Source organism: Oryza sativa, chromosome 1, assembly GCF_034140825.1.
Source record: "Oryza sativa Japonica Group chromosome 1, ASM3414082v1".
Lineage (NCBI taxonomy): Eukaryota > Viridiplantae > Streptophyta > Magnoliopsida > Poales > Poaceae > Oryza > Oryza sativa.
Genome location: NC_089035.1, coordinates 28,547,840 through 28,684,645, shown reverse-complemented (window position 1 = coordinate 28,684,645; position 136,806 = coordinate 28,547,840). Strand labels below are relative to the sequence as shown.

The following is a 136,806-nucleotide window of genomic DNA, read 5'->3' as shown; positions in this document are numbered from 1 at the left end:
TTTGTGTTTTATTTTATTTAACTGTTTCTTTCTTGTTTAACATATTTCTAGAACTTAATATTACTTTTATTCCCAGGTCTAAAATATCTCCTTTTACCCTTTTGCTATTTTGAGTAGAATCCATAACCTCTAAACCATTATGCACTAACTCTAATACATCTGTGAAGGTGAGGGAGGGGAACAGCCTTCTCGTATGGAACCACTTGCTAATGGTTCAATGAATCCAAAAAGAAGTGCAATCAAGCAAGTTGCCAGTGGAAGATTTGGAGTTTCAAGCTATTATCTGACTAACGCTGATGAACTGCAGATAAAAATGGCTCAGGTACTTGTCAACATTGTGCACTACAAAATCATTAAAATGATTGCAGCAGTCTATTGAAAGCACCTACCATGTTGCAGAAATTTACCTTTTGTTATAACTTCTTTATGTATGTAGGGTGCTAAGCCTGGTGAAGGTGGTGAGCTTCCAGGCCACAAGGTTATTGGTGACATTGCGGTTACAAGACACTCTACTGCTGGTGTAGGACTGATTAGCCCACCTCCTCACCATGACATATATTCTATTGAGGATCTTGCACAACTTATCCACGACCTTAAGGTAACTTAATGTGATACTGCATTGCTATTTCTTGAAACCAAGCGATTTGTTGTTATTTTTGTATAGTTGTTAGTACTAGATTTATTTCTGAGATATCATACCAACTCATGATCGCTCATTTGCCATGCAACATTTTACAATTGAACTTGAACACATGCATGCAATTTGCAAATGTTGCTTCCTGATATATGGTGACATTCTTGTTGCTTGTACTCTTCAGAATTCAAATCCTAGAGCTCGCATAAGCGTCAAGCTAGTTTCTGAGGCTGGTGTAGGAGTTGTTGCTAGTGGTGTTGTAAAAGGACATGCAGACCATGTCCTTATATCTGGCCATGATGGAGGGACGGGAGCTTCTAGGTGGACAGGTATTAAAAATGCTGGCCTTCCATGGGAACTTGGATTGGCTGAGACACATCAAACTCTAGTGGCAAATGGGCTTCGTGGCCGAGCTATTCTGCAAACTGACGGGCAGTTAAAAACTGGCAAAGATGTAGCTGTTGCTTGCTTACTTGGCGCAGAAGAATTTGGTTTCAGTACTGCTCCGTTGATCACACTTGGTTGCATCATGATGCGGAAATGTCATACCAACACTTGCCCTGTTGGTATAGCTACTCAAGATCCAGTGCTACGAGAAAAGTTTGCTGGAGAACCAGAGCATGTTATCAACTTCTTCTTCATGCTTGCTGAGGAGCTAAGAGAAATCATGTCTCAGCTTGGCTTCCGTACCATTACTGAAATGGTTGGGCGCTCTGACATGCTTGAGGTTGATCCAGAAGTAGTGAAGAGCAACGAGAAACTTGAGAACATTGATCTCTCATTGATTTTGAAACCAGCTGCAGAGATTCGCCCTGGGGCTGCTCAGTACTGTGTTGAAAAGCAAGATCATGGTCTTGACATGGCATTAGATAACAAACTCATAGCTTTATCAAAAGCTGCACTTGAGAAGGAAGTTCGTGTTTTCATTGAGACTCCAATCCAGAATACTAACCGAGCAGTAGGCACTATGCTTAGTCATGAAGTCACAAAGCGTTATCACATGAAGGGATTACCTGCAGGTACGATTCATGTGAAGCTCACTGGAAGTGCTGGTCAAAGTCTTGGCGCTTTTCTCTGTCCTGGAATCACCCTTGAGCTTGAAGGAGACAGCAATGATTATGTTGGCAAAGGATTGTCTGGCGGAAAAATTGTTGTCTACCCACCAAGAGATAGTACATTTATTCCAGAAGACAATATTGTAATTGGTAATGTGGCTCTATATGGTGCTACTATAGGAGAGGCATATTTCAATGGAATGGCTGCAGAAAGGTTTTGCGTGCGCAATTCAGGTGCTCAAGCTGTGGTTGAAGGAATTGGTGATCATGGGTGTGAGTACATGACAGGGGGTACTGTGGTTATCCTTGGTAAAACAGGAAGAAACTTTGCTGCTGGGATGAGTGGAGGCATTGCTTATGTTTATGATATTGATGGGAAATTCAGCGTCCGCTGTAACCATGAGTTAGTTGATCTCTATCATGTGGAGGAAGAGGAAGACATTACCACATTGAAAATGATGATAGAACAACATCGACTTAACACTGGGAGTGTTGTTGCTAGAGATATACTCTCTAATTTTGATACTCTTCTTCCAAAATTTGTCAAGGTATTCCCAAGAGATTATAAGAGGGTTTTGGACAATATGAAGGCTGAAAAGGCTGCTGCTAAGCTTGCAAAGGAACCAAAGATTTCAAATGGTGTTTCTGTAACCACTAAGGTAGGGGATATTCTGAATTACTAAGTCTATTTTATTTTTGAACTCATTAAAATTTCACGATGGACAAATAGCTTCAAGTGAGAAAAATGAAAAAAAGAGAGAAACTTTTGAATTTACATTGATTATATATGAACGTGTATTCCATATCTATAATATTACCTTAGAAATAGCAATTGTATATACTACCATTGCTCTGTAATATTGTTGGCTTAATTAGATACTTAAATTTACAGAAAGTGCAACCGGAGCAATCAACAAACCGACCAACACGTGTTTCCAATGCCAAAAAGTACCGAGGTTTCATTTCATATGAGCGAGAGAGTATTTCTTACCGGGATCCAAATGAGCGTGTAAAAGATTGGAAGGAAGTTGCAATTGAATCAGTGCCAGGGCCACTACTGAACACACAGTCTGCTCGTTGTATGGATTGTGGAACTCCTTTCTGTCATCAGGTAATATTCAGCTTTGTCCCCCTTTCATTGGTATTATTTTTGTTGGATTGTTGTTAGGTTAAGGTTATTGTTTTCAATTTATCTTACTGTTGAATTCAAGGACAATGATGAGTAATTTTACATCTTAGACAGTAAAAAGTTGCCACTATTTAGGCATTGATAATACTTTTATGATAACTTAATCGTAGATATTGTTTGTCTTAACTTGTCCAGAAAACTGCTGGCTTGTTGCCTTTTTTTTTTCCCAAAATTTGTTACTAATATACCTCCTAATCATGGCTTGTGGTAATATCTCTATGTAGTGAGTACACATTAATGTATTGTTTATCCATTGAATGAATATTGTGATTCTTTTCATGGTGCTTATTATAAACTTCAATATTGTTGCAGGAAAGCTCAGGTGCTGGCTGTCCTCTTGGAAATAAGATTCCAGAGTTCAATGAACTGGTTCACCAGAACAGATGGCGTGAAGCACTAGATCGTCTGCTTGAGACGAACAACTTCCCTGAATTTACTGGAAGAGTATGCCCTGCTCCCTGTGAGGGATCATGTGTTCTTGGCATTATTGAAAATCCAGTATCTATCAAAAGCATAGAATGTGCGATCATAGACAAAGGTTTTGAAGAGGGATGGATGGTACCGCGGCCTCCACTTCAAAGAACAGGGTATTCTTTTGCGATGTCATTTTTTTTTGTCTAATTTCCATCACGCTTTTAGTTGTTATTTCATTACAAGGTAACATCTGAGAAGCTATTAAAATATGAACTCCTTGTTTTGCAGAAAGAAGGTTGCCATCATTGGAAGTGGTCCGGCTGGTTTGGCTGCTGCAGATCAACTAAACAAAATGGGCCATTTTGTTACTGTGTTTGAACGTGCTGATCGTATTGGTGGTCTGATGATGTATGGAGTGCCAAACATGAAGACAGACAAGATTGAAATTGTGCAACGCCGTGTCAATTTAATGGCAGAAGAGGGCATTACATTTGTAGTGAACGCTAATGTAGGCAGTGATCCTTTGTATTCAATTGAGCGCCTCCGTTCTGAGAATGATGCAGTCATTTTGGCTTGTGGAGCTACTAAACCAAGGTAACAGATCTAAAATGTCGAATCGATCATTTCTATCTTACCATGCTTTACTGGTGATGGTAGATTGTTAAGTTCATGAGAGCTATCAGCAAAAGTAAACCATATGCTTGTATTATGAGTTGACATTTAAATGATATTTTGTTCAACAGGGATCTAGGTATTCCTGGACGCGAGTTATCAGGAGTTCATTTTGCCATGGAGTTCCTCCATGCAAATACGAAAAGTTTACTTGACAGCAACTTGGAGGATGGTAGATACATATCTGCCAAGGGGAAAAAGGTTGTGGTTATTGGTGGTGGTGACACAGGCACAGATTGCATTGGTACATCTATTCGGCATGGTTGCACCAGCATTGTAAACCTTGAACTTCTTACCAAACCACCAAGCAAGAGAGCAGCTGATAACCCATGGCCACAGGTAAATATATGTCCCTAAATGTGATAGATTAGCTGGCTTGGCTAACCTTGCAGGAAGCTTTCATACAAAACAAGGCACATCTGTAAAATAGTTTCTTATCATGGCCTTGGATCTGTTTTGCTCCTATCATTTCCTATTGGGAATATGTTCTTATGTTTTGTTTCTACTTGTAGTGGCCTAGAATCTTCCGTGTTGACTATGGGCACCAGGAAGCATCTAGTAAGTTTGGAAATGACCCAAGAACTTACGAAGTCCTGACCAAGCGTTTTATTGGTGATGAAAATGGAAACGTGAAGGCCCTTGAGGTGGTCCGGGTCAAGTGGGAGAAAGTCGATGGGAGATTCCAGTTCAAAGAAATTGAAGGCTCAAACGAGACCATTGAGGCTGATCTTGTCCTCCTAGCTATGGGGTTCCTAGGCCCTGAAGCGGTTAGTTTTCCCCCATCACCAAAAGCGGTTAGTTATACTGTTGGGTAAGGTTGGTGAGAATGTTCATTAAATAATAACAAGCTGTTTCCCTTTCTGCAGACTATTGCTGAGAAACTAGGTTTGGAGAAAGACAACCGGTCTAACTTCAAAGCTCAATTTGGAAACTTTGCAACCAGTGTGGATGGCATTTTTGCTGCCGGGGACTGCAGACGTGGACAATCACTTGTTGTTTGGGCCATCACCGAGGGGCGGCAAGCTGCTGCAGCTGTCGACAAGTACTTGTCAAGGAATGAACAAGATGCCGCAGAGGACATAACCCCCTCGGGTGCAGGTTTTGTGCAGCCTGTTGCAGCATAAATGAAACAGGCAAACTTTTCAAGACCAGTGCAATCTAAATTAGGATCAACGTTTTTAGTCTTTGATCACAGCAAGTTGTCTTTGAAAGATAAGGCCGGGCTCAATAGGGAAAAGAGAAGAGCCTTCTTATATTTTGGTAGATAAACAATTGGAAATTTTGGTGTGTTCTGCTTGTTACTTTTCCAGTAAAATGATTTGCATGGTGAAATGCCGTTTTGTAATCTGAATAATAATGTACAGTTGTTTTGGTTTAATTAATAGATGTAAATTTGTCTATTAATCTTGCCATTTAGTTTCTTGTTTCTGTGCAACTGCTATTGTTGTTCGAATTGTCGAGCTGGTATACCTGGTGAACATGCCATGAAAGTGTGAAATTTGTTGCACTCGATTGGATTTGTTGTAAGTACTGAGTTGTGTTTGGCATATTTGAACACTTGCAACGAGAACAAAAATATTGCACAATGCATTTACAAACACTAGTTGCAGCAACACAACGGAAACGGGACAGTACAACTTGGCCATCAGGAGTAAATGTCACCACAATAATAGAGGGGACCAATTCAACACACAATTTAGCATCCATTATAATTTACAAGTGTTTAATTTACTTTATATTTTATATATAAGTAAATGCCTTTCGTGGCCAACACAATGCATCGAGACTTCGGCGTGGATGAAATAGTAAAAGTGACACGGATCTTGAATATACCTTGGTGACGATATAGATCCAAATCAACCTTAGCTCCAAGAGTGTGTGTGTGTGTGTATGTGGTGAAATCCGTCTCGTAGGTGAATTGAACGGGTTTTGGAAGGATTTCACACTAAATCTGATTAGAGTAAGGGCGGAGCTAGAAATTTTATGAAGCTGGACAAGTTAATAAAAATTATATAAAACCACTACCCACTTATCAAATGTTTATATGCCGATTTTACTACTAAATTGAACACATGAAAGTTTTTCCTAATAAAATCATAGTTTAACATGCATGTAAATTTTCAATAGTTGAAAAATCTGATAGTTTATAATATAAACGAACAATTCATATGGCTAGCACTTAAGTCAACCATATCAGCCACTATGAAGCATGCTTGCTCCAAAGGCTTATAAGTTATAATTAGTAAGAGCTTAGCCTGCTAACTACTCCCTTCATCCCATTATCCCTTCATCCCGTTATATAAACGATTTTGGAGGGATGTGCCGTATCCAATGCTACGAATCTGAACAAAAATATGTCAAGATTCATAATATTAGAATATTTCACATTTCTCTAAAATCGCTTATATTATAGGACAGAGTGAGTATGTTAGAAATCAAACAAATGGGTGGACTTTTACACAATAAAATCAGTAGACTTCAATGGATCGTGCAGGCAGAGCCCGGCAAATGCACGTGCTGGCAGGCGATGAATTCACCGCTATTTAGAGTGATCATATTTTGTGATCCATGTCTTCTCTGTTTAGGCAATTATAATTGCATTAAGAGTAATAACAACCAAACAAGATAGTCAAACTAAATTAACTCAAAGTATAGAAAATGTACCAGTCAACGCGAAACTATTCTAAACTCTCGAGGGAAAATTTCCTCGTTGTTTGCATGTCATCTAAATGGTATGAAAAAATTTGAAAAAAAATTAACAAGATATATTAATATGTGATGAATCACTCCACTAACATGCAAAGTCAAATTTAACTTCAACAAGTTGCAAAGAAAAAAAACATATTTGGCTATCAATATACGCTAACTAGCCATTGTTTAATTTGTTTATTTTAACTTGAAGAAGTTGAATTTTTAACTTGCATATTTATAGAATAAATCTATCACATATTAATCTATTTAGTTAATTTTTTTATTTTTTCATAACTATTTAAATATCATACAAATGACGACACCACACAAACGGCGGCCCAAGCCCTGGCCAACGCCATAGTACAATTATCCGCAACGTATGGCTAGCTCAACCCTACTGTAACACGAACAGGCGTGCCGTCAGATCCCAGCAAAGTTGCAGAAGTTACCAAATAACCAAACCCCAAGAGATACGCCGTTGACGGTCTAAGCCCGGCTGCCGCCTGCGGTCATTCCATGCCAAAGTTTCGATCGGGCAACGGCGACGTTCATCAGTACAGTACTTAACACGACAAAAAAACCCCCGAAAAACCCAATGAAACCGTGCCAGAGCATCGTGTCAGTCACACCAGCGAGACAGACCACCGCGCCACGTCCGTCGCCTCTAGCTCCGTCGACCGGCGCGATAACCCTGGTCAATACGCTCGGGGCTTCTCCGGCTCCACCGCTCGCGCGCGTCCTTTTACCCTTTTGAACAGGTCACCCCCCACATCGCCGCGCACGCTATAAAGCGCGCGCATGGCAAGCCACCGCCAGAGTGGCACACCACCACCACCGCTGCTGACTTCATCGCATCAGAACCACTGCAATAACCACTGGGTGCGCGCGCGCGTGCAGCGGCCAGCGGCTGGATTAGCTCTACGAGGCACAGGCGCGCGCCATGGGCAACGCCGCCGCGCGGGGCATGCGCCACGACGACTACGCGACGGCGGCGGCGGCGACGGGCGGGAGGAGGAGGAAGAGATGCTCCAAGAACACGGAGGCCGGGAGCGTGCCAGCATCCGTGCCCGGGCGTCGTGGGGCGGAGCACTCGGCCGCCGCCGCCGCCACGGGAGTGACGGTGAAGGTGGTGCTGAGGAGGAAGGACGCGGAGAGGCTGATCGCGAGGCTGAACGAGCAGAGCGCGATGGGGCGGAAGGCCAGGATGGCGGAGATCAAGAGCGAGATCATGGCGGGAGACGGCGGCCGTGGCGCAGCCGCCGCCTCGGCGAGCCCCGGGCGGTGCCGGGACGCATGGACGCATAGGCTGGCCCCGATTCAGGAGAATTAGCTAAGCAACCAGTATGTCTACTAAGTAGAAGTAGTTTATAGTTAGTAGTACGTACACGATTTTGTTTGGTCACCCTGCAGCCATGTGCTACGTAGGAGTATATTAGCGGAAAGAGGTGGCAACGGACGTAGTTGCGTACACTTGTTGTTACTGTACTGGTTTCAATCGATGTCCTAGTATACTTGAATCAGTTAATTGCCAGCTCGGTATGCACTGCTGCTTGAAAATCCAGTGACACTGAAAATTTAAAATCAGATCATCGACGCATCCTAGTTTTCCTCCTGCCATAAAAGAAAAACAAGAGCCGAGTACTGCACCTACAAACCTGAAAAGAAAATTAGAACTGCAAAAATGATGCACGCCCACACACTGCACCCTACATAAACGATTCAAGGCAGATCAAAACAGAAGACAACTAACTGCTCGAAACGACGGTGATTTAATTTCATCATAAAGAGTCATTCGACCAGTTGCAAAATCCCCTGTATGCCGTTACGCTTGCCCCGGCCGCGTAGCTGAAAGCAACGGGACGATGGCCCAGTGCCACCATTTTTTAACGCGCTCAGCTTCGCGGTTCGCGCTGGACTGCGGGAGGCTGGCACCAAGGCACGCCAGCGCGAGCTGACGTGCTAGGTTAAAGGCTGTGATTAGCTCAGCGCAAAGTTTGTATTTTAGTTGAAATTAAAGATGATGTGACTGAAAAATTGTGTGTGTATGACAGGTTGATGTGATGGAAAAGGACTGAAGTTTGGATCCAAACTTTGGATCTAAACACAGCCACAGTCCACTCCTCCTCCCCCTGGCCGAGTCTTTTCCTTGCCTCTCTCACCTTTGCTAGCTCTTGTGGTCCGATGAACTGATGAGGTGAGTCCAGGGGCATCCCGGCCAAATCGGGTCTCTGTACGAAATATTAAAATGGCTCTAGTAGCCTAGTAAATTTTTTATAGTAAAATTAAAAATGGGCATGGCGATTAGCCGATCATCAGCGATAAAATAGAAGCGAAGGCCGGAGGGAACTAGGGAGAGGAGACGAAGCGGCTGCGGCATCGGGACTTCGGCGATACGCGACGACGCAGACGCCTGGACGGGAGTACGATGGAAGATGAATCGATTCACCTTCTGCAACGTTTTGTACCTTGTGTTTGCTACTATTTGGACTATAAATTAACTAAACTAAAGCCTCTAATATTATTATATATAGGATATACTTAATATTTTAGGGGTCTTAAAATTTGGGGGCCCTGTTCGGTCGCATGTGCTGCACGGGCCCCCGGGACGCCCCTAGGTGAGTCCACTCATCGGAGACAAGATGCAGGCGACTTTCAGGGGAAAAACTCGTACGTGCCTCTTCCAGATAACCCTTTTTTCTACGTACCGTCTCGATCCGACGGTGAGACAGGTTTAATTAGCTCCTTTTGCGTTTTGTTTGTGTTAACTTGACCTGACAAGTCACCTAGAGTCAAAAAACCGAGCAGTGCGCAGCTGGTGACCGATGAAGGGCCCGGTCGAACCAAGTCACACACGGCTACTTAAACGATAAAATCATTAACACTTACACTTGATTAATTAAGTTTTAATCATTTTAAATAAAAAATGGGTTTATATGATATCTTAAAGTAACATCCATAAAGAAAAATTTCACATTATATGCTGCATTTTCTTTTAGAATTAGAAACTCCCTCTAAACAATCTATTTTTTTTCAGATTCTGAAAAACTGTAGCGGTAAAATCCAAGAAATGATAAAGCCAGAAGCTAGAAAATAAGCTTTTATAGATTCTCGGAAACTAACTACCAACCAGCTGCTTCTCAGAATTTTAAGCACTCTAAAATATATTGAACCAAAATATCGTGTCGACCACCAGGCAAGCACACCAGACACCACACCGAGCCCGCCACGTCCACCCCCCGTGGCCCGTGCGGCCGTGCCCCGCTCGCGCGCGTCTTTTGCCCTTTTTGAATAGGTCATCCCTCCCCCACCCGCGCCCGAGCCCGCTATAAAGCAAAGCTAACAAGCGCGCGCGCGCGCACTCCAAGCAGTCCACGAGCACCACCACCGGTTTCACTGCTCGATCGCAACAGCATCGCCACAAGTCCGCAATAAACCACCACACACCACGTACCGGGGTGGCCACTAGTCTCAGGCGGCTCTCAAGCTCTCAAGCTACTCGCTGCCTACCAGTATGGGGAACGCCGCGCCGCGCGTGCGGCGCCGCGACGAGCCCGCGGCGAAGAGTTGGTCCAAGGGCGCGGAGGCTGCCGGCGAGCTGCTGCCGGTGGCCAAGGCCGCGGGCGGCGAGGAGAAGGCGGCGGCCGAGCGCGCGGTCGTGACGGTGAAGGTGGTGATGACGAGGAAGGAGGCGGAGAGGCTCGCCGCGCGGCTGAGGGAGCAGAGGGCGAGGAGGCGGAACGCCAGGATGGCGGAGCTGAAGAACGCGCTCCGGGCGGGGGACGGCGCCATCCGCGGCGCCGCCGCGGCGAGGCCTGGTCCGCGCGGCCGGGCGCAGAGCCTGGCGCCGATCCAGGAGAGGTAGCTATGCATACTGCCATGTCTGAGCTTGCACCTTCTGCAAGCTTTGATCATGGAGGAGGAGAAGATTAGTTAATACTTTGTACCGTGACGTCGTAATTGTGGTTTTGTAGCGATATACGTACGATTTTGCCTGGTCACCCGGCCATTGATCTGCTGTACATATACGTAGTGGAGAAGTGGTGGCGACGTATATGTATATAGTTCGTGACCTCGTGTTACGATCGAGTAATGTATATCCTACTTTCTTTTTTGTTAATAAACACAAAAGTTTGCATCACTACTATACTGTCGATCGAAGCAATCTGATTGAATATATCCCAGTCAGAATGAGCGTCACGTCATCACGGGCCCCCCACTTCTCCCTTTTCTTGCATAAACAAACACGAGGCAAGTATCGCGCCCTCGAACCGGACTAGAAACAGGAAACATAACTGTCACACGCAGGTACACCCCCAGAGGCTAAAGTGCTAAACACCAAGGCACACCAAGACAAAAAACCGAAGCTCATCGGCGGCCAAACAACCAGTACAAGCAAGCAAACGTGGCACACAGGCACACACGATCACACATCAAGCTAATTGTTGCTGCGCGGCTGCGCCCAAAAAAACAAACGATTAGTAGAAGCTTCACCGCAACGCTGAAAATCGCGACAGGATCACGAGATCGCATCGTCCACAGGCTCGCGCCGCCGTTTCACCGACACGGGAGTGGTAAACCGAACCCGACCACAGGCTCGCGCCCGGCGTTTCGACACTGTCACTCTCGCGTAGGGATGTAAATGGCTAACTCGCGAATCGACTTTAAATATCAAAATAAACAGGTTCACGATTTATTTTAGTTTATAAATAGATTTAGCGGGTTAATCACTTGTTAGCCAGATGAGTCCCCCGGCCGGAGATGCATCGGAATTCTGCGGATATTTTCCAACCGGTGTAAAGCGCACGCACGGCGGCCTTTGATCGATCATGCGACTGGCTAGGTCGATCGGATTTTGCAGTTGTAGAGGCTTCGGAGTTTTGGGGAGTTTGGAGTGGCATCCGTTTTGGCGTGGAAAACGAAGGACAGCTGGGGACAACGAGAGCGACGGCGACGAGTGTACGTGGTGCTTTGCCCACTTGAAAACAGCAGTTAAAACTTTGGCATCCGGAGTTCTTATCTCCCTCCCTCTGAAGCCGCCGCTATCAAGGGCGTCGCAATTACCGACTTGTTCAAAGTTTATCGTGAGCTAATTAAAGAAGGCAACGTGAACCTTATCCAGGACCGTTTCTTCATCAAGATGTGGTGAAGAGACGAAGCGCGCGGAGGGAGAGTGAGTGGCACGGCCAGGGGACGGGTCGTCGATGCAATTATCCACAGCGCAAACAGTGCTTCAAGTATTCAACCTGTGTGGTGCTGCAGGATTTTCCATTCCACTTGTTTGGTCTCGGTACAAAGTTCTGGATAGTCTTGCGAGTTGCGACCGCACAGCGGTCTCGTACAAGTCACCGGAAAGTGAAAATTGACTGAAACGACAAATCACAATTAGATAAAGACCCGTTCTTTTCTGATATACAGATTTTACCGCTTTTTATTAGCATGCTTTTCATACCGATAAATGATGTATTTTGTGTGAAAGCTTTCTACATAAAAATTACTCTAAAATATTTTTCTGCTAATGTATTTCTTGTTTTTCTCTCTAACTTTATGTACAGGGGAAAAACATCATCAAAATGCATTTGACGGTTGATGATGTCTTCTTAAGGGTTAGCGTGACAGAGCTGGCAGGATGGAAGTGCGCCAGAGAAGCTACAACATTTTAGAAGGAAGATCATCTACAAGCTGAAGCTGGAGAACGCCTTCACACCTGACAAACTTGCAGAGGCAGGGCTTCTTTGCTTCCTGTAGGGTTGTATTGGAGGTGAAGCACAGATGCGATGAACCGATTAAACTCAAACCACCAATGACGAAGTGGCGATTTGATGGTTCTTGAGGTTCGTCACATCTGTTTCCACCTTCAATACATTCTCCATGGGCAACAGCAAGGTGTGTGGCCGTGTGGGTTTCGTGGATCCTCCAGTTCGTTTGCCCATAATGGGCAGAGAAAACGACCAAGATAAAGAGAGCAGATTCCTGACATGAATCAGTGCAGAATCCAACTTCACCCTGCTGCCAAATCGGAGCTTACAGAAACATATGAACACTTGATTTGTATTGTTTAGCAGCTTAAACCATATTGAAATCTTATGCTCCACTGTAAAAGGATTACAGCTAGAAATTCTAAACTGTGGAAGGGCATGTAGTCTAGTGGTTGCAGTGACCTGAGTTGCACCACAAGATGCTGAGTTCAAATCTCTATAAGAGCGAATTTTAGATTGAGTTATTTGAGGGCTAAGTTCCTAATTTAAAATGGCTGCATATATACGGTTGGATATAGAGACCAGGTAAAAAAAATACACTTCTCTAAGTAAAAAAGGTAGAAATTATGAACTACACCAACAGGTCAATTAATTTCAACAGCGGTTTTTTATCTTTTAATAATTGAGTTAATTTAAGTTAGCAGTGCCAGGAGTGATGAGAAGTGAAAGGGCATGTAGCCTAGAGGTTACAATAACTTAAGTAACGCCCTAAGTCTTAAGTTCAAATCTACATAGGAGCAATTTTAAGAAGGCTAAGTTCTCTGTACATAGAGGAATGACAAGAAACCGTAACTTCGATAGGTGAAATTACATACTAAGCGCTCGAAGAGGGTGTGCACACTATTCAGTAACAGCGAAGTTCTAGTAGACATTACAACATGTGCATACTGGCACGTCATAGCTCATTAATTTTCAGCGTCAAGACAAAAGTTTATCATCACATTACAACAATTTCAAATTATAAAAGAACATCACATATAGATTTGCATTTCGTCATTTTAGCTGTTATATGCACTAGTTCTCACTTTCCCCCACCACTGGGCTTTGCGAACAGCTTCTTTGGTAGCTTCTCCAGAGGTGTTGTTTTCAGAAGGAAAAGCCTGGCAGCACGCTCTTGTAAGGTGCCACCACATTTTAGTCCACGATTCTGCAACTCTAGCTTGAGTCTCTCCATGCCAAGTACCTAAAAGACATAAAAAATGTTTGATTACGGAGATACATGAAACAAATCTAACAAATTGACAGTTCACAGAACAAGATTCCACTCAAGCAAGTTCAAAACCATCGTAGGCACACCATTGGCACCACAGGGAAAAAAATAATTGAACAAAAACTCAAGGATAGAAAACCATCTCTCTTGTCATGCACGCATCGTACAGTACAGGAAAAAAATGGATTCATCATCAGCTTAGTAGGATTTAGGCAAAATGAGTTACACATCAGGGGTTGTTATGTCAATTCTACATACAGTGTGTGCAGGGAAATAACAACGTAGTAATATGATTTGTCATAGCGAGGAAAAATGGTTATTCTATATCTCAGCAAATAACTGTGCCTAATTAACTTTTACACCTAGTGGTAATTCATCAAAGTTTGCATGTGATCACATACATTGCTTCATGTAAAAACATGCTGCATAATATAAACTGAACTATATAGAAATAATGAACTCAAGAATGATACTTAGATAGGCTGAAAAGTCACTTGTTGTCTAATTCCCCTTTTTTGTGTTGTCAACATGATAGTGTGGGTCTTTCATTCTGCATGCTGGTTGTCAACTACTCTGCTATATTACCACCAATTGGGCATAGCAGCTAAATATCAATTTCCCAACTTCTTAACCAAGAGCAGGGAAACTCAACCTCCAACCAAATTTGTTGTTAGTTTTGGACAAAAAAAATAAAGGAACTAAAACAAAATAACATATGCACTATGATGACAACACATCTACTCTAGCAGGTCCAATATTTGGTGCACAATCATGTTAAGCTTACCTCCAATTCTGCAGCTGAACTGTAAATTGTCAGGTCCAGTGGTTCCTGTGAAAGAGGAGATATATTTCCATTGGCAGGTTCTTCTACTGGAGGCGCCTCTAGGTCATTAAGATGTGATGTGGCTGAAGCAGAAGCAGTGTTATCCTCTGCTTTTACATCTGGTTTCAACACTTCTTCTGAAAGAGCACTAACACCATTCTCAGGTGTGTGCTCATCCACCACTCCAATCTCATGCTCCACCACACCATCTGATATAAAATCACCGCATTCACCTTCTGACCTAATTGTAGGTTCCCTGGACTCCTGAACACCGTTTCCATTCTCCTCTGATTCAGAGCGTCCAGACTTCTCACCTGAGGTCTCTCCTTCTGAAGGTGATTCAGTAATTGAACCCAGATCAACCTTCTCGTCCTCACTTTTGGATCCATGCGAGGAATTCCCATCATCAAGAATTATGGATTTTGTATCTGCACCCTCATCATCATCCATTTCACTGTCACTATCGCTATCACTCTCATCCTCTTGTACCTTCTTCTTGCCCAGCCTACAAAAATGAATTAAATCAGGGACTTCACAACACAAATGGAATAATATGTTGGCCACTCTTCAGATGGTTGATAACTTTTGCTACACAAAGTCTGCATACCATGCTTGATTAATTTAAGCGCAAGACGGCAGCATAACAAAGACAAATTTCCTTCTAACAAATCACACACTTACATAAACTAGCTAGATCTCATTATAGCTGTGTATGTTCCAGCAAAATCAAGCATACAACAGCTCCGAGCAAGCACAAATTTCAACTCGGCATCTGGAGTTCTGTACAAAACTTTTAACCGACTAAGCTAATTGATCGGATCATTCAAGAAGATGGAAGCTCCTTATTTATTCCAATGGACTACAATTGAACCTACTTGCTTCTAATTTATTCCAATGGATTGCAATTGAACTGACTCGCAGCAAATTAACCAATTTTTTTCATAAACATACAACAAAATAGAGTAAAGACCACAACAGATAAGTCATTCTTGAGGCACTCACCAAATCTTAAGCTTCTTGGCATCTTCCCCACCGCGTGGCTTGGGCACGGTCTTCCTCTTCCCAAGAGAGGCGCGCACAGACTCCTCAACCGCATTAACGCAACTCTCGGCATCCTTGCGGTACTTCTCGAGGTATTTGTCCACCTCGGCCGCCTTCACACCACCGCGACCCGCTTCCTTAGCCTTCTTCTTGATGAAATCCTCCGCGAGCTTCTCGAGCTGGCGATCTGCGGCCTCGGCCTTCCACTCCTCGAGGCGGCGCTCGGCGTTAACGTGGCGCAGGCGGCGGCCGTTGATATCGCGGCAGGCGTCGAAGTTGCTGGTCTTCTTCTGGCCGGCCTTGGAGGCGGCGCCACGGAGGAGCGAGCCAAACCCGCCCTTGCCTCCGCGGAGGCGAAGGAGCGCGGATGCGGAGGGGAATCGGCCGTCGGCGGAGGAGGCGAGGACGGAGGACGGCGAGACGTCGAGGCGGCCGGTGACGAGGCGGAGGGACGCGGCGGGGACGCGGGAGAGCGCCGAGACGGCGTCGAGGAGCGCCGCGCCGGAGACGGTCGTCGTCGAGAAGCGGAGGCAGCGTGTGCGGCCGTCGAGGAGCCGCACCAGGATCTGGTACTGGTTGGCCTCGGCCATGGCGCGCGGTGGCGGTGCTCGAAACCCTAGCCCGCCTCTCGCCGCCGATGTCGCCTCGCAGAATCGGAGAGAAAAGAGGGGGTCAAACTTTCCCAATGACCAAAACATTAATACTATACGGTGTAATTATATTTGTCTTTAATAAAACTTTAAAATGGATTCAGATGTCGCGAATAAAAAAATTATATAAAGTCATGTCACGAATTCGAATGTTCCCTTAGATCATTTTCATTCATTTTTCTTGTCTTATGCACTTAAAACATATTAATTTTTCTATTTGTTATATCTCTGGAGGCAAAGCGACCTTCATTAGCAGAAGCATTTTGATCCATATCTAACATACAAAATATAAACAAACATTAGTTGAAACCAATTCACAATGTTGCGATCTTATATTGAAATTATGGAAATCATATACATCATTTTGATATCTCAATAGCAGCATGAAAACATATACATCATTTTGATTTCTCAATCGCACCATGCTAATTTGGAAAACATAGTGGAATATTGAAAGTAATAAACTCTATGGTTTAAAATTTAGACCATAACTTGTTGATCCTCAAGCATTGATAAACTTCGAGAGCATTGATTGTGTTATGCAGTATACAATAATACATTTGCCCTTCAAGTACACAGCGGATAAGACCGAACAAAAACCCTCAAGGGTGGAAGGACTATTTAGCCAGGTATTGCATCTCTGACAGTTTCTGGAAGTTGAGACTTGAGAAGAATAAAATGTCTCTCACCCACTTTCTTCTCGATTGGTTTGTTTCCTTCTAATGGAGCAAAGCTATATCTTTACTGCAAGAAGCACTTTGCCCTTGTTCTGCACATGTGAAAAAACTAGCTATTCATGCACATTTAGCTATTCATGTGAAAAACAAATTATACGGAATCCAAACTGGGTACATCATGTCAATGACCTATACAACCAACCGTTCAAATCTTACCAAACTCTTTTGTTGAGCAGCAGAGCAATGAAAATACTCCACGAATCACCTATCCAGGATAATCAAAGGAATTCTGCTCATGGCAAAGAAGACAAAAGAGTCTTATACTGAAGCATTATATGTATTGACCCCTCCTAAAACTGTAGCACTTTGGAGATAGCTCAATGTTGTTCATATGTGTTTCTGTTGGTGACCTAATTTAGTTTTAGACTGTCTGAAAATGAAGATCTAATCCTGGTCACTGTTAGGGTATAGAGATGTCTGAAAGCAGATGTTCCATGATATGCAATCTCCTACAATAAAGAAAATGATTTACTCTGTAATATATGAAACCAACTTTTTCTGCTACATCTAGGAGTCTAGCTTGGTTAGATGGAGACTGTAAAAGAGCTCTTCAGTAACAAGCGCTGATCCAATTCATAGTGCAATTATATTCAGACCGTCTTTATAGTGGCATATAACTTTTTTCATCAATAATATCCCAGGCTATGGTCATCCCAGCATGTAAGTATAATGCATACTCGAGTTTAGACAGATTCATAGCACTATGCTGTTAAAAGAGAAACTCTCATGGGTCTCTGTGAAAGATATTGCAGACAGCGTGATCTAGAAAAACGATACGTCTGTATATATATTTTCAGAATTAATTCTTGGCATTTAATACTCAATTGCAGCAGAAAATAGCCAAATGACTGCCCTAACAGTCCACTAATTATTGCATGTGGGTTGAAAACAAAACTGACAAATGAATTGAGGGTCCATATCCAGTCATTAACCGAAACTTACATGCCTTACGGGGGACAAACATGATCATGGTACATTGCTCCACCTTCATGTAGTTGTTATCCATGTTTTCTTCATGCCTATTTTCATCAGATACATCAGATACTGGTTATAATGGGTTGCATGGCTGTTTTTTCCGAGATTACAAGTTGACATTTCCGCCAACAGTGTGCAGAGCTGATCTAACTCAATGGCACTGCAGCACTTCATTAGCACGTACTGCTTGTTAATTTTGTTAATAATACTACAACAATTCAGACTCTTAGAAATGATTATACTGCTTTCTGAGCCTGTATTTTTGTACTGTCTGAAATATGAAGCTCGACTCATGAGAAATGAAATTGGAAACGTGCAGTGCATATTTATGTTGAATCTTGAAAATGTTGGCCTCATGATCAAAGTAAAATAGCAGGGCTACGCCACACACTCCGTGACCATCTAACATAGAAACTCAATCATGCATGATATTCCATCCAGACCAATCTGAATTACATTTGTTGAATCGTCAACCCAATTGAGACCATATGAATCCTTGCAAACAAGCGCATTTATCATCGACCTAATATACTTCAGGTGTCAAAGTTAACCAAATTCCTCAACTCAACTGAGACCACAAAAAATCCTTACACCCAAGTGCATGTATTGTCGATCTAATATACTGCAGTGTGAAGATTAACTAAATCAACACCAGTTCATGTGCATACAGGTACATATAAAAGGTGGATTTTATAATTCGGGCTGTAATGAAAATCGTAGGCACACTTATCAGTTAAGAAAATAGCTCAAATTGTTGCGATAGATTCAAATGATATAATTACATGTCCTTCCCTATCAAATTCTTAGAAAAAATTGTTCCACCTCCATCAATTCACCACTGACCGAAACTTTTGAAAGTGAAGTGTGATAGTGGAATAGTTCTGTTTGACTTTTTTGCGTGGCATAGGCTCAGCATATTTGGTTCTTTTTAAATGGACAACAATTGTCAGGAAAGCATCATTCCCAATCAGCATTATGCTATATAGTCATGCATCTGAAATAAAAGAAAAGAAGACTTCTATGGTACTGATATATGGTATAAACAGGCATGTAATACCTCTAATAACCATTAGAACAAAACAGGCCATGGACACTATAACTGGCAAATAGACCTAGCATATTCCATTCATAACACACAGCAAATAGGAGGACATACATAATAGTTGCTTGAAGTGCTTGAAGATCATATTATTTATTCACAAGGAACATCATGTTCTGAAATTAATATAAATATCAACTTTCCTAAGCTGTTTTTAGAGTAAAGCTCAGAATTTATTTTAACTCTCATTAATTTGCTTTTGAATTTTGCATCTGATTAACAGGATGGAAGAAAATTTGATTTAGACAAATCTAAATGGTTCAGAAATAAATCAATGTAGCAGAAGCAATGGAAAGTACCTGCGGTGAGGTAGGGAGCACACACGCCTCGTGACGTGGAGGTTCTCCGCCGGCCGTGTCGTCTTTGCTTGAGGAGGATAGTCTCTTTTCTGAAAAATACGAGAGTGAGGGGATCGGTGGCGGCACGAGCGGGAGGGATCGGCACATCGGCGGTGCACCTTGAGTCCTTGACGATGGAGGATTGAAGGCGGCAGCGACAACGGCAAGGAGGGATCAGGGCATGCTGCCCACGGAGGTGGAGGAGCGACGCTATTATCTTGATGTAGTAACTGTTTAACATGGATAAAACTTGGTTTATCTTAAAGAAAACAAAAGGATTCCCAAAAAATAGAAGCATATGAAGGTGAAATGCTGAGCATACGTTTGCTATTTTGTAGCTGGGCCAAAAGGAGGAGGAGTCGCAGACAGGCCGCGGCGTCGTGTTGACGGAGGCGCTGGGTGTCGGCGACCCGCCTCCGCAGGTACGGGAGAAACGAACGCGGGCGAAGGTGATGCAGCGCGTGCTCTGCGGGGGGCTCCGGCTGCGCCGCGTCAACCGGCGGCACGAGGTGGGGAGGGAGTGGAGGGGCCCGACAAGGCGATGGATGCCCGCGTCCGTCCCTGCCTGGTCGCCGCAGGGGGGACCTAGGTCGGCAGCGGCGCGGCGGCGGACCTGCGAGGCGGCGCGAGCGCGAGGGAGTGAGCGGCAGGTGGCGATTAGGGTAGGCGATGCGCGAGGGAGAGGTGCGGTGGGGCGTAATTAGGCGGAGAGATTATAGGGAGAGAGATCGCGATTTAGAGGGAGAATCGCGGATGGGAGAAGGTGGGAGCGACGTGAGGCGTTGGATCTGTGAGAGGGCATCCTGACCGATCAACGAGGAATAAGGAATATAACATTGTGTTGGTGAATTATAGGGTAGACTAGTATTATGTTATTATCCCTGACAGGTGGGCTCCACGTGTCAGCGACTGTTTGCTCGTTGCTGTTTGCTCCCGCGACGACGAATCCGTGCCGACCTCGCTTCCCCGCCGGCCGCCATGAAATTGGAGCTTCCGAGAGGAGAAAATCTCGAGAAGTAGAGAGAGAAAACCACAGCGTGAGCGAGCGTGGGCGTCCTTGATTCCGGCGACATGAAGGCCCCCGCCGCGGCCGCGGCCGCGGTCGGCAACAGGGCTGGTGGGGTGGATCCGTCGATTCCGCGGTTCAAGTGCCAGGAGTGCCACCGCGCGCTCGTCGTCGTCGGCGTGGATTCCTTCGCCGATAAGCTCCCGGCTCAGGCCACCTCTGGTACCCTTACGCCCTGTCCGATTCGCTTCCTGTCCCTTCCCTACCTCCGGGGAAAATTGGGCATATGATTGAATTGTTAGGAATTAGTGTAGTTCTCTTTAAGTAAAAACCTAGGTTTGTATTGGGTTATATTAGTTGCCGAATTTCTGATGAAATGAGTAGTTGTTTGTTGGTTCTAGACAAATGGAATCCAATACTGATATCGAAATATATGCATTGTTGAGTTGAATGCATAAGTGCAATTTTGTTCGATTTGATAGTGCGACGGTGAGAACTTTACAGTGCTTACTGAAATTACTGTTGGGATTGCGGATTCCTGTAAAGCTGAAGTTCCTGTTTCTGGTGTAGTGGTGTGTGTTTATGGTTTTTCCTGGCATTACTGATTTGAATTGAAAGTTGGAACTTAAAACTACTGTAGTCTTCGTAATGGTGGCAGCATGGTTTACTTAGTTTACGTGGTATATGCTTCTGTTGCCACTCTTATCTTCCTGTGGACTAGAGGTATTACTCTAGTGTTTATCAGTCTAATGTTTATACCTGCAAGTTTCCACCCAAGATAAATCATAGACCATTTCGTCATATACTCAGATCGAATATTTTTATCATTTATTATGGCTCCACCACTTCTTGCTTCGTTTTCTCTACATGTTTTCTTTTATGTAAACTAATGCATCATTTGTGCCAGAGATTTGTCTTGAAAGTAATTGTTAGCTTTCAGTTTCTTCAAAGTCATTGTTCCTATCTATGCAGCGCATGCATCCTCTGTTCATGGAAGTATTATGGGAGCTAGCAGGATGGATAATTCTTATGTCGTGCTATCCAAGCAAAACAAATCTCATGGCCATGGAATTCCCCCACGCCCACCAAGTGCAGCAGCCCCACATATCGAACCTAACCAGCCAACAAGAGCGATGGAGGGTTCATATATAGTGCTTCCACCTGCTGCTGCTTCCATATACAAGACATCTACTTCTGAAGGAGGTGGTGCGCAGTTGCCACCACCAAGTATCAATTCCAGTAGTTTGTTACCAGGAAATAGTTTTCACTCTAACGTGACTGTATTAAAACGGGCATTTGAGATTGCTACGTCACAAACTCAGGTACAATGCTTGCTTAATCTGTCTCTATATTATTGAATGTCTGGGCTCGCATGCATTTGCAATTTCTGCAATTTACTTGCTGCTGCAATTATTGCATCGTAATTCTCTCTTTTTTTGTGTGTGTTGTATGTGGGAAGTACATTTATTTGCGTGACTTGATGGCTCATTGTTAAATGTTATATGCTGATAATGATGTAAATCTGCAATGTACTTGCAGGTTGAGCAGCCAATGTGTCTGGACTGTATGAGGTTGCTCTCTGATAAGATGGATAAGGAGATTGAAGATGTTAATGCTGACATTAAAGCTTATGAAGTCTGTCTTCAACATTTGGAGCAGGAATCCCACACTGTCCTCAGCGATGCTGGTTTTCAGAAGGAGAAACTGAAGGTGACAATCTCTTTTACATATGTATGATCAGCTGGTGATTAACGATATTAGAAATGCAGGAGAGCGTGCTGCTTGGGACAATATAAGAGAAGACAGAAGATTTAGTTTCTTCTGTATACCAATCATGTACAATGTAGTTTAAATGAAAATTAATTCCTCTTCAACCTCCATCAAAGAGGATGCATGTCGGTTTAGAAGGACATTAAAAGTGTAGTCTTGAAGAAGTTGCCCAATAGTTCTGTAAAAAACCTTGCTTGCATGATAAAAAAAATAGACTCAACAATAGTTTATTTTGAACTGATCGATGGCCATTATTTTCTTGGAACTAAACGACTTTGTGTTTGTGCCATTGATTTCAGATTGAAGAAGAAGAAAAGAAGCTTAACGCCGCTATTGAAGAAGCTGAAAAGCAATATTCAGAAATTAGTTCTGAGATGAAGGATCTTGAAATAAAATCTAAAGAATTTGAAGAATTGGAAGAAAGGTCAGTTACCTTTCCATTATGTTCTTGTTATTACCTCAGAAGTTTGTCTACAGGGGTCAGGATGCAGAGTCTCAGATTATTTTTAATTCAATTTTGCGTGTGAGTCCTGATCGTGCTTTTTTTTTTCTTTATGATGAATTCTGGCCTAGAATACTGTATGAATATATCAGTGTTACATTAAAAAATATTAGTATATTTTGCTCTTGAAACTAAAACAGCTCGTTTCTATTCAAAAGATAACACTGCCACAAACACAGTATTATCGTATTGCTACAACAATTATCCGGTGGTTTGTGCAATCCGTAACTACTATGTTGGCTATGTTATTCGCAGAGTTCCTGTTACTTGTCAAACAAAGCTGATGTATTATATTTTTGAAACAGGTATTGGCATGAATTCAATAGCTTTCAGTTTCAGTTGACATCTCACCAGGTATATGCCTACTGCAGGCCCTATAAATATCTACTCCCTCTGTCCCAAAATATATAAGCATTTTTAGAATAGTGCCAAGTCAAACATTTTAAATTTTGACTATTGATAGCAAAATAATAAAAAAAGATCAATCGTGTAAAATTGGTGTTTCTAGATTTATCATTAAACAAACTATCATAATATGCAACTCTTTTTATTTAAAACATATTACTTTTATAGATATTGTTGGTCAAAGTAGCATCTTGAAGACCGTGTCAAAGTCCAAAAATGCTTATATTTTGGGACGGATGGAGTACTTATAGAATAGCATATTAGCAATTCATTATTTTATCAACATCTTTTTTGGTATCTACTCAAGAGTGTACAGACAAGCAGGACGTGCATTCTGTCCCAGATCTGTCATATAGCTCACGCAGTATAAACCAAGTCTATGCCTTTATGGCTCTATGGTTGATTTTGTGATCCCGTATTCTGTTGGCAAAACATAAATCGCTTTTAGAAAGTTTTATTGTTTATGCCTTATGCATACTATCTGCATTATCGTGCTTTACACTGCCTTCTTGTTTGAAAATACTATCTTTAGTTTTGGTTCCTTATCTATGTGTATGCTTTCTGATGGCTAAGCTGTATGCCAACTTTTATCTTTGATACTTAGAAATCGTTGACTAAATTTTTCGCTTCACTATTCAGGAAGAAAGAGATGCAATTTTGGCCAAAATAGAAGTTTCACAGGTTCATTTGGAATTGCTGAAGCAAACAAATGTTCTCAATGATGCATTCTATATTTCACATGATGGAGTAATTGGAACAATAAACAACTTCCGACTCGGACGCCTTCCTAATGTACAGGTAATTATGCAAAATTTACAGATATACCACATCTCATGTTTGATCCTTTGTTAATAAATCTGATACCCTTTTCTTAGGTTGAATGGGATGAGATAAATGCTGCTTGGGGTCAGGCTGCTCTTCTTTTGCATACCATGGCTCAGTACTTCACCCCAAAATTTGAGTATCCTTGACATATTGATGACTATTTATTTTACTACAATTAATCCATTGGTCATTCTTTTGAGAAGGAATTCCCATTGATCTTCCCTTCATCAACTAGTTACACTTATGCCACATGTTTCAATGCATTTTAGTAGTTACTCCATGTAGTTATCCTTTGTCCTTTTTATACGGAAACTTTATCAATGAGGCTTAACCTTTGTACTAGGAAGTGTGTTATGAAACTTTGGTTTATGAGACTGTTCATGAGAAAGATCTGGCACAGATGTATAAGTCCAAACTAGGAAGAACAAAAGGTGTTATAGCAATTTGGAAAGATAGTGGATGCACATCAACCCCTCTTATATTGTATTTCATGATAGGTGTTGCTTAAGTTTTTCAGAAGTTCTTCTTATCTCTCATCAGTGATGTTTCACAAGTGCATATTCAGGCTAAATGGAAATTTAAACTTAATTGAAGGTGTTCATATAAACGATGACTTCTCTTTGGAGTTCCTGAACTTTTTTCTAGGTACCGGATTAAGATTCACCCTATGGGTAGCTACCCAAGAGTCACAGATATCCACAAAAATACATATGAACTGTACGTTTCCCCCTGGCTAATTAGTATTCCTGTTTTTCTTTTTCTAAAATGAACTTCCAGAAGATTTGTAATGTAGCTTTTCTAAGGTTCATAATATGTTTATCTGATCATTGGTATTGACTATAATTTACAAGAACATTTTGTAGTAGTAGTAGTAGTAGTAGTAGTAGTAGTAGTAGTAGTAGTAGTAGTAAGAGGAGGAAGGGGTTGTGCACTTTCTATATTTGCCCTATTTACTGACAGTTTGCTCTGGGTGTGCATTTTTCATATTTGTTGTCCCTTTGTTGAGCACTGCAGTTATATCATGCTAACCAGGTTTGGTCCCGTGAATTTATTCTGGAGCACACGTTTTGACAAAGCCATGACATGGTTTCTAACCTGCCTGCAAGATTTTGCTGAGTTCGCTATTAGCTTGGATAAAGAGAACAATGTACCACCTGAGAAGTCATTAAAGCTCCCATACAAGTAAGATATATTTCAACTTTATGGTACTGTGTTACTTTTGAAATTGAGTACATTTTATTATATGAATTGCATGGTTCATGCTTACAAGTTACAACACTTCTTCTATACTATTGTACTTAGAATAAAATGTGCTCATCAGTCATCATTGAGGATACTTAAGATGGGGAAGGATTGTGATTGCAATGTTCTCTTTCCTTCATATGATAATTTTACTTATATAAGCAAGAGCATTCCTACGTTATGCAAGCATTTTCACCTGTGCTACTGCTAATTTAAATTACTACTCTGTTTCGCAGGATTGATGGTGACAAGGTAGGGAGCCACACAATCTTCTTAAGTTTTAATAAAGTGGAGAACTGGACGAAAGCACTAAAATACACGCTGTGCAACTTGAAGTGGGTCCTCTACTGGTTTATCGGCAATACGAGTTTCGCACCACCATCTGGATCTTTGTGTGCAGCGCAATCATCTAAGAGATGATGATGTCACTGACCTATTAAGGTGGTGTTTGGATCCAGGGACTTAACTTTAGTCCCTATATTTAGACACTAATTTAGAGTATTAGATATAGACTACTTACAAAACTAATTACATAAATGAAAGCTAATTCGCGAGACAAATTTTTAAGCCTAATTAATCCATAATTAGAGAATGTTTACTGTAGCATCACATAGGCTAATTATGGATTAATTAGACTCAATAGATTCGTCTCGCGAATTAGTCTAAGATTATGAATGGGTTTTATTAATAGTCTACGTTTAATATTTGTAATTAGTGTCCAAACATCCAATGTGATAAGGACTTGAAAGTTTTAGTCCCATCTAAACATGGTCTAAACTGATTGTAGCCGCACATTGAACAGATAGTAGCATTGACGTGACATATTCAAAGATGAATAGTTTATACAACTAACTCTTCGCTTCTTTTAAGTGGTCACTGTATACTTGTCCCTTGTATGTATAGTCTCCTTTGGCATCTAATCAGGTCTGCAGTCAAATTGGAATGTCGATAAAATACTGTAGTGCCGTGGTCTTCTCTTTTCCGAAAAAAAGATGGACAAGTGTTTGTACTGACTTCCTCAATGCCCTCCCTTTCACAAACTTCTTTGCTTCCCGTATTTGATATGATTTCTTTACATGTTTTAATGCGTAAGTGCATAAGCAAAGTGCTTACATCTTATCGAATTTCATGTGCGGTAACGTTTACATCAAGACCACAAGCAATGTATGGTACTATGGTTACCCGTACCTCCCGTGCAGCCAATGCTACGTACAAAACCATTTCCTTCTAACTAACTTCGACGCCACCATTAATATCACCCGTAGTTCCAACAGCGACACACAACACACATCGAAATATTGAAGAATAAGTTCGCATGAAGATGAATAGGAAACCACCGATGTCACGGACCCTGCATGCTGGAACTATCCAAAAGAACATGAATTCAAAAAAAAGCGGGATACTGTCTCTTAGGGTGAGTTTGAGAGATAGGGGATTGAGAAGATTGGGAAGATACGCAAAACGAGGTGAGTCATTAGCGCATGATTAATTGAGTATAAACTATTTTAAATTTCAAAAATGGATTAATATGATTTTTTAAAGCAACTTTTCTATATTTTTTTTTGTAAAAAACGCACCGTTTAGTAGTTTGGGAAGCGTGCGCGTGGAAAACAAGGTGTTTTCTCACCCTATCTCACACAAACGAACGCAGCCTTAATCGGCTATTCAAAAAACGTGAATCCATAGTGGAATATCTCTGAATCGGCTACAGAAAAAACAAGTCATGCCACTTTTTAGGAACGGAATTTCAACACCAGCTAATCTGTTTGAAATCGGAGTGTGTTCCAATTTCAATGATAGTCCTAGTGAAGAAAATAAAGGAGGGCAAAATCTAGACCCTAGAGCATGGGTAGCAATACAACAACATGGCTACATAACAAGAATAATAGAAATATTAACTATTAAATAAATAATAGTGAGCATTATATAATTTATAAAATCGATGCATATATAAGTGAAATAACATAGTTTTTGAAACGATGGGATACAACATGTTCAATAAATGTGTTGTCTTCTGATGACTTGATCTGTACTTTGGAAACCTTCAAAACGACGACAACTACACGATTAAACAAAACAAGGCCAAAGCACTAAGCAAAAGACCCAAACAGTACATAAAAAGCACATAAATAAATTCTTCATGATTTAACAAGAAATTATTGACTCAAACGGATCAATTTATAGTATGTATGGCCGAGAAGTAACCATCTGAATTTAAATTCAGTTAGTACTCTCGTAGAAGAAAACGACTCTTACAACTTATCCCATATGTTTTTTCCTTCCTTATACAATTTTTAATATTTGCACTACTCTTTTTACTCATGGCACTCTAAATTCCGGCTCGTTAAAAAAAAGCCTGAATTGATGACCTCTGAAGAATACGGTTGCTTTCCAGTGTAGAAACACAGTTCCACGATTCAGTTAACCATCACTGAACTGGTGAAGCAACAGATGGTACTCGTAGGTTAATTTGGACTCCTCGATTTAAAAAGCCAACTACTAATTAAATCTGGCAATCCGCTTCTCCTGTGTGCTGCTGTTAATTTCCCGGTGGCCGGTCTGGTCCCGTTTGGATGGCTCTCGCGGTCTCGCCTCTCTCGACCGGTCCAGCATTTGCTGCTTGGTCGCAACTCCCCACCCGCTCGCACGCCGCGACCGTTGAAATTGGAATCCTTCCTGCGCGAGGGGAAAAGTGTGGCATGAACAGAGAAAAGAAAAAAAAACAACAACTCACTTTCGATGCAGGACTCGTACGCAGTCCATCGCGACGTGCTGTGCCGTATGTCCCCGCGCACACGCCGATCTCCCCTCCTAATTAGCACTGCACATGATTTGCTATCTCGATAAATATTTTGGAGTAAATTACACTAGCGGTCCTTAAACTTAAACTTGTAACAAACTTTCACTTAGATCCACGAACTTGCAAAACACGCATCAAGATCCTTAAACTTAGTTTAATGTATTATTACGGTCCAAACCCTGGTTTAACCATGGTCTTGCTTATGTGGTATGTCACGTGGACGATGACATGGCAAAATTTTCTTTTTCCCTTTCTTTCTTCCCATCTTTTCTCTCCTTCCTCACCTCGCGTGGAGAAAAATGCAGCAAAAGAGGGAGGAAGGAGGCAAAGTGGAGAAAAAAAAGAGATAAGAAGGGAGAAAAAAATAAAAAAATTTCATGTCATCGTCTATGGAGCATGCCACATAGGCAAAACCACGATCAAACAAGGCTTTGGACCGGGATGATACATTAAACCAAGTTTAAGGATCTTGATACGCGTTTTGCAAGTTCGTGGACCTAAGTGAAACTTCGTTACAAGTTTAAGGACCACTGGTGTAATTTACTCAATATTCTTGTAATCCACAATAAATAAAAGAAAAATAGATATGCCAACACAGCTATACAAGCAGATATGACCCCGTTCGTAACCGATTATGTGGATTGTATCTAATTGTTTAAGATCAATAAAACTCTCTTTATCTAAAAAATGTGGACTGTATCTCGATTTCTGTTTTTTAAATTGCAAAATGATACATTTTGTGTGAAAACTTTTCTAATATATCACATAAATGCATTTTTAAGTTTGTAATATCTAAAACTTAATTAGTTATATGCTAATGTCTTTCTTGTTTTTCATACACTAACTTCATCTTCGATACTTTCTCCGTTTCGTATTATAAGTCCGTTTGATCTTTTTTCAGGTCAACCTTCTTTTGACCAAGTTCAAAAAACACTTAACAACATTTACAACATTAAATTTTATTAATATAATATTGAATATATTTTGATAATATGTTTGCTTCATGTTAAAAATGATGCTATATTTTTATATAAATTTTATCAAACTTATAAATACTTTTTTTCATCCCATAATATAAGACATTCACGTATTTTGATATTCAACTTACGAAAACATTTGACAAAAATAGTATAATATAAATTAAATTTTATTTGTTGAAAATAATATCATTGGATTGCTATTTGAATTTACTTTTCATATGGTTATAATTTTATTGATATAAATAGTATATAAGAAATTATAAATTAAAAATTAGTTTTAAAAACTATGTCAACTTTGATTAAAAACTATGTCAACTATCCATTTAGATATTAATGAATCTAGACATGTATATATGTGTTTAGATTCATTAACATCTATATGTATGTGGGCAATACTAGAAAGTTTTACATTGTAAAATATGGAGTACTTGTAATATACGGAGTACCGATGAAACGGAGAGAGAAACGAACACCACCATACAGTAATAAAAAAAATACATAGGCTTAAATAGAATAATAATAATAATGCAACCGGCAACCACCCGCAACCGCAACGCGAGCGCTGGGTTTTAAACGCGAGAGGCCCCGAGCCGTGGCAGCGCGCAGCTCTCGTCCCCTCGTGCCGTGGCGACTGAGATCTCTCTCGTCTCTCCTCTCTCGTCTCGTGTATAAATTTCCTTCGCCTTAGTTTCGCATCTGCTATCTGCTTCTTCTTCTTCTTCCTCTGCTGCTGCCGCGTTGCGTACGGTCGTGGGAGGAAACAGGGAGAGGGAGATGGCGGCCTCGACGATGAAGCACCTCGTGCAGGTCGGGGAGGCGCGGGAGGCGGCGGAGGAGGACGGAGGGGCGCCCTCGGCCGGGCCGGCGTACCGCTGCGCCTACGGCGGGGGCGCCGCCTCGCCGCCCGCCGTGCCGGGGCTCGAGTGCTGCTGGGACATATTCCGGTACGTCGTTGCCGGATCTGTTCGTTTCGTTCAATCTGGGCCGAACCGCCGGTTGCGGAGGTTTCTCGCCCCCAATTTCTGAGCCAAACCGGCCGCGATTAGGGGGAAATCCGCCCTATTGATTGTTGATTCCCCTCCTGACATTGCTCTCTCTGTGCGTGTGGCGCGTGCCATTGCAGGATGACGGTGGAGAGGTGCCCGGACAACAAGATGTTGGGCCGCCGAGAAATCGTCGACGGCAAGGTACGTTCACCGCCGCGTGTGTCTCTGTTTTTGTTGTTTTTTGTTTCGTTTTTGTTTTTTCTGGTGGGATTGATCGGTTGATGGCGTCTCCGTCTTGGGCTGATTCCGCCGTGGTTCAGGCTGGCAAGTACACGTGGATAACTTACAAGGAAGCGTACGACACCGTGATCAAGGTGGGCGCGTCCATCCGGAGCCTTGGAGTCGGCAAGGTACGCAATTCATGTTTGTTCATGCTTGCTCTGTGATCTGGGGGAGTCGTGAATGGCTAAGAAAGTTGTGTATGTGCTAATCGGTTGCTGATTTGGTCTGCAGGGTGGACGCTGTGGTATTTACGGAGCCAACTGCCCTGAGTGGGTTATCAGTATGCAGGTATGATGATAGTAAACGATCGCTATGTGGTTTGATGTACACGACGCACATTGGAAACGATTTCACACTGCGGATCACATCGCGTTGTTTGTTGTAGACTATGTTGCCAGGTGTTTAAACCAAATTGTGCAACCTCAACCTTAATTGTCCCAAACAACTCTTTTAGCTACAAGTCCTACACGGTTTTCCCTCTCCTGGCAGAAGAAACAGTGTAATTTCTCAGTACAGGAGTTTTTGTTTTGTCAATTGCATTGGTCACCTGAAGAATAAAACGTGTTTTTTTTTAGATTTCTCTGAGACGTGAATCTCCTATAATTGTACTGCGCTGCATTAAAATTAGTGCCACACTTGCATCTTTTGTTTAATATGTCACAATATTATTTGCAATGCTATCACTGCTCCCTTTTACTTATGTTTTTCTTTGCTTAATACTGCAGGCCTGCAATGCCCATGGCATATACTGTGTTCCGTTGTATGACACGCTAGGTAAGTTGCTGGTTTCATTGAGAACCAGGAACACATGAAATTGTATCTGGAACTTTTTTTTTGGAAAGCAATTATCAGTATCACAACACATAAACGTGCATTTGAATGGTAGATGCTTGTTTAACAATGCTCCCTGACATCTTGCATCATTTTCTGTGGTTGTAGGTGCTGGGGCTGTAGAATTTATACTGTGCCATGCTGAGGTAGAAATTGCTTTTATAGAGGAAAAGAAGATAGGAGAGGTAAATTCCTTCACTGGAACACTTAATGGCTTAACTGCAAAGTTACCCATACTAATGTTTTAATGCTATTTGCTAGTATGTGTCTACATAATTCAGAATGTCTTATAAATCTGTAAGTTACTAACTATGAGATGTTGTCCGCTATATAATATCTTGTATTTTTTTTTTGAAAAGAGAATATCCTGTAATATTATATTCCATTGAATTTCACTGTACTATTCTAAAATCATCATATTGCATTTCCAATGGTAGTTTTCCTACTCGCACATAGGAGTAAGGAGGAAGGCATGAAAACGTGTTGGTTTCATATATTTATTGTAAAATGGTATTTGCCGTGCTTTTATACTATGGACAATCTTCTTTGTGATCTGAGAAGCTCTGATCTTTTCAGGTGCTCAAGACATTTCCAAATGCAACAAAGTATTTGAAGAGTAAGTTGGATTTTCTTTTCCCTTTGTTACAGGGCTACAATGTTTTTTATGCTTTACTGATATGATATTATTTTGTTTTAAAGCAATTGTGAGCTTTGGAAAGGTCAATCCTGAACAAAAGGAAAAGGTTGAACAAAACGGAGTGTCCATCTACTCGTGGGAAGAGTTTTTGCAGTTGGTAAGGTTCTTGTTTATTGATCTAGCTCGCAGCAGAAATGTGTTTTGATATAGCAAACATAATAATTTTTGAAGAAAAACATATAGCATCATACTACTGAGTAATGACAAATCTGTTGTTTCAATTAAAAAATAAGCAATCTGTTGAATGTACTATGACCTGTTTCTGTTTCAACTCTACAAAATAATTTTATGGACATCAGAGCAATGTGACTTTATATTCATCTGGTATTAAGATAATTATCTGTTTTACCTGCAGGGAGGTGAAGAAAAGTATGAACTTCCTACAAAGCAAAAGGATGATATCTGTACAATAATGTACACCAGTGGAACAACTGGTGACCCTAAGGGAGTTTTAATCTCCAACAGGAGCATTATTACTATTATTTCAGCAGTAGATGGGTTCCTTGCAAACTCAAAAGAGCAGGCAAGGCATTTAACATTTTATTTCAGTTTAATTATATTGCTATGTTTGTTCATCATTCTTCTAAATTTTATTCCACTGTAACAGCTTCGTGAAGATGATGTTTACATTTCTTATCTTCCTCTTGCCCATATCTTTGACCGTGTACTTGAGGAAGTGTTCATTCACCATGGTGCATCAATTGGATTTTGGCGTGGAGTAAGAATGAAAAACTCACTGTTTAATACTTGTTACTTTATTGTTTGAGAAATGCTTGTTATTATTTTCTGAAAATCACTTGACATTTTATTTCATGTAAAAGTAGCATGTTTGACAAGTGTATGTTTTGTCTCAGGATGTCAAACTCTTGGTTGAAGACATTGGAGAACTCAAGCCAACAATTTTCTGCGCTGTTCCACGTGTACTAGACAGAATTTATGGAGGTACTGCATTTGAAATAATAAATTTTAACCTCGCAGCCATAGATATGTAGTGATAATGTACATTAATGCAATTCAGCCATTCAGGTAGATATTAATGCACAATTGCTTCTATGATTCAGGACTGCAAGATAAAGTTTCGACTGGTGGTTTCCTGAAGAAGACACTGTTTAATGTTGCTTACAAATAGTAAGATTTTTCAGGTGTCCCTGATCCATCACATCATGCTTATTTATGCTAACATTGTCATCAAACTCTAATATGCTACTCTAAATGATTATGCAGCAAACAAGGGAATATGGTGAAAGGAAGCAAGCATGAAGAAGCTGCTGCCATGTTCGATAAACTAGTCTTCACCAAGGTAAACTTGATTGCTAAAAGTTTTCAATTGTTACCAAATTACATTATCCTTTTAGACATATTTACTGACACCATTTTAAATCTTCTTTTACACAATGTAGGTTAAACGAGGATTAGGTGGCAGAGTACGACTTATTTTGTCTGGTGCAGCTCCCCTGTCTAATCATGTTGAAGAGTACCTGCGTGTGGTAACTTGCTCCCTTGTTCTTCAGGGCTATGGTATGCTTGTGAAACCACGTCAATGATCTTATAATTAAAAAAAAAATGATATCTCGAGTTCCCAAAGACACCTAGTGTTTAATTTCGTTTGCTTGCTTTCTTCATTGCAGGTCTTACTGAGACCTGTGCTGGGTCCTTCGTTTCCCTTCCAAACAACATGTCGATGCTGGGAACTGTAGGCCCTCCAGTCCCCTATGTCGAAGTACACCTCGAGTCTGTTCCTGAAATGGGATATGATGCATTGTCAAAAGAATCACCTCGTGGGGAGATTTGCATCAGAGGGGACACCTTGTTCTCAGGGTACCACAAACGAGAAGACCTCACCAAGGAAGTTTTAGTCGATGGATGGTTTCACACAGGTATGCCAACATATGCATTTGAACAAATGTGTTTGTCACTACCATTCAAGAAAGGCAAGAGAAATCCAGAGCTTTCATGGACCTGTTTTGCCAAGAAGCGCTTTTCATATCAAAAGAGACTGACCTGTTAACAGAATGCTTTGACATTTCCCCCTGATTGAATGCTTCTTGTAACCGGCTCACTTTGATATCTTACTGTAGGAGACATTGGTGAGTGGCAGTCTGATGGAAGCATGAAGATCATTGATCGCAAGAAGAACATCTTCAAGCTCTCCCAAGGAGAATATGTCGCTGTGGAGAATTTGGAGAACATATTCGGTCAAGCTCCTGGTGTTGATTCGGTACAATCTGATAACCTAGCTTTCATTTGCTCAAAACCTTTTTTCCATTATAACCGATCTTACGTTTCCATATGTTGACATGCTGACTCGCCGTTATTTGACAATCTCTCCAGATTTGGGTGTACGGGAATAGCTTCGAATCATGCTTGGTTGCAGTGGTCAACCCGAACAAGCAAGCTCTGGAACGATGGGCAGAGTCAAACGGGGTAACTGGAGACTTTGCTACCATGTGTGAAGATCCTAAAGCAAAAGAATTTATCTTGGGAGAATTAACCAAGACTGGTAAAGAAAAGAAGGTAAGTAATTTAGACAAGTGACAATGCATACGCGATCCTCTCGCAGATTAGGATTGACTCATCGTTCTCTTGATCTTGTTACAACAGCTCAAAGGCTTTGAGCTCATCAGGGCTGTTCATCTGGAGCCAGTGCCATTCGATATGGATCGTGACCTAATTACCCCAACTTACAAGAAGAAGCGGCCACAGCTGCTCAAATATTACCAGGTAAGAACACTAGAAAAATATCTTCCTGCAATTTAAGGTACTTGGATTATCATCCGTCTAAATCTGGAACTCTGTCCGACAATCTGCCATTTTTTTTTAGAACGTCATCGACAGCATGTATAAGAACATGAAGTAGGACTGGACTCATGGCGGTACGGTGGACCAAAACTTCACTTAGTAGTTTCGATGCGAACGGAAAGAAAGAATTTGGTGATAGTTAGGCTTATTTTATTTCCATTTTCTCCTAAATTTGGACGTGTAATAGTTAGTCTTACATAGCCGTGCTAGCATGAGCGACCTCATATATTACCGTGTCAATTCTTGCATTTTCTTTGCACTGATAGAAAAGAGTGAACAGATACAAAACTGTTGCTGGCGAGTTTCTACTGTGTGAATTTACATTCTTTTATGGTAACAAGGACACATACTTTACTCCTGTATTGTTATACTTCGGCCCAGTTCTTTACGAAAACTGCTGATATAAGATAAATAAATATATTTTTAAGTTTATAACAATTAAAATTTAATTAATCATATGCTAATAACTTTCATGTTTTCCATGCTCTAACTTTATCTTTTTAGTGAAAACGGACACCACCTCCATATGAAGGATGAGTAATTGCTTTGCTTACCATAGGACTGCTGCCATTGGCCTCAAGTTGATGAGTTTAAAGGCTTCGTTCTAATGTGTAATGCAAGTTGCTTTACTTTTTTACCGGTAAGATATGAGTAATTAAGTATTAATTATTATAAACTTGGAAGATATATTTGTTTTGTTTTTCAAGAAACACACCGTACAGTAGTTCAGAAAACAGAAGACATATCCGATGAAAACGAGCTGAGTGTTGGAAACTCGTGAAAATTATATCTAAAAGTTTTGTAAATTCATGAAAAAATTACTCGAGATAGCTGTAAATATCAAATACATTCTCACCAAATCTCATCTCCAAACTCAACTTCATTTAGGAGGAAAAAAAAGACAAATTCTGGATGAACAGTGTCATGTTACTATTCACCCAAAATTTGTCTTTTTTTTTACTCCTTAACGAAGTTGAATTTAAACTTGATATTTTATGAGAATGTATTTGATCTCTACACCTATCTCTAGTAATTTTTTCATGAATTTACAAAACTTTTAGGAATGATTTTTACGAGTTTTCAACACTTAACTCATTTTCACCGGATATATCCTCCAGAAAACATGCTAATAAAAAATTAGAAAGTTGTGTTTAATCTTCCTGAAAAGAAGACAGCTACATACGCAGCTAACTTTTAGGTATGTCCTAATCTAACATTGTAAATAACTATAAGGGGGGTTTTTGGTTGTCAACCACACTTCGCCATGGTTTGCACATCTAAGGTTATGCAGGTTTGATTAACATTAGTAGCTGTTTGGTTGTAGCCACAGATGTGGCAAGATTCTTTTCCAACAAATTAGGTCTACACATCATTGACTCAAAAGTGTGACAAGATTTCTTTAGACTTGTTAAGATGTGACTAAGAATTTGATCGCCTCAACTTTAACAATATTTGTTGGCAAATGGTGGCAAAGTATGGCTAAGAACCAAACGCACCCACCGTGCACATAAGATGCTGTCGACCTATCGTTATCTTTAATCCTATACAAATTTTGTTGTCGATCGCGGGCTGAAATATTAATTCTTAGTCGTTTGTGTAGATTTTAAGAACGTGATTTGTGAACTCGTTTGTGTAGCAACTTCCAGCTGCAACTATCCATGAACTAAACTACCTGGAGGGAGAGCTCAACCATAAAACGCTAAAAATGGAAGGTAGTTGACAAGACTATCTGGCCCACACAACCGCATCGATTTCTGCCTGGGCGCTCCGATATAGTTCCAACCTCTTGGCGAGGTTAGCTCTACGCTCCATCACCGCGGGGTCTTCATCAAGAAGCTTAGAAATGTGCTTGATCTGCACAACAAACGGCAAGAGTACCAGTAAAAAAGTCGATAATTGTTCTTATATGATGCATAAAGTTAGGTTGTTTCCATTTATATAGTGCGCACCGATCGATACACACCACGATGACAGTTCATACGAAAAATATGGTTTACTGGATAATAATAACAATACACAAACAAATGTTCGGTCAGATTGGTGAGCAGAGATGCAGACAATCCATAAGGCGATAATTCTAATTCTCAGGCAGCTAGTATTATAGGCACTAACATGTATGATGGCATGATTCTATGTATATATATATATGTGCTACCTTTGAATTGGATTCTAATCGTGACAATTACTAAATACTCGAACGGTAAGAGCTAGTTTCATTCAGAAAATAATAATAATAACTATACAATAATGTTGAAGGAATATAGGGGCACAACCTCAGCGCCCCTGGGCACTAAGCAAATTACCAATCAAATTGCTAAGTAACTCACCTCTCTTGCTCCCAATTCTGTAAAGAAGCGATCGAGCAATGTGCGCTTTGCCTCCCGGACTTGGCAATAAACAATAGATTTAGGGATGGAGTTTCTCAAGCTTGAACATACCATATTGACATATGCCAGAACATTAGTACCTGGAAGTTGAGAATTACAATTGCAAGTTATGCGTTAAATAATCATTAAGCAATGAGTCAACGATGTTATGGTAAACGCATGGATCAGTTGTCAAATATAACAGCTTCATAGGATATGGCCAGTCAGGCCAGACAATCTTTTATGTAAGGATATCAGTAACCTGTAAGGCTGTAAATACCCAAACAGATGAGAACTTCTTTGAGGGGAAGATGAGAACTTACTAATTCGTCTAAGGTATGAATCATTGTATCTGTCAAAAATAGAGTTTGTTGGATTTCCACCCTTCTCAACATCCTGAGGAAGCTTCCAAAAGAAATCAACAGTTAAATAGCTGCACTCCATATCAACCAGCTTCAGAGTACTTTTCTTGCTTTCATTCCGCATTCTGTCCAATGATTCAAAAGCTGCATTGCTTATTTCCACACGGAGAGTGGGGAATTGATTTAACTCCTGCAAGAAAGTGATCAAACAATTTACTATGCTCCTTAAAATGATTATTCAAAAAGAGAATTTTCTAAACAGTTCTCTCTATATATTCTAATATTGTACGTGTTTGAACGATGACACAAATGCCAAAGTCCTGTAGGCAGGAGACTCAATAGATTTGATCTTGATAGTTTTCCCATACTGTATATGTGAAAATAGTGTAAGTTTACTCAATCAGAACTTTAACCCATTCCCCCTTTATACAAGAAAATAGAAGCATTACATTTCACGTGACTGAATGCACTCACTAATAAAGTGTAAAAAACAAAACTGTCCAGTGGAGCAATGGAAAAAGAAGAAAGAAAACATACATCTGTCTCACTGATAGCCTTGCGAACTAGTTCCTTGAGTATTGCATGGACCTACCAATGCTCAAAAAGTGTCAGATTCTGAACTACAGGAGAAATGTAGTAATCAATAACAAAAAAAATTAGCAAGAATGAAGACATATAACATACCGCATCAACAGCTGCCTCAGCCGGACCTCTAATACTTACTAGGCAAGACTCTATAAGATGACGATACCCTTGCTCCGGAGCTATGAGATGTGGTTGGTATCCATCAGCTTGTGTTATAAGCTTCCTTACATTTTCCATTGAAAGATTCTTATCAAACTGCAATCGTTTGAGAGCAACCGGAAATTGATTGTCAAATACATAGTAGATTTTCTCGCCACCTGGGCGCCTGCAAGATAAGAGTAATTCTTTGATAAATAGGAGTGGCCGAGTGGGTAAGCATCATGGATACAAAAAGGAAAGAAAGACTTCTTCAAAGACAGTGCACAGAAAAGCTATCTGTTGAATCATACATTCCATCCAGATGCTCCTTGTAGATACCATCGAACATGCGGCATATTTCCATAATTGTGTACAATTTTCCCTGCATATCAGGAACAGGAAACATGCAATTAACATATTCGAAGGCAAAGAATATTGCACACATAATAGTAATATCATGACGTAAATCTGAATGGAAACTAGAAGTATAAATCAAAGCAAAGAATCTAAAGTACACAATGAAGGGTAATACCACAGTAGGACTAATAATTTTGTAATTTGTTTGGGGATGAGTGGTTTTAACTTTTGCCTTTTGGGGGCCTAGAGAAGATTAAATGAAATACATCGACAGAAAAACAGAGAATTACTCCGGCATCTGCAGCAATAGGTTTTCCGAGACGATGAAGTTCAGCTTCTAGCTCTGCAATTGCCTTGCTTATAAGAGATTGGATCCCTGGAATTCTTGATTTAATCACAGATTCCAAATGCTGCAGGGAGTGCATAACAGATTGTCATGAAACCATCAAGACAAATAAGCCAAAAACACTGCACAGAGACACATCATATAAGTATAAAACTAAGTATACTTTTGAAAGCATCTTTGCTAAGTGCTCTGATCCCATTCTATGAGCAAGGTATTTATATTCCGTGGTATTTGCAAAATATTCACGCTCTATATGCCTGGCAGCAATCATGTCAACGCTCTTGTTTATATCTTGCTGGGAACGATTGACAACACCAATCCATGGATATTGTAGTCGATAGGATCTTCCTTCTAGCATCTGCATAACAGAACTCAGTTGGAAAATTCAGGTTCAAGCTGTTGTAGGATAACCTAGAATAATCAAATAACCTATTTGTTCAAGACAATTATCAAGTGTTCTAGTAGACAATAACCAATATACAACTTACATCAACAGCATTTGTGCCCTTGTCCATAAGATCAATTTTCGTGAGTACGCCAAAGGTCCTTTCACCTGAATTCAACAGAGTTACTATTCTATAGAATATCACAATTATTTTACAATTCTTTTATTGGTATACTAGGTTGCAACTATATCAAAAAAACATGATCTGGATGAGATTGCCACATTAAGTTCACTTTACATACAATTACATAAGAACACTCCCAATAATTCTAACCAGTAGCCACAGCATCACTTACTCGTACTCTTCTTCATTAAATTGGTACCTTTAGTTGAGCCATACCTTTTGGATCAACTTCACGTGAAATCTTTATGGCATCGGAAGTTGCAAGATCCTGATTTGCTGGAGAAATTGCAAGAATAATGCAGTTGGGCTGTAAAGAGTAAACTAGAGCATTTGTTATGCACATCTTTTATGGAATGTACAAGCATAACAAATGATGGGTAAATAATAGCTTATAGAGGGAAAGGATAAGATAATGTCAGTTGACAAAATTACTTAAGATGTGCATCATCACCCCCTTTATTCAGCTGAAGCTGTTACATATGCTCATCTATGGTAATAAAAAAAACTTGTGCAGGTTATTCAACAGTACCTTTTCAATAAATGAGCGAACCATGGTTTCAATGTCTTGCACAATACTGTCAGATTGTCCCTCTATTGAGCATCTCAACAAACCATTAGTCAGACTAACTGTCACATCAACAACAGAGAAAATAGTATCTAAAGATAAGAAAGCAACTTACCAACAGCTACTTTAGTAAGGCCAGGAAGATCAATAAGAGTGAGGTCAACAACTGAAATGAATAAAATCATTAGCAAACGGTAGGAGGTAAAATAACCAAATCACATGAACATAACAAAAATGTAAACAATAGGACTTTATATCCCAATCCCTTATCCATGTCAGTTGAGCAAAACTGAGGGAAAACAAAACGAGTAGGCTTTGTATTTTCCACGCTCATATTTTTCTTGTTCAGTTTTTCTTGTGGTTTTCAAAAATGTACATAATAAACTCCAATATACAAATTATATTAATATAAAAAAGATAGGATTATAAGAGGGGGCTGGCCAGAGAATAGCTGCAAATAGTATAAACTGAACAAACAAATTACCAGCATTGCATTACCATTTGGTGAATATATGCTCAAATAAATGGGCACAGGTGATATTTGCTTTTTATGGCCGGTAGCTCGTTCAGTTTCATCTGCAATCTCTTTCCTCACAAGAGCTGTAAAAATGCAGCTGTTATCAGTTTATCACTTGCCATGCATCAGTAAGATGCACTTAGAGAAGCACTTTACATACAATTTAGGAATAAAAAAACATGCGCCTCTGGCAGAAGATATACAATCGAATCCACATTTAAGGGAACAAAACACGACCAAAATCAAAGTAGTGCAGCAAGGTGAATGATCAAAAACTAGTTTTATGTGGTTAGATTGCATTATTGAGAATTACAACTATGATGGTGCATAGTGAGAGCGATATGATCTTCAGCTTGCATTATGCATCTCTCCCAGCATCATTATGTTCATATCATTATATCATTTGTCCACCAAAGCAAATGAGCAACAACCGGGATGAATTACCAAAATCTGTATATTTAACGGTAGGATTGTGCATGAACTCTGCGTATTCTCTATCTCCATTAATCCTATGGAGTTGCAGGACCAGAGGGCGCCGTGTAACAATTCCTAGAGAAGTCCATAACCAACATCACAAATTAGACAAATCAGGAAGCTGGCGCTAAACCTCTGTGAGCTCATCATCCTGAGACCGACCATACCTGAGCCTCGAGGCAGGAAATCCTTCCCAACAACACTCTCCAACACTGACGATTTACCCGAACTCTGCCATACATCACGAAATGGAATTAAGAAAACGGCATTCATGTCAAAACCCAAAATATTTGGTAGTATCTGATTCCACAATTTGCATCGCAAGCAGCCACACAACGAACACATATTTAAACCAAATCTAGCATGACGATCGCACAATACTTGATCAAAAATCCACGAAATGGCCCATTCTTAAAACCGATCTAACAAGCGAGTAGCCTACACCCAAATGCCGATCAAATCAAACTACAGGCAGCACGCGGCCACTGCGGCATGGGAACCAAAAACAAAATGATGGTAACTACCAAGAGGGAGGAAAGCCCGGGCGGCGCGGAATGAGGCACCGTACCTGGCCGCCGACGACGGCGATGGCCGGGAGCGAGTCCCAGAGGGTGGGCAGCGCGCTCTCCTCGCCGTGGTCGCCGAGGGCGGTGCACGCGCGCTGTAGCTTGTTGACGAGCGAGATGAGGTTCTCCATGGCGGCCGCGGGCGCGCGCCGGAGAAACCCTAGCCAGCCGCCGCGCTGGCCAGGCCAAACTCCCGGCTGACGCGGGCGGAGAGCGGGGCGAGACGATCGAGACGCGGAAACGGCGGGGGAAACGCCAGGGCCGGATGGATGGGGGGAGAAGGGGAGGAGGAACTTGTTCGATCGAGCAGACGAGAGCCGAGGTTTTTCTGGTGTTCGTTGGTGGTGTGCTCAGTACGCTTTCGCTCGAGTCGGGCTCCGGCTAGTTCGTTTCAACTGGTGGTGGTCTTCTTTTACGATAAACCCTCTCACGTTTCAAAGTATCGATAATCTCTCTCTAGTTCGATCGGCCAATCAGCCGATCCAAGGCCCAAAAACTGCAAGGGGGTAAAGGATGGAATACGTCTACTTTTCCTCCCTCGTCTCTTGCTGCAGCTTGAGTCGTCTCTCTCAAGCGCAAAATTGGGTATAGCGTCTTCCCCATGTTCGAAGATCGATGCAAATCACCTTCTTTGATGATTTGGGAAACGATTTTTTTTTACTGTGGTTGACTCGCTAATTCAGCGGGTGGGACTCACATATTAGCTATTTCCCCCCTTATCTCATATTCCACATGTCAGTAGGTAACCACTTCCCAAACCACCAAAGGAGGTGATTTGCACCGGTTCCAATGTTACACTTGGTTTTATGGTTGAGGAAGACAATTCAATCAGGAGAAGAGATGAGGGTGGCAATATAGACTTATTCGGTGAGGGATTGTTGCGCTAAGCCCGTAATGGGCCGAGTAGAGTAGTAAACACATCTAATGCACAATCGCCCAAGTCCCATTCGTTGGAGGTTTTGAGTTAGTGCATGGAAGAAGTTCACTTTGAATCCCTCATCTTAACGTCGAGATCCCAAATATAACGAGTTGTTTAACTTCCAATATTGGAGTACCCGAGATTCTGGGACAATATTGTGTACGGTTTCTAATGACGTGACGAGTTAGCTACGATCAACCCGACAAAGTCAGTGTGAGACCCACATAGCAAGAGCTATCTTCTTCCTCATCCCCTCTCTTCTCTCTTCCCCATCTCTCCACCTCCCCTCTCCCGGTGCTCTCTAGGGTGATAGCCAGTGAGGCCAAGGTAGCCCTCGGTGAATGAGTATTTCTTGATAATAGATAAAAGGCAAATTTTGCTACATGACATCTAAAAATGTGTAATTTGCTAATAGACATCGAAAAAACATGTAATGGCTAAAAGACATCATAAAAAATTGGTAATTTGCTAGATGACACTTTCGGCTCAATTACAAAGATAAATTCTTAAGAAATATGAAAATGTCCATAGGACCACATGCTTCAAACATAGCATCAGAGTAAAAAATTAGAAACTATATAACTCAAAATTTTTCATCATCCCAAGCACTTCACTAGCATACGTCATATTCCATCTCCACTCCAACCTCATGTCAAAAGCTTTTGACCCTAGGAGCATTCTCGTCTTTTTGAAAATTTTTTCTTTCTAATTGAGCCGAAAGTGCCGTCCAGCAAATTACTAGTTTTAGTGTCTTTCAACAGTGACATATTTTTACGATGTTTACCAGCAAAATACATAATTTTTAAATATAATGTAGCAAATTTTACCTAAACAGAAATTTAACCTCCAATTTAACAGAAACTACAATCTACAAAGTTATTGACTTAAAAGCCTAATAAAAAAGTAACTTGCATAGGATGAAAAAGGAAGACGAATAACCACTCCAATGACAAAAAGAAGAGATGAAATTTATTCATATAATAATTCTGATATTAAATCTCAGTTCAAAGTTAACGAAAATATATATAACTTTAGTCTCCAAGTTCAGCGTGCAAGGTGAATGGATTCCTTCTCACTGTTTGTCCACAACCAAAGCCATTATCCATTATGTTACTATGAAAAGTACATGCATATAATATTTGGTTGGAGTTTTATCGAAATCAAATAATTCCTACTAAGTCATAGACCCAAATATAAAGGGCATGCTCCTACTAATATATTTTTTAAAGTTGATGCCAAAAGGCCAACTACTAAACATACGAGAAATTAATTAATACGAATACAAAATCGAGATATCAAAATGATTATAACGGCTAGGTACCTATTAATTCTTAACTCCAAAGTTATTGGTCATGAAAAATAATGCAAACTGAATATAGCTTTTGTATTTACCGTGTAAATCTGAATTTTGCATTATTTAACAAGTACAATGTATTTATCAATTATAAATTTCAGAAATATTAAATCAAGACTAAGAAAAAGTATTAGTGTGGAGTCTATCAATAAATTTATAATTAAGTACTAATTTAATTTTTGGAGGCACTAATTAACAAAATTATAGATAATGGATACAATTTAGCATTCTTTTAGGATAAAACGTAGCATTTGCTTCAATATAAGCTACAACCACTTGTTCAAAACCAAGTATAAACTTAGTTTGCATATATCATAAATAACTCGAACGAGTGCACATGTTACTGACCAATAGCTCTCTTAAAATAAAGTCCAAGTTCAAAGGTATTTTTCAGTAAAAAGAATAAAGGTATGCCAATAATTAAGGTCATGTTCATTTCCTCGTTTGGAGGTTGCAACTTTTTAATTTTCTGTTAGCATACGTCTTACATATGTGTTTTTACAAAATCTTTTTATATATAGAAGTTTTTTAAAAAAATTCAAAGAAACTCATTTGTCAAGTTTGTAAAAACAATACTAAATTAATAATGCACTAATATCTTACTTTGTTTTATGTGCAAGTGAAAAGTTAACTGCTACCACTCTCTAGAAGTCTAGAACTGATCCTAAGTGTAGTTGCAACTTGCAATTGGATGGTTGAATAGATAGTGGTCGTTGATTCTTGTGTTGAACGATATTAAAATTAGGCTGCGTTCGTTCTATCCGGTTGGGAGTCCATCTCCTCCGTATAAAAAACAGAGCGATTCATTAGCACGTTATTAATTAAGTATTAGTTAATTTTTTTTCAAAAATAGATCAATATGATTTTTTTCAAGCAACTTTCATATATAAATTTTTTTTACAAAAAATACACCGTTTAGTAGTTTGAAAAGCGTAAACGCGGAATACGAGGGAGATGGGTTAGGACATGGAGCAAAGAACATAAATAGATATCAATATGAATCGCTGAACTTTTCGTATGCATGGATGTATAGACTGTGACCATTGCATTGATTCCGGCGTGATTGGTGGCATACATACGCTTCTTCTAGAGACAAGATCGGCAAGCTGAGACGGCTAGTGAACCTATCAGCCATCAGGCAGCGCGTGCCGCGACTTGGCAACACTGTACGTGATACCCTCACCACATAACCGGGAGTGCCTGCACCTGTACGTTAGCGGTTAGCCCTGGTCAAGAGTCTTCCCGGCGGCAAGACTCGTACGAATTCAATTCCCCTGCCAAGCCAAGACCGGCACCCACGGCCCCTAGGCTAGAAAAAGAGGAAAGGGCGCGCGCACGCGCGCTTGCGCTTAGCTGAAAAGAAGGCTGAAGCGATATGGATCATCTCGGCGGCATCAGGCTGCGGAGGCCGGTGCTGTCGATTGACAACGCGGAGCCCGCGGGGGAGACGGGGATGAGCGAGACGAAGAAGAAGGCGGCGGCGGTGGCGGAGGAGGAGGAGGAGTTGCTGGAGGAGCCGGTGAGCCCGGCGGGGCGGCTGTTCCGGGAGCCGCACTTCAGCTGCTACATCGTGTGCACGTTGGGCGTCGCCGAGCCGGTCGACCTGCCCGCCGTCCGCGCCGGCATCGAGGCCACCCTCGCGCGCCACCCGCGCTTCTGCAGCATCCAGGTAACGTGACCCTTCGATCTCCCCGTTCCCGGTGTCATGCATCAAAAGAGGATTAATTAAGGATTTCCCTTTTCTTCTCTCTTTCGATGCAAGCTTGGTTGGTTCGCGTCTTTGCATTTTGAATGCACTTGCAGCGCCGCTATCTGTGACTTTTTGTCTAGTGGAAAATGAGCACGATGAGACGATCGAGTATAGTGGGTAGAGGGTAGTGTATGTCCGAATGATGAGTAGGCCATTCATGGCCATACGATTTTTCACCATTTTCCTTCTTCTCTTTTATTCTTCTCACCTTTTCGTCCTTCTTCAGACCGGCGGAGAACGGAAGACGGCTTCCTGGCTTATGCCAAGCTAATTGCGTGTGGCGGCTTGAGTTGGAAAATTACTCTTCGTTTACCAGTCATGTAGCAATCGGCTACTCTCATTAAGCAAGTAAATCAGAGACACGTTAGTAGACCTTGTACGCTTGGTCTTTGTGGAAGGAAACTTGGAAGTTGAACCTCCAAGAAGATTCGATGGATTAGTTATCACAGTTGAGGTTAACCAGGTCGTAGTCGTAGGCCGGAAGTTAGTTAAGCACTTAACCCTGTTTTTCTAAAGGGAGTTAGGAACAAATTAAGCTTGTTGCGAACAGATTAATAGTTATGTTTTCAGTAGTGAACTGTTTCATTTAGGGAGACTGCATGCGTATGGTACGCAGCGTACACTATTATCCTCTGGACGAAGAATATCTCCACGGGAAGCATAATATCTTACGCTATCATGGCAATACGCCATGAAAGGGACCGAACGGTCGAGGTGGGCCTGCACCTGAATTTGTGCATATCGCGAGCTAGCTTTCCTGGCTCCAATGCTCCATTAATCCGTTCGTGTCGCGCTCAATCAGAATCGATCGAAATGAGAGCATGTCATAATCTGCTTTTACGTACACATTGCAAACCAAAATTATCTTCGAAATTATGGGTGTTCCCACGTTAACCAAGAAAGCAATCTGTACTATTCCAAGTTTCCAACCAGAGAAGGTGAAAATGAATTCGCAAGGGACAAACTTTGGATGTCCCAGTCCCAAGCGACGGTTCAAAATACCGGGAGGCACAGAGCTGGGGACCAGTTGCTGCCTGAAAGGATGGAGTAGATTGATTTTAAAGATTTAAATTCATTTTTTAGGGGAACCGTACAGATGATTTTTTTTCAAATATTAAAATATGAACTTTTGTACAATATCTTGTAACCAGTTGGTTGCCAGTCTAACCCAAATGACAAGCGCTTCTGTAAATACGGTGGGGGGGGGGGGCGCTACCATTGAGAATCTAGAAAATTTTAGTACAACACTGTATATTCTAGTCTTTTTAAGTGAGAAATTAGAAATTTGGGGAATTTGGGGGTTCATGTGCACCCCCCAAATACTATGTAGCTTCGTCACTGCCAGCATTCATATAGACTGGAGCAAACATTCAGTTAAAAAAAAGAGTAAATTGTATCAATGATACATGAACTTGTTAGGTGGGTGTAAATCTAATCTAATCTATGAGCTTGTAAAATGCTCATTTTGATAAATGCAATCTAATCTATGAGCTTGCAATCTAATCTGATATGTGCAAACTAAGGCTAAAATGGCACGATAAAATCGATTTTTCTAAGTTGAACATTATAAACGATTATAAATTAGTACATGACATGCATGCACATATGGTAGAAAGGCTATATTTATAAACTTGGTTTCTATCCCTTGCATCATTACTCAATTTTTATTTCTTTTTTATGCAACCATTATGTTTATTATATGTTTTGCTAAACAAATCTCTGTCTATGTGACATCCTTCTAAGACATATATTTACGTAGCATTTCAATCAATAACAAAATCAATAAGATTAACCTTGCCATATAATTTTAACCTTATTCATACATACCAAACAAGTTCATGCACCAAAACAAATGTTTTACAAGTTCATACACAGCATTGCACTTAACTGACAAGTTCATCTATAGTTGATGCAGTTTATTCAAAAAAAAAAACACCACAAGCACTGCAAGAAAAAACATAGATAATTTCTAACGAAATATTTGTAGAGCTATAATTTGCCTTACAACTCTTATATTTTTCGTATATGATTGTATTCTACATATGGAGTAGTACATCTATACTGATTACTGTATATCGTTACAATTTCAACTCACCGTGGTCAAACGGTATCTATATTTTTCCTTTTCAGGATGGTAATTTTTATTAAAGTCTCTTAACTCTTAATAACATACTACGTAGTATAAGCTTTTTTTCTTACAAATTGATCATTTTCAAATACTTATTGTAAAATTAGACCATGCAAAAAAAACTTCTACAAAAATATACCGTGGGCTCAGGGCTAGTGACATTGTCGCCGAGGTTGCAAAGATTAGCGCCGCTACATTGGCGCTGACCCCATATCCACGTGGAGCCAAGGCCGATCCCCTCACCGACGTGGTAGGGCCTCAGCGCCAAACTATTTGGCGTAGACACGTGACGGAGCGTGGGGCTCCTCACCGGGAGACCGCGCAGGCCTCCCTTTGCCGGTTCGGCCGGGGGCCCTGGGTGAGGTTCTAAGCTCCTAGCCTGTGGAAAGTTCGCGAGAGTGGAAACACACAAGACACGGGCGATGTATACAGGTTCGGGCCGCTGAGAAGCGTAATACCCTACTCCTGTGTTTTGGTGGATCTGTGTATGAAGAAGCTACAAAGTGCGAGCCAGCCCCCGATCGTTCTGGGATCCTTCTTTTTCTCTCCAGATCATCCCCCCTTTCACCACCTTCTCTTAAGTGGGCAAGGTCCTCCTTTTATATCTCAAGGGGATACCACATGCACCATCTCTCCCTCTCTTTCTTTTGTGTGGGGACTCATCCTCTCTTCCCTCCAACTTGACTTCTCTTCATTAATGGACGGAGATTTGTATGGCTGCCGTCCGAATGACCTTCTGATGGGACGGCCCATACCTACCTCCACTTCCGCCGGAAGCAGGCGCGACGTGGGAACATGGCTGTCTGCTGACGACATGACCATAGTCAGACCGGTCACAAATCGGTCATTCTTGTCCACCACGTGTCAGTTTAACAATCTGCATGTTCGCCCTTCTTCATACAATATCTTACCTGTAATGGTTAGGATGAAGCCTGGCATATATCTGACCGGAACCAACGTGCCATCTCCAGGAGCTAACACGCCGGCTCCGGCTAGGGACGAGTGCTTGGAGGCTCTCATCCTGATGGGATGGGGCGAGGCGTGCGTCAGACCGCCTGTCGCCACCTAACCCACGATCTGATCGGTCTGTGACTGGTCACAGACCGGATAAACGAGCGCGCTGCACTGCGTTACATGCGGCGTGACGCGCTCGTCCAAACCGCAATAAATGTGGTTAGGTGAGCCCCGCTATGCTTACCTACCCCATATACGCGGCGCAAAACCCACAAGGGGTCGGGACGCCTCGGCCCTCGGGGCCGAGACGGGAGCGGTCCGACCCCTCGGGGAGACAAAGAGAAGGGCGGCCGTATCACCCTCGGGCCCGACCCCCCCCCCCGAGGGGGTTAGGCCACGTGGGTGATCGTGTCTGCCTCAAGTCTCTAAGTCATGATACTCCCGGTCCCATGTCACCGACAGTAGCCCCCGGCGTTATGCCAGGGCGATCGCCCTCCTCGAGGGAAGCGGTCGGGCGTGACGCCACTTCCTAAGGCCTGGTGACAGGTGGGGCCGGTCTAAAAATCGGGACAAGCCGGTTCGTTTTTCCTGGAGATATGGTGATGGCGCTTCGGTCGGCGAGCGTAATTAACGCGCGCACGAGATGTTCCATCTCGACTGCCACAGCCGCATATCCACCTCATGCACCGCAAACGGGCGAATGGGATTAGTGGAAGCGTGGGCGCGAGAAACGAGGGGGCAAGATAGTGGGCGCGTGAAACGAGGACCCGGGCACAGCGTTGGCAAGGGTATAAAGTCGCCGAGGAAGAGATTTGCTTCCTTCCTCTCGCCATTATTCCCCTTGTCTTTGCCGCTTGCGCCCTAACTCCTTGTTTCCTGTGCCCTACTTTCGCCACACGCGCTTGCTCTCAAACATCTCTTCTTCCGGTGTCATGGCACGGGGCTCCGTTCCGCTTGACGGTAGCGTGCTGCCGCCTTCCCGCATCGTGAGCGAGAGACAGGCCGGGCTGCCGCGCCGCTTCATGCCGGAATCTGCCACCGGCCGGGAGATAGTCTCACTGGGCGAGGGATGCCCGGCGCCACGCTACCCGGGGCGGTCCGTCTTCTTTCTCCCTTTTGCTATGGCAGGGCTGGTTCCGCCATTTTCTTCTTTCTTCATGGATGTTCTAGAGTTTTACGATCTCCAGATGGCGCATCTCACCCCCAACGCGGTAATGACATTGGCCATCTTCGCGCACCTGTGCGAGATGTTCATTGGGGTGCGCCCATCCCTTCGGCTGTTCCGGTGGTTCTTCACCGTACAGCCGGTGTCGCCGCCGTCGGTGGTTGGTGGTTGCTACTTCCAGCCGCGGGGGCCGGTGCTGAACCGCTACATTCCCTGCGTCCTCCGCAAGAAGTGGGATGACTGGAAGAGCGACTGGTTCTACACCCCCCTCGCCGACGAAGCGCGCCTCCGACTTCCGAGCCAGCCTCCAGCGCAGGCCTCCAACTGGCGGGCGCCGGTAGATCTGGGAGATGGCTACGACCCCGTCCTCGACCGCCTGGCGGGCCTGCGATCCCAGGGGCTCACAGGGGCCATGGTGTTCGGCGACTATCTTCGTCGCCGGATCGCGCCACTCCAGCGGCGCGCCCGGGGCGCCTGGGAGTACACCGGGTCCGAGGACTGTATGAGGACCCACCGGGGGGTCAAATGGGACTGGGTCCCCGAAGACTTCAAGGTAATGATCCAACGGGTGCTGAATCTCAGCTCCGCGGAGGCATCCCTCATCCCCCAAGGAGTCCTCCCCCTCTGCAGCGATCCAGATCGCGCCAACATCCTGTCCATCATGATGGCGGTCGGGGCCTCAGAGGAACGAGCTCCTAAGGGCCATGACAGTGCGAGCGGGAGCTGCAAGGGAGATCAATCTACCCCAGGAGGGGGTTGTGCTTCCGGACCCCGTGATGGGGGCTCGGGGGGCAGCCGCCCTGCCGACGCCCGAGGGAAGAGAAAGCAAGAGGGTACTTCCTCCCCATCTCCTCCCAGAGGGGGCGGGGCGGCGCGTGTCAGCAGCAGGCGCCCGGAGGGGGCCGCGCCGACGCCGCAGCCCGAGGGGGAGCGGAATAAGAAACGGCTCCGCAAGATGGGGGGGACAGAACCATCCCAGGGAAACCTCATTTCCCCTCCAAGGTGGTCGTTTAACCGACCCCCTCGCAGGTTCGTCCCACGCCCATTGTGGCTGTATTCATTCTTCCAACACAAGTTTTCATTCACCCATCTTGTTTGTCTTCTGGCTTTTCTTCTGCTTCAGCGAGATCCCGTCGCGTCCCTCCCGCCATTCCAAGTCCGGCCAGTCTGAGGCCGAGGACCCGGCGACCACAGAGGCCCGGAGGCGGGAATCTGACCGGCGAGAAGCCGCGGATCGCCTTCGGGAAGCCGAGGAGGCCGCTCGGGAGGCCGCCCGGGCTCGCCAGACCGAGGAAGCCGCTCGGGAGGAGGCCGGACTCCGCCAGGCCGAGGCGACGACATCCTCCGAGGCGACCCGTGAAACTGACCGGCAAGAGGCCGTGGATCGCCTTCGAGAAGCCGAGGAAGCTGCCCAGGTGGCCGTCCGAGCTCGCCAAGCTGAAGAAGCCGCTCGGGAGGAGGCCAGACTTCGCCAGGCCGAGGCGACGACGACTTCCGAGGCAACTCGCGACGAGGCCGCGGGCGCATCGCTTGGGCCCACTCCCTCGTGCGACGCTCAGGACAAACCAGGTCCGGGGGACATCCCCGAGTCCGGCACGTCCATCGGCGGGCCAAGCCGCGCGGCATCCTCTTCGAGGCGGCTCTTCCCCACGCCTTCCGTTGCTCCACTGAGCGCAGAACCCCTTCTGCAGGCCTTGGCCGTCGCAAACACCATGGTGTTGGACGGGTTAAGTGCCCAGGTGGAGGCCCTGCAAGCAGAGCGGGCGGAGCTCGACGCCGCATGGGCGCGTGTCGAAGAGGGGCGACTCTCGGTGGAGGCCATGGTGGAGGTGGGCCGCAAGGCACACCGCCGGCACGTCTCAGAGCTCGAAGCCCGTCGGAAGGTGCTGGGGGAGATCGCCAAGGAGGTGGAGGAGGAGCGGGGGGCTGCCCTCATTGCCACCACCGTGATGAACGAGGCGCAGGACACCCTCCGCCTTCAATACGGGAGCTGGGAGGTGGAGCTAGGGAAGAAGCTCAACGCCGCCCAGGGGGTCCTTGACGCTGCCGCTGCCCGAGAACGGCGGGCGGCGGAGACCGAGGTGGCATCCCGGCGGCGCGAAGAAGCCCTTGAGGCCGTGCCATGGCGCTGGAAGAGCGTGCCTGCGCCGTGGAGAGGGACCTGGCGGATCGCGAGGCCGCCGTTGCTATTCGGGAGGTCACACTGGCGGTGCACGAAGCCGCCTGTGCCGAAGAAGAGTCCGCGCTCCGCCTCCGCGAGGACGCGCTCACCGAGCGGGAGCGAGCTCTCGAGGAGGCCGAGGCCGCGGCGCAACGGCTGGCGGACAGCCTGTCCCTCCGCGAGGCTGCGCAAGAGGAACAAGCGCGTCGCAATCTGGAAAGTGCCCGCGCCGAGAGGGCCGCACTGAACCAGCGGGCCGCTGAACTCGAGGCGCAGGCAAGGGAGCTGGATGCAAGGGCGCGTAGCGGCGGGGCGGCCACGGGCGACAGCGACTTAGCCGCCCGCCTCGCAGCTGCCGAACACACCATCGCGGATCTGCAGGGCGCGCTGGATTCGTCCACCGGGGAGGTCGAGGCCCTTCGCCTGGCAGGCGAGATAGGGCCCAGCATGCTTCGCGACGCCGTGTCCCGTTTAGACCGCGCCGGGCGGCAGGCGGGTCTCTGGGGCGGGCGGACTGTGAAGTACGCCGCCAACCAGGGGGGCCTCGCCCAGCACCTCTCGGAGATGGCCGGGACTCTCCAGCGGCTCCCCGAGGAGCTCGAGGGGACGATTAAGTCATCCTCGAGGGACCTCGCCCGAGGAGCGGTGGAGCTCGTACTGGCGAGTTACCAGGCCAGGGACCCCGACTTCTCCCCATGGACGGCGCTGGACGAGTTCCCTCCCGGGACCGAGGACGGCCCGCGCGCGCAGGTCCGGGATGCCGCCGACCATATCGTCCACAGCTTCGAGGGTTCGGCCCCTCGGCTCGCGTTCGCCCTCAACTCCGACGAGGAGGGCGATGACGGCGGTGTGGGCGACAGTGGCGACGAGGCTGGCGACCCGGGTGCATCGGAGTGAGCCCCCAGGCCCCCGCCAATCTTTAAATAGTTTCTTCTTTTCTTCTTCCGAGGCCTTCGGGCCCCCTTCTTGTATAGACTAATTTAATCTGCAATCAAATAAAGAGGAAATTTTTTGTGTCAATTCTATTTGTTGTGTGTATGAGACGAGGATGGTCTGTGCCGCGGTCCTTTTGTGTCTTGGCTTGAACAAGGGCTCGTGCCCAGGTCCTAGTCCTCAAATGGCTCGGGTCGGGGCTAGTGCCTGGGGAGATCCACATGTCGAGACTGGCCAGGCCGGGAGCGTGGTGACCGAGGGTTATGGGTGACCCGATTGTGGGTTTTTGCCGATTCCCCCCCGGAGTTCACCACGCCCCGGGGCACGGCTCGGTTCTGGGCCCCGTTTGGCGATTTTAGCCGACCCGAGCCCCCGAGGGCAGGATTGAACACGAGTGACCTATTTCAAGTCAAGATCCTTCAAAAGGAAACAACAGCACAGATACAACCTTTAGGAAATCGAAAATGCTTTTATTGAAATACAGATATAAGAGAAATAAGAATATGCATATGTGGTAGCCCCCGGCCAACCCTGCACGCCCGAGGGGGGTGCGGGGTTGGCCCGAGCCCGAAACCTGACACCCGATCCCCCTTTAGGGGTAGAAGCGACGAAGGTGTTCGATGTTCCACGGGTTAGGCAGCTCTGTGCCGTCGCCCATGGCCAACCGAACGGAGCCCAGCCGGGGGACGCCGATCACTCGATACGGACCCTCCCACATTGGTGAGAGCTTGCTCAATCCAGCACGCGTTTGGACGCGGCGTAGGACGAGGTCGTCGACGCAGAGTGATCGGGCCCGGACGTGGCGCTGATGGTAGCGCCGCAGGCTCTGCTGGTAGCGCGCGGCTCGGAGGGCCACGCGCCGCCTTCGCTCTTCCAAGTAGTCAAGGTCATCTCCGCGAGGCTGATCAAGATCAGCCTCGCAGTACATGGTGGCCCGAGGGGACCTCAGGGTGAGCTCGGATGGGAGAACCGCTTCCGCGCCGTAAACGAGGAAGAAAGGCGTTTCCCCGGTTGCTCGGCTTGGCGTGGTTCGGTTCGCCCAGAGCACCGCTGGCAACTCCTCGATCCACGAATCGTCGTGCTTCTTGAGGATGTTGAAGGTCTTGGTTTTAAGGCCTCTGAGGATTTCCGCATTGGCGCGCTCCACTTGGCCGTTGCTTCTGGGGTGGGCAGGTGAGGCGAAGCTGAGCTTGATGCCCATGTCTTCGCAGTAATCGCCGAAAAGTTCACTAGTGAATTGGGTGCCGTTATCCGTAATAATACGGTTAGGCACTCCAAACCGGGCTGTGATGCTCTTAATGAATTTAAGTGCGGAGTGCTTATCGATCTTGACGACCGGATAAGCCTCGGGCCACTTAGTGAACTTGTCGATCGCGACATACAGATACTCAAACCCGCCCGGGGCCCGCCTAAACGGTCCCAGGATATCGAGCCCCCAGACAGCAAATGGCCATGAAAGTGGTATGATCTGCAGGGCCTGGGCCGGCTGATGGATTTGCTTGGCGTGGAATTAACACGCTCTGCATCGCCGGACCAGGTCGACCGCATCATTGAGAGCTGTCGGCCAATAGAAACCTTGTCGAAAGGCTTTGCCAACCAAGGTGCGCGAGGCGGAGTGGGCTCCGCATTCGCCTTCATGGATATCGGCAAGAAGCTCGACGCCTTGTTCCCGAGGAATGCACTTCAGGAGGATTCCGTTAGCCGCGCGCCGATAGAGGGTCCCTTCTACCAGCACGTAGCGTTTGGAGATGCGCTGGACGCGTTCACTCCCTTCGCGGTCCTCGGGTAGAGTCTTATCTGTGAGGTATGCTTGGATCTCAGCGATCCAAGCAATCGATCTAAGGGAGCTGGGAGCGCTCCCCTCGGGTCCCGAGGCCTGGACTCCGACGGGCATCGGGGGCCTATCAGGCGCGTCCGTCTCCCCTAAGGGGTCGGGTCGCGCCGACGGCTGGGCAAGCCTTTCTTCAAAGGCGCCCGGTGGGGTCTGGGCTCGCGAGGAAGCGAGCCGTGAGAGTTCGTCGGCAACCGTGTTATCCCGTCTGGGCACGTGCCGAAGCTCTATCCCGTCAAAATGGGGCTCCATACGCCGTACTTGGTGCACGTAAGCGTCCATCTGCGGGTCAGAGCACCGGTACTCCTTACAGACCTGGTTAACGACCAGCTGGGAGTCGCCTAACACCAGGAGGCGGCGGATCCCCAGTCCAGCTGCCACCCTGAGTCCCGCAAGGAGTCCCTCGTACTCTGCCATATTATTGGTCGCCCGAAAGTCAAGGCGAACCAAATATCTGAGGACGTCTCCGCTCGGCGAGGTCAACGTGACCCCCGCACCGACGCCCTGAAGAGACAGGGAGCCGTCGAACTGCATCACCCAGTGGGCGGTGTGAGGCAGCTGCGAGGGGCTCGAGCTGGCCTCGGGGACTGAGACGGGCTCGGGAGCTGGGGTCCATTCTGCCACAAAATCGGCGAGGGCCTGGCTCTTGATAGCGTGGCGTGGTTCAAAGTGCAAATCAAACTCAGAAAGTTCGATTGCCCATTTCACCACCCGTCCAGTACCCTCTCGATTATGCAAGATTTGGCCGAGGGGGTAAGACGTAACCACCGTGACCCGATGCGCCTGGAAATAATGGCGCAGTTTCCTCGAAGCCATCAGAATAGCGTAAAGCATCTTCTGGGCCTGAGGGTATCGGGTCTTGGCGTCCCGGAGGGCCTCACTAACAAAGTAGACGGGCCGCTGCACCTTTCGGTGGGGCCGATCCTCTTCGCTAGGGGCCACATCCCTGGGGCGCTCTTTGTCCAAGCGGCCTCGCGGGGTGCACTCGTCTTCTGTGCCAACGACCTCGGGGTCGGAGGACGACAGGGGCGGCCTTCCCACAGTGGCCTCGGGGCCGTCCTGGGGGTCGGGGGCTCCTGGCGTCGTCGGACAAGCGGGCAAAGGGCCAACTCCGGTCGTCAGGGGCCTTAGGCCACCGTTCGGCTCGGGGGCCTCTTCTCCCTGCTCTCTCCCGGGTCGAGTCGGCACAGGGTTAGCCTCGGGGTCAGAGGGCGATAGGTGCTGCCTTCCCGCAGTGGCCCTCGGGCCATCCTGGGGGTCGGGGGCACCTGGCACCGTCTGACAAGCGGGCAGAGGGCCTGCTTCGGTCGTCGGGGGCCTTGGGCCACCGTTCGACTCGGGGGCCTCTCCTTCCTGCTCTCTCCCGGGCCAAGCCAGCACAGGGTGGGGGTGCGCGGAATGAGGATTGTCCTCATCGCACTCCACAACCAACGCCGCACTAACCACTTGCGAGGTCGCCGCTAAGTAGAGTAGCAAGGGTTCATTTGGCTCCGGGGCGACCAGAACTGGGGGAGAGCTGAGATACGCCTTCAACTGAGTGAGGACACGTTCAGCTTCCTCCGTCCAAGTAAACGGCCCGGAGCGTTTGAGGAGCTTAAATAAGGGTAGCGCCTTCTCTCCCAGCCTCGATATGAACCGACTTAGGGCGGCCATGCAACCGGTGACGCATTGCACATCCCTAAGCTTGCTGGGGGGGCGCATCCGCTCTATAGCTCGTATCTTCTCGGGGTTGGCCTCGATGCCTCGGGCAGAGACCAAAAACCCGAGAAGCTTGCCTGCAGGTACACCGAACACGCACTTATCGGGGTTCAGTTTTATGCGGGCGGAGCGGAGACTCTCAAAAGTTTCCGCTAGATCCGAGAGTAAGGTCTCTTGGTTGCGCGTCTTTACAACCAAGTCATCGACATAAGCCTCAACATTACGTCCTATTTGGCTACCCAAAGAAATTCGAGTAGTACGTTGAAAAGTAGGACCTGCATTCTTTAACCCGAAGGGCATTGTCGTATAACAATAAGTTCCTATGGGGGTAATGAACGTAGTTTTTTCCTTATCCTCCCTAGCCATGCGAATCTGATGGTAACCAGAGTATGCATCTAGAAAACACAAAAGGTCGCACCCCGCTGTGGAGTCGACAATCTGATCTATGCGAGGCAGGGGGTAAGGGTCCTTAGGACATGCCTTGTTAAGGTCGGTGTAGTCGATGCACATCCGAAGCTTGCCGTTCGCCTTGGGAACGACCACCGGGTTCGCCAGCCACTCCGGATGGATGACCTCGCGGATGAATCCGGCCTCCAGAAGTCACGCCACCTCCTCGCGGATGAAGGCTTGACGTTCCGGGGCCTGGCGCCGCACTTTCTGCCGGACCAGCCTTGCGCCCGGCCGCACGGCGAGACGGTGCTCAATCACCTCCCTGGGGACCCCGGGCATATCCGCCGGTCTCCATGCGAAGACGTCAGCGTTTGCCCGCAGGAAGGAGACGAGCGCGTCTTCCTATTTGCCGTCCAGAAGACCACCGATCCGTGTGGTCTTGGACGGGCCGTCGCCCAGGGCAACCTCCTTGACCGGGACCTCGTCGCATGTGATCATCCGCTGCCTCGGGGCAGCGGGGACGGAGGTGCCAAGCCTCTCGTCGCCACCCTCGGGCTTGGACGCGGCGGCGAGGTGGTCCGCGCGCTGCTCCATACAAGCAAGCGCGACTTTGAGGTCGCCATGGACAGAGATGGGGCCACCGGGGCCCGGCATCTTCATCTGGAGGTAGGCGTAGTGGACCGCCGCCATGAACTTCACCAACGCAGGCCTCCCTAAGACCGCGTTGTAGGGCAGACTGAGGTCCGCCACATCAAAGTTCACCCGCTCCGTGCGGAAGTTGGCGGATCCACCGAAGGTGACCGGGAGGTCGATATGACCTAGCGGCCAAGTGTGCCCCGACGTCACACCGATAATCGGCTGGGACGGCCGGAGCACCATCCCCGGGGCCTTGATGGCGTCAAAGGCTGCGGGGGAAAGGATGTTGAGGGCTGCTCCTCCATCAATGAGGACACGCCCCAGCTTCACGTTGCAAACAGTGGGGGAAACCACCATTGCGATCTGTCCTCCCCGGGCAACGCACGGTGGGTGGTCGGTCTGGTCGAAGGTGAGGGCAACCTCCGACCACCGCGCCCGGCGCGTCGCCTCATGAGTAGGGGCCGCGGCCAGAAGCTCTCGCTTCATGGCCTTGAGGCTCCGGCGAGAAACGTGAGCACACGCTCCCCCATCGACAGTGGCAATGGTGGCCCCAGGCTCTTGGAAACCTAGGTCATCATCGCCGTCATCGATGTCCTCGGCGGGGGCCTTCTGTTTGGCCTCACTTCGCCGATTGCCGGAAGGAACCGCCGGGGACTTGCCCTCTCGGCGCTCCTGCCTCCTCTCCTCCTCCCACTTCCTCGTCCGCTCAGCCAAACTTTTGACTGCGCGGCAGTCCGCGAGGTCGTGAAGGGAAGTGTTGTGGACGATGCACCACTTGCCGGTTGGGCGCTCCCTGCTGGGAGCGCCGGCCTCCTTCTTTTTGTCGCCTGCAGGCCTCCCCTTTCGGGTGGCCCGCGAAGCGCCCTCGACGGCGAGGACATGACCCTCGTCGTCGGTATGGGCTGACCTCTTCTTCCTCATCCTGTCACGCCGCCCTGTCTGAGTAGTGGATCCGGGGGCGGCCGAAGCTGCCACACCGGAACCGGAGGGGTTCCAGGTCCATGCCTCCTCCTTACGAGCCACTCGGTCCGCGAGCTGAAAAAGCTCCGCGGTAGTCTGGGGCTCTTTGGAGGCGATCTTTTCGAGCATGCGGTTGTGCCGCACACCCCCCCTGAACGCGTAGATCACCGCGTGTGCAGGGATGCATGGTATGGTGTTGCGGACTTGACAGAACCGCTGAATGTACGAGCGAAGTGACTCATCATCCCTTCGCTGTACTGCGTGCAGGTCCGCTTCTTCACCTGGGCGCGGATATGTGCCTTGAAAGTTCATGGTGAACTGTTGGCACAAATCCTCCCAAGAGTGGACGGACGCGGGTGGCAAGTTCATTAGCCAACCCCGTGCCTGTCCCTTCAGGGCCATGGGAAAGAAATTCGCCATGACCCTGTCGTCACCCCCGGCGGCCTCGATCCCGGTCGTGTAGACCTGGAGAAACTCGGCGGGGTTGACGCTCCCGTCATATTTTTCGGCGATGGTGGGCCGAAACCTTGGGGGCCAACGGACGTTCCGAAGGCTCGCCACAAAGGCTCTACAGCCGACACCACCAACCGGGGGCACGGAGGGCTGATCCCCGCGTCCGTGTTGATGTGACACTCCGGACGAGGAGGCGCCCTCCGTTGCGTGGGGAGCACGTCGGCCATTACGCCGGCGCTCGATACTGATGCGGGCATCCGGCCCCCCACGCAGATCTTCCTGGGTCGGAGGCGCTGACGAAGGAGTGGCGGCCGAATGGCGAGCAACAGCCGCCGCTCGCCGCGCCCTCCACCTTGACGACACGGAGCCGGTGGTAGCAGCGCCAGAGGTCTTGGTGGCGGAGGACCGCCCACCAGCACCTAGGCGATGCCGTGCCGTCATGACCAAGTTGGCCACGTCGTCCAGCCAACGTTGGGCTGGAGACTCCGGGTCAGGGACAACGGGCGGGTGACGTAGGAGCGCGCCCGCAGCTTGGAGCGCGCCCTGGGGCGTGCTGCCGTCGCCGTAGACGAGGAGGCGACGCTCCCCATCTCGCCGCCCTTCCCCATCACCCGTGGATGTCGAAGTCGCGGATCCTTCGACCCTCTCGAGCGCCTCCTCCCGCCTAGGACTTTGGCGTGGAGGGGACGGTGGAGTACGGGCTCGACGGCGTGGGTTCGGCTCCCCGTCGTCACCGCTAACACTCGGAGAGAGGTTGTGCGCCTTTGCTTGTTCGGCCATTGGGCTGAACAGGAAAAGCTTGGCGCACACGAAAGAATGCGAGAGCTTAGAAAAACACACGCAGAGCCCCCTACCTGGCGCGCCAGATGACGGAGCGTGGGGCTCCTCACCGGGAGACCGCGCAGGCCTCCCTTTGCCGGTTCGGCCGGGGGCCCTGGGTGAGGTTCTAAGCTCCTAGCCTGTGGAAAGTTCGCGAGAGTGGAAACACACAAGACACGGGCGATGTATACAGGTTCGGGCCGCTGAGAAGCGTAATACCCTACTCCTGTGTTTTGGTGGATCTGTGTATGAAGAAGCTACAAAGTGCGAGCCAGCCCCCGATCGTTCTGGGATCCTTCTTTTTCTCTCCAGATCATCCCCCCTTTCACCACCTTCTCTTAAGTGGGCAAGGTCCTCCTTTTATATCTCAAGGGGATACCACATGCACCATCTCTCCCTCTCTTTCTTTTGTGTGGGGACTCATCCTCTCTTCCCTCCAACTTGACTTCTCTTCATTAATGGACGGAGATTTGTATGGCTGCCGTCCGAATGACCTTCTGATGGGACGGCCCATACCTACCTCCACTTCCGCCGGAAGCAGGCGCGACGTGGGAACATGGCTGTCTGCTGACGACATGACCATAGTCAGACCGGTCACAAATCGGTCATTCTTGTCCACCACGTGTCAGTTTAACAATCTGCATGTTCGCCCTTCTTCATACAATATCTTACCTGTAATGGTTAGGATGAAGCCTGGCATATATCTGACCGGAACCAACGTGCCATCTCCAGGAGCTAACACGCCGGCTCCGGCTAGGGACGAGTGCTTGGAGGCTCTCATCCTGATGGGATGGGGCGAGGCGTGCGTCAGACCGCCTGTCGCCACCTAACCCACGATCTGATCGGTCTGTGACTGGTCACAGACCGGATAAACGAGCGCGCTGCACTGCGTTACATGCGGCATGACGCGCTCGTCCAAACCGCAATAAATGTGGTTAGGTGAGCCCCGCTATGCTCACCTACCCCATATACGCGGCGCAAAACCCACAAGGGGTCGGGACGCCTCGGCCCTCGGGGCCGAGACGGGAGCGGTCCGACCCCTCGGAGAGACAAAGAGAAAGGCGGCCGTATCACCCTCGGGCCCGACCCCCCCCCCCCCCGAGGGGGTTAGGCCACGTGGGTGATCGTGTCTGCCTCAAGTCTCTAAGTCATGATACTCCCGGTCCCATGTCACCGATAACACGCTAACCTTAGTGCCATTACGTCTAGCATTGAGCTCTGGGACTTAGCCGCTCACGCCCGGGTCGCCCAACACAGTTCCTGTGTTGGGTGCTCCGCAGACGCTGAGCCGGCAAACCTCAACGCCAGGACAAATGACGCTGACACTTTAGACCTCAGCGTCAAATAGTTTGGTGCTAAGGTTTGAGACTTAGAAGCTCACCGATAGCCCGTCCAACTTAGCTCATGTATTAGGCTTTACCCTGGCAATGAGTTTGCCTGCCTAAGCACCATTCTCCCTGGCACTGGGGTAAGGTCCCCAGGCAGAGAGCTCAGTAGCTCACAACCAGCTCTATGCCCAGTCTTCACTTGCAAAATCCACATATCCCCTCCCGCAGCATCCAAAATCCATACACATCCATCCATCCACATACATACACCTCCATCCATCCATTCAACCACACACATAAACATAAATATCCATTCATCCAAAGTTCATAAATATCCATCACATTCTTAATGCTTATTCAAAGCTTTGCACACATGTGCAACTTAGTTAGAAAAAGTAGAAAATATAATATGTGCAACACTTGTAATCTTATGGATAGAAAGGGTATATTCTAAGACGCTTTGATTTCTTTATCTCTAGTCTAAATTAGAAGTAACATCCAAGTAACTGAGGACACATATATAAAGCACCTAAACCTATTCTAAACCCAAAACGTAAGTAACGAACAATATAGGGAGAGAATTGATGAAAAATATTTTCCTATAAAAAATGCATCCAGGTGTTGGACGAGCTGGATAAGAGCGCGAAGCCTATGTGGGTCCGGACCAAGGTGAACCTGGACGACCACATCATCGTCCCGGACCTGGGCCCCACCGACACGTCGGCCGACCCGGAGAAGGCCGTGGAGGACTACGTGTCGTCGCTCTCCACGCCGTCCATGCCCATGGACCGCTCCCGCCCGCTCTGGGAGCTCCACGTCCTCGGCTTCCCCACCGCCGAGGCCGCCGCCACCGTCGCGCTCCGCATGCACCACTCCCTCGGCGACGGCGTCTCGTTGCTCTCCCTCCTCATCGCCTGCACCCGCCGCGCCGACGACCCGGACGCGATCCCGGCGCTCCCGTCCTCCGCCGCCGGCCGCCGCCGCCGCGAGGGCCCGCTGCACGCGCTGCCGCCCCGCCCGCCGCTCGCCGCGGGCGCGCTCGCGCTCGCCGCGTGGGCGCTGTCCTACCTCGTGCTCGCGTGGCACACGGTGGTGGACGTGGTCTGCTTCACCCTCACGGCGGCGTCGCTCATGGGCGACGCCCGCACGGTGCTCAAGGGCGACGAGGGCGCCGAGTTCCGGCCCAGGCGCTTCGTGAATCGCACGATCAGCCTCGACGACGTCAAGAACATCAAGAACGCCGTGGGATGCGTACGTACGCTCAAAAAAGCTCACCTCACTAGCTAGTCACGTTACTTCTGAATTTCTGAAAGATCAAGCACATTACTGATGAGGTTTTCGCACGCAGACTGTAAATGATGTGCTGGTTGGACTGAGTTCTGCAGCATTGTCCCGGTATTATTTCCGGAGAACAGGTGAGGCTGTGACCACTGAGCAGTATTATTATCTGATAGATCACCATATTAGTGAGTCAGAAAATCGGCATTTTGAGACAGTTGGGTAGAAACAGACATTGTTGCAACTTCATTGTTCAGGTGAAAGTGAAGGAAAGAAGAACATCAAGGTGCGAACTGCTCTCATGGTCAACTTAAGGCCGACTCCTGGGCTACATGTAAGCCACAAACTTGTGTCGTCTTTGATGATTTCAAGCTAATAAAGAAAAGATTATCCGTCACACACAACATAATGATTCAGAGTTGGCCTTAATTATTAATTATTGTGGGTCTGATCAGGAACTGGCAAAAATGATGGAGTCTGGCAAGAACAACGGCGTGAAATGGGGGAATCGGTTTGGCTACATGATACTGCCATTCCACCTAGCCAAGCACGATGACCCTCTGGAGTACGTCCGGAAAGCGACCAAGGTTACCCGCAGGAAGAAGAGCTCCATGGAGGCGATCTTCACCTACTGGAGCGCCGACATGGTAGTCAAACTTTTTGGCATCAAGGTACTTATCTTCCCAAATAAGCATTTCTGGCTATGCACCCGAACGTTACAAAATGACCGTGCTTCTGTCAGACTGTCAGTAGTAGTCGATACATGTGACGTGTATGAGATCATCATCATCATCATGTGACAGAAATCACAAGCGTTGAGGACATACCATGTACTCTTGGCATGCAATTCATGATTCAGCATCGGATGGTCTCTCAGTCTCTGACTGATTCTTGTACTACAGGCGGCAGCTTCTCTCTGCTACGGAATGTTCTCGAACACCACACTGTCTTTCTCCAACCTGGCAGGGCCAAGCGAGCAGATCTTGTTCTGCGGCAACCCGATCGTGTACATCTCCCCAACCAGCTATGGCCACCCGCATGTAAGTATTATCCAGATCATGCATTCATCTGCATCTCCTCCCAAGTTTGCATTTCTGAAGAGTTTGATTAACCATTTGGGTTTGGGTGTGCATGCACAGGCCTTGACAATGCATTGGCAGAGCTACATGAACACTATAAAGCTAGCCCTTGCTGTAGATGAGACACAGTTTCCAGATGCTCATGAGCTACTGGATGACTTCACCGAGTCCATGAGGCTCATCCGGGAGGCAGCTTCAAGAGGGACAGACAAAGCACAGGATGGTCCTTAAGTGTACAAATGTCGAATATATGCAAAAGAAAATTGCTGAAGATGATTGATGTATTGTAATTCTGAGTTCAATTCTTTGTAAAGGATAGAAGGATCTATACCAAATCAAAGTATGGAAGGAAGAAGAAGAATTAGATCTTAAGGGGAAAAGGAAGAAGAGTATACAGAAACAGGTATTCTCATACTATTAGTTATACAGAAATTACACATCCACTGTCTGCAAAATTCCTCCCTTTGACTCCTGCCATATAGGGGCGATATGAGAGCTGCTCATATTCAAGTATTCAGAACAGTTGTCCATATAATACAGCAGAACAGTTAGACAGAAAAACAGAGACTATTCTATATCTTTCTTTATTTTTTATACATCTTCTGATGAATTCCTACGGGATGAATTATGGCTCTCTTGACTGAACCTGAAGCTCCATTATTGTGCATGAAACTAGCCTCATTTCAAGCGTCAAGGAACTCTTGGGTGTACTGCTGCTGCTAGTTTATGACAACTCTTGTCAACTTGGATGATGCAACGTGATTGAAATGGGGTTGCTAATTTCAAAGGAAATGGACTTGTATATGACGTTCGCTTTCGTCTTCTCTCCACCAGCCTTTCTGCACGGCTTACGCACGTGCGCTACATGGCCACTTGCAGTTAGGAATACTGCTTTTGCAAATCGAAATATGGAACCACACAGCGTTGCACCGACAGAACAAGGGCATCCGGGCAGCATCGCCCTCTGAACTCAAGAAATGGAGCAAAAAATACTTCTGATCCTGCTTACCGACACATGTCATTAGGTCCAACCAAAGGTTGTTAGATGGTATCCAGCTGAATTAACATATTGGATCTTAGCTCGCAGCTAGCTAGCTTATTTTTTGGGGGAAAAGAAAAGGCTCAAGAAAGTGATCGATGTCTTTTATATTGTATTAGATGGACATTATGATACATATTATGTCCCTTTACACTAGGAAGTGTTCAGCACCATCTCCGACGAATGATGCTTTGACACTTAATGCTGCGTAAAAATTCAACAAGTAATCACTAATGAGTTTCAGTTTGTTGGATAGTGTCGCTAATCGAGATGAGACAGAACATGCTTGCATGTGCAGGCGTGTATACGAATAGTATTTTGGAAGACCCATGTTGACATAGTACAAGCCTCACTACTATTCCGCAAATGATTTGTGGAGTATCTCAGAATTTATGTAAGTGCAGCCTAAAGTTGAAAGGAAAATATCTTTATTTCTCTGAGTAGCTTTATAATTCCAGACTCGCTAAAGAATCTAGACACAAACTTCACCGCAGCAAACAGAAAAGAGCAGGACACTGCACATTGCAATTTCTGGATCTGGACTGACTGAATCACTGAACCACATGATGCTCGAGGCAAGCACACTCATGGAGGGCTACAACATACCTGGATTTAGATAGCATTTCTCGAGTTCTTTCTAGCCATGTGTGTGTTGTGCTGGTTGGTTCCAGATCTAACAGTGACAGTGCGTGCTCACAACTCACAAGGCCACCAGCCCACCAACAAGAATATCATAAGCGAAATCACGAGCTGCATCCATCCATCAAGTCGCACTTGCCACTCCACCAGCCTCTGCCTCCCTCTCCCTCCCAAATCGCCGAGAAAAGAAGGAGATAAAATAATCGGCAGTTCGGTTTCCAGCTTCCAGCAATTGCGATTTTGGGTGATTAGCTCCAGCAGCAGATAGGTGATTAGTTCTTTCAGACTTTCACCGTTTCACGTCGCCGGCCGGCGGGACACCCGGCAAATGGCGCGCGCCGGTGCGGTGCTCGTGGTGGTGCTCGCCGCGGCGTCGGTGCTGTTGGCGCCGTGGGCGGCGACGGCGCAGACATCCAGCTGCGACGACGCGCTGCCCCCGGCGCTCGCCGGCAACTACTCCGGGCTGGCCTGCCGCCCGGTCTGGAACAACTTCGTCCTCCGGGTAAGTTACCCACGCCGCACCGGTGCTCCGGCGAGCCAAGATCCGCGTGCTCACCGTCTCCCCTCTCTCTCTCGATCTCTGATTCTCTGTGTGTCGCAGTACGCGCAGGGGAAGGACAACGTGCTGCGGGTGGTGATCTCGTCGATGTACAGCACGGGGTGGGTGGGGATGGGGTTCTCCAAGGACGGGATGATGGTGGGATCGAGCGCCATGGTTGGGTGGGTCGGCAAGACGGGGCTGTCCCACGTCAAGCAGTTCAGCCTCCGCGGGAAGACGCCGTCGCAGGTGGTCGCCGACGAGGGCTTCCTCCAGTCCAAGGACCACGACCACACCGTCGTGGTGCAGCAGGCCAAGATCTACCTCGCCTTCCAGCTCAGGTTCCAGTCGCCGCTCAGGCGGCAGCAGGTGCTCCTCGCCTTCGGCAACGCCATCCCCGTCAACGACCGCCTCACTGAGCACCAGGGCAAGACGTCCTTCACCTTCGATTTCACCACTGGTTCGTTCTAGCTCTCCTCTGCTGCAAAACTGCGAATGTGTTTTTTGGTTATTACTCACCGAACACGCACACGCGTGCACACCACACTGACAGGGAAATGTCCCATTGATATGAAGAGAACTATCCCGAAATAGAATTTCAGTAAATGTAGCTGTGTGCTCCCTCCTCCTAACATAACCAACTTTTGCCTATATCCAGATTCATAACTAGAAATTATAGGAATTAATTTTCTTTTAGGATTGAGGGTGTAGGTTTGAAAGTCGCCCTGAATTCATTTTTTCTTTTCATTGCTCAAGGATTCAAAGCTCTTCTTGGTTAACATAAATTGGTTGTGAAAAATCATGTGTTATGTGAGGTCTTACTTGTCAAATGAATGACACCTGGCTTGAAAAAAAAAATCGTCCTAAAAATGTAGAATGAGACAATCACTCCTTTGCGTCATGTGATGGCTTCACCTAGTCATTCTTTTCTTGAAACTTCTGCCATCACTTTGATTTCAAAATGAGAGATTTCTAACATCATCGAACAATTTGGCATTTGTCCATTTGCAGGCAGCTCTTCAGGTTCGTCTTACCCGGATGGTCTGAAGAGGGCCCATGGGGCACTCAACCTGTTTGCCTGGGGAGTTCTCCTGCCTATCGGTGCTATCATCGCGCGGTACTGCAGGAGATGGGACCCTCTGTGGTTCTACCTTCACGCCGGCATCCAGCTTGTGGGCTTCATCCTTGGTCTGGCTGGCATTGTGGCCGGAGTATCGTTGTACAATAAGATCCAAGCAGATGTCCCGGCGCATAGGGGCCTTGGCATATTTGTGCTTGTGCTGGGTATCCTGCAGGTATGCTCCTTCTTCCTCGTTGCAACAATCATGTTAGTTATAACAATGATGTTGTACTACTCAGTTTACGTTCAACATTACTCTTGCAATAACCATGTTAGTTATAGTCTTAGCAGTATGCATGTACTCATCTAGGAACTAATGACAGAAAGTCAGAAAATATGCACTATGAATAGTCAATTATTATTATGAGTAAATTTCACAAAACTACACGTTTTATGGTCCAAGCTATAGAAAACTACACACATTTTGACATGTGGCACTCAAATACATATATTTTGGTAGTGTAGTTTTACAAAACCAAACTATCAATGAACAGATTCACATGTGAGATGACATGGTTGTTTCACCTAGGATGAGGACGTGGCATCCTATTAATTTCATGCGATGGCTGGTAATAGGATGCCATGTTCTTGTCCTAAGTGGAACACCCACGTCATATCACGGCTGAATCCATTCATTGATAGTGTGGTTTTGTGAAACTATACTACCAAAATATATGTACTTAAGCGCCTAAGTGTCAAAGTGTATGTGGTTTTCTACAATTTGGACCACAAAACATATAGTTTTGTGAAATTTACTCTATTATTATTATTATGTTTTCCAACAAAAATTGGATACATGGATCTGAACATATGTAACATTGTACAGATTCTGGCCTTCTTCCTAAGGCCTCACAAGGACTCAAAATATCGGAAATACTGGAACTGGTACCACCATTGGGTAGGCAGGCTTGCGCTCTTCTTTGCAGCCATCAACATTGTCCTTGGAATCAAGGTCGGAGCCGCCGGCAACTCGTGGAAGATCGGCTATGGCTTCAACCTGGCCATCCTCCTGATCACCATTATCACCCTGGAGGTCCTGCTATGGACAAGGTGGAAAAACAACAACAGCAGTTCGATGCCAACATATTAAGTGTGATTAAATTAGGTTGATCTTGTCGCTGTAACTTATAACTGAAGGCCCTATTCTTCCATTAGTTTCTTTTAATGGTTGTACCATTTGTGTGATGCTGTTGCTTTGATGTTTCTGCAAGATCTTTTAGCAGAAACCAAAGATGTAGTACAAGACTAGTCAGTTGATGTCTTGATGATGAGCTGTGACGTGCAAAATGACGAGGTGAACACAACTGGTAATTGTAATGCAGTGGCAAAGGTGTAGTATTATACTCCCTCCGTTTCAAGTTGTAAGATGCGTTTCAAGTTATAAGATGTTTTGATTTTTATCAAAATCAAACTGCTTCAAGCTTGATCAAGTTTATAAAAAAAATAGTAATATTTTTTGACCCAAGATAAATTTATTATAAAAATATATTTAATTATTAATTTAATAAAACTAATTTGGTAATGTAAATATTATTATATTTGTCTATAAACTTAGTTAAATTTGAAGCAGTTTAACTTTGACTAAAGAAAATATCTTATAATATGAAACGGAGGGAGTAATATCCTACGACTGCAAAGCACGCAAAACTGCAGGTAATCGGAGACTCCGACGGAGGTCAGGTTTGGAGTACGGATGCTCTGTCTTGCTGGATCGCACGGACGATGGCGCCTCTCGTCGTGAGATGCGCAACAGGTAATTTCCTGCTTGGGCAATGGCCGCAATGCACACATCTGGTGAGGAGCCGGCATCGTACACTGCTTGCAGGTTGAAGCTACAGATGAACGTCGCCGCGCGCACGCGTAATAATCGCGCTCCCGCATCCCGGCATATGCGTTTAGTCGCTCACTCGCGCTCGCCGTCCACGCCCAACCAAAAACAAAATTTGCTACACGACATTAAAAAAGTCAAGAACACATATCTACTGTAAGATCGTACTACCTTCGTTTTTTAATAGATGACGCCGTTGATTTTTTCTTACATGTTTGACCATTCGTTTTATTCAAAAATTTTATGCGAATGTATAAGATATAAATCACACTTAAAATACTATGAGTGATAAAACAACTCATAGCAAAATAAATTATAATTACGTAAATTTTCTGAATAAGACGAATGGTCAAACATGTGAAAAAAAGTCAATGGCGTCATCTATTAAAAAATGGAGGGAGTAATAAACTGGTAATTAGATGCTGGACACCCGTAATATTATTTTATAATATCCAAAGAAAATAGAGAGAGAAACAGTCGTAAAAGTACGATTTTGTCCTTGCCTACCAAGTCCAGCTCGTATATAGCTCTAACACCGCCACCGCACCCACTGTCGCCGCCATCATCGGTGAGGCGGCTCTCTGGGGGTTTGAGGGTGGCCCACGCGTCTTGGCCCGTGGCTCCGCGTCGTTCCCGTACTTGTCACCACTGCAGTGCGAGGGCCACACCGATGCCAGTGCTCCGCCACACACCGTGCTTGCAGGCGAGCACGACGTTAACCACTTCCTATTTCATGTCGAGCAGGGCCTCACGGAGCGCATGTGGTCTCGCCACGGCGAGGCAGCTCTCTAGGGGGTTCAAGGGGGCCCGCGCACCTGGGCTTGTGACTTCGCGTTGTTCCTGCGCTCATCATTATATTGCTGCAGCATGAGGGGCATGCCAGCCCAAACATGTCGTGGCCACCGCTACGTCGGAGCTATATACGAGCCGCACATGGCAGGCAGGGGAAAATCATACTTTTGCGGCTATTTCTCTCTCTATTTGCTCTAGATATAATAAAATAATATCATAGGTGTCCAGCAGCTATTTACCAGTTTTTTACCACAGCAGATACACATTCTTGCAGTGTCTCCTAGCTAATTACATGTTTATGTCCTGTAGAAAGTTTTCCCCCAACCAAAATACCACGCCTCGTCGCGTCGTAGGTATCCACGGTTTTCTCCCACTTACCCGTCTTGCTCTTGGTTTCAGCCTTAAAAGGCACTTACCCTAAGGAAATAGGTGGAACTAAATACATGTGACTATGATTGGTCGAAATAACAAGTAGCTGAAACATAAATAAGGGGGTTGTTATTATATGAAATCACGTTTCAAAACGGTATGATATACCTCACGTTCCATAATGATATAATACTAGTTGGGTATCAGACTTGTTACTGGTACCTACAGGTACCATGTCTGAAACTATGTAGTACTATGTGGTAACAGGCTTAAACCCACATGTCAGGTGAGTACCAAACATGATACCTATTGGATACCAGACCTAGTACACGGGTCTAATAGTTTGTGGGGTACTAGTCCTGATAAGTAGATATGTACGAGGAGAAGAAGATCATGCTCTTCAAGCAATTCTCAGTGATGACGAAGTCGACATCATAGATGGCGTACGACTCTCGTTATCAAGGACGGGTGACCATGAAGTTACTGTAGCCCTCGACAGCGTCCCCTGAGGTGTCTCAACTTTGATTGAAAAAGATGAAGGTTTTACACCTACACGATTGATTGGGTTGACAAAGAGGAAGAAGATACGGGATGTGGAGGTTACATGAGAAGACTAGGACTAAGGCAGCACGGAAGAAGCTGAAGAAGGATATCTTCCTCTATTTCTTCCTCCTCCATTGAATTCGATTTCTTCTTCTCTCACACGCTAGCTCACCTTGCTACATGCATGGAAGAGGGACACAAGAGACACGAGGAGAGCTATCAGGTTGGTTTTGTTTTGGTGGCTTTCTGATCTGATTCTAGAAGACTAGAAGCAAGCATTACAACATTGTCAGTGTCATAAATACAGGTACCATATACTTGTGTATTAAGCTCGGCGGGGCTCACTATATACTAAATCCTATACGGAATCAATATCATACATATGACAAAGGTCTTGAATACATAAGAAAGGAAACCCAGATAAGAAAATAGAAACAGTCTTATTTGACCTGACCTGGACTACTTCTCTTATTTAAATATTTGCCTTATTAGTTTTATCTGAACAAGGGAACACTTAGAGGATATAAATATAAGACCATCTAGGAGAAAATGTTTATACTCCATCCGTTTCATATTATAAGTCGTTTGATTTTTTTCTTAATCAAAGTTATTTAGATTTGACCAAGTTTATAGAAAAAAATAGCTACCTTTATGACACCAAATTAGTTTCATTAAATTTAGCAATAAATATATTTTGATACACTGTTTGCTTTTTTAGAAAATATTGTTATATTTTGCTATAAATTTGGTCAAAACTAAAGAACTTTGACTAAGAAAAAAGTCAAACGACTTATAATATTAAACGGAGGGAATATTTATATTATAAGGGGGTTATTTGTATTATAAATGGGTTCACGGACCTGCCTGTTTGCACCCTTAAATAGAGTCAAGTGCAAAGGAAAAGCTTCTATAAAGGCACTCTTTTGGACCTGTTAGACTACTTGAAAAAGAAAAAAAAATCAGAAGATACTTCAGCCAAAGCAGAGTTTCATAGCCAGGCCTCGGTTTTTTTGGCATTGTCTGCACTCTGGACAGGTGGATCGGAACGAAAATGGCCTGCTCAAACTCAGCAGCAGCAGCAGCAGCAGCAGCATCAACAACGAAGAAGAGGGGTTGTAGAGTTACCTATACACTACTCCGTATGCCATTGCCATGCATTTAAACTCTGTCCAGAGCTACAATTTACGCAGGTTTTTACAGAGAAATGCAGTCGTCCACATGCTGCCGCACACAGAGAACAGTCTCACAACATGATTGCTCAAAAATTCAAGGACTCCATCTGTAGTTCTGTACATTGCATGGCACACAATTACCACGTGCAATTAAGTGATCAAACCAAAAATAGATCTAATACTCCAATAGATACCGTCTGTTGGTTCTACATCCAGGACAATAAAAATTCATGTTCAGAATCGGGTACAATGCAAACAATGTTGGCCATCAACAGTTTATAAGAAGGGAACGGGAAGTTCTGCAGTACCACAGTGTCACCACTCAACATCAAAGAAACCAGCCATTTCTGAAGGAAGGACCGAAGGAGCGTGTGTTATGAGTGCGCCTTCCTTTTCTAATCCGTGTTTCCACTGCATAATTGCATCAACGGCTGATGTTGTTCGTTTTTCTTTTTCACGAACACGCAAAAGGAATACATATCGGTTGTGGCCGTGGTCCATGAATTAAGTCCTGTTAATTCGGCTGCAGGCTCTCTTCGATCTTTGTCTTCTCTTCATGATGACTCCATTGCGAGCTGGCAAAGTGCAAGGGCATAGGACAAAATCAGAGCATAGACAATAGAGGTATGGTTTCCATCCAAATCATTAGACCATAAAAAAAAACCCGGAGATTTCATTCTGCATTGTTGTAATCTCCTGCTATCACATGGATGATTTATGTTTGTCGCTTCAATATGAGATAATTGAAACACAATATAAACATAGACGTTCACAACGTACACACACTCACCCCTATAAACTCACACATGTACACCCTATCACTATGATCATCTCCGGAAGAACCGGTCGGTATATTTTGAGATTGACAAAGTTACCACATACGCCTCATAGTCAATAGGCACGTTATCTACCACCGAAAAAATTAGCCGTAAATGCAAGTCAAAGCGGCCAAAACACCGTAGCTAAGCAAGACCGGAGAAGATTAGTTCCAGCACTCTGAACTCTACTTAAAACAATATGTTTTGATCCTGAAACCAGCCTAAACTTGGATTGAACAACGGTGTTTATTGAGTTTAATCTATTTTGATCTGATTTTTTTTCTTTGTTCAGCCCCATGAAAGAGACAGGTAACGAGATATTAACATGAATAGCGAAAATAGAGGACAAGCAAAATTAAAAGGGATTGGTAAAATAGTATGATTCTTGATTTTCACCTAAATCAAAATAAACACCGCATGTTCCATTACCATAATGTTTTGATACTAATTACCTTCCATCTACCTATAAGAAACACTAATAACAAAACATATTTTGTTTAAATTTATATTTGTTACTTAAATTTAAATTTTAGGACTCATATTAACTAGGTGTTTTCAAATAAAATTACACTATATATTATGTATCATAGGAAGTGGGATATAGTATATGTGTATCTAGTCTGTCTTTATTTATTCATATGCAAGTATATAACAAATTACCCTAATGCGAATCAATTAGAAGGAATGCTACCTTAATGGTACAAATAAAATACATTTATTAATAATAATAGTTTTCAGGATTTATTAAAAAAGATGGACTCCAAACATTCAATTAGAACTGGAAAACATCATACGTTTAATTTATACTTAATTTCTAAGACATGTTTTTTAGACAAACTAAGTCAACCTTCTCTCTATATAATGAAAAATATCATAAACAATTTCTTATAGGAATAAATTAAATATTATATGGTTTAAAACTAACAAATAGTTTCGAAAAAAAGTGCAAGCAATATCCATGAAGAAAATATAAGGAGAAATAATACTTTTGAAGTGTGGCAGGCTCATCCGGTTGATATTTCTTCCCTACAAGTTTTTCAAACATATTTTACGTTGCGCGAGCTACCTTCATAGTTACTATAAACTCCCTATGTCTTTAAAAAATAAACCTAGTACTAGGATGTGTCACATGCTAATACGATGTTGGCTTTTTTTTCTTTTGGACGGAGGGAGTAAAAAGCTAGCTGAGAGGATTGATGTATTTGCAAGGTAGCCCCTAGGAACGTGGGTAAATTACACATTGTGCAACAAATAAGCAAAGAAGGGCTTTTGAAGAAACTTAAAAAAGCAATCATGTCCCAAACTCTGGTTCTTCCATGGGATTCTCCATTGATGATAATGGCGATAGCAAGGCTAGTCAGTCCATGGCAATCTCCAAATGAAGGAAAAAATGTGTTCCCATTTTGGAGCCTCTTCGAGATGGGGGTTGAGGTACATCTAGAAATCATCAGCCCCCTCTTCAAGATCCGTCACTTTGCGACAAGGAAGAAGGTTATTGATAGCGTGGATAGATTGTTAGAGAAGTAGAGAACGGCCAACACTACCTTGTTTTCTTTGGGACTGAGGATGAGGCTTTCATCCCGAGAAAATCCACCATACTCCTAGTAGTTAAAAGGGAGCACGATTATTTAATCTCACCTAGGAGGCATGGTGGAGGTCGACTCATTCGGCAAACAAGAAGCAGATGCAACTAACAGGGAATGGCTCCAATGCAGGAGATTGATGTTGGCCACCGTCGACTTGAGCTTGAACACAACTACACCTAAACTAATGTGAAAAGTCCCGGTTAACATGATTAACTCGGATGAGGACCTCCTTGTGGGAAGGGGGATTCCAACTGCCAGTTAAAGAGAGGAAGACGGTCCAGGCGTCTGCGTTTTAGGTGTGTTTAGTTCACGCTAAAATTGAAAGTTTGATTGAAATTGGAACGATGTGATGGAAAAGTTGGAAGTTTATGTGTGTAGGAAAGTTTTGATGTGATGGAAAAGTTAAAAGTTTGAAGAAAAAATTAGGAACTAAACCAGGCCTTATGTAGAGAAATTTCAAGAGCACTTCCCAAAAAGCTGCAAGAAGAAACCTACACATACAAATACAACTGGATCAAATATTATATCATTCTCTACCTTGATTTTTTTTAACTTGTTGATGCTTTTTTACTATCTACCACGTAAGTTCAATTGATATATTTGTCGAAGCCCTAACTCATACCTCCACCTATGAATATTAACACATTCTCCGCAAGTTCTATCTAACTAAATTTTAATAGAGTAGCAATGGTAAAGAGATACTAGTATTTGATTTGTTGTATCAAAATTTATAGTAATAAAATATTCAGTATGATTGAAAGTGAATGTTGATTGATCAGTTAAACCAAGTCAGGCTGCTGTATTGATTTGTGCACGGGACATGCTTTGCCTTGAGCCTCCACCCATCGGTGAGCCGATCATGATTCATGGTGCCCCGATCCCTAAACCGATCACAGCTCAAGTCACAACCAATAGGCAGCCTCCTCCTCACGTGCCTACTACCGCCCAACCTCTGACACGATCGACGAACTGTATCCACCCCCATACTAGTACCCGCCACGATCTCAACACGATCGCGTCCGTTGGTTCGTGAGCCTCTCTTGTCCAGGACATGTAGCTCTCTGACTACTGGGGACACATGCATCTGTGGGACCACGATGTCAGTGATGCAAAACGCGTCGTCAACGTGGGGGGCGCGCGAGTTACGGGCCTCTACGTGGCAGGCTTGCAGTAGGCCATTTACCGTCCACGTGGCACATGATCGCACGGAGTACCTCCCCGTTTCAAACACCACGCGGGCGGCTATTGGTGGGCAGTCTCTACTCTGACCGACATGTGGGCCACACGTATCTCGATTTTCGAGTGGCCCACCTGTCACAGCCACTTGCCGGTGACGTCCGTTCGAAAGGAAATCTCCCACTGGCTTGCAGTGCAAGAGAGGATGAGATCATGGAGGCCGCTCGGAATCGGATCTCCTCCTCTCCTTCCCTCTCTGGAGTTTTTTTTTCCTTCGTACGAATGAGCCCGGGAAATTCACCACAAATCACCAATCTGCCACGGCCCGCGCGGGGGCAGTTTTGTCAGATCAGAAGCGGTGGCAGAACGGTGAATTGCCACCCGTGGCGGGGGGCAAAACGGGAAGAACGGAAAAGATAAAGCCTCTATTTGGACCCCGACTCTGCTTCCCATCGCCATTGCTGCCCTCCTCTCCGTCTTCCTCCTCCCTCCTCTGTCGCCTGTTCTTCTTCTTCTCACGATTTTTTTCCCCTGTAAATTTCCCGGCGGCTTCTCGCATCTCGTTCATCGTCGTCGTCTGCTCGCGACTTGACGGACGAGGAGGAGGAAGAAGGGAGCGATTGGTTTGGACGGTAAGAAAGGGAGGGACGCGCGGGCGGCCGGAGCCGGTGGCCGACGGCCATTTTTTCATGCGTGGCTCCCTGGAGGTCCACGCGATTGGCAGACACGCCGCGTCGCCGTGCGCCCTGAGACTGAAAGCCCTCCCGGCATTGGACATGATGAGGTAGACGGCAGATCTCCAGGCCCTCGAGCCTCTCGTCCTTGTTCGGTTGTTCCTGCGGTTCCTCGTTTCTTGCTCTCTTCTGTGTCAGATCGCTATGTTGTTTCTATGGTTCGCGTTCGGTTTTGTTTTCCTCTTTCGGTTTTTTGTTCGGCTGGTGAAGCGATTTGGTTGATTTGCTTGCCTGCCGGCCGGTGATGGCCGGCCTCCTTGTCGAATTGCTGTCCTTTGTGATTCTACTTGTTAATCTGTCTGATGGTTTTGTTCTGTTCGTTTGATTTTTGGATTTCATGGTGTTGCTGCTGTTGCGGTTCGATTGATCTCTACTTGACTGTTTCTATGCCGGTTTCGCTAATTCGCGTGGAATTCGTGCGTCTCGTTTTGACCCGATTTCATTCTCTCCGTATTTCGCAGTCTTCTGCTCATAATCTCAGTATAATCGTCTTTTGCTTTTCTTGGTTCCTCTCTGGCTGTTTTAGAGTCTGGGTACAAAAGCATCGGATCGTTTGGTCGTTTTGCAACCATGGGTACTCTTTCTGGGATGATGAGAGCCATAGTTCATGTCAGTTTGTTCATGTTCTTTGTGGCCGTGTTCCCTTTCAAGAACTGGTTGGTTTGTTGTCAAATTTTCGGTCATTTTGGTGCCTCCTGTTCAACCCTGCTTCTGTTGCATCTGCAGAGTTCGATCTGTTCGTTTTATTTCCATTCCATGTGATGGTCTGAGAAGGCCCGATTTGCGACTCGCATTTTGTAGCAGATCTCTTTCCTCCGATCAAATCGCTAATCGGCGCGTTTTGATTCACTGCAGGTACCAAAGGCTTAGCCCGGACTGCCTCCCGCTAGCCAACGGCGGCGGCGGAGGAAGCGGTAGCGTGACACGGAAGCCGGCGTCGAGATCCTGCAAGGACGACGATGGCGGCATGGCCGTCGCCGCGGACAGCTCCCGCCTCTCGTCGTACCTCCCGTCGTCACAGCTCGATTCCAAGCCGCTGCGCGCTCGGGCGCCGCAGCCGTCGTCCTCGTCGGCCGCCGCCTGGAGCCCGGCGCGCGACCACGCGCACGCCCACCACAACCACCACCACCACCACCACCCGTCCGACTCCTCCGACACGGCCTCGCCGAGCTCCAACGGCGCGGGCACCGGTGGCGACGTGCTGCTGCAGTGGGGGCACAACAAGCGGTCCCGCTGCCGGCGCGACGCGTCCTCCTCGGCCAACGCGGCTCCCTCCTCCTCGCAGCGCCGCCAGACCGCCTCCGCCGCCGGCAAGATCCTGCGCCGCTCGTCGGCGCCGGCGGAGAAGCTCATGCCGCCGCCGCCCCCATCCACCACCACCGGGTCGTACACGCGCGGGTCCAACCTGAGGTCCGCTTCGTCCTTCCCGACGCGGTCCGCCGCCGCCGCCGCCGTCGGAGACGCACACCACCACAGGTAACACACGCCTCCTACCTCCTCCTCTCCGTCTCGTCTCATATCGATGTCGTGGGGAAGATGACGTCCTTCCTTTTTCCTCGCCTGCATTTCGCTCGGCGACTTTTTTTCTGTTTCCGCTTTTGCCCCTCCGCGGAAACTACCGGGCCGCGCGCTCTCATATTCCTCGTTGGAGTCGTGGTGGCTCTTGCGTTTGTTTTGTTTTGTTGGGTTCGTGAGTTCGTGTCTTCGCCGCGTTATTTATTCGCTTCGGGTTTTTTTTTGGGTCTTCGGGTTTGGGTCTCTTTTGTTTCTGAGCTGTACCGCTCCGTAGAGAGAAGGGTGGGTTGAGTTTGATAAAAGATTCTTTTCTCCTTTTTACTTCACACACTTTTGTTTCTATTAAAAAATTGGAGCAGGTTCTCACCTGATCTAGATCTCTTCGTCTCTCCCCGAATTTTCGTGGTATTTATAACCCTTTTAATTTTTATTTACAATATTTTTCGGAGGATGTTGTGTGTCCGGATCTGGTGTGTGGTACATTGAGGTGGTAACTTTACCTTCCTCTTCCTTGACTAATCTGTAACCCAAGTCGTAAGGTCATAGGCAGCAGCACCCGTATTTGTCACACGTTGCATGATGCATGGGGACCCCCATCGAGATCTCCATATCTCGCTGAAATTCGTTGATGGTCATGGTGGTACTCCTTGGTTAGGGCAGCTTTAATTTGGGAGGATCGTTTGGTCGATCTGGTTAATTTGGGGTGTTGGGATGATGATGATCATCATCATATGAATTTGCAGCATCAAGAGGAGGGAGAGCTTGTAGTACTGCTTGTAGGGTAGATGGTTATAAATATATCCACATCACAGCTCCCCTCTCTTTTCTTTCTGGGCATCAACAATAGTAGTATAGCTTTTGCTCATAGTGCATCCATCTTGTTGTGGTAGGAGTCTCCAGCAGACCAGTTGTACTACTAGTGAGTAACCAATCCACCCTACCCACCCCTTCTTCCCCTTTACCCTTTCTCTCAACCTCCCAACCACCTCCAAGTCCATCATCACCACCACTAGCACCTGCAACAATCCCCATGATTAACGTCTTGTTTTCTTTCTCTGGTGGTATGATCAGGTCCGCCGTGGAGGAGCGATCAGGCGGCGGGTACAAGCGGTCGCCGGACAAGGCGCACAAGTCCGCCCTGGACGCGGCGCTGCACATGGATTCCAAGAACAACCACCATCACCACCACCACGACTCGTCGGTGACCGCAAACGGCGGCGCCGGCGCCGGCGAGAAGATCGGCTCCGAGCGGTTTGAGCTGCCCCGGATCTACATCTCGCTGTCGCGCAAGGAGAAGGAGGACGACTTCTTGATCATGAAGGGCACCAAGCTGCCTCAGAGGCCCAAGAAGAGGGCCAAGAACGTGGACAAGACCCTCCAAGTATGCCAATCTTTGCTCCGCAAACCGGCCTGATCTTATCTGCTCCGATCCATTCTTGCATCTGTTCTGATCACAGAGCTAACATGTGTCTCGTGTTGCCCCCGATGTGATGTGCAGTATGTATTCCCTGGGATGTGGCTTTCAGACTTGACGAGAGGACGGTATGAGGTGCGAGAGAAGAAATGTGTGAAGAAGGTATACTCCACTCTGCACCTGGCATTTTCAGTTCATGCATTCTGTGTATTTTTACAGACAAGAAGAGGAAAATTACCTAGATTTAGGGCATCAGTGACCCAGATTGGTTGGGTCTAATGCAAAAATAAAGCCGAAGAGTAGGTGAATTACTTGCCCTTTTCTTTTAGTTTGGCCCCTTCTCCCTCACATGGGGCCCATGACTCGTGATGCTCCGTGTCCTCATTGATGACGGCACGGCACTGATTTATTTGGCTCAGCTTTATTGCTGTGGACGTGGAGATGCAAGCGAACGATCATTCTATTGCCCTTACCTAAAGGAGTCTTCTTGTTCTACGTTTAGTTGGATCCATTCGTTCATCTTTCTACATTTGTCATGTGCTTTCCCAGGCAAATCTCATTCAAGAACACTACAGTCACAACTCACAACAAACCAGAGTGTGCCACATGTCATAGCAGAAAGAACAAAAAAAAGTCTTGGCCTCTTTCAGTATGGGGCCCAGCTGTCAGCCTCTTATCGTCCTTAGCTAAGCATGAGAAAGAACTGTAGCATTATTACTACTTAGGTGGTGTTAGTTCAGTGCTTAGCTGCGGGTGCGAGATTGTTGACAACTTGATTATTCCGGACCTTGAAGGCTTGAATGCAAGTCGTCGTCGCTGACAAGTAGGGAAGGGCCAACGTGGAGACATGTATCTGTGTCTTTTGTTAGGACCACATGATAATGTCTGGATAGAGCTTGGAATCATAACCATCGAAAAAGAGAAGAAAAAGAAATGGTACAAAGGGTTGGAAAAGAAATTGTGGTGCTGTCTTTTGATCTACTAGTCTGTTTTTCACCTTTTCCGTGATAGGGTCTTCAACTCATTCCCTTTGTTATTAGGAGCATTCAAGCATGCTGTAGTTTAATGAGCTCCTGTAACATACTAACATGCATATATTTTCCAATAGTAACAAGGCCAGCTCGAATCTTGTAACATGAACTCTACTAGTATTGTTTAGCTGACTGGCAGCTATTAAAAACCCCTGATGGTTAGGTTGTGCTTGAGGGGTGCTAGATTCTCCACAAGAATTAGGCTCAGCACATGCACCTAATCACCTAGTAGTATCTCCATCCATCAAGGTTTCTGCTTAATCTCGGGCACTAACCGAAAACTCCTGTTTCTGACTATGCAGAGGCGTAGAGGGCTGAAAGGGATGGAGAGCATGGACAGTGACTCGGAGTGACGGCAGCTGGAGGTCAAGCGAGGCACCCAAAGCGAAAGGAGCAATAAGATTGGAGTGGATGGAGATTGGGCCATTGCAATCAAAGTGGATGGGGGGAGAAGAAGTAAGGGCAAGCCAAAGGGAAGGCGAAGGCGAAGAGTGTTTTTTGTGTAAATGGAGAGGAAAAAGAAGAGGAGGATGTGCCGAGGGCAGGAGGTGCACGCGTAACGCGTTTGCCTCACACACCCTCCTCGAGGCGCCCGGCCCAGCGGAAGTGGTGGCTTGAGACGACGACGACGACTATGCCCCGGGGTGAATTTTTTTCGTTTCTTTCGGGTTTTGTCAGAGCCGGCCACCTGCTCGCACGTCGTCGCAGCGGCGCACAACTTGGTGCCGCGTTTTTCTCCCCGCGAGAGGCCATTTTGTGGTGTAATTTTTTGGGTGGGCTCCGTTGGCCCGGCCGGCCTCGCCTTCCTGTGAGCTTTTGCGGTTTGGTTTGGTTGGAATGGTTACCCGGTGACTCTTGTGCATAGTTCTTTACTATTAGTACTAGTACCATTTTTTTTCTTCTTCTTTCTCCCATTCATTCACGTTGGGCAAGTCTTCGGAACACCAAAAGTATTCTGAAAAGGTTAAAAAAAAAAGAAAGAATCATTGTGCAGTCGCAATGAGGCAGGAGATTCTGAATGGATTCAGTATGGGCCAGGGCCAGGGCTGATGGAGGCTGCTTCGATGGGCCTGGCGCGTCGCGGTCACCTGCAAAGTGCGGTAGTCCCTTGTGACGAGCTGACAAACGTTCGGCATGCCGGACGGACGGGGGCTGAGATATCTAACGAGGATCTTCTACGTCATATATGATGGAAGAATCTGTTACAGAAGTTTGGCATGGCTCGTCTATCAGCCGTGCGATTACACCGAATATTGGACACGTGTCGGCATCTCGCGTGATCAACTTGACCACTATTTCCTTTGGCTTCTTCCTTCGTCCATCAGTTGTGTGTACAGTACTGTTGTGGAAGAGGCGATGATTAAACTCTCCAATCATGTATTCATGTGCTGATGCGTATATGTATGTGCACGTCACATGTGGGCGAGTATGGGAGGGCCGTGAGGGCGAGGAAAGCGTGGTTGAAAAACGCCAGCGACCACGATTTTCCATACGCAACGCCGGCCATTGCTGGTGAAGTAGCTCTTTTTTCCCCTTTTCTTTGGAAAACCCTGTACTACTCTTTACCCAGTTTGCAATATTTTAGGGTGGAGGAGTACTCCGTATTTAGTTTAGGGGCGGAGAATTTGAGGCTTTGTTGTTCGGACATGGTACGAGTGGCGAACTGGCGGCGATGGCAGCCATAAACAGGAACACAATTGTCTGTCTGTCTGTATGTTTACTACAGACTGTTTACGGTCTCATGTCCAGCTGTTTGAATTTTGTACCTGAATGTTTTTTTCTTTGGACAAAAAGATGGAGTATTTGAATATTTTGCTCTTGCCAGTGACTTGTACTACCTCTGTCCTAAAATAAGTGCAACCATAAATATCCGTGTCCAGTGTTTTGACCATCCGTCTTATTTGAAAATTTTATAAAAAAATATTAAAAATATTAGTCACACATAAAGTACTATTCATGTATTATCATTTAATAACAATAAAAATACTAATCATAATTATTTTTCAAATAAGACGAAAGGTCAAACGTTGGGCATAAACAGCGTTAAAACTGCATTTATTTTAGAACGGAGGGAGTACTCTATAGTAGGAGTATATGTTTTTTTCTTTAAATAAATAAATGCATTTGCCAACCCTGGGTACGAGTCGCTTATGGATGCGCCGCGCGCACCTGTGACGTGTTGCCGGCGGTGGAAGGAGACGAGAAGCTAAGGCAGCTTGCGCTTTGGTTCTTGGCTCGCGACATATATTTGCACGCGAAGCCGACCGGAGGAGGCGTATGGATATCTGTCGCGTAGGCAGAGCCGGTCGAGTCTTGTGCTTGCTTCTCCTGTGCTGCTTGCGTTGCGTTGGCCGTTGGTAGGTTTTGGTTGCCCCCGACGCTGCCCTCGGCCTGTCGTACAAGCCGCTTTGCTTGGGCATACAAGCAAGCATATGGCATCATGGCGTTTGGCGACCCTAGTTTTCACACTGGCCTCGCCTGCCGGGCATATATCTTACCGAGATTTCCGATGGACTTATGCTTCTGTTTTCAGCACTGATCGATCAGGATGAGTCTCTTCCTCTTTAATGTGGATCACTAACATATGGGCTCGTTGGATGTTAGACTTGCATACCATCCCCGCAAAATCGCATAGGATCTGTTTCCGATCGATCGGGTTGTCCCCTTCCGTGCATATAAAGCGGGAGCGGTGTGAAATGAGTACTACTAGTATTAAACTTGCCGCTTTCATGCACTGCCAGCACTCCTAATTTCGGATGCTTGTTGTCCGTCACGATTAATTCTGCTATGCTTCTCGTCCTTCTTCCGTATCCGGTCGGTCTCTCTCTGCTCATGGGAGCACAACAGCGAACGGAAGGCCATGGTGTCTCCGGTCACCTCGTAAGTCCCTCGTTGCGTCGCAGACTAATCAGCGAGAATTATCTCCTAAAATTCCGCCGAGTTGCTGGCTTGTTGCTGCCAGGAAATTCTCCAAATCACTGGACCTGATTAGCGTAGGAGAAATCAGGTGAGCTGCCTGATTGATTGCCTTCTGCTTTGTACAGCAAAAAAATGTTAGACTTTCTTATGCCCCTCAAAAGTTCACGCTTTTTTTTTTGTCATTCCAGCTTGACGAGCTGTAGTGCACCACATATGTACCTGTAGTGCACTATTGCTGTACTGACAAAGAGTAGGCAGAACAACAGCGCCAGCACGGCGAAGGAATAGAAGGAGAAGGAGAAGAAGGTCAGTTCTTCTGCCTGTCCACATCAGCGTCTGATGCTTCTTGCTATCAGTAGACAACAAGGCCAGAAATTTCATCTCAATTTTCATGGTTTGGTTCCTGAAGAAACCAAGTGATTTTTTTTTTGTTTTGATTTGCATGAAGTTGTGAGTTGTGATTGTCAGGTGAACATGACCAAGACAAAAAAGAGGCAAAGTGCACCTGACCGGGAGAAGGAAATTGTGATAAGAGTCTGACGAACTGACGATGAATCAATCCATTCTGAATGCTGAAATCTCTCAGTTTTTCTTCTTCTTCTCAAATTTAGAGTATCCTGAACCATGAGCCGAGGAAGGGGAAGAGTGCCACGAGAAGGCGCGTCAGCAGTGGCGCCTGGTTATACCTCATGCTGCTGCTGCTTCTTCCTCGCGACATGCCGCCATTGCTGCGTCGTGGACCTCTCCTCGCCCGCAATCCCAGTCCCAGATCGGAGGCGGCAGCAGCCGCCGCCGTGTCGGGCTCCGGTGGCGTCCTCTTCTTCCCTGAGCTCTCCTGCTCCTTCTTCTCCTCATCGTCGTAGAGGAGGTCATCCCATCCTCCAAAACCGGAGCCGGATTCGGTCGATTGCTGGTGGCTCCTGCTCCGCCATTGCCATGCCCCGGCATCATAGTAGTCGCCGTCGTCGTCGTCTTCCTCTCGGCGTTGGAAGGCGGGATCGTCATCGTAGTCGTATCCGTACGACTCCTCCTCCTCCTGCTGCCGACGACTCCTGGTGGTGAAGAAGGAGACGACCCAGGAGATGGCGGACTGGGCGAGCGGCAGCGCCATGGCCATGAGGAAAGCTCTGGGCCCCGTGGCCACCAGCATGGACGCCAGCAGCAGCGGCAGCACGTAGCCGTACGCACGGAAGAGCTTGGAAAACCATGGCTCGCCGAACAGCTCCTGCGCTGACCCGCCTGGCGCGCCGCCGTCGTCGTATCCGTATCCCTCCTCGTCGTCCTCTTCCTCCATGTCCTCGTCGGACCACCACCGCCTCCTCCCGTTCGCCGCCGCCGTCGTCCTCCAGGGTCCCTCCGAGCGATGGCAGCGGCAGCGAGGCAGCTGCAGGGGGGGCACTGGGCGGTTGGATTGGGAGGCCGTTGCTGGTGCTGGAGCTGGTCCTACTCCGACGAGCCGTCCCCGTCCAAGAGGAGGACGAGGCGGCGGCGGCGGCGGCAGCGGCATAGCCATTGCCTAGCTTACGACAAGGCAAGGCAAGACGGACAAGGGATAACGATCGAGTGGCTGTGTGGACTGGAGTGGACAAGACAAGCAGGAGGTTAGTAAGGTCTTTTCGCTGCTCTAATTCATCACAACGAAATATAGCAAACCTTGCATCAGCTTGACATTTTTCCCTTCCAATAGTTTGAACCAAGAATGCAGCAGCTGTAACAGGGTCTACAAACAAACACAACTGGTGTGTTTAGTTCACGTTAAAATTGAAAGTTTGATTGAAATTGGAACGATGTGACGAAAATGTTAGAAGTTTATGTATGTAGGAAAGTTTTGATGTGATGGAAAAGTTGGAAGTTTGAAGAAAACATTGAGAACTAAACCAAGGCTGTGTTTAGTTTCTGAAATTAGAGAGAAGTTTAGAGAAAGTTGGTAGTTTGGGAAAAAAAGTTAGGATTTTATGTAAGTAGAAAAGTTTTGGATGGGATGTGATGGAAAGTTAGGAGTTTGGGAGAAGTTTAGTGTGAACACCTAGGCCTGAACCAAAACATGTTCTCAAAATAATTAAAAAACACCAAAACATCAATAGAAAGAAGACATGATCAAGATGTACCAGTGATGTCAAGTAACTAGATGCAGCCAGCCACTTCCAAAAATGAAACGAAGAAAAATAAGAAAGGATGAGATCCCCATAAACAATTGCCTAATTTCAGAATCATCGACAATACCAATACACACAATGCTCAAGGAACACAATGCCGGCGTAAATGCTCCCGCCGAAGCTGCAGCCTGCAGGACATAAGATCCTGCATAGCATCCGATCTTGAAATAGCAGAAAGACACTTCGTTTAAAAAATCGATTAGTTACAACGGCAAGAGTTCTACGTATAAAAATAGCAGAAAGACACATCGTTTGGGTTAAAACGAGGGTCGCATTTAATTGCAGACAAGCATATAATCAGATTCAGCGCATACTCCAAACAGCATAGTACACAGTTCAACTATTCATAAGCCTGAAAATTCACAGCCTACGGCCAATACTTTATACATAGAATTTTCCACGGCTAGTAGTACCGTAGTACTTCAGCTTGTACGTACTGTTTGCTCTGGTTCCCTTGCTGCGACAGAAATCACAGTAACAATTTCACAAAGCTGAAGAAATACATCTCATGTCATTCTCTCTTTCCGCGCATCTGACCGCAGAAAGGACCATCTCAGTGTCGACTGGGATCAACAGAGATGCTTCAATTCTAACGGAAGAGCCTGGGAACAGTCCGCCGTGGGATCTTCCCTTCAAGTTTCAATCTTCTGTAGGCTTCTCTGATGTGGCAAGGCCTTACTGGTCCAGAATCTTTCCTCTCAGTCATAACTATTCTAGCTGCAACAGACACAATCGAATTGTCAAAAATAAAGTGAATAAAGCCATCCCTCCTTTTTCTTCTGATGTCAGAGAACAAGTTTATGGAAAGCAGAAAAGGACATTTGAACACGGACGATTACAAAAGATCAGTCATAAGAGTGATTTGCTTTAAGAGATGAGCATACATCAAAATCATAGGTGCTTTGGTGGTAGTGTTCTATGAGCAACAAAGTAAATAAGATAATTACTCTAGACTTGCCTGTTTCAACAAGCTCACCAACAAACATCTTTGCAATTCCTGATACTACAATTGTTGTTGGTAGAGAAATCTTTTGACTGCCAGTAATGCTCGCCAATAGCTGCATGGAAACAGAATATCAAATCAACTTTAAAAAAACATGGGTGTAGCTATATTTATGGCGTCATATTTTTCATCAAAAAATAGTCGGCATGTATTTACATTGTAAGTCCCTAAATTACATATGTAATTTTAGTGTATTTACAATGTAAGTCTCAAAATTACATATGTAAGTAATAAAATTACATATGTAAATTCGAAATTACATACTAATTACATATGTAAATGGGGTGTAAATGAGGTGTAACTACTGTGTAAGTGGTTAAAAAAAATCGACTGTAGCATATGGCGCCATATTTCTAGCAACTCCGAAAAACATTCCAATAACGCAGTGATCTCATATTTCAACCACTGATGAGGAAATACATTAAAGCACTTGTCCCTCTGACTAGAACGTAATTTCAAAGCATTGTTAACTTCAGGCATTCAACAGCCAAAAGTAACATTTTTACCGAGAAAAAGGTCAAACTTTGGATTGACACTACAAAAAGGCTTTCTTAGCCTGCCTATAAATTGAAGAAAAGAATATTGACCAAGTTTGGTTTTTTATTTAGAGAGTGTACATCACTTACAATCAGTAGAAACGATGACATAGGCAAAAATGTATTTATCTACAACTTGGAGCGAAATCAACTGTCCTGTACATGAAGCTCTATCAACAATTTGGACAAGACATGCATGGTACATTGTACAACTCATGGTATGCATCCACAAAAGAAACATGAACCAAAATAGAACAGGTGTTATTCAACAGAAAATAAGGTAACTGTAAGACTTAAGAAAGCAGAAAATGTTAATGTGATCCACATTTTGTGGAAAGCTTTTATTGCAAAGGGGAACACTGAAGCCAATTCAGATGGAGGCGCCACACGCATCACACGCACATGATATTGCAGTTTATACTTGTACGATATTAAATCAATGGATGTTGGGAATGAGATCATACCTTTTTCATGTTAGATTTCTGGAATCCAGATCTGCGGAATGACTCATACCGGTTCATCTGGTCTTCTGTAAATTGAGACAGTATGGCACTGGAAAAGGAGTACATAGTTTTTCAAACATAGAATTCTTATTTAGATGGGTTTAATATTTCACTATATATATTGGAACATAAATCTGAGAAGTGCATAATGTCAGGATGTTCTGTAAATAAAATCACAAACAATTGAGAACAATCCCCTTTTCCAATTCAGAAATCTCCACTAGTACAAATCTTACTGTCACAAATTAACCAAAGTTGAACGGTGAAGGACACCAAAATACACTGAACTTGATCAAGAACATATTCTCAATAGACAGTCATATGGTTCCTAACTTTAACTGATCTTTATGCCAGTAAACGCTTCACATATAGCTGGAAACTGGGACTACAGTCTTTATGAAGTGAATAATGTCAGGTTGTTCTGTAACTACAATCACGAACAATCCTTACTCCAATTCAGAAATTTCCACTAGTACAAATCTTACTGTCACAAATTAACCAAAGTTAAAAGGGTGAAGGACGCTAAAACACTGAACTCGATCAAAGAACGTATATACTCAACAGACGGTCATATGGTTCCTGAATTTAGTTGATCCTTATGCAGTTAACCCTTCATATATAGCACGCACCAGAAGAAGGCAAAACTAGGTTTAGGATGAGCGCAGCCAAGCACCTACTTCATCTTGGCGAGCTTGTCGGGGTCGCTGGTGCCGGAGGGCAGCTTGTCGAGGTCGACCTCCATGTGGTCCTCCTCGTCATCCTCCTCCTCCTGCTGCTCCTTCTGGACCCGCACCACCTTACCCCTCGCCGCGGCCGCGGCGGCACCACCGGAGCCCGATGGCGCGGCCCTCGAAGGAGGCAGCCGCAGCGGAGGCCCGCGCGACCCGCTGGCGCCGTCGTATCCCTCGGGCGCCCCGGCCGCGTCCTCCTCGTTCGCCGCCGGCGACTCCGGCGGCGACTCCTGCTCCTCCACCGCCGCCTCGAACGGGTCCTTCATGGCCGCGGCTGGAGACGAATCGCAAGAGTCCAGAGTCTTCTGAAAATTTTTGGGCCGGGGTTGACCTACCTGCTCGCCGCCGCCGGGCTTGGTGGGCTGCTTCGCGCGTGGGCCTTTTTCTCGGGCCGGATTTCTGGGCCGATTTCTCCGTGGCGGCCGCGAGAATTTTCACCGGTGAATCAAATCGCTCGTGCCGAACGCGCCACCGCTGAGCAGCTCACGCCTCACGGCGCGTGCAGCAGCGGCGGAAACAAATTCTCTAACTGACATATGAATTTTGCAGTTCGTGAACCTACATATTAACGACGTACTCCCTCCGTCTTATAAAAGACCAACTTAGTACTAGATATAACACATCCTAATACCATAAATTTGAACACACTATACTAGAATATATCACATATAATCCTAGATTCCTTTTTTACGTCAGAGAACAACATCAGAGGAGCATTCTTTCAGCAACGGCAGATGTTACACGCTTATACACAGTTGAAACCGTGATGTGGCCTACCTCCGATGCGGACCTTACAATGGCCGGGCGCAAAGTAAAGAAAAAAGGAACAAAAAAAAACAGGATTACTACTACTACCATCATCAGAACAGCAACAAAAAAGTTTCATCTTTTCGTTCGAGACGTATCACATCGTGCAACAGGTTTTCGGGACCAGAAAACTCCCAAGCCGTGGGCACTGACCCACCGAGAGACCCATCCTGAGAACGATGCATCAAACGTGTGCAATAAAAAGCTTAAGCAGCTACAAAAACAACAACCCCGATCGATCACGCTGGGATTTGGGCATTCAGGAGGAGGATAGGATTTGCTTTGCCCCCCTCTCACAGCTTTTGCATTACCTCCGTATCGCGCCTTGTTTAGTGGAGGCCGTTTTGTTTATTGCCGCTAATCCTAACGCATAGGATTCTCGCTCGCTCACCATTGACCTCCTCTTTGCCCAAGCAAAGCCTCGCCATTAGATTACTTACCCAGATCACACAACAATATTCTTCGCTAGTTCTTGCAGCTCTCTCTCCCCTGAATAAAATTGACGGCACAAAGGTGCTTTCTGGCGCCGATCACTTTGCTCCACGAATATAAAAAACAACATACTATATGCACACACATATATACTATCATACTCCGTATGATACATCATACATGTGAATATAAAACGACGAGAGCCACATATATCGTCGTGTTTTTTTTTCCGCTTTGCTGGTGATGAGAGTGAATATTCGACCGGCTGTTCGTCTGAGGCTCGTCTGACCAAACTCCCGCTATCATTGCCGATTATTATTCCTCGCTTCGGTTGCGCTGATCGCTTTCAGCAACAGGGGGGGAGGGGGGGGGGGTGCGACAAACAAAAAGAGATGCCCAGCTCGTGTATATCTCTCGAAGACTCCCAAAGCTGTGTGTGTGTATATATATATATATATATATATATATATATATATATATATATATATATGGGGCACCATGGTGCCCGGGCACCATGGTATCTAATGCACAAAATCACTCAAAATTTTCAAAATTTTTAAATTGTGAGTATATACCTAGTTATAATAATTTGATTCATACCTATACTTATCAACAAAACAACTCAAATTTAACTTTATTTCATAATCCATGATTACATACCTAACTAATTATATGTATGGATGCTATATACCTAGAATCAAAATATAACAAAAACAAGTTCAAATTCAGTTCAAACTTGCTTTAAACTAGTTAGTAAAGTAGTTAATGTTAATACCTAAGTAATTGAAAAAGTTTCATACTCATTTGAATTGGGTATATACTCAATTTCAACAATGGTGCCCGGACACCATGGAGCACCAAACAAATTTAATATATATATATATATATATATATATATATATATATATATATATATATATATATATATATATATATATATATATATATATATATATATATATATATATAGAGAGAGAGAGAGAGAGAGAGAGAGAGAGAGAGAGAGAGAGTCCTGCCTCCAACTGGTAGCGTATAAAATATCATCGTACGCTTGTACTAAATGGAGGTCGTATCTGCGACGGGATCGTAGCCAGCCAGGCCTGATCTCCTGCTATACTACCTGCAATGCAAGTCCTGGCTGGAGCTGCAAAAGTGTAGCCTTGTCCGGTTGTCCCCTGTTCAGGGGCGTACGTGTCGAGCTCCGGCGATCTCTGCTGCCGCCGGGACGGCCGGCCGGGTGCGTCCGTGCGTGGTTGGGATCTCACAAGGTGGAGCTCGCCACTGTCTCGCTGCTGGAGCTGTGTGACGCATGGCGATACGCCCCTCTTCTGATTGAGAGAATGATAATTCTATACTCATCCGTCCCATAATACAAAGGATTTTATATAAATATGACACATCTTAGTGTAATAAGTCTAATAAGTCTAGACCGTCGTACTAGGATATACCACATTCACCCAATATCTCTTATATCATAGGACGGGAGGAGTATAAGGTGTTAGGAGGTACTATATTTTTTAATATAAAATTTATTATCTTCGTTTACTAGTTATCTTAAGGTATCATAATTTTTAATATAAAATTTTAGAATATATAGATAATTCGTTTTTAAGTATCGTAAAATTTCTCCTAAAGTAATGCACGGCCAAGGTTGCCTTCTTTTTGTAAAATCAGCAGCCTCATCCTCTTCTGTGTGTCCATTTCTTTTCTCCTTTTCTTATTGTTGTCTTAGGCTTTTTTTGCGGTTCTAAATTCTAATGGCTATCAAGCATCAGCATTGCTCTCACCCTTGTCTTTTCCGGGCTTGTGCGATTCGAGTGGCCATTATGGGGTGATTATTATGTGTACTTGGAACAATGTATCTGTCAATGTGGAGGAGTACTAATAATCCCTGCCAGCTGATTAAAAAGATTATGCAGCTTCGACTTTTTGTATGGCTTGTGTGGTAGTGGACTGTACTAGTACTATGCTAGCTAGGTGCATGCTTATGTGCTGAAATGGTTCTCAGGAAAATAATAATGGTATGAATGCTATATTCTAAAAAAGAAGAACAGATTAATTAATATGCATAAGTTCGTTGAACTAGTTGCAAGCAATTTTTTTAATTACACGGTGGACGCACACGCGCACACATCACTATACACGCAATATCACATTCACATCCCCATGAAAGCGTCACCTACCACATGCTTTAAGAAATGGAAACTAACAGCGCATCCCTGATTCCACTAAAGTTCTATTGAAAACCCATGTGCAGTGTATAATATTTATAGGCACCAGAATTTAAACCCTGGTGGATGGAGTCATGCATCCACGACTCCACCACCACACCGTTAGCGTTTCCCATGCATCTTTTCTTTTTTTTTTTAATTGGGCAATGCTCTGTTATGCTATTTTTCCGTCAGTAGGAAGACAGCTTTAACTCTAAGCAAGCTATAAGTCTGTAACCACACAACCTATAGCCCCATATGGAGTTCTGGACTTGTCATAGCAAATTGTCACACATGCAAATGATATTGGTTGAAATTGTGCCGTAGAAAATTTATAGTACTAGCATATAAATAGAAAAAAAAAACGAAACGAGCATAAATGTAGGAACCCAATGAAATTGGTTGTGTTAGATTCATTATATCGCTTCCCTTGACCTCCTTTCAGGCTAAACCTGTGAATGGAGAATAATTTTCCAGTTTCCACTCTGATAAAGAGCAGAGACTATTGGCCTAGCTGACGAAATTCCAGAACAAACACGCCCTCCAATCCGTTTGGAGAATCTCTTCATTAGTAAAACACCAAGTTGCCTGCCTCCATTATTGTCAAAAGCATTTTTCCTTTGTGAGAGAGAAAGAAGGCTCTGCAAAAGCTAGTTTGAAGAAGGAACCAGCTAGCAGTTCAATGTTCAATGTACTCGAGGGAATTATCTATCAGCTGTTTGCTTCAGACCATGCGAAATGCAGTCAGTGCATTATATTGCAAAGAAAACACAGCACCGATCCATCCACCAACAATTCGTCAAGGATGACGACAGAGTTTTCTGTCCATCTGCTGATGAAGCGAACCTTCAGATTAACAACAGCTCGACGAGCAGTTGAGCGAAGGACGACCTCGTTTCAATTCGCTGTTTGTTTGTGCGGTGCAATGAGCCATTGGAGGAAATTAAGAAAGAAAGCGTGCGCGGGGAAGCCAATCGAACGAGAAAAACTATGGGTTTTGGTGCTTGCCATTACGTGCGTGCAGCCCGGTCTTATCAGAGAGAGAGAGAGAGAGAACAATATTTAGCGAGTGATTCCGTGGTTTGATGAGCTCATGGGCGCGTCAGCAATGCACTACACAAATCATATGCGTGATGTGCAGTGCGCTGCTGAATAATCGTGTCGTTGTCGTTGTTTTCTTCTCAAAGATCGTCATTATCGTAAGAGTAGGTCACTAGATAACCGCGTAGGTTAAGTCGCATAAGCACTAGGTTGGATTTGAGGCATGGATGCCAACCTATAACTCTGAATTACTATAGCTAGCTGAATCAAACGGTTGAGAACTTTGTTTCTAAATGTTTCGTAACAACTTGTAAGTAAGTCAGCACTGGCTGCACTGCTAGTTTCATTTGCAGAGGTGGTACTTCAGCCTGGATATACACGGTGCAAGCGTAGAATAGTTTACACTCACACAGCTCACAAGTTCAATGAGCAGGATTACTATCTCAGAGGTTGAAATTTATCTAGGCAAGGACACACAAGCTACTGTAAGGACTGTCTTAAGAATTACTCCACAACTTTATGCTATATTTGACCATGGGAAATTTTTCATGTTTATGTGGGAAAGAAATAGTTTTCTGTAAAATTCCTAGGAAACCTTATGTTTCAATTAAATACCATCCCCATCTTAAAATATAGCTATTCTGGAAATATGTATGTTCTAAGACGGAGGGAGTATCTTCTTAAATTACACCATGTAAAATGCACGGGAGCTATAGAAGAGCCATTCTTCGATATTGAGACTGTGATAATCTCAATTGAGAGAATTATGAATCTCTTTGTATACGTCTTCTAGTATATGCACCACTTAGGATAAGGAGGATAAGTACTAAGTAGTGCCGAAAGTACTCTTGTACTGTCAAGTTGGGGATGAAAACAACTAGTGGCTTTATAGATAGAGAGGGATCACTATAGAGCTCTTTACATATAAGACATGGACAAATCATGGGGGAAAAAAGGAATTGAAAGATTTCAACTTGCCCAGTTGACACCTTATATGACATATTATAGAAGGCAAAAGAATCACTACTATTAGTGAAGTAGCTCAAGATACACAACTGGTAGCTGCCACCCATACACTCTGTTGGCATCCCTCACCACCCCGTGGAGAGAATATCCAGTTATACCATATTAGAATTCTTGTCGGTTTAAGATTTTAAGCTTTGGAGCACGATAGCACTAGATATTGCGTTTGTCTTCCCACCTCACTTTCTCTCTTTTTTTTTACATTCTATCAAAATTGTATTTAAATTTCTTTACCATTGTAGGGGTTTATGTTTTGATGTTGTAAATTACTTCAGATTTTTCGCCGGTTTAAGATTTTACGCTTTGCAGCATGGTAACACTAGATATTTTGTTTATCTTCCCACCTCACTTTCTCCTTTTTTTTCCATTTATCAATTTTATATTTAAAATTTCTTTAGTGTTGTAGGTGTTTATGTTTCGATGTTGTAAATTACTTTAGAATTTTTGTCGGTTTTAGATTTTACGTTTGGAGCACGGTAACACTAGATGTTTTGTTTGTCTTCACACCTCACTTTCTCTTTTTTTTCCATTATATCAAATTTGTATTTAAAATTCTTTTAGTGTAGTAGGGTTTTATGTTTTGATGTTGTAAATTACTTTAGAATTTTTGCTGGTTTAAGATTATATTTTACATTTGGAGCACGGTAACACTAGATATTTTGTATGTCTTTCCACCTCACTTTCTCCATTTTGTCCATTCTATCAAATTTGTATTTAAAATTTCTTTAGCGTTGTATGGGCGTATGTTTTGATGTTGTAAATTACTTTAGATTTTTTTTTGCCGGTTTAAGATTTTACACTTTGGAGCACGGTAACACTAGTTATTTTGTTTGTCTTCCCACCTCAGCCCTTTGGATCATCCATCAAAGATTTTTCCTGTTTCCAACCCCCCCCCCCAGCCCCCTAAAAAAAGAAAAAAAAGAAAAAAAACAAACATTAAACAAGAAGTGATAGCTCTGAATTATAAAATTGAAGAACGGAATACTTGATATTGATAGTTTTCAACTGGAATATTTAACAAAAGAAATTAAGAATTTGCTTCGATTGGATTGGCTACTATACATGGATTAGATTATATTCCCTTTAGAAAATCTGTTAGTGTAATGCCAATTTTTAGTGGACTTGTAGTGCACGTCCAAATTAAGCTCGATCATATAGGACAATAGAGTAGGTAACTAAATTCTCTTGAATATATAAATCCTTGAGAAAGTTAATATCAACCCAAAATTCAAAAGGAGGAAGTCCAAATAGGGAAAAGACATACACATGGTGCGACAAATTTATCTGTCTAGTATAGCAACATGGGACACGGCAGATCATATTGGCAGCCGTTGAGACGAAACAAGTCAAGTACATAGATACATGGCATGATCTCAAGTGGTGGCGTGCAGGCTTTCTTCTTTCTTAGGCAACATGAGCGTGTGTGGCCAGATTGTTCTCACAAATTGTCATCTTTTTGCCCTGATTGGGCCAGCCACCAATTAGCTCATGAGCATCCCCTTAATTTGTCAATGCTATATATAAAACCTTGTGCTGGCCCCTCCACTAACCACCCCCCAAGTTCTTATCGCGGAGTAACTGTCAGCTAGCTCTCTCATACACGCGCGCGCACACTCACGCGAACGAATAAACGCTAAAGTGACTCAGCCCTTTCAGAAAAAAAAAACTATGTCCATTTTTCTCACATCCTGCAAATTTCTTGCTTGCGTCTAAAAAAAATATTGCTGTTAGGAATGAGTAGGCATGAGAGATCTTTTACTACGCTAACCAACCAAGGATTTCGTTCACAATCAATTAAACATGGCCATAGAACAAATAGCACTTCCGTGGAAATTAAGTAATTAAGAACTATACGGTGATTTAGCTAGTTCTCATGTGCCTAATTTCATTAGTTGAGGCGGTAACATGGCATTCCAAAGCACAGTTGTGCTGCTTAGACCAGTAGATCAATAAATATTATCGAAGCCATTGGGATTTGAGAGTAGAGCTTGATGCACTACCAAGACACTTAAGGCCATGTACAACGCGTGGCTCTAACTTGTGGTCTCACAGCTCCACGTCGAAGCCGAGCCGAGCTGGCACTCCCGCTGGTGGTCTCGCAGGCTGACAGTGATCTTGCAGAAGAACCGATCGAAGCACCCTGACTGGGCTCGGGAGCCGCGAAGCCACGAGCCGAAGCTTCGCGTTGGAGGAGTTGGAGCCCCGCGCGTCACCTCATCCGGTCCCCCCGTGCACCTACTCCAAATACGCATCTCGCCGTGGTCGTCGTCGCTGCTCCCTACCACCGCCGGTGTGGAGGCCGGACTCGCGCCGCTTCGCCGTCTTCCTCATCTCCACCATCGTCCTCGTGGGCCAGTAGGCGCGCGTCATCGACAGCACACCGCCGGCGCCACCGCTGCTCCCCGCCGCCACCAGATCCGCCGCCGCAAGAGCTCGAGTGCCGCCGTTCTGCCTCGCCTAGAGAAAAGGAGAGGGCAGATGGGGAGCTCGCGGCGGCGGGGTTGACTGGGAGAAGCCGGTGAGCTTGCGCCGGTGAGGGAAGGGGAGAAGCCGGCGAGCTCGCGCCGGAGAAGGGAGGAAAGAGAGCGACGACAGAGAAGTTCTCGGTGGAGAAGAAATCGAGAAGAGAGAGAGGGGGGATGGGAAGAGGCTGACAGTGGGTCACAAGGTGTTTAGGGGTGTATATATACTTCTTTTGTTTACTATAGGGTTCAAAATATAAAGTTTTAGTAGGTTTGATAATAATATATATGCAAGGGCTGACATATAAATAGATAGGGGCTGAAATTCAAAATACGTTTTGGAGTGGTTTCCACTATAAGTAGTGTGACCTTTTTGTGGTTCTTTCCTATGTGGTGTCTTAAGACCACTGGTGCTTATGGCCTCCATTGTACATGCCCTAATTAGAACAAGCTTTTTATTAACAGGCATAGCTCCTCCCATGTTTTATTAGTCGATGTTCTACTATAATGAAAAATCCTATTATAATGAAAAATTGATATAAAGTTATCCTGAAATGCTTTAAATTAAAGTAAATGCTGCATGTTTGACAATACGTATTTAGCGTACTTGGAGGCACCAAAATATTCTACAGTAGCTGATAACGGTAGGTACTAGAGCAATTACCAAATTAAATGCTACTCCTTCCATCCTAAAATATAATAACCTATAACCGAATATGATATTTCTTAACATAACATATCTGGAGTTCTGGGCTGAACGTTGTACGAAATATCCCATCTAATTTTAGGTTCTTATATTGTAGGATAGAGGGAGTAGTTGATAATATAAGATACATATATGGAGCAAGCAACAATACGTAAATACCTTCTAGGATGTCTATTCTAATTTTTAAGTTCCAATTGACTGTAAAAACACTCATAATCCAATGGAAGGCTTCTTATATGATGGCCACATGGATGGACAGCATTGCATTTCATGTCAATAATCACTAAGAATGTTTTATGACAAAGATCCACTAGAAAAGGAGTTAGTAATGGTGGGGACATGTGGAACAAAGAGAGGTAAATTCTGAAAGTATATAGATATATTTAAAGGTAGAACATGTCGATCGTTATAATATTCTAGAAGATCTAAAAAAGAGGATAATTTCACCTTGACGATTTGATATGGTCGTGAATCGTGATCATGATCATCTATATTATTTATGCCCTTATTATGTACTATAGACATTATATTTTTATAGTCCTTTAGTTCATATAATTAAATTGAAGAATTTTTTTCCAAGGCTAGTTGGTTGGAGAATATAATTAAAGTTTGAAGATAAAGTAGATGAAACTAAATTTGTTAACTATATAACACGAACATGCACATGTCACGATTGCTAAAAAAGATATTTCTTTCTTTTAGTGACCTAGCTATAGTGTGCAGAAATGTTGCCCCAATGTGTGTGGCCTCATATTGGCCGTGATGCAAGGCTTTCGTTTGCCGTGTGTTTGATGCCGGTATAAAAATTGTGTAAATTTTTTATTGGCACAGATGTCATAGTTGTAATTCTATTACTTTGTTATATATCTAAACATGAATGATTTAGATTTGAAAAGAAAGTTGCTTTTGTTCAAAATTTAATTCGTCCAGGACTTTGAGACATTTTATCTGACTTTATTCTATCTAGATTACATCTAATATAATCCTAAGTTGCTAATTTTTAAGATAGAAGGAGTATAATTTATTAAAAAAAATTGTCTATTTTCATGTGTAATAAATGAAGAGGCATCAAATTAATTCATTTCTACACTTCAATTATCGTACATCAATCTAAATCAAACGAGTATATTTCACGAAACTATGACCAAACTATTGCAAAGATTTGAAAAAGTCGACAACAAATACACATATTTGATATCAAATTTATCATATATAGAACTATGAATTTCATGCATAGTGTATCTATAAATTTAACACCAATTTCATCCCAAAAGTATCAATTCTGTAACTCCAACACAATATTAGCATTAGGGATCTGAATTCTAAGGGTGTGTTTGAGGAGGAGATTGAGGAGATTGGGAAGATACGCAAAACGAGGTGAGCCATTAGCACATGATTAATTGAGTATTAACTATTTTAAACTTTAAAAATGGATTGATATGATTTTTTTAAAGCAACTTTCCTATAGAAATTTTTTGAAAAAAACACACCGTTTAGTAGTTCGGGAAGCGTACGCGCGGAAAACGAAACAATCTTTCTCCCTTTCTCCTGCACTTGAACGCAACCTAAAAGTTGCAGTTTGTGATAACTTCATTATGAAATCTATAGCTCTGTGAAAGTGTATTTTAAATATAACTTCGTGATAAATTTAATATTAAATTTGTGTAGTTTTGTTATGACCTTGTTAAATCTATAATTTTATAATAGTTTAATCATAATATTTATAGTTATAGTTAATGCATTTTACTCTAAATAAACTATATGGAATCACAGCATAGAGCAACATCTCACGCTGGGAGTTATCGTTGTAAACATATATATGAACTATTGCATGAACAACTTTACACGCTTTGATTATAGTTGTTTGTGCTGTTCTAACTGCCCATGTTTATTTATACACGCATTTGCCGCCACTTCGAGTTGATTAGTCCAAAAATGATGAAGTAACCATCATAACCGCCTAGCTAACCTCCCACCCACTACCTCTCAGCTTATAACGATTAAATCTTTCTAAGTAAAGCCATCGAACTCTCGCCAAAAGCGTATGTAGAACATATGTAAACCATATATTTCCCTGCATAGAATTAATCAATTGCGTTTTTCTTCTCGCCCCCATGGATGCTAAATATAACTTAATCAGCAGTATACACAGCAATATATACTCGTACATAAACGCCATGCTTACTAATCAGTAAAGTACAACGGCACACAATAGAAACGCGAGATCGTGCATTTCCAATAATATTAATGCTGATGAACCCGTAACATCATTAATTGGTTAATGTCACCATCACGTACACACACGCACACCATGGCTCTGTTTTTTTTTTCCTTCTGCTTTTCATAGTTCAACTTTTCCATTAGTGAGCTTGAGACATGATTGGGCGTGTGAGTAAACATTTAACTGTATATGGCCACTATATATAGTCCACCTTGATGTGTGTGTGGACTTAATTTCTCAGGGTGATTATTCCCCTCATCAAATGATCCAACTTGCGTCACTTTCTTTCACCCCCATTTTCTAATGTGGAGTTGGACAACCAACAAGCCCTAAATATTACATTTGGACGCCATGAACTCAAGCCAATCCACCTCAGGGGCATGATCCCCAAATAATGATGATGTTCACATCAAGTAGTGATCTATTGCTTTCCAGAAGCTATACATGTAGTACTACATTGTATTGATGATAAATACATATCCACATAGTAGTTGAACAGCCATGCATGCAAGATTTACTGATGATGGTTGCTGACAGTGAGCATGTGGTGTTCCTACTGTATTGCTGTTATCACAGATCATAGCAGAGACATGGCAAAAAGATTGTTTGAACTGCTAAAAATGTTACGATCCAAACCTAGGGGATGCATGGCACGGTAACATCACATCATCTCAACAGTAGATGATCATATAGCTAGGTGTATATATATGGGTATCCATTATTGTAGTGCTAGAGATACTGTTCATGTAGGTGCACAAAATGAGACCGATTCACAGTGCTACCCTCTAACATTGATCTCACCTAAAAAGGCAAAAATTCCAAGGAAGCAACTGTTCATGAGGCAATGCATGATTAGCCCATCAGGAAATATATTTACAAACACAGTACACCGAACATACATCGGTGTCGTATGTATGTACTTGTAGCACATTATAATATCCATTGATATATTCATCCATGCATGTCTCCACACCAAAACCTTAAACCTTAGCACAAGCAAGTGGCAGTAGCCACCTAAACCAAACCAAAACCACAGCCACCAACCCTGCATATATATCTCATGGACAGTACGTTGTTAATGTGCAACAAATATATGCAGCATTTGTCTCTTGTGCCTTACATGATATATGCATGTTTTTTAGTTTATGCGCCATGCATGATGCATTTCTGCAGCTTCACCAGATTGAAGTGTTGCTACCATTGAAAAACCCTTTTTTTTTCTTCCATGTGCTTCGCTTGACATTTTTTTTTCTTCTTCTTCCTGGAAAGGAAAAGGTTAGATGGCTCAAACGGCTTCATGTACTGGGTCGCCTTCTGCCGCGCCGCCACCTGTGGGTATCTTGTCCGCGGAGGCGGCGGCGGCGGCGGACGACGCGGCGGCCACCTTGCCGTCGCCGTCCACCTTCTTCTGCGTGGTATACTCGCCGTAGAGGTAGGAGGAGAAGCCCCAGACGCAGAGCACGGTGGCCACGGCCTTGTCGGCGCCGAACGGGTCGCGGAAGACGACCACGCCGCCGATGACGTTGGCGGTGAGCACGGCGGTCATGCACACGCCGCTGTGCAGCGACGACGTGAGGTACACCATCCCGGCGGTGCCCATTAAGCAGGCCTGCCACGTCGCCACCAGCGCGGCGAGCACCGCCCAGTACGCCGCCGGGGAGAGGTCCCACCGCGCGAGCTCCTCCTTCCACCCGCCCGCCGCGGCGAGCCCCGCCACCGCCAGCGCGGTCGCCGCCGCCTGCATGATCACCTGCACCTCCACCGCCATGCGGAACCCGCCGGACACGGCCTTGCGGTACACCAGCTCCATCACCGGCAGGTACGCGGCGAAGAGCCCCGCGGCGCCGAGCGTCACGGCGAAGCCGACGAAGTACCTCGCGCGGCTCCCGCCCCCGGGCTGCTCGCCCGAGTCGGACGACCGGAGCGCGATCAGCACGGAACTGAGCGTGAGGAGCACGACGGCATTGAGGTTGGAGAAGTTGAGCGGGTGGCGCACGATGATGGCGGCGAGCACCAGCGTGAAGGCGAGCTGCGTGGACAGCAGCAGCGACGAGGTGGACACCGGCAGGTACGACGAGCTGTACGAGAAGAGCAGGTTGTTCACGCCCATGAGCACGCCGATGACCACGCACGCCGCGAGCAGCCGCCGCGTGAACCACGCGAACGGCCGCGGCTGCGACGGCGACCGGCCGGCGTAGACCGGCACGAGCAGGAACGGGAACCCGACCGACTGCACCAGCGTGGCCACCCACCGGTTGTGCCCGCCGTGCGCGAAGTAGTACCGTGACAGGAGGCTGGACGCCACCGAGCCGCCGAGCAGTGCGGCGTAGTTGGCGAACAGCAGCAGCCGCCGCCTCCGCCTCGCCGCGCGCGCGCCATTGGCGGCGACGCTCGACGGCGGCATGTCGAGCAGTTGCTCCGGCGCGGAGGAGGTGGTGGTGATGGACATTGGCGTGGCGAGACGAGTCGATCGAGCACTCGCGTTTGGATTGGATGGGTTGGGACTTGGGGTGAGGAGGGAAGAGGGGGGGGCGTTGGTGGGGTATTTAAGATAAGTGGGGGATTTGAGAGAGATTAACTAACAAAGAGATTACAAATCTTTTTTTAAGCCGGATAGGTTGGCTATGTTGTTAATTAGTTCAGGATTTGTTATTCTTATAAACACATTCACATTCGAAATTATCCTCCTCACCTTTACTAGTGCACACGATATCATTGTAGTTATGAATCTAAAGATGCATGACACACAATGTGAGACATAATCTTAACTTTTTTTTCTCTATCAATAAAATCTTGCACCGTCTCATGTGAGTCGTTCAAAATGTGTACATTGTTTATCATCGGCGTAGTGTATTGGCCTGGGATATTATCATTCGGAGTTGAATTTGAATTTTGTATTATCTGAAGCCTAATTTTTCATATTTATTCTCGGAGGGTGTATCGAAATTGATCTGAAGTTGTGTGTGTCATAGTAGATGCATGTTGTCTCATGTTTTCAGAATTTTTCACAGCCTTTAGGGTCTGAATATGGGAGCAACCAAAAAGTGCAGTATTACAGCTTCACAAGCAGACCCGGCTTGAAAATGCAAGTTCTGTTGGTATGAAATGTACGGGTTTGGATAACTGTACAAGCAAACCTCGTTCCCGTCGAATATAATACATTCATAACAAAACATTACAGTACAGTACAACAATACTATATTTCGTATAATCCAACCGGTGCAAGCCATATCTAGTCCACTCTCGAAAGTCAAATGATACCTCTGTTTCGTTTAAATACGGTCTAACAGAAATAACAAAAAGGATAGCTGATCAGTTATTAGTTGATCCGAATATATTGTGTGCCTCGGCTATAGGATCGGCACTCTTGGCGGCGGAAGAGATCGATCAAATCAACTGCTCTGATCACGCTTCGCTTCGCCCGTCCGCTTCGCGTTCGTCGTGCCGCGGCCCGCGTCTCCCGCGCACACGCCCACGCCCACGCCCCAACCACGTACGCCCGAGGGCGGCGCACCGCAGGCGCAGCGCGCTGCACCGCACGCACACCAGCGCCGTACGTATCACGGTCTGCATGCGACGTCGTGCTCCCTCCCGCCCCGCGGTTTGGCGCAAACAGAGGCGCGCGCGCGAGGGAGAGAAAACCGTAGGCCACCCTCGTCGTTCGTGTCTCTCTCCCTCTCTCTCTGCGCCCACGCGCGCGGCGCGGGCGCCCTATCCATCTCGCGGCGTCGTGCTTCCCCGACTCGTGCGCTGCAGCTGGTGCGCCGCGGCGGCGGCGGCAGAGAAATCTGCAGCCCACCTTTGCACGGATCACCTCGCGATTCTGGGGGCGTTAGCTGCTGTGCAACTCGATCGCCTCGCGATTCTCGACTCGACGAGTAATGCTAAACGTACTTAGTAGAAAATCTTTTACTGGTCTTGGAATTAACTGGTGGGTAGTTATAAAAAATCAAGATTTGATTAGAGTGTTTTTGTAAACAAGTTTTTGTGCGTGTATGGTGTATCATTTTCCCAACTGGACCGCACGCCCTGCCATGTAGGCCGGAAACGGCTCGTCCGAAAACGATCATAGAATATATACCTATCCACGTGAAAACCGAACGATTTCGCGTAAAATTCTTTGCGTTCCAAACAAGGGAGAGAATGAAGAGCGCAATGAGCTTATTGATCACACCGTTCACCTATATCACCCAGGTGTGTTTATCCGTCGATGTTTGGGATTTGAAGCCGGTTGAGAAAGAACCCAAAGAAGAGAAGGTGACCTGTAACGTACAGCTCCGCGAAAAGGAGACCCTGTAGCTTCAAGAAAACACCCAATGTTCCTTTCCTTCTTCTACTACCTACTCCGTACTTTGCAGCTTGCACACAGCCCAATCCTTGGCATCAGCGGCAGCCGCCTCGAGGTAGGAATGGACTGAACACGCCATGATCCTACAAGGACTCTCCTGTGTCCTCTCCTGCCGTTTTTGACTGCATTGTTCATAGCCCTCCTCCTGGCCTCTTCGTAGGCAGTCAAATATCATGTCCACTAATTGCAAGAGCAGGCTTACTTAAAATCAATGCCTCACGACGCAGTAGTACTACTATCCGTAGATAGATGTCGATGTTGGCGCCTCTCTTTCGCTCTTTCACCCAGAGAGTGAGGAGGGGTCAGTTTTCTGCATGCAGGGGAGGGGCTGTGCTGTTCATCTGCACGAGCCTCCTATTGTCAGCAAACAGGGCATATGGATATGGTAGATGTCCTGGCAGTGGCTAGTCCTACTGGCCAACTGCTAGCTGCACCTGCATGGAATGGCATGCAATGCAGGACCACCTCTGCGAGAACAGCAAACCTATACTACTCCTGAGCTAGGAATGGACACGGCCAACAACATCAGGGGCTAGCACCAGTTGGAGTGGAGGAGCACGGAGCAGCAGGGGAAATGGCGATTCAGCTGCAGGGGAGGAGGATGGTTTCTACTACTAGAGGGGGCTTGTGACTGTGAGGATGATGAGGCGTTTCTTCCCGGACGCAGTGGCAGTACACACGGCTTCCTGCGGTCCTGCCCCGTAGCTCTCGGTTTGGTTATGCTGCTCCCATGTGTGCGGTGTGCAGTGCTGGTGAATGATGATTTGATCTTTCCTGTTTTCTTGTGTGGTTGACTGGCTATTTGTCGCTTGCCATGTTTGGTTGCCTCCATGGACTGGATGTACGTACTAGGAGGGTTCAGTCCTGAAGTAAGGGCTCCTTTGAGACTGAATTTTGGAGATATTTTATATTTAACTCAAATCCTATGGAAGATATTCATACATAACCATTTGGAACAAAGAAATAGCCATTGCAAAATCCTATGAGTATGAGATTCCATATGACTGCATCAAATTATTTGGATTTTAAAGGATTTCCAACATGAGATCTAGCCTCTTCGAAAAATTACTTCTTGTCCCTCTCTTTCGATTCTTGTGTTTTCTTGTCCTCCATTCAAAAAAGTCTATCAGATATCAAATAAGACCACTTCACTTCCTCCAAAGTCCGAACTATTTCACCGGATGCCCTCTAATATATTTTTGGCTCGTTTTACACCCCGAACAATTGTAAACAGTTCACTTTACTCTGTAAGAGTTCTCTTTGTTGTTTCTCTCTATGTAAGTCGAATTGTATACTGAAATTTGATAGGATTGACAATGCAGCAAAACTTACCTCTCACTATTTTTTTAGATTTTTTAACCATTCGTTGCATATGTTGGAAGCACCTAAAACTAATTTAAACATTGAGACTTCAAGGTTCAAGTAAACAGTTATGAAAATATTTTGAAACTTTGATAATGGTGTCATTCATGGCTTAAAAATAATTATCTTAAAATGCAACTTGTATAAACAAAAAAAAAGTTTTAGGGGATTAAATGATCAAGTTAAAAATAGTTTAGGGGATTAAATGATCAAGTTAAGGGCCTCGATCTTTGAATCATAGGAATGAAAAAAGAATGGAGGAACAGGAAAAATATAGGTAGAAATGATCGTTTAATTGGACCATAGGAAAAACACAGGAATTAGATAAGAGAGATGGACTTAAAGGAATTTTTCGAAGAGGTTGAACTTCTTACTAAATTTACTCCAAAACCTACATACAATGAGTCATTTCATACGAATTGTATAGGATTTGTAAAACTCCAATCCCTTGAATCAAAGGGCCAAATAGAAAAATTTCCCATAGGATTTCAATCCTATGAAATTCCTCTACAATTTTTTTTGATTCAAAGGGGCCCTAAATAGCTCTAGGGAGTAAAATAGATTTATTTATAAAAAGAACTGCATTCCTTATTTGTTTCACAGAGAAAACAAAAAGGGAAAATGAGAAACAGGGGAAGGGAGGTCAACTTAAGTAGTCTTGGGCCTAAGTACTATGGTAATTTAGGGCCTGTTCACTTTGATGCCAAAAAAAACTTACTAAATTTTGGCATTACCAAAATTTTGACATAGATGCCAAAATTTTAGCAACTTGCCAAAATTTTGGCAGGATTTCTTATATAGTTACCAAAATTTGGCAGCAAACTAAATGTAGCCACTTTTTTTTTGTAACTTTACCAAAATTTGGTAAGGTTGAAAATGACATCAAAGTGAACAGGCCCTTGGCCCTTAGACATAGTGTTGGCTTGGGCTGAAAGCTCCATTAGTTATCCCCGGGCCTTGACTCCAACGAACAAAAATAAAAGACTACATATTTGTTTATAGAGAGTTGGAGAGATTTTGAAAAGCAACGGTGTTGTCTTCAGCCGGTGAAAATTTTAAGAAGCTTCTAGTTATTCTAGATTCCCTATAATATGAATTGACTGTTTTGGAGGGGTGCTGGAAGCTCCACAAGCCCAATAGGTATCGAACAGATAGCATCATCGTAGTTATTTGATATAGCAAAACGACGGCTAACTTTCTTCATCACTTTAATCATTGATCACTCAAGATATGATAAAAATAACATATGACATTTGTTAACGAGATTCAATCGAATCCTACATCCTAGGATCTGACTACGGGTGCTCCTCCCTAATTAACATAGCACCTAACCGTTAAGAGTCCATGGTTTTGCAGCCATCATTTTCTTGCATATGTAACTCTTTTTTTTAATAGATGACGTCGTTGACTTTTTGTCACACGCTTAAACATTCGTCTTATTCAAAAAGTTTACGTAATTGTAATTTATTTTGTTGTTAGTTATTTTATTACTCAGAGTATTTTAAGCAAGATTTATATTTTATACATTTGCATATTTTTTTTGAATAATACAAATGGTCAAACATTTATTCAAAAGTCAACTGCGTCATCTATTTTAAAAAAAAAACAGAGGGAGTGGTTGTCATGGTTACATTGTGGTACCACCCTCTCTATTTAAAGGGTCGTGGGTTACAGAGTGCGACTCTAACTTCACCCCAACCACTTATTCCAATTCCAAATTTAACTGTAACCAAATACTATAATACTCAATACCTATTCTAATGCATTCTACTATAAACAAAAATGTTACCACAGCATCTGACTTGAGCCATCTTTTTTTTCTAATCCGGCGGTTGATACCCTCTGTGTGAGTGTGTGGTCCTGTAGATCCTCGGCACTGAGTCTTTGAGACCTCCGATGCCGAGGATACCCAAAGGATACATGAACATTGGATTGACAAAGCAAAAGTACAATAGCAGTTTCAGGAAACATAAGCTATGCATAATGCACGTTACAGGCAAGCAAAACCACAGCTGTTTGTTTCTCGCAGAAAAGAGGCAGTGTGCGAAGGTGCAACATCCACAGTTGCCTAATTAGCAAAAGAGTCACGTATACATTTCGAAAGACAATGACAACAAATAAAGTGATATGTATACATACGACATCTGTAGGCTGTACCAGAGAACAAACATACCGGAGGTCTCTTTCCGAAAAGATTGGATATGAGAACGAGTTAACAAACGATCAAAAATAAAAAACAAATCCAGAAAGCACTCACAGCTTTACACACAAATATTCATCGTGATACAGGCCAACCACAAATGTCTGAATCAAACAACTATTTCAGACCACAAAAAAACAAGCGAAAACGAAAGGTTCATAGCAAGGCTGAAAGAAGTGGTATCTGCCTATCTGAGAAGGCTGAAAGGAGTATAAATTAACAGCTATCTTTTTTGTTCTTTGTCTTGTTAATGGAAGATTGTGATACAAAGGACAGTACCTAAAACAATAATGTAAAGCAAGTCCAAAAACTTATTCCTTTTCTTTTTCCCACCTTCAATGTCAGTACCTAAAACTTGTCTTAAATAAACCTCTACAACCCCAAATGACAACCCAACCACAACCACCTACAAACCTTCACTGAAACACGCCTAACCATGATGAACTTGCTTCTTTGGATCAAACTAGACTGCTTACAAAGACCCCAGCAGTATTATTAGACAAATAAAAAAAGGCATGACATAAGGCAAAAAGGAAAAATTCTTCCCTCCAAGCTGAAAAATAGACGAGGGAGAATTGAGCGTTAGCGGCTAGCGGCAGAGGTAGTAACACACGCATGATCAGTAGATATCTAGTTAGTTGTCTTGTAACCTCTTCCCAGTCATCGAGCATTCTCATGGGAAGACAGCACCATGGTTCCTCTTTTCCTTTGGTTCCTCTTTTTCCGCTTGCATTTAGAAGTGGACGAGTGCCAAGGATTCTCAACGTTTCACACAGCAAGTTAATTGTTTGAAGTAGGAAGCCCGTTTCTGAAATCATCTCTTATGTTTCTAGCTCAAGTACCCATCCTGTAATTCATCCTCTGCAACCCTTCTCTGCTACTCACTACTGTTAGTTGTGCCAATTTCCACTTCAACTTTGTTGATCTGCTCCTCACTTAGCTTGGCTGTATCGAGTTCTGTTGCAATCTTGTCAAACACCACTTCATCTGGTTTGGCTGTATCAAGATCCACTGTACTTACAAATTGACTTGGCCTCTTAGTTTCTTCAGGTTTTTCAACTTTTAACTGCAAAAGAAAAGGAATCATGAGGAAGAAATATACATGGGAATACCCCTATAGTGAGCCTAGTGATAGAGCAAAAGGTTGTGGTGAGGCCACGAGTTCAGGCCCCTACTCCTTAAAACAAAAGATATGCAGTTCCTCCCGTTAGTGCTAAAACATGAAAAATCGCCATTGATGGCATAGAATAACAACAGGAACTAAAATCTTATGTATGCACAAGCCAACCCTTCTTAGGCCCAGTTCACAACACATAGTTTTTTCCTATCCTGTAGGAATTTGACTGATTCCTGAAATTCTAGCAAAACCACTGCGAATTATATACACTCCAAATGGGGTATTAAAAATGTGCCGACCTTTTGCTAATCATAAAACAAGAAGTAGGACATTTCAACAGGTAAATCTATTATTTATGTTCCAGAAATACAATGAACAGCAACTAGAACAGGATGGTTGAAGCTCCATTTCCTTAAGACCTTTGTTGGCTAGTTGGCTAACTGAATCCATTTCCTTAAGACCTTTGTGGTATTGGTATAGTTTAGGAGAGATGTACCCTAGAGTTGTGCTTATGTGGGATTTGTAATCCGTATATCAGATTCATTTGTGCAAAATTCATCCTGTAGATCCTTTTGTAAATTCAATATACTTTTTTATGATATATTTCATGTGTTTCTAGTGTGGCTATCCCTTACTGCTCCTAAAATATCAGCTCAAGCCAATCATTATTTTCCTAATTGTTCCTCTATTACTCTTGTTATTATTGGATTTTGATATAGCCCACAATGTACTAAGCAAAAGTGTAACCATGTTAAACATTTCATTGGCAGGGGATAATCAACTAGAGTAAAAGGTATGACTGAGGACAAGGTTGCCCATGAAATAAAAGAGGAAGAGATTTATAGCAGGTGGCTCTTGAAATAAAAAAGAAGAGAAAATAGAAAATAGGGGCATACCATGGGGTGATCCAATGTTGTAGCAAGTGGCTTGCCTCTTCTGTCCTGCATTACTTTCTGCCTATTTTCATAGAAGTCAAAGTCATCCAATATTGACGTTTTACATGAAAAGTTCTTGAAAATGTTCAGCATCTCTGAACCTTGTGGAAACTTGACCTGAATTGCCCAAGCACTCAATTAGAGATCAAAAATAAAACAAGGTAACACATTACAGTGCGAGAAGCATAGTAGTTGAAGTGTAATAACATATTCAAATTGCCATTGGACAGTATAACTGATTGTAAAGAATGCAAAGTGGAGATCAGCACAGACAGTAGCCTAAGAGGTTGAATTTCTTAAAAGATGACAGCATTGGGCATGGATGATCAAGTGCAAGTGATAGGCCAAAAGACTACATATTTTAAGCTCATTTGAACTTTGAAGTGTTGAAACAAACAAGTCGTCATGCAGTGCAAATAAAAGGATTGGTTATTTAGACTTTTATTCACTGAGGAAGACAGGATGGGAAATTTATGAATACTACGTACAAGCAGATGGCTTGAGATCATGAGTATAAAAAAATAAAAAATCTCTAGGTAATTGAATAAATACCTCTTGTGTATCCCTGCTGTTTGTCACAGGTTTGTTTTCGTTGTTCTCCAGTATTATGTGGCGAAATTGTGGATTAGGCACATCCTTGATAATGTGCCATTTTACTGGGAAAAATCCATTCCACTTGTCCTGCTGCCAGAAGTTCATATTCCTGTTGAAATCTACCGGACCGACCATCTCAGCCACGCCGCAGAACTGGCCACTTGCGTTCACCTGGTCATCATAGTGTAATAATTAGAAGTTTTACAACAAAGTTACAAGAATTGGCAAAAGTATATTTCCCCCCACAAAAAAAGGGTGAACCATGAACTCACTACATGGAGCAAGATTGCAAGGAAAGCTCAAAACAAAAGAACAGAAAACGAAAATATATATGAAATCGGTGTCTTCCTGTTGTCTACTAACTGTATGAAATTAAGCACTCAAGCAACAATCGGCTACATTGAGAAATGAAAAAGAGAAGGTTTGGACGCCTCCTATTCTGACATATTCAGGTGAAAAACATTAGGCGTGAGAGTAAATATTTAACTTACAGAGAAGAAAAGGAACATAGGACATTTGGTTCCTTTCTCAGCAACTCTTTCTTGTGCAAGTTTAAAGGCATTGTCAAGCCTTTTATTTCCATTAGGAGTACTTGCCCAGACATTGTACTTAATGCTCTTGTGAATATCATCCTCGCTATAAGATTTAATCACAAAGAATAAAGCTTGATCATACTTCGTAACAAAATCTGGAAGATTATATGCATCTCGGCTCATTGCAACAGGTGAAGGTGTAACATCATTGCCCCCCCCTGCACTTGATAGTCCATAATGACCACCTTGAGGGCTCAAACTATTTTTGGAGTTATCAGTGAGGTTATCTGATATATCACAGTCACCATATCCATTTAGCTTACTTCTGGCCTTGAGCTTCTCAGTACTGTTCCAGCTTCTACCACTTTCCTTCATACCAATGTCTTTACTTTGGTAAAGATTGTCTTTTCCTTGGTTAGTATGCACCGCAAACTTGCTAGACAGAGGATACCCTTTTGAAATGGAAGCACCAGATGCCTAGCATAAGAATAAGTCTATCAGCAATAGTTTCCTACTTTCATCCCAAGAGCACTGAGTTATGCTTTTTTACAGGAATTCACAAGTACCTTGTTTGCAGTCTTCGAGGATGGATAGCCATTAGCAGAAGTTGACATCGTGTCTAGAGCTGATGATGATCCTTTGATGGTATCTGATGCAGACTTAGTGTTCCGGGAAGCTTTTGATGAAGGAAGCTTATTAGAAGAGTATTTTGGTCTTGCAGGGTAATTTGTTTGATGCACACCAACAGGACGTCCCTGAACCCCATCAAGAAGGGCAAAAGAAGGATCCCATGTGTATGCAGGGACTAGCTCAGGTCCATAAGCAACTGGTTGAGCAAAAATGCCAGGTGTGCTAGGGTCCTGCATAGAAATTGTAGAATAATATGGCTCTTTGCTGATATATTGACCATCCACACCAGCAATAACTCCAGGAACAATCGGGCTATAAGTATATCCATTTTCATACCCCGGAAGATAACACAAATAAGACCCATTATCACCTTGAACCACCTGAAATAGATTGTAGAGCAGATATAAGCACAGTTCTCTAGTAATATGTCAACTTTCACAGCTGCACCTTCAAGGAATAGTTCACCTGGATGACATCAAGCAATCAATTATAAAATAAACTGAAGGTGGTAATGCAATATAATCTCGACTATTATCATTAAAGATTAGTGTCAGGACAATATCCTTGGTACTTAACCACAAATTCTTGTATAGCATGGAACATAAAAGTGCTCCATCATTCAGCTTTGTTTATTATACACATCATCGTTTGGGGAAGCACCATTGATATGGTGGAGTCGTAAGTGCATGACTCCACCTACCAAGGTTTAAATCCTGATGCCACAGATATGGCCCGAGTGCATCCTTAGTTGATGCAGAGGCTGGAAGTTTACTTCCTTTGGCAAAAAGAAAAAAATAGTCAGCTTTGTTTATTCAATCATTACGGTAAATTAATCTTTTGCTCATGAAAGCATATGTTGTGCTTACAACAGCGCAGCAAAAAATATCATAAAACTGTGCAGGATACTTTTCTGGCACAAGGATAACAATTGAAGAATAACGAGTGGTACTAAAGAAAAATGTTGGCCACTTTCCCAAACGTAGCAAAGGGAAGATGACAGCAAATAGGTTCAAAGCTTGTCGGTACCACCATGCCACCACAGAGATGTACTGAGTGCACCATTGTTTCGATTTTAGATAGAACCACTTGTAAATACTGTAGAAAAGGCATATACCATACTTGATAAAGTATGCTAGTTGATCACTTACTGTAGGGTGCACCTCCAGTCCATTGTATCCAACGAAGTAGCCATTCTCATCATATCCTCCAAATGAGGCTACAATAAACAATCAGATCATCCCCGCAAAAAAAAAAAATCAAATCATCAAATGGATGAACAGTAAGATTTGTTTTCAGATCATGCCGTCATGGGGTTAATATACCCACCAGGATAATAATATCCGTAGTAATACATCCCTTGGTCCCCCACAGAAGCTTCTTGGTTCATTTCACTTTCCTTGACAGTACTAGCTGCATCGCCCGAGGAAATGCATGATATTGCATCAGAAGAACTTGCGCCTTTTGTAGCAGGCTACAAATGTTGGAGAGGAAAGGAATCAGGGAGACGACGATAGATATAGCGCAACCAACCAACCAGAGTAAAGTAGGAAATAAAGATATTCCTTATACGCTAAGACAAGCAAGCTAGTATATCATGCATTAAGATGGAGAATCTTACCAAGTTGACATTACTTGTCTTTGTGCTACCATTAATCTTCAAGTTCTCCATTGCTTCTTGCATAGCTAGATGATAGACAAAGTCAAGGATCGCAAAACAAATTGAAAAAGGTCGTTGTCCATGAGTGAGCAATAAAGTAAGCCAACCACGCCAGAATGACAAATAAACAATTCCCTAGTTCAATCATGCTCAGCTAATAATTGCCCTTTCAAGAACTCATGAGATTAACAGATCTGAAAAATAAACAGGGATCATTTGATTAAGCACGAACACGAGGCTGGCCAAGGAGTTGAGATTAAGGGGAGATTAGGAGGTGCGGCCTGCAGCACCACACCAGACGTCCAGGCCTAACCGTTGAGACTAAGCAAGTCCATGGACACAGAGAAACCAAATAATTGGTGTACCACCTGCCGCGTAAATGGGAGTTGGCTCGGCTCTCACCATCTCTCAAAATCCTAATAATAGAGGCACATGATAGGCCGGCAAAACTCAATAATATCGAGATTGAAATGGATCAAAGTTTTGATCAAAGCCTATGGAAGCGACTATAATCCCGTGATAAATTCGATATAATATTTTTCTAAATAGTGATCGCGATTAAGAAATAATAATAACCTTTGGATGAGGCAAAGTTTTTTTTTCAACAAAAAGAAATTGGAAACTTGAGTAAAACCAAAAGTTTTTTTCGACTAACAAAGCTGGGATGAACACAACTAGAACTAGTAGATGCCACGCCGATATTTCTAAAAAAAAAACAGCGAGAAAAGAAGCACGCGCCGATCATCATAACCATAACTTTTACTGAACAAGAGTAAAAGACAAAATCGAGAATTTCGATCCAACAAAAAAGTACTAGTACTTCCCCATGTATCAGCAAACTCTAGAGGAAGGAACAATGGGATCAGAACCACCAAACTCACCACCATTCAAAATCTAAAGTAGCTCCAAAAACATCGAGAAATCCCATTGATCGACAGCGAAAACATGCACCGGAACACCAGCAAGCACACACATCAGATCCACCCCCCTCAAATAGCAGAGGGCGGGGGATTCGGCGCGCTCCGTAGAACGAGTGAGAAGGATACAGTGGCGCTGCTGCTCGCCCTTGGGCTCCATGAGGCCGCACCACAGGTCGCCGCAGAAGAACCCGGGGCTACGCGTCGTGTCCTCCAGCTCGACCGGGGGCGGGGCGGGGCTCTCGCCGGAACCCTAGCCTGCTCAGCTCCGGCTTTGCGGCTGCCGGAGGGAAGGGGAGGAGGAGGCGGCGGCGGCGGCGGCGGCGGCCCTGCTCTTTTGGCGGTCGCGGCGGCCGGCCGCACGGAAGGGACGGACGGCGGGGCGAGTGGCCACGTAGGCGAGGCGAGCGCGATCGGACGGCTGGCGCGTGCGGCGACGGACGGACGCGGACGAGGGGCGGGGCTCCTGAAATCTAGTGGGGGCAAAGGCAACCCGCTTCGGCTGCCGCGGCCGAATATTTGTAGCCTTTCGCTACAGAAAAGCTCAAAGGTGTACTATCTACTGCACGTACCCTTTCTCTTCAGCTAAAAAGAGGCACAAGTAAATTATAAACATATTATTTCACCTATGATTTACTAAAGTGTTTAGGATGAGATTACTGTACCTCACGGATATCGTGAAAATTACACAATTACTACGAGATATACTGTGATTTTAAAAATTAAAAAGGTTATTGTATACGATAACCACATGATTTTATAAACCTTGATTTTACCTAGGTAAAATTTCTGCCCTCCAGTCACACGAGTATGATCGTTCCACCATACGTATTGTTCGTTGCGATCTTTAGATTGATTAATTTTATAAGGAAGCATCGGTAAAGCAATGAACCAGGTTTCGTCGTGAGAGAATCCCAACCTCCCGACACGAGCGGCGTGCTCGGCTCGACCGCTCGACACATAGGCGCGAGATGCCTGACGTGTGCAATGAGCCGGTGGGGGACGGGAGAGGTTGGCGTTTTCTGTTAGTCCTTCATGGCGAGCGAGGAATTTTCTTGTGGCCCAACCCAAACGCCCCCAACCGAAAACGTTTTGCTGCGCCAGGCGTACGAGCGAAAAGCGCGCGCGCAGCGCGGCGCGGCGAGGCGAGGCGAAGCGATGAGCCCTGGCCGTGAGCCGCGCGGGGCGGAGGAGGAGGGGACCCTCATCATAGGCCTCACCACCAGCGGAGGGAAGAGAGTGGCCGCGATGCGCTCTGACGGCGAGGGGTCTTGTGGTGAGCCCCCATATGCTGTTGCATTCACTTCCACTGCGGTGCACAGAGGCCAGGGAGAATCTGGACCAGTCGGACCAATCATTTGTTGCTAATTTGGCCGTGCCACTGTAGTACTATTGTGGTCTGAAAGGATTTTTGTCCGAGCTATAGGTGATAACATCCGATGAATTTTATCTTCGATTACCGATATGAAATTTATTAGGTACATTGGTATGGGAAAAAAATTTCATGATTATATGTACGAAAATGCTGCCGCTCGGTCACCCGGGGGAGGGAGAGAAAATCGGGCGCTCCCCCCTCCACAACGTGTCCATGTGCTTCTACTAGGACCCCACCATGTGTCTCTACTACTTGCCACATATCTTCACCATATACTCTATTGCAACAAAAAAATCACATATTTTGGAAACCCCCTATTAAGGGAATTCGGTTTATTTTTTGTTCTACCAAAAATGTTTCACCTAGTGTACTCACAATGTTTCACTATATATAAATCTAATGTTGCAGTGAACTGAAATACTCCATTGCAAAAAAAACCCCACATATTTTGGAAACCCCCTATTAAGGGAATTCGTTTTATTTTTTTTTCACCGAAAAATGTTTCACCTAGTGTACTTGTAATGTTTCACTGTGTATGGATCAAATGTTGCAGTGAACTGAAACATTGTTTCGCTATTTGCTGAAACATTGTTTTTATATAAGGTGAAACAACACCCGATTTAAACGAATGAAACATTTTTATCTGCTTAGTGAAACAATTCCGATATACCCGGTGGAACATCGTGCAATATTTAAAAATAATTCAATAATAAGCTAAAAAAAATTTCGTCGGAATATATCCATGTGTGGTCTTGTTTTGAAGATTTAATTGCAACGAATTTAATGGTGCAATCGGATCATGATTTGGATAAGTAATTTAAGAGAAAAATCAGTTTAAAATAGTTTTTGCACATAAATCGGGCGCTGAAGTGAGCATGACGTCAGCGCCCGATTTTTCTCCCAAAGCATCGGGCGCCCGACGCATAGAGCCTTCCTTATATGTAACTAGAAAGATATCCCATGTGAATGCGTAGGTATGTATTATAGAGTGCGTTTGAAAAAAACTTAAAAAATGACATAATATGAACCGGATGACATCTATCATAATTCAAAATTAACACCAGGGCAAAACTTTTGAAATACTAAAAATAGGGCGGACCTTTACAAAATCTATAATCTATTGTATTGTTTTTTATATTTTTTATAATTGTTTATAATGCATGCAAAGAAAATATAACCCAAAAGAGACATATTTCTCTTCAAAGATAAATTATAGTGAAATCTGGTACAACTTCATTATAAATTTAGTCATAAAAAATAAAAAATATTATAGTTACTTTAATAAATATTTTGCTTTCTAACTAATAAAGCATAAAATATGAGAAGGAAGAGTGAATTTAGAAAGGGGGCGTAATATGAATAAAATATTATAATTATGTAAGTACATACTGTATGAGATTAGGATGGATGGATGGATTAATTACTTTAATATATCTAATATAATGTTTAAAATAGTAGGTTCAACGATTTAAGTGTAAATCGATGGTGCGATGTTTTCTTTTTATTTCTCACATCTTTTTGAATTTTGTTGATCTTAAATTACAACGGAGATCAGCGTTGAGGGATTAATTAGTTTAATAAATTTAGGTTTAACGGTTTAATTAGTCTAATCATTGTAAATAATAGGTTTAACGGTTTAAGTGTAAATCGATGATATGATCTTTTGCATTTTACTTAGAACTTTTTGGATTTTATTTATCTTAAATTAACTTAGCTCATTATGTTTACCTTGAATTGCTAGCTACAAAATAGGAGGTAGAGAAAAGGGGAGACACATGAGATATATGTTACAGGCAACATATCACAACAACAACAACAAGGGATATATTGTTATTATTTCATATATAATAGTTAGTTGTATACGAAATATGCGTACGTATCTACAGGCTGGGTGGGGCCGGGTTTGGATGGTCAATTTTTTCTTTAAAAAAGAATATAATGGTTGTAAATAATGGATCACCAAATTTAATAAAAATCAACGGTTATTTGTTTGAGTGTCACGTGACGGTTTAGAAGCGTTTTTAGGATGTCACGAGACAACTTAGGAGTGTTTATATGAAGTTTTATGGAGTTGTAGTATATAATAGATAGACACGTATACTTGTGCACACTCATGATGCTATGCATGTGCGCTATATTCATACACCCACTAGTGTGTCCCTAGAATAACTCCCTGACAACACTAAAATTCTATCGAAAGCACGCCATACTTAGGTCCTCTTTGTTTAGGCTTAGGTTTATTGGCTTAGACTTTTAAGTCAGCTTATTGGCTTATATGATTTATAAGCCAGTGAATTTAATGTCCTAAGTTTAGTGGTGGAGTCATACATCTATCTCATATAAGCCAAAAAAGCTTCTCCAACCTAGCTTTTGGCTTAATAGTGTAAGAGTGGCTTATGGCTTAAAAAAGCCAAACGAAAAAGTTGCTTATTTGTTTAGGTTTAGACTTTTTGGCTTATAAGTTGGCTTATAAGTCTAAACAAAGAGGACCTTATTCTTAAGATTTGTACACTCCATAAAATTCAATTACAAGAAAGAACGCCACAACCAGCTATGAGCTATTCCTATACTCACTCAACCAAGTTTTTCTCTTTCTTTGATTATTATTTTTTATTTCTTAGGTCCGGATACTAAACATGAACCGGTTCTAAGAGTTCCTGGCTCAGCCTCTCCTGTGCAATGGTTAGACCGGGTGAGAAAGACTAAGGGCATGTACAACAAAGGCCACTGCTATCAGTCGTCTCAAGTTGCCATATAGACTAAAGCCACTAATAGATCACATCATCATTCAATGGAGATTACTGCTAAATGTTTTTTCATTTCAACCCCTAGATTTTTATATGTCAGCGCTTATTATATTTTCTATTATCACAGCGATAAAACTTTCATATTTTGGACCCTGTAACAACAAAAAAAGAACACATATACTCTAACCTCCTAATGGTCCCACAATCAACCTATCACATTCATTTTCCACCCCCACCCGCTTCCCACCACCGCCCCTCTTCCCTCCTCTCTGCCTGCTCAAGCTCGCCGCCACCTTCCCTTATTTGGCACCGAGGCGTGGCCCACCCAGCTGATGGTGAAGAGATCTCTGGCGTTGAGTTTCATGTGGCAGAGGGCGACGGGATCGGCGGCGCTCGATCTCGAGCTCTCTAGCGCGGATCTGGCATCATGCTCGTCGGATCTGGCCGAGCTCGAGCGCTAAAAAGGTCCACAGATCTGGCGTCATGCTCGCCAGATTTAGCTGAGCTGCCGCTGGCATCGGCATCTTCCCAGAGGTGGCGTCGATCTGTCCGGAACCGCCGCTGTCAGCGCGGATCGAGCCAGCCTCCTCCTAGGCCACCGCCACTGGGCTCCCTCTCCTCCCTCCCTGGCGATGCGGGCCATGATGAGGCGTGGACCCGTGGTGACGACCTCCAGCTCGTCAGCGGCCTGTAGTTCTCCCTCTTTCTCCTCTGCAACTTTCCGGACCACACAAATTGTCTTCTCTCTCCTGGAACCATAGTTTAACCACCGTTTCCTCTGCAAGCTCCTCTGTCACCTTGCAAGACCACTTCAAACCTCCAGCATGGCATCCGAACCTAGCTGGAACTTAAGACCACGGATCTAAGACACCGTATTGTACATGGCTGTAGCGCCCATTCCGTCATGGCGCCTAGCGGGAAAATTTAAATTCTAAAAACCCTAATTGTAAAATATGTTTCTTTGCTTGTTGTCAGTCTCCGTGCCAATCCCTGATCTCGAATCCCCGATCTATCGTCAAATTCAAATCCCGAATCCAAATCCTTCCCAAATCAAATTCCTCCGCAAAAGTCTATTTTGCCTCCCTCAGGTTCGGTGGGCCGATTTCCTCTCGGCCCATCTCTCTCTCTCTCTCTCTCCCTGAACTCGCCCCTCGCTCTGCCCATGCGGCGCGTGCACGTGCGCGTGAGCCGACGCCGAGCCGAGCTCTCCCTCTCTCTCTCGTTCTCCCGCTCTCTCTCCCCGCTCCATCCCCGGCAAGCTCCCCGCGCGCCGTTACCTCGCGCGCGCGCGCCCGCACGGTGGCCGCCGTCGTCAGTCGCCTGCTGCCCGTGCCTGCGCCGTCCGGCCCCGCGCCTTGCCGCGCTGCACCGCCTGCGCCGCGCCCTGCCCCACGAGCCAGCGCGCGTGCCCGAGCCACGCCGCCCGCCTCCGTCCAAAAACCGGAGGCAGCGCCTCCCGCTCCCATCCCTCTTCCTCCCCAAACCGGCATAGCGCGAGCCTTCTTTCTCCCCCTCCGTTTCCCGCTTTCCTCTCTCGGCCCGGCCTCTGCTCTCCCTCTGCTCGGAGCTAGCGCCAGGGCAGAGGAGCAGCCGCGCCGCGCCAGCCCGTCCTCCGCGCCGTTTGACCGCGCCCGTGAAGCCTATCCCTTCCCCTCGAAGCTCCCTCGCCCCCTAGTGCCGTCCAAGGTCGGTTTCCGAACCGACATTGCCGCCCTATAAACCCGAGCCCCTCCCCAAACCAATCTTCCCCGTTTTCGCCCATCGCCATTGCCGCGCCCTGCCCTGTTCGCCGTCGCCGTTCGTCGTCGCGCGTGTAGGAGGAGCCAACACGAGCGAGGACGCGTGACGTGGACTCCGGGCGCACCCTCTCCTTCCTCTTCCCCGGCCCGAGGCCGGAGCGATCACGCCCCGCGACGTCGGCCATCGTCACTGCGCCCCTTCACCCCACACGGTAGTGCCTCCTCCCCGTTCTCCCTCCTCGTTCCTCCTCTTCCCCTTAGCTTTCGGTAGAAGCTTGTATAGCCTCCCCGTAGCTAGCTGGCGCCGCCCCGACCGCTGCCGCCGCTCGTTGTGTGCTCGCCGCCATCGCCGCCCGTGCTCCGTAGCGCCCGCACGTCGCCGGCCTCTCTCGTAGTGTCCCCGTCTAATCCGACGCTAGAAATGGACTCCGGTGGACACGTAGATGCTCTAGTCCGGAGGAATCGAACCCTAGTCGCGTCGTTGCCATTTCCCTCTTTTCTCGCCGCCGGTTGCCGCCGCCACAATCCGCCGCCGTCGAACTCCCTCCGGCGAATCCGAGCCGTTGGCTCGTCTCCCCTTGTCTCGTGCAACCACCCGGTGTGCTCGCTTTCGCCTGTATCGCCGTGGTTCGCCCCGCCGTTCGCAGCCGCCGTCCGCCGTCCGTTCCGGCCGGCGCCTTCTTCAACCTTCCGCCGGCCCGCGTGGCAACCACGTAGGCGCCACGTCGACGCCAGCTTGGCCAAGATTGGGTCAAGCCGACCCCGGTCCGCTGCTCCCCTCTGCCCCGCTCGCGCGCGCGGTCCACCGCGAGCCGTGAGGCTGCGCCTGGGCCCGCCGCATCCGCACCCACCACGAGCCGCGCGCGTGCACCGCACCCCGCTCCAAACCCTAGCGCCGCGTCGCGTGCTCCTCGCTCACGGTGAGCCGAGCCGCCGACAAGTGGGTCCCACTCGGGACCACGCGAGATGGACCCGGCCCACCGGCTCCCTCTCTCCTCCCCTCCCGCGCGTGCCTTGGGCCGCCTTCTCGGGCCGGCCAGCCCATTAAGCTCGGCTGAGCCGCCCCTTTCTCTCGGGCCGCGCTCTAGCCGCCCGAGGGAAGTCTGTTTCCCCTCCCTCTTTCTTTTCTTTTTCGAAAGGGTTTAATTAAATCATTTTTCCTTTAGACCAAAAATCCAATAATCTTAGAAATTCAATATCTTCTCAACCGTATGTCCGTTTGACTCCGTTCAACTTCCAAAATTCCTCAAATCTCGAGATCTATTTAATGGCACGTTTAGAGGTCAATAATAGGGTTTTATTTTCGCCGTTTGTTGAGTTGTCCCGTTTCGCGTGTAGTTTCGGAGCCCAAAGACCCGCAGTGCGAGGATTTCGAGGATCAAGCTCAAGATCTCGAGCAAGGCAAGTCACCTTTGATCATCTTGCACCTATAATTTAAATCTAAGTACTTCTTTTCCGCAAATATTGCATGAATAAGTTTAACACAAGTATTTCGGCCGCGGCTTGCGAGATAGCCTGCCGGCCCCAATCCTAATTGCTGCAATTACCCTCCTTGAATTATTGAACACTTAAATCACCTTTGTCAACTGTTGTGCTTCGATGCACGGGCCTACAGGCACGCGCATCGGAACACCTCCCCTCAAATTTAAAACATCCAACGATGGGTAAAACTTGGGGTTTTACAAAAGACTTGGAAAACCCGACACCTGGGTCGGTGCTTGCGAACTAAAATGAATTTCCAAAATCGCGGACCTAGGGACATACCGGGAGTACGGTTTCCCGCTCTTGCACTTAAGGACTGTTTCCTTGGAGTTTCATTCGAACATAAGGCAAGTGCGACCACATGGGTGGAATGGGACACCCCTGGCTGAGTAACTAGCTAATCGGGGGAACCATGATGGCAAGAGACATGTGGATTCAACGGGGTGGTGCCGGGGAGAACCCTCGGGCTTCCTGGCACAGTATGGTCTGGGACCTAACCTGATGTCGGTCTGGGACCCCTCTCGTTGGCATATGGTGAACCTGTGTCGGCTTTCGAAATGCCTTATCATGAAAGCCTCAAGGTCTCCAGACGTGGCCGTTCTGCATGGGCTGGATGATCCGGGTTAGTAATGTCGTGTGGGTAAAGTGTACCCCCTCTACAGAGGTTATTAAACTGTTCGAACAGCCGTGCCCACGGTCATGGGCGGATGTGAGGTGATTCCTAGCGTAGTTTTATTTGACTACTGCTTGTGAAATTACTGTTGTGGAATGGGTTTGATGTTCGGAAAATCTACGGCTGATGGGATCAGCCAGGCCCGGGTGGCCGTTTGAAAGCCGTTGGTCGGGTGCCAACCTTGAATCAATTCAAAGATTGATACATTGCACATACTCCGACCGGACGAGACGCACTGTCTCATCCGTGTCGTTTGAGAAGCACTCACTTAGTTGTTTCAAAAAGGAGTTTAAATAAAACCAATTGCGAAAACAACAGCCTTTCCTTTGAAGCCTGCATTAAACACTTAATTCCCATGGCTTGCTGAGTACTCCTGCACTCACCCTTGCTCTATATAAATAATCCCCCCCAGTTACTGAAGAAGATGATGTGGATCCTGCTGATGAGGAATTCTTCCAGGAGCAAGTCGGCTACGATGAGTTTTAGGGTTTTGGCCTAGTTCCCAAGTCGCGCCTGCGATAAATGGTCCAAGTCTTGGCTTCCGCTTTCCCTTTTGTAATGCAGTTGTGAGCTCGAGATCTGTCCGCAGCCCAACATGACTGTACTCCTACTCTGTAATAAAGAGACTAAAGATCGCTATCATTAGTCCCGGTTCAAATAACCGGGACAAAAAATCAATCTTTAGTCCCGGTTGGTGTTACCAACCGGGACTAAAGATGGGAGCATCTTTAGTCCCGGTTGATAACACCAACCGGGACGAAAGATATTTTTTCTTTTTTTTCTGCTTTTAATATTGAATATTGATTTCACACAATCCCATCCCATATCCAAATCATCACATATTACAGAACATCTCCAAATCCTCAAACAAATCATCTCCAAATATATCACAAACTCTTAAAAAAATTACATCACAAAATTCTAAAAAATTCATCACAGATTCACATCTCACACAAAAATACATCACAGATTCACATCTCAAAAAAAAAGAAAAAAAATCCGGCCGGCGGCCACTGCCGCCTCCCCTCCGCGCCGGCCGGCCGGCGCCGCGCCGGTCGCCGCTGAGCGGCCGCCCACCGCAGCTGCCGCCTCCGCGCGGCCCCCGGCGCCGCCGCGCCGGCCGCGCACCGCTGCCGCCGCGCGGCCCCCCCGCGCCGCCGCCGCCGCGCAGGCCGCCTCCGCGCGGCCCTCCGGACGGGCCGCCGCCGCCGCCGGGCCCTCCGCGCGGGGCAGCCGCCGCTGCCGGCCGCCCGCGCCTCCACCACCTGCCTCCGCGCCGGCCGGCGCTTGCCGCCGCCGGCCCTCCACGCCGGCCGCCGCCCGCTGCCGCCAGGAAGACAGGGGAGAGAGGAAGAGGAGGAGGAGAAGGAGGAAGAGGAGGAGTGAGGAGGAGAACGAGTGGAGGGGAAGAAAAGCTAAGGATAAGACTGAGGAGCAGGGTCAGACAATGGACACGCGAAGAGATAAACATCGCGCTCGGCTTGGGGTGATTTTTAGTCCCGGTTGTTCTAAACAACCGGGACTAAAGATGGATCTTTAGTCCCGGTTGTTTATACCAACCGGGACTAAAAATAATTGGGGCCTGACACGACCTGACAACCTCTTCAACCGGGAGTAAAAATGATCTTTAGTCCCGGTTGGTGTTACCAACCGGGACTAAAGATCAAAAAATACCCCTAAGTTTTTAAACCGGGACTAAAGATGCTTTTTAGTCCCGGTTTTTATTGGAACCGGGACTATTGTGGAATTGGGCCGACCGACCAAAGATGGTTTCTCCACCAGTGTATACGTACGATTATTGTTACAACGGTTGTACGATGAAACATAATTGAAACGTTCCTCTTCTAGACTCATACCGTTTATTAACGTTGCAAGTTTACCTTTTCCATGGCTATAGTAGTTCATGGTGATATTTATGGCACCGTACAATTGGTTGTCGTGGCTATGGTAGCTCGTCATTCTACGTAGCATCGGATCGTTGCACAACTACTCCTACTTTTTCCGTCTCAATTTCAAGTGCAAACATAAATTTTCGCGCACAATTTTGATCGTCTGTCTTATTTAAAATTTTTTTATAATTAGTATTTTCGTTGTTATGAGATGATAAAACATGAATAGAACTTTACTCATAACTTATGTTTTAATTTTTTTAAAAAAAATTTAAATAAGATGGATGGTTAAAGTTGGGCACAGAAAATTATGGCTGCACTAAAAATAGGACGGAGGGAGTACTTATCTAACTACAATAGCTCCACACTCATCATAACATCGACTCAGTATAACATACTCATTTTGTAGTCGATGCAATGACTCTAGGATCAAGATCCATTCATGCACATATGGATCAAAGATTCAAGCAACTATCAATGTACAATCGTATTCTCAAATTATCCATCCCACTCACACGTTGTGCTTTGTTCTAATAAGGTCCTTAGCTCAAAATTTTCCATGCTCCTCGATCTAATCCTAGCCCCATGACAAACACGCCATCAATTTTCACAGCCTTATCCAGGGCCACAATGCCACTTCGATAGTTCCAATTGGTGACCTCTCATCTTTACCCGTTAACATGCTCATTGCTAAGGCCCCATCATGGTGTGCCACTCTTGTTCACGCTGCCAAACACGCGAAAATATGTGATGCAAATCACATATACAGTGAAAACTTAAAAATTATCATTGGATCAAAAAATAAATGTCTGAGGTTCGTCCACATCATCATGAGTTTTTACCCATGATTAATTGCAAGTAAAATTTTTACTCGTGATGACATGGACAAATCTCAAACATCTATTTTCCGATCCAACGATAGTTTTTAGATTTTCATTACATAGTACGTAGTAGTTTCCACCACATATTTTCCTGCAAAACACTGCTATCCTGGCACATTGCAATTGTAAAAGGTAGCCCATAAACGATGCCCATGCAGTGAGGAAGAATCTTGATATGGTATCCATAATATAGTGCACATCTTGTAATAGTTTATGTGCCTTAGATCTAGATAGTGGCACAAAAGTAACCATCAACTATTAATCAGAGCTAGTGTACTAGGTTGGTTAATTTTGCATTGATGCGATGCCAAAGTTTTTAATGGTAAGCAATTATCTAACTTGATGCAGGTTATCTTCATGTCTTACTATTTGCTTCATTTGTTCTACAATACCACGATAGGAGAAGTAAGATACTACACGCGATGATGCTATACTCTTGAAATTGTTAACGAAGGATCCCTTATTCTACATTAGATGGCATAATTTCATTAGAATTATTAGCTTAATCTATGTGGTTTAGTGCTAGATAATAGTAAGAGGGAGTTGGGGATCCGTTCCATCATCTTTCGTCTCCTTTTTATTTGTTAAACAAACTTATGATTACGTGCCTTAAGACAAAAGTAGGACATATAAATAATTTCCATTATCTAAAAGAAGCAAAACCATCCAAACTATGAATTCCTCATCCTCTACTACTTCAATTTCTCATCTCGGTTAGCCTTCACGTATCGCTTATTTATTTCATCGGTTAGAAAATATAGGAAAGTAAAGTTAGAAAGCATATACATATGAGATTTTTTTTTGAAGGGAGGTACAAGATATGATAGGGATTTATATATTTTTTTTCTGAAAAGACATAAGGACGATGGAAAGTTTTATTTGCAAAATGACTCTAGTGAAATCTTATCCATTCGATCGCAGGGGCGGATCCAGGAAAGATTAACAGGAGGGTCTGAATAAACTATACAAAATTATAGCCCCCTCTTCTAATAAATGTATGACAAAAAATTTTAGTGGGATTTTCATGGGAAGGGTCTCCCATGGTTACAATATAGGTAGTAGAGTCTCGAGACCCCAGAGACTCCATATTGGATCCGCCACATCACCATCGGAGACCCAAGAATGGCCAATTGCACGGGGTGTACAGTGTACTAGTTATGCCCTTTGTGCATACTGCATAGTATGTTTGCCCATTGGATATAGGTACTTTTCCAGGGCATCTTTTCCCGTGTGCAAAAATATTGTACTTTTAAGTTTTAAATATATATTTTCATTTCCAGGGCATCTTCTCCTTCATTTATTTCCATTATTGTCTCGGAATATCATTGTCTCCATGAGGTCCGTGGTCAAGTACTCGAGTGTACAACCATCACCTCTCCTTGGAAAATTCCTTCCTCTGATCACAGAATATATCTATCGCCTTGGGACCTACACTGATATATATGCTCATGCTGTTGCGATGTCACAGCCTGTTGTGTACTTCATGGTGGGCATTGGGCAAAGGCTACCCTACACCAGGAGGCAAATGCTGGTGTCCAAGGGGGTGTTTGGGAAAAAAAAATAAGTAGACTTATTTTTTTTAGAGAGAGGGACTAAAGTTAAGTCTATAGATTTTTTTTTATGAGAGGGATTAAAGTTTAGTCTATCTCTCCCAAATACTCCCTTAGAGACTAATTAAGGCATGTTTTCTGGGCGTCCTTTCTGTTTTTTCACCTCTTCTGTCGGTTGATCCCATGCTGAAATCTAGCTAGTTCAGGTTTTCTCTGAATTTTTTTGGCCAACTTATGGAAAGCAGATCACCAGAGTACTAGTAAGTCCAGCCAGTACCTATATAAATCTGAATTCATAATTCAGTTTAAGCACATGGTGCCTTCTGTTGAGATTATAGACATATAATGATTTAATCTATTCCATAAATAAATCATGACATTACAGATGAAAACTAGCATGAACGCATCATTAGATCTATACATGTAAACTACACAATACAACATGAACAGATCAAATATGCGCAACATATTGAACACGTACCGAGGTGACGGAAAGACCGGTTGCTTGGTCGAAACTTTTCGCAGGTGTCTACGAAGGCACGAAACACGTGAGCGAAGAGGAAGGCGAGCCGTCGCGAACGAACAGGGAGCAGTCGCGCGAAGCGCTTCCCAAAAACCTTATTGCCGCCTTCTCCCGGTGCAGAACGTCGAAGGCAGAGGTTCCGGAGACCTGCTCTCCCGATCGCCGGTGCACACCGGCGAGCGGGATGGAGTAGTCTACGAGCGACGGCGCAGTACAGAGTAGGAGACAAACCCTAGATTGATTTCGCAAGCGTTGCGTGAAGACGGCAAGTCGGTTTATATAGAGAAGGGTCGCTTGATCAGGGCGCCCGCACGATCTCTCCTGCGCGTAACCGAACCGGATAAGTCACGCGTAACTTATCCGGACTCCACGCCGTTTGCACGCACCGGATTTTTCGGAACGTTTCCAAAACAAAAACGAATCCGAATTTGCAGCAAAACAAAACTGCAAAAGGAGGCTGCATCTGCGCAAGGGTGAGGAGCCAATTTTTCGGACCATTCGACGCGTACGTCGTGCACGCGCGCTGCCTGCCCTGCCCGGCGAGGCGAGCGAGCGCGCGCGTGTATTTCCCCTCTTCTCTCCACCACACATGCTTCAAGTGGCTAGGAGGGCATCCTCCCTTTTAAGGAGGTCCCCCTCTCCTAGAATAAGTAAGGTGGTACTAAACTCCACATGTATGTCATCCCATGAGGTGGGCTTTTGTGATTTTCTAAAGAATTAATTTTCGAGAGAGCTAAGACCCATTCATTAATTCCAACACCTTCGGTATATAATTCTGAATTCAGCACATGGTGCCTTAATTATGTGGCTACATATACACAAGTTCATCACTGCTCGCCAGATAACCATGTTGTCCAAAAGAGAAACGTACACGCAACGTTCCAGCTTAGCACAGACTAAAGCTTCTTCTTATCTTATCTCTACGCGTGGATGCATGTAGAATTGTAGATCGATCCCTGCATAATGCTCTACTTAATTAATTCGACAACAATTTAATTGGTTCGTGAGCATATGCATGGATCATTCATGGTGAAAGTCCTCACGCTACCACGCGCCCACGAACTATGTGAATTCCGCAGTTTCTTCAGACAGAAGAATACAGGTAGAAGTGCGGGTAAACGTTGGCGTTTGATACCGACATAGCGTCCTCTCCTTGGTAGTATCTGTGGCGTGCCGGTTCGATAGCTTCTGCCTCCGTCGTAAACTCATAATATATAGTGTATATAGTTGTTTAGAATCAGATTTAACATATCCTAATACTATAAATTTATATACGCCTATATCTAAATTTATAGTTTTAGAATATATCAAACCCGATCTTAGAGACCTAGATTACAATATATTAGAACGGATGGAGTATATTTTTACAACAGTTACAAAAATGCGGGCCGTGCATTGCTAAAAGAGAGATATTTAACTATTTACCACTAATACAAGTGATAATTAGGGATTTATCATTGGAACCATATATCATAGATATATGAAATTTAACTGTTATATTTTAAAAGTGGCAAACAGTTAAATGTCCCACTAGAAGGATGTAAACAGATTCATCCGAAACTTCGTAGCTTACTTGACCATCACACAAGCATCGGGTTCTTAATTTTAAAGCACAAGTACTTTAATTTGTCTGTCTCGATTAAGATAAGTAAAATTACAGACGCCAACGAACTAATCAGTGGCGGAGGGAGAGTCCATATGTACCACGCGTGCTTGCACGGTTGCACCCTCTTCGATCCATTTCGTACTTTTAGGTGAGAGCTGAGGGTAGGGGAGTCCATGTCATATGTGCTTTCCAACACTAACATCTACTTCTTCCGTTTCATATTAAGACTTTTTAACATTAGTCATATATATATATATATATATATATATATGTGTGTGTTTAGATTCACTAACATCTATATAAATATGGGTAATGATAGAAAGTTTTATAACCTGAAACGAAGAGAGTAGTATTAATTGAACCAACAACCAGCTGATAATAAGCTTTGTTATAAGCATGTGCAAGATCAAGACACTGGCATAATTCGGCATAGGTTTATCTGTCAGCATCAGAGCAAGTTTAATAATAAAGCCAACAATGAGTTTATAACTTATCTTAAGTTAACATGTATAGTAAATGGGCTATAAGGTTACCTCTTTTTTTTTTCTCCTCCTCTCTCTATCTCTCACCTATGTATTTAATGTATTTATTTTGAAATATGTGAATAGCTAGCTCTTACAAGCCACCCCTCTCCATTTTTCAAATTCTCTTTCCTCCACATAAGCTTATAGTTGGCTTATAGCCTACTATTATACTTGCTCTCAGCTAATACCAATCAAATTAAGCAGCGCAATATCATCGGCGCTTTTGGGCGCCTCGATCGACGATGTGTTTTTGTGCGTGAGATTACGGCCAACTAACCTTCATTACTCCAAGAGGGATCTGTGTCAAGTTGCTCCCGATTGGTTGACTTGTAACGTGCCCGCGACGATGTTTCGCATTTCCGTATTTTAGTTTTCAACTCTTTAAATAACTAACTAATAGCATTTTATTATAAATTAAGATTCATTTAACAAAAAATAGTATCATTAATTAACATTTAAATTTACTTTCATATAATTGTGATTTTATTAAATAAAATCTTGAAAAGGGTGCTAATTAAGTTTCACCGTGCTTTTTTGAGTGGGACGGAGGGAGTAATTCCAAGAGCTGAAAAGGGTGAGATCGAGATTTTAGGTCCTTTCCTTGTCCTAGAGGAAAACGCGTATGTCTTTGATATGTCCTTCTCGCTTTTCTTCCTTTTCCTGCAATTTCTGTTTCGTTTATTTGTGATGTTTGTATTTATGTTGATAGAAAAACGACATAGTATCTCCTGCATGAGCACCAGGCTTTTATTCATTTTTGTAAAGGTGATCGAAAACTTTATATTTCTGGTTTTTGCACTAGGCAAATGGCAACAGTGGTGTTCGCTCACAAGTCGCAAACAGTGATTTCACCTATCCTGTCAACTATCAAATGCGATTGCACTCTCACACGAGAATTCAATTCTGTTTGGTGCCTCGAGGCCCAGGTCTAACTTAGCCTCGGGTATGGGCCTAAAAGGAAGCCCATTGTCTCTGTCCACTTGGCTCGGCCCACTTATAAGAGCCCAAGCACCCGAACCACACGCCCCCCTAACCCTAACCTCCAGTATATAAGCTCGGTATCGCGCTTGCGGATCGAGCCCTCGCACGCGCGCCGCCGCCTCCCCGACCTCGCCGCCGCTTGCCGCAGACGCCTCCGTTCCAGCCCCCGTCGACGAGATGGTACGGCGCCTCTCCTCTCCCCTCTCTCCCTCCCTGCGCTGGAAAGGTGTACCTTCGTGTGCTGCCTTCCTCTAGATCTGCGAGATATTTGAGTGCGCTTGTGCTCTTGTATTTCGTGGGGCTGTACTACTACCCGTGCTGTTGTATTGCTGCTCGTTGGTGAATTCGTAGGCGTTGGTCCGTGGGATATTGTGGGTGCTGAATCATTGGAGTTTGCCGCAATTTGATTTCTATCGATGGGTCAGACCAGAGTTGTGTTGTCTTTTATGTTCGACGGAAACATGATTCTATTAAACATGAATAGGATGGGTTGTGTACATTTTGAGTGCTCAAGGTCAAGACATCCAAGTATTTGAGATTTGAGTTAGCATTTCATTATAAAATTTAGAGAGATTTTGATGCTAGGTCTTTAGAACTCAGTATATTAAAAAAAATGGGTTTATTCAGAACTCTGATGCTAAACTAACTTTTCTAGGCACAAGCTACAAATTTTATCCCACTGAACTGTTTCTCTTCAATGCTATATTTGTCCACTCAATTATTCCTGGAAAATGGTCATACTTTTCTCTTTCTCCACCAATTGTTCCTGTTCCATGTTATCTTCTTGTATGACGCCAATATTGCGTAACAGGCTTTGCAAGGCATCTAGTAGCATGGAAGTCAACTGCTTAGTTCTAGCAAATAAAAGACCTGACTTAATGCTATCTCCAATGACAAGTTTAAATGTTTACATGCAAGTAACAAGCATTTGGCATGATACTAAGTAGTCTTTGGAATCTTAAGCCTTTAGGTTTTAACTGAGCATCACAGTTTATCTACCAGTTGTGTAACTAAATTGTTTTTGCAATGCTTACTCAGACGAAGCGCACCAAGAAGGCTGGAATTGTTGGCAAATATGGTATGGAGTTCTGTAAATTGCCTTATTTACTTGCTCACGTATCTGTATTTTTCTCAACTTAACTCTTCCAATATTATAGGTACTAGGTATGGTGCCAGTTTGCGTAAGCAAATCAAGAAGATGGAGGTTTCTCAGCACTCCAAGTACTTCTGTGAGTTCTGTGGGAAGGTACATCTTTTGTTCACTTTTTTGTTGTACATTTTTCTGACTGCTTTGTACTGTTTGTGAAGTGTTAAATAGGCTTTCCTGGCTATGCATGTGAATGCTCTATAATGTTTGTAATAATAAATAGTATATGAAATCATACCGCATAGGGTCTAGAGTCTTGTGCTTCTGTGACCTTTAAGGGCAGCAATAGTTCTGCTATTGCAGTAATTGATCTCAGACCAGTTCTGGACTACAATACATGCTTGCACATTGATAATGTTTTTATGCAGCAGTCCTTGTATTATATCTTTGCCTGGAAAGATGGTCTCATAATTGCATTTTTAATTCCATGCATCAGTTTCTTTTTCTTTTGCAAATCAAGATGGTATCACACACAACACTTATTTTCATCAGCTGCTGTTGCCTCTTAGCAAGGAAAGATGGATACACGTATACCTTCCGTTCCATCCATTTTGTATATTTTTCCTTCATAGAAGCTCAATCAATCTTGGTCTTAGACTTCAATTGGCCTGTTAGGAACTCTAGAGTAGTTTGATATGTGAAAGCAAGTTTCCTTATATCCCTATCTTTCTGTTCCTGCATGTTTAGACTCTCTCATAGTTGTTTTATCGTTGAATGGATGGGCGTTTTATCTCTTTTTTACTGAATTGTTTCATCTAGAAAGGCGCAATACCATAAATATGAATAATTATCTGCATTTTACCCCCATAGTTGTCAGGGATATCAAGTTTCATCTGTTTTATTAAAAGCTGCAGTCCTTGGCATTAATGCTGCTGTTGTTGTGTGCTATTACAGTTTGCCGTGAAGAGGAAAGCAGTTGGAATCTGGGGATGCAAGGACTGTGGGAAGGTGAAGGCCGGTGGTGCTTACACCATGAAGTATGTTCTTGTTGCCAGCACTTTTTACCTTTAAATTAAACCATCTATTTTCACACCATATTTAGCTTATTTTGTATCGTGTCTCTGCAGCACTGCTAGTGCGGTCACTGTCAGGAGCACAATCCGTCGTCTGAGGGAGCAGACTGAAGCCTGATTGCACTACGTTTGTGCCGTAAGGAGTCCTGTGATTCTGTATCGAGTCAAGACCTATATTGGCTGTTGAGCCAAAGCACATCGTTTAGCATTTTTGTTCTCTACTTTAGGATCTCCTAAGCATGTTGCTAAAACCTGTACTTTGAAGCCATTGTGAACTTAAAATCAGTTACCTGCGATCCAAATATTGAATGAGCGCTTTGCGATGCAAAACTTGTTTTTTATTTGGCTATGGCGTCTGTCATTTCTGAGCCTATTCTGTTTGGTTAGCTTAGTGAGGTTATCAAACGATTAAGCTTTGTTTAAAAATCACACGGCCCGCGGACAATCCAACCTCTTATTGAAACTCTGAAACTACCTATTCTTTCCGCGGACAATCCAACCTCTTATTGAAACTCTGAAATTACCTATTGTTTCGATGGACTCTTGTGTTATGATATTGTTGTTTTGTCGATCCGTCACACGCCAACGAATGAAAAGAATGCGTTATATTTGTGAAAATACTGATGGTAAATTAAATTAAGTTTAACGCAACAAAGTTTGAACTCTCATGCGCATGAACAAGCCCGAACTCGCATGGACATTATCTGAACTCTGAAGGGCGTATTTTCAGCGTCTATTATGTCAAACTAGTAGGGGCAGGTTGCCCCAATTCCCAGATATAATAGGCAAAAATACCATTATTATTTTAACATAAAAATCCAGAAGTGCCACAGACGCCGCCGCACTGCGCCCCTAGAGGGGCGCAGTATCGTTCAAATCTTCTTCAGAAGGGCTTTGAGATGTGGCTGTAGACTGGTTGTGATTGTTGCCATCTGAACAACATATGAGAGCTCCCCATCTACCAATTGAAAAGCTCTTGTGATCTGTTTCACCTGACAAGAACACACAAGACCTTTGTCAAAAACTGTAATAATGAAAAAACACAAGCTAAATTCATCTCAGTATCATTTTAGAAGTATCCAAATTGTAGAAGTATCTAGTAAACCACTCCAGAGTTTTCAGGCTACTGAGGCTGTAGCAGTTGGACATAATCTCGGAGACCTGGTGGTTCAAGTGTGCCGATAATGCAGTAAAATCATATGGCAATGTTATTTCAATGTAGTGCACGGTATTAAGCAAATTAAATTAGTGCATTTGAAGAAAACTATAGATTGGTAATTCATCTGCAATATTCTTGTGAGCAGAACAAAAGTACCTTGGATGCGTTCCCCACAAGTTCGCTTTGGAGCGTCACTGTTTTCTTTTCAGCATCAAACGAACCCTTCTGCAATTTGGAAGTGAATGCATGGAGATAAATCGAAACACAATTAGGAAGACATATAAATTAAAAGAGCTCTCGCTAAGTGACATAAGAAACATTATCAATGGAATGTGACATAAGAAAAATTATTAATGGAATGATTAATCCGAATTCAAAACCTACTAGCTGATTCGTCATTACCTTTTGGCCGTATTAACCATAGATGTACAGAATGACAACTATCATTTGGGCATTGAACTATATTCACAAACATGTTTGGAGAGATTCTTGGAACGATTTCTGAAATAGAGGGGAAGGACCGAGCAAACCATAACATTGACAAGAATATGCAAAATGGAAACATCAGAAGATTGCAGGCTGATGAATGATCATAGTGTTAGAATCAACATGTCTGCCTGATTTAGTTTAGTTCTCTTTCTGTCGCTTTGCATAGGTCTATATGCACGAGCTGACGAGTTGTGCGGTTGCCGTGCGTGCGAGTTTATTTGGGGCATCAGAGATTATCTCGTGGCTGCCAGCATCTCACTCCATGAACGAGACACACGTCATGCGGGACACGGCACTAGCGCGGCGTGTGAATCGCTCTCGTGTTGTTATTTCCGTTGTAACCAACTGCCTTTAGATATAGCAAGAAAACCAGAAAACGCTGCAGCTTGTTCGCAGCACAAATTTTTCTAGAGTGCCGGATTGACTACAATGTTTGTGTGCGTTGTGTTTGTTCGAGTTCTTGCCGCCGATCTATTGGGGATTCCTAACAATTGATATCAGAGCGAGGTTCAAGGCTTGGACTTGAGATCGTGCTCTTTACAACATGTTCATGTCTCGAGGATGCACTCACTCTCTGTGTCAGCAGTCAGCGTCACCAACCGCACGTGCTCCTGGAGGCTCTGACTGCCATGCTTCGGGAGCGACCACAGGCTGGTTATACACCGCGTCGTCAAAGAGGCGGGAGACTCAACTGGCTATCTGCTGCTGCTGCTGATGAAGACAAACACAACGTACACTATGGTCAATTCGGCACGCTAGGAAATTGTGCTATGGACAAGCTGCGGAAATTGTGCTGTGGACAAGCTGCACAGTTTTCTGGTTTTCTTGCTATCTAAAGACAGTTGGTAACAACGGAAATAACTAAGGCAAGAGCGATTCTCATGTCGTGCTAGTGTCGCATCCATGTGCATGGTGCACGACGTGTGTCTCGGTCATGGCGTGGGACGTGGCCAACCATGAGCTAATCTCGAACGCCCCAAACAACTCGCACACATGACAACCACACAACTTGTGAGCTTGTGTATATAGACCAACGCAAAGCAACGGAGAGAAAACTAACTTAAATAAATTAGGCACACATGTTTATTCTAACAAATCTCCCTCTAAACTAGTGTGCCTAATCAATTGAAACCATACTAATTTGATCTTGCAGTTCTTGAAATCTTGCATAAGGTAGCGCCTTGGTCAGGATATCTGCGCGTTGACCTCTAGTGCTGATGAAATCTAGCTGAATTTCTCCATTCTCCAATGCATCATGAATAAAATGAAACTTCGTTTGGATGTGCTTGCTTCTATCATGGAAAATTGTATTCTTCATGAGGGCCAAGCTAGACTTATTGTGCACCTTCAGCTCAACGATGCCAAATTTAGTGTTCTTGAAATCGCCAAGGAGCTGGGCAAGCCAAATGCCATGGAAAGTAGCAAGAAAACTAGAAAACGTTGCAGCTTGTTCGCAGCACAAATTTCCTAGCATGCAGGATTGACTATAGTGCAGCGGATTCATTGTCCGGCTAGGGTTCTCCGCATGTGCGATCCATTGAGATCGACTGATTTCTCTACACTAATTTGTTGTCTTTCCAGGCAAAGTGTCAGTTAAAAACCTCATAGAGTGCCATATTTTCAATGCAAGCAGCAAGATGGGTGCTTGATTTTTGCTTTTGCATGCATGCGCATTTGGTTGAGTCTGTTTGTGCATGCACTTAAGGCCAGAAAAATTAGTTATGTGAATTAATCGGTGCCTAAGCATCCATGTAGGAGACCACACATACTAATAGTCCATTTTTCTAATAAAAATGTTGTTTTTTAACTGTTGAATATATGGGTAACGGTTTTAATTAGGCTTGCCCAAGCTCCGCCCCTGGACTACAGTGTTCACGTGTGTTGTTTTTGTTCAAGTTCTTGCTGCCGATCTCTTCGGGTTCTGGGTTTCCTAATACATAGTAGCAGGCATTGCTCTTTCCAATTATGGATAGCTAAATGTGGGTCAACACAAGTTTCACACCAGTTAAGGTCACATTTCAATGATATCGAGTGTTCCTCCTAATGGCTCTTGGCGTAGCACAAGAGAATCAATTCACTCACCAGTCAGCACATACTCTGCAGACTGCAGCTACCAGCATAGCAATTTGCGATTGTTCTCAAGGAGCATTGCAGGTGCAAGATAGACTCTTAACATCAGGCCACGTTTAGAATAATAACTCGATTGGCAGTAGGAGCTCACCTGAACCTCGGCCAGACCAGTGCTCTGCGAGATGACAACCTCGACGGAGCCGTCGGGGCGGGGCCGCCAGTACCCACTCTCGGCGTGCATCGGCTCGCCTGACGCCGCCTTCCACGTCCTCTGCGTGTACGAGATCACCGGCTGCGTGCGGCATGGTCGAGAAAAGGTAAAAGCTTTGGCGAGCGAAAGAGATATACAGATACAGGCGAGGAGGTCGTTTACCTTGGAGGGGTGGTGGGAGAAGAGGAGCTCCTCGCCGTAGCGGAAGGGGGAGATGGTGGGGAAGCTCCCCTCGCCTTCCCCGCGCCACTTCCCCAGCAGGAACGCCAGCGGCGCCACCGCCGGGTGCGGCGCGGCGGGTGCGGTTGCTCCGCCGCCTTCCATTTCCTCGGGGTCTCCGTTTCGATTCCTGGACTTATTTCTGCTCGTCATTTCGTCAGTTTGACTCTTTCCTCCTTCCTATTGGGCCTATTGGGCTTTGCAGTTCGGACGTTGAAGGGAAGCGTTCTAAGTTCTAACTGGCCTCAGGGGCAACATTTTATCTTTATTTTTTATTTTTGGGATCGACACTTTACTTAATACTTACTGACTTACTGTAGAATGGAATTCGTGGAACGTGATCAGGGGCACCTAGTATTTGCACGGAGAAAATCTATACACTTATATTCATCGGAATGAGAAGAACAGATGGGTGAAAGAAAAGAAAAGGAAAACTTATTACAGATTACCATTTTTTGCTTGATACATTTTCTCATTGCATTAGTATCTGAACACGGCGTAAAATAAAACAAAAAAAAATCAGCCAGACCACCACCACACGGAGAAAAAAAATAAAAGAAGTGGAGGGAGTGATCGGCACCGTTGAATCAGTGCATGCACCGCGACCTCTTGAATCTGAGCCGTCGGTTCTTCAGATCGTACTCCCAGAGGTGCTCCTGCTGCAGGATGTTGCCGATGACGGACAGGCCCGGCCACGGGCCCTCCTGCAAGCCGATGCACTTCACCCCGGGCGCCGCGTCGATCACGTAGCTCTTCGCCGGCGGCTCCAGGCGCGCCGACCCGGCGAAGTGCACGGCCAGCATTGGCAACGGCGCGGCGACGTCGCTGCCCGACGGCGACGTCCAGTTGTAGCAGTAGTCGAACGGGTCCATGGTCACCCTGGGTAGCCCCGCGAGCCTCTTGCTCAGCGCCGCCACCACGGCGCGGTACGCCGGCTTGGCCAGCATCGTCAGGCTCGTGCCGGAGTCGAGGATGGCGCCGCCGCCCTGCTCGACGTCCCAGACGGCGCGCGGGATCTTGAGCAGCTCCCCGGCGACGGAGACGCCCTTGACGGTGACCGCGTAGAAGGGGCGCGTCCGGTGGTCGAGCACCAGCGGCGTCTGGCGCGCGCCGGGCGCGCCTGCGGGGGCGGGCGTGGGCGCAGGCGCAGGCTTGCACGAGGCGGTGCCCTCCGACGGGCGCCGCGAGGAGAACGCCGGGTTGGGCCCGAAGGTGAGGTAGCTGGTGGCGTTCCGCGGGGCGAGGTGGTCGACGAGGCAGTAGGAGAAGCGGCCGCCGAAGCGCGACGCGGCGCGCGACGCGAAGGAGATGTTGCTGTAGCCGAGGCTGAGCACGCCGTCGGAGGCCAGGAAGCTCTGGCCGTTGTAGGAGGTGGTGCAGCCCAGCACGACGCCGCGCAGCTTCGCCTTCCTCGCCGCGCGCCCCGACAGCGCGATGGTCGCCGAGTCGACGCCCACCGTGCCGCGCGCCGCCGACCCGTCCTTGTACCTGCGTGCCGCCGAGCAAGTCAAAATACGCCACGGTTTAATTACGTGCATGGCGCGATTCAAGGATCGCGTGAACTCTCTTAGCCATCATCGAGGTATCGACTTAACAAAACATTGCAAATTGCAGCTAATCTTATGCCATCAAACCAATCTCCTGAAGACAACCAAATTGACCAAGTGATTGCTTTCAAATAAAAAACACGCGAAGAAAAAAAAAAGTTACTCTCTCCGTCCCATAATATAAGAGATTTTAAGTTTTTACTTGTAACGTTTGACCACTCGTCTTATTCAAAAAAATTTTAAAATTATTATTTATTTTATTTGTGACTTACTTTATTATTATCTACAGTACTTTAAACACAACTTTTCGTTTTTTATATTTGAAAAAAAAAATTGAATAAGACGAGTGGTCAAACATTACAATCAAAAAACTCAAAATCCCTTATACCGTGGGACTGAGGGAGTAGGTATTTTCGCATGCATCCGTGCACTGTATGCAGTATGCTTGAATTGGGCAGCACTTGAAAGGCAACACAAGTGGTGCACAAGGGCTGTCCTGCAAGCTAGTAACACATCCTTGAAGCAAAATGCAAT

General features: G+C 44.8%; 17 protein-coding genes across 24 annotated transcripts in view; 9 read left to right on the top strand and 8 right to left on the bottom strand.

Annotated features, from left to right (window-relative positions):
- The window catches only part of LOC4324398 (glutamate synthase 1 [NADH], chloroplastic-like), an 11,726-nt gene extending 6,362 nt beyond the window's left edge, over window positions 1–5,364 (top strand). For all 3 annotated transcript variants that reach the window (XM_015793756.2, XM_066306941.1, XM_015793761.3), the window contains 9 exons: window positions 168–322; window positions 437–598; window positions 819–2,348; window positions 2,582–2,800; window positions 3,191–3,465; window positions 3,581–3,886; window positions 4,036–4,303; window positions 4,477–4,731; window positions 4,831–5,364. In XM_015793756.2, coding sequence (XP_015649242.1) covers window positions 168–322; window positions 437–598; window positions 819–2,348; window positions 2,582–2,800; window positions 3,191–3,465; window positions 3,581–3,886; window positions 4,036–4,303; window positions 4,477–4,731; window positions 4,831–5,088 — 3,428 coding nt within the window. In that variant the 3' untranslated portion in view covers window positions 5,089–5,364. The remainder of the gene's footprint in view (window positions 1–167; window positions 323–436; window positions 599–818; window positions 2,349–2,581; window positions 2,801–3,190; window positions 3,466–3,580; window positions 3,887–4,035; window positions 4,304–4,476; window positions 4,732–4,830) is intronic.
- A 2,086-nt stretch (window positions 5,365–7,450) lies between these two features.
- On the top strand, window positions 7,451–8,186 carry LOC4324397 (uncharacterized). Its single transcript, XM_015787405.3, has one exon. It carries the CDS (start codon window positions 7,596–7,598, stop codon window positions 7,983–7,985), a length of 390 nt encoding a protein of 129 aa, XP_015642891.1. The 5' UTR covers window positions 7,451–7,595; the 3' UTR covers window positions 7,986–8,186.
- Window positions 8,187–9,987: 1,801 nt separating this feature from the next.
- On the top strand, window positions 9,988–10,793 carry LOC4324396 (uncharacterized). Its single transcript, XM_015780089.3, has one exon. It carries the CDS (start codon window positions 10,167–10,169, stop codon window positions 10,515–10,517), a length of 351 nt encoding a protein of 116 aa, XP_015635575.1. The 5' UTR covers window positions 9,988–10,166; the 3' UTR covers window positions 10,518–10,793.
- Window positions 10,794–13,276: 2,483 nt separating this feature from the next.
- Window positions 13,277–16,172, bottom strand: LOC4324395 (uncharacterized). The gene is made up of 3 exons (XM_015765561.3): window positions 15,447–16,172; window positions 14,406–14,949; window positions 13,277–13,594 (listed from the first exon to the last, which is right to left on the bottom strand). The coding sequence occupies exons 1-3, from the start codon at window positions 16,073–16,075 to the stop codon at window positions 13,433–13,435; spliced, it is 1,335 nt and encodes a 444-aa protein (XP_015621047.1). The 5' UTR covers window positions 16,076–16,172; the 3' UTR covers window positions 13,277–13,432.
- A 4,013-nt stretch (window positions 16,173–20,185) lies between these two features.
- Window positions 20,186–25,897, top strand: LOC4324394 (beclin-1-like protein). 2 transcript variants are annotated; one of them, XM_015767222.3, is made up of 10 exons: window positions 20,186–20,512; window positions 21,263–21,612; window positions 21,830–22,000; window positions 22,360–22,484; window positions 22,868–22,916; window positions 23,607–23,765; window positions 23,843–23,928; window positions 24,438–24,509; window positions 24,825–24,974; window positions 25,271–25,897. In XM_015767222.3, exons 1-10 carry the CDS (start codon window positions 20,356–20,358, stop codon window positions 25,452–25,454), a joined length of 1,503 nt encoding a protein of 500 aa, XP_015622708.1. In that variant the 5' UTR covers window positions 20,186–20,355; the 3' UTR covers window positions 25,455–25,897. The 2 variants fall into 2 exon arrangements, with proteins under 2 accessions (XP_015622708.1, XP_015622699.1); XM_015767213.3 differs by having other exon boundaries at window positions 24,807–24,974.
- A 3,615-nt stretch (window positions 25,898–29,512) lies between these two features.
- Window positions 29,513–35,683, top strand: LOC4324393 (long chain acyl-CoA synthetase 4). Of its 2 annotated transcripts, none has more exons than XM_015766251.3 (19): window positions 29,513–29,758; window positions 29,938–30,001; window positions 30,121–30,210; window positions 30,314–30,370; window positions 30,808–30,856; window positions 31,022–31,098; window positions 31,490–31,529; window positions 31,613–31,707; window positions 31,966–32,133; window positions 32,218–32,328; window positions 32,465–32,552; window positions 32,672–32,738; window positions 32,835–32,910; window positions 33,011–33,128; window positions 33,239–33,487; window positions 33,689–33,828; window positions 33,942–34,124; window positions 34,212–34,331; window positions 34,914–35,683. In XM_015766251.3, exons 1-19 carry the CDS (start codon window positions 29,589–29,591, stop codon window positions 34,914–34,916), a joined length of 1,965 nt encoding a protein of 654 aa, XP_015621737.1. In that variant the 5' UTR covers window positions 29,513–29,588; the 3' UTR covers window positions 34,917–35,683. The 2 variants fall into 2 exon arrangements, with proteins under 2 accessions (XP_015621737.1, XP_015621736.1); XM_015766250.3 differs by lacking the exon at window positions 34,914–35,683 and adding an exon at window positions 34,432–34,767.
- Window positions 35,684–35,781: 98 nt separating this feature from the next.
- Window positions 35,782–41,637, bottom strand: LOC9269791 (dynamin-related protein 5A). The gene is made up of 16 exons (XM_015766252.3): window positions 41,257–41,637; window positions 40,856–40,919; window positions 40,659–40,763; window positions 40,196–40,297; window positions 39,813–39,863; window positions 39,662–39,723; window positions 39,349–39,439; window positions 39,052–39,116; window positions 38,727–38,921; window positions 38,508–38,627; window positions 38,172–38,242; window positions 37,822–38,047; window positions 37,675–37,725; window positions 37,099–37,327; window positions 36,737–36,876; window positions 35,782–36,263 (listed from the first exon to the last, which is right to left on the bottom strand). The coding sequence occupies exons 1-16, from the start codon at window positions 41,383–41,385 to the stop codon at window positions 36,135–36,137; spliced, it is 1,830 nt and encodes a 609-aa protein (XP_015621738.1). The 5' UTR covers window positions 41,386–41,637; the 3' UTR covers window positions 35,782–36,134.
- Window positions 41,638–44,872: 3,235 nt separating this feature from the next.
- LOC4324391 (wax ester synthase/diacylglycerol acyltransferase 11) lies at window positions 44,873–63,715 on the top strand. Its single transcript, XM_015765995.3, has 7 exons — window positions 44,873–45,196; window positions 61,352–61,984; window positions 62,082–62,148; window positions 62,269–62,345; window positions 62,467–62,682; window positions 62,914–63,051; window positions 63,151–63,715. Exons 1-7 carry the CDS (start codon window positions 44,903–44,905, stop codon window positions 63,319–63,321), a joined length of 1,596 nt encoding a protein of 531 aa, XP_015621481.1. The 5' UTR covers window positions 44,873–44,902; the 3' UTR covers window positions 63,322–63,715.
- Window positions 63,716–64,881: 1,166 nt separating this feature from the next.
- Window positions 64,882–67,747, top strand: LOC4324390 (cytochrome b561 and DOMON domain-containing protein At3g61750). The gene is made up of 4 exons (XM_015765996.2): window positions 64,882–65,270; window positions 65,370–65,766; window positions 66,318–66,601; window positions 67,253–67,747. Exons 1-4 carry the CDS (start codon window positions 65,097–65,099, stop codon window positions 67,514–67,516), a joined length of 1,119 nt encoding a protein of 372 aa, XP_015621482.1. The 5' UTR covers window positions 64,882–65,096; the 3' UTR covers window positions 67,517–67,747.
- A 7,393-nt stretch (window positions 67,748–75,140) lies between these two features.
- On the top strand, window positions 75,141–80,268 carry LOC4324389 (uncharacterized). 2 transcript variants are annotated; one of them, XM_015791675.3, is made up of 5 exons: window positions 75,168–75,494; window positions 76,300–76,920; window positions 78,031–78,340; window positions 78,458–78,535; window positions 79,707–80,268. In XM_015791675.3, the coding sequence occupies exons 1-5, from the start codon at window positions 75,400–75,402 to the stop codon at window positions 79,755–79,757; spliced, it is 1,155 nt and encodes a 384-aa protein (XP_015647161.1). In that variant the 5' UTR covers window positions 75,168–75,399; the 3' UTR covers window positions 79,758–80,268. The 2 variants fall into 2 exon arrangements, with proteins under 2 accessions (XP_015647152.1, XP_015647161.1); XM_015791666.3 differs by lacking the exon at window positions 79,707–80,268 and having other exon boundaries at window positions 75,141–75,494; window positions 78,458–78,868.
- A 2,430-nt stretch (window positions 80,269–82,698) lies between these two features.
- Window positions 82,699–83,901, bottom strand: LOC4324388 (uncharacterized). The gene has a single exon (XM_015791683.3). It carries the CDS (start codon window positions 83,834–83,836, stop codon window positions 82,931–82,933), a length of 906 nt encoding a protein of 301 aa, XP_015647169.1. The 5' UTR covers window positions 83,837–83,901; the 3' UTR covers window positions 82,699–82,930.
- An 829-nt stretch (window positions 83,902–84,730) lies between these two features.
- LOC4325286 (transcription initiation factor TFIID subunit 11) lies at window positions 84,731–87,559 on the bottom strand. The gene is made up of 4 exons (XM_015791692.3): window positions 87,199–87,559; window positions 86,483–86,570; window positions 85,438–85,537; window positions 84,731–85,196 (listed from the first exon to the last, which is right to left on the bottom strand). The coding sequence occupies exons 1-4, from the start codon at window positions 87,516–87,518 to the stop codon at window positions 85,069–85,071; spliced, it is 636 nt and encodes a 211-aa protein (XP_015647178.1). The 5' UTR covers window positions 87,519–87,559; the 3' UTR covers window positions 84,731–85,068.
- Window positions 87,560–98,970: 11,411 nt separating this feature from the next.
- Window positions 98,971–100,691, bottom strand: LOC4325285 (probable purine permease 4). The gene has a single exon (XM_015791655.3). The coding sequence runs from the start codon at window positions 100,601–100,603 to the stop codon at window positions 99,440–99,442; it is 1,164 nt and encodes a 387-aa protein (XP_015647141.1). The 5' UTR covers window positions 100,604–100,691; the 3' UTR covers window positions 98,971–99,439.
- A 5,585-nt stretch (window positions 100,692–106,276) lies between these two features.
- Window positions 106,277–112,937, bottom strand: LOC4325283 (YTH domain-containing protein ECT2). 2 transcript variants are annotated; one of them, XM_066306940.1, is made up of 10 exons: window positions 112,577–112,937; window positions 111,492–111,556; window positions 111,200–111,344; window positions 111,022–111,089; window positions 110,450–110,648; window positions 109,810–110,253; window positions 109,202–109,720; window positions 108,669–108,881; window positions 108,078–108,233; window positions 106,277–107,130 (listed from the first exon to the last, which is right to left on the bottom strand). In XM_066306940.1, exons 5-10 carry the CDS (start codon window positions 110,474–110,476, stop codon window positions 106,942–106,944), a joined length of 1,548 nt encoding a protein of 515 aa, XP_066163037.1. In that variant the 5' UTR covers window positions 110,477–110,648; window positions 111,022–111,089; window positions 111,200–111,344; window positions 111,492–111,556; window positions 112,577–112,937; the 3' UTR covers window positions 106,277–106,941. The 2 variants fall into 2 exon arrangements, with proteins under 2 accessions (XP_066163037.1, XP_015647127.1); XM_015791641.3 differs by lacking the exon at window positions 110,450–110,648.
- Window positions 112,938–128,512: 15,575 nt separating this feature from the next.
- On the top strand, window positions 128,513–131,092 carry LOC4325282 (60S ribosomal protein L37a-1-like). 2 transcript variants are annotated; one of them, NM_001406235.1, is made up of 5 exons: window positions 128,513–128,597; window positions 129,456–129,495; window positions 129,575–129,663; window positions 130,459–130,541; window positions 130,632–131,092. In NM_001406235.1, exons 1-5 carry the CDS (start codon window positions 128,595–128,597, stop codon window positions 130,693–130,695), a joined length of 279 nt encoding a protein of 92 aa, NP_001393164.1. In that variant the 5' UTR covers window positions 128,513–128,594; the 3' UTR covers window positions 130,696–131,092. The 2 variants fall into 2 exon arrangements, with proteins under 2 accessions (NP_001393164.1, XP_015622289.1); XM_015766803.2 differs by lacking the exon at window positions 128,513–128,597 and having other exon boundaries at window positions 129,429–129,495; window positions 130,632–130,918.
- A 170-nt stretch (window positions 131,093–131,262) lies between these two features.
- LOC4325281 (UPF0678 fatty acid-binding protein-like protein At1g79260) lies at window positions 131,263–134,886 on the bottom strand. Its single transcript, NM_001406234.1, has 4 exons — window positions 134,669–134,886; window positions 134,447–134,587; window positions 131,893–131,961; window positions 131,263–131,569 (listed from the first exon to the last, which is right to left on the bottom strand). The coding sequence occupies exons 1-4, from the start codon at window positions 134,876–134,878 to the stop codon at window positions 131,450–131,452; spliced, it is 540 nt and encodes a 179-aa protein (NP_001393163.1). The 5' UTR covers window positions 134,879–134,886; the 3' UTR covers window positions 131,263–131,449.
- A 252-nt stretch (window positions 134,887–135,138) lies between these two features.
- Window positions 135,139–136,806, bottom strand: part of LOC4325280 (aspartic proteinase NANA, chloroplast) — a 4,841-nt gene continuing 3,173 nt past the window's right edge. The window contains exon 2 of the mRNA XM_015774375.3: window positions 135,139–136,213. Coding sequence (XP_015629861.1) covers window positions 135,313–136,213 — 901 coding nt within the window. The 3' untranslated portion in view covers window positions 135,139–135,312. The remainder of the gene's footprint in view (window positions 136,214–136,806) is intronic.

What these genes read in the sequence shown, in the direction of transcription:
- LOC4324397 (XM_015787405.3), top strand. Translation starts at nt 7,596, where the DNA reads ATGGGCAACGCCGCCGCGCGGGGCATGCGCCACGACGACTACGCGACG.
- LOC4324396 (XM_015780089.3), top strand. Translation starts at nt 10,167, where the DNA reads ATGGGGAACGCCGCGCCGCGCGTGCGGCGCCGCGACGAGCCCGCGGCG.
- LOC4324395 (XM_015765561.3), bottom strand. Translation starts at nt 16,075, where the DNA reads ATGGCCGAGGCCAACCAGTACCAGATCCTGGTGCGGCTCCTCGACGGC. An exon ending in GCCAAGAAGCTTAAGATTTG is followed by an intron (nt 14,950 to 15,446) that starts GTGAGTGCCTCA and finishes TCATTTTTGTAG; the next exon opens with GCTGGGCAAGAAGAAGGTAC. An exon ending in GTTCAGCTGCAGAATTGGAG is followed by an intron (nt 13,595 to 14,405) that starts GTAAGCTTAACA and finishes TATGTCTTTTAG; the next exon opens with GTACTTGGCATGGAGAGACT.
- LOC4324394 (XM_015767213.3), top strand. Translation starts at nt 20,356, where the DNA reads ATGAAGGCCCCCGCCGCGGCCGCGGCCGCGGTCGGCAACAGGGCTGGT. An exon ending in CCCGGCTCAGGCCACCTCTG is followed by an intron (nt 20,513 to 21,262) that starts GTACCCTTACGC and finishes CTATCTATGCAG; the next exon opens with CGCATGCATCCTCTGTTCAT. An exon ending in TTCAGTTGACATCTCACCAG is followed by an intron (nt 22,917 to 23,606) that starts GTATATGCCTAC and finishes TTCACTATTCAG; the next exon opens with GAAGAAAGAGATGCAATTTT.
- LOC4324393 (XM_015766250.3), top strand. Translation starts at nt 29,589, where the DNA reads ATGGCGGCCTCGACGATGAAGCACCTCGTGCAGGTCGGGGAGGCGCGG. An exon ending in ACTAGACAGAATTTATGGAG is followed by an intron (nt 32,553 to 32,671) that starts GTACTGCATTTG and finishes TCTATGATTCAG; the next exon opens with GACTGCAAGATAAAGTTTCG. An exon ending in ATAAACTAGTCTTCACCAAG is followed by an intron (nt 32,911 to 33,010) that starts GTAAACTTGATT and finishes TACACAATGTAG; the next exon opens with GTTAAACGAGGATTAGGTGG.
- LOC9269791 (XM_015766252.3), bottom strand. Translation starts at nt 41,385, where the DNA reads ATGGAGAACCTCATCTCGCTCGTCAACAAGCTACAGCGCGCGTGCACC. An exon ending in ACGTGAAGTTGATCCAAAAG is followed by an intron (nt 39,117 to 39,348) that starts GTATGGCTCAAC and finishes TGTTGAATTCAG; the next exon opens with GTGAAAGGACCTTTGGCGTA. An exon ending in CTATTGCTGCAGATGCCGGA is followed by an intron (nt 38,243 to 38,507) that starts GTAATTCTCTGT and finishes CCTGATATGCAG; the next exon opens with GGAAAATTGTACACAATTAT.
- LOC4324391 (XM_015765995.3), top strand. Translation starts at nt 44,903, where the DNA reads ATGGATCATCTCGGCGGCATCAGGCTGCGGAGGCCGGTGCTGTCGATT. An exon ending in CGCGCTTCTGCAGCATCCAG is followed by an intron (nt 45,197 to 61,351) that starts GTAACGTGACCC and finishes AAATGCATCCAG; the next exon opens with GTGTTGGACGAGCTGGATAA. An exon ending in TCAAACTTTTTGGCATCAAG is followed by an intron (nt 62,683 to 62,913) that starts GTACTTATCTTC and finishes CTTGTACTACAG; the next exon opens with GCGGCAGCTTCTCTCTGCTA.
- LOC4324390 (XM_015765996.2), top strand. Translation starts at nt 65,097, where the DNA reads ATGGCGCGCGCCGGTGCGGTGCTCGTGGTGGTGCTCGCCGCGGCGTCG. An exon ending in GGAACAACTTCGTCCTCCGG is followed by an intron (nt 65,271 to 65,369) that starts GTAAGTTACCCA and finishes TGTGTGTCGCAG; the next exon opens with TACGCGCAGGGGAAGGACAA. An exon ending in TTGTGCTGGGTATCCTGCAG is followed by an intron (nt 66,602 to 67,252) that starts GTATGCTCCTTC and finishes AACATTGTACAG; the next exon opens with ATTCTGGCCTTCTTCCTAAG.
- LOC4324389 (XM_015791666.3), top strand. Translation starts at nt 75,400, where the DNA reads ATGCGTGGCTCCCTGGAGGTCCACGCGATTGGCAGACACGCCGCGTCG. An exon ending in GGAGACGCACACCACCACAG is followed by an intron (nt 76,921 to 78,030) that starts GTAACACACGCC and finishes TGGTATGATCAG; the next exon opens with GTCCGCCGTGGAGGAGCGAT. An exon ending in ACGTGGACAAGACCCTCCAA is followed by an intron (nt 78,341 to 78,457) that starts GTATGCCAATCT and finishes TGTGATGTGCAG; the next exon opens with TATGTATTCCCTGGGATGTG.
- LOC4324388 (XM_015791683.3), bottom strand. Translation starts at nt 83,836, where the DNA reads ATGGCTATGCCGCTGCCGCCGCCGCCGCCGCCTCGTCCTCCTCTTGGA.
- LOC4325286 (XM_015791692.3), bottom strand. Translation starts at nt 87,518, where the DNA reads ATGAAGGACCCGTTCGAGGCGGCGGTGGAGGAGCAGGAGTCGCCGCCG. An exon ending in GACAAGCTCGCCAAGATGAA is followed by an intron (nt 86,571 to 87,198) that starts GTAGGTGCTTGG and finishes CTCCTTTTCCAG; the next exon opens with TGCCATACTGTCTCAATTTA. An exon ending in TGGTGAGCTTGTTGAAACAG is followed by an intron (nt 85,197 to 85,437) that starts GCAAGTCTAGAG and finishes TGTCTGTTGCAG; the next exon opens with CTAGAATAGTTATGACTGAG.
- LOC4325285 (XM_015791655.3), bottom strand. Translation starts at nt 100,603, where the DNA reads ATGTCCATCACCACCACCTCCTCCGCGCCGGAGCAACTGCTCGACATG.
- LOC4325283 (XM_015791641.3), bottom strand. Translation starts at nt 112,607, where the DNA reads ATGGAGCCCAAGGGCGAGCAGCAGCGCCACT. An exon ending in GGGCGAGCAGCAGCGCCACT is followed by an intron (nt 111,557 to 112,576) that starts GTATCCTTCTCA and finishes TCTATCATCTAG; the next exon opens with CTATGCAAGAAGCAATGGAG. An exon ending in AGACAAGTAATGTCAACTTG is followed by an intron (nt 111,345 to 111,491) that starts GTAAGATTCTCC and finishes CAACATTTGTAG; the next exon opens with CCTGCTACAAAAGGCGCAAG.
- LOC4325282 (XM_015766803.2), top strand. Translation starts at nt 129,444, where the DNA reads ATGCTTACTCAGACGAAGCGCACCAAGAAGGCTGGAATTGTTGGCAAA. An exon ending in TCTGTGAGTTCTGTGGGAAG is followed by an intron (nt 129,664 to 130,458) that starts GTACATCTTTTG and finishes GTGCTATTACAG; the next exon opens with TTTGCCGTGAAGAGGAAAGC. An exon ending in GGTGGTGCTTACACCATGAA is followed by an intron (nt 130,542 to 130,631) that starts GTATGTTCTTGT and finishes GTGTCTCTGCAG; the next exon opens with CACTGCTAGTGCGGTCACTG.
- LOC4325281 (NM_001406234.1), bottom strand. Translation starts at nt 134,878, where the DNA reads ATGACGAGCAGAAATAAGTCCAGGAATCGAAACGGAGACCCCGAGGAA. An exon ending in TCTCCCACCACCCCTCCAAG is followed by an intron (nt 134,588 to 134,668) that starts GTAAACGACCTC and finishes TGCCGCACGCAG; the next exon opens with CCGGTGATCTCGTACACGCA. An exon ending in CTGGTCTGGCCGAGGTTCAG is followed by an intron (nt 131,962 to 134,446) that starts GTGAGCTCCTAC and finishes TCCAAATTGCAG; the next exon opens with AAGGGTTCGTTTGATGCTGA.